The 108,928-nt window shown below is 48.3% G+C and overlaps 6 protein-coding genes across 21 annotated transcripts; 3 read left to right on the plus strand and 3 right to left on the minus strand.

The window, feature by feature from the left end:
* Window positions 1-8,601: 8,601 nt before the first annotated feature.
* On the minus strand, window positions 8,602-10,708 carry Fndc10 (fibronectin type III domain containing 10). The gene has a single exon (XM_021656587.2). It carries the CDS (start codon window positions 10,513-10,515, stop codon window positions 9,844-9,846), a length of 672 nt encoding a protein of 223 aa, XP_021512262.1. The 5' UTR covers window positions 10,516-10,708; the 3' UTR covers window positions 8,602-9,843.
* A 15,607-nt stretch (window positions 10,709-26,315) lies between these two features.
* Mib2 (MIB E3 ubiquitin protein ligase 2) lies at window positions 26,316-40,762 on the plus strand. 7 transcript variants are annotated; one of them, XM_021655710.2, is made up of 20 exons: window positions 26,316-26,979; window positions 28,298-28,452; window positions 34,367-34,634; window positions 34,718-34,889; window positions 35,781-35,887; window positions 35,984-36,178; window positions 36,298-36,440; window positions 36,572-36,667; window positions 37,544-37,648; window positions 37,742-37,904; window positions 37,980-38,113; window positions 38,188-38,336; window positions 38,433-38,589; window positions 38,685-38,845; window positions 38,970-39,096; window positions 39,183-39,416; window positions 39,740-39,918; window positions 40,000-40,187; window positions 40,272-40,337; window positions 40,448-40,762. In XM_021655710.2, exons 3-20 carry the CDS (start codon window positions 34,388-34,390, stop codon window positions 40,684-40,686), a joined length of 2,862 nt encoding a protein of 953 aa, XP_021511385.1. In that variant the 5' UTR covers window positions 26,316-26,979; window positions 28,298-28,452; window positions 34,367-34,387; the 3' UTR covers window positions 40,687-40,762. The 7 variants fall into 7 exon arrangements, with proteins under 7 accessions (XP_021511385.1, XP_021511403.1, XP_021511381.1 ...); XM_021655706.2 differs by having other exon boundaries at window positions 26,342-26,979; window positions 36,560-36,667; XM_021655737.2 differs by having other exon boundaries at window positions 26,385-26,979; window positions 34,367-34,417; window positions 36,560-36,667.
* Window positions 40,763-42,061: 1,299 nt separating this feature from the next.
* On the plus strand, window positions 42,062-44,763 carry Mmp23b (matrix metallopeptidase 23B). 3 transcript variants are annotated; one of them, XM_021656496.2, is made up of 8 exons: window positions 42,069-42,284; window positions 42,710-42,837; window positions 42,905-43,044; window positions 43,111-43,278; window positions 43,689-43,838; window positions 43,913-44,023; window positions 44,142-44,268; window positions 44,368-44,763. In XM_021656496.2, the coding sequence occupies exons 1-8, from the start codon at window positions 42,108-42,110 to the stop codon at window positions 44,540-44,542; spliced, it is 1,176 nt and encodes a 391-aa protein (XP_021512171.1). In that variant the 5' UTR covers window positions 42,069-42,107; the 3' UTR covers window positions 44,543-44,763. The 3 variants fall into 3 exon arrangements, with proteins under 3 accessions (XP_060234889.1, XP_021512171.1, XP_021512164.1); XM_021656489.2 differs by having other exon boundaries at window positions 42,075-42,284; window positions 43,674-43,838; XM_060378906.1 differs by lacking the exons at window positions 43,689-43,838; window positions 43,913-44,023 and having other exon boundaries at window positions 42,062-42,284.
* Window positions 44,764-45,327: 564 nt separating this feature from the next.
* Window positions 45,328-71,176, minus strand: LOC110559987 (cyclin-dependent kinase 11B). Of its 4 annotated transcripts, none has more exons than XM_021655655.2 (20): window positions 71,040-71,176; window positions 70,312-70,435; window positions 68,999-69,114; window positions 66,972-67,099; window positions 65,605-65,743; window positions 60,705-60,841; window positions 55,197-55,319; window positions 54,185-54,280; window positions 53,937-54,101; window positions 53,487-53,552; window positions 52,620-52,795; window positions 51,774-51,864; window positions 47,546-47,667; window positions 47,215-47,320; window positions 46,818-46,939; window positions 46,630-46,737; window positions 46,412-46,528; window positions 46,095-46,243; window positions 45,655-45,844; window positions 45,328-45,572 (listed from the first exon to the last, which is right to left on the minus strand). In XM_021655655.2, exons 2-20 carry the CDS (start codon window positions 70,420-70,422, stop codon window positions 45,480-45,482), a joined length of 2,355 nt encoding a protein of 784 aa, XP_021511330.1. In that variant the 5' UTR covers window positions 70,423-70,435; window positions 71,040-71,176; the 3' UTR covers window positions 45,328-45,479. The 4 variants fall into 4 exon arrangements, with proteins under 4 accessions (XP_021511330.1, XP_021511339.1, XP_021511349.1 ...); XM_021655664.2 differs by lacking the exon at window positions 71,040-71,176 and adding an exon at window positions 70,885-70,903; XM_021655674.2 differs by lacking the exon at window positions 71,040-71,176 and adding an exon at window positions 70,193-70,239.
* On the plus strand, window positions 70,586-71,676 carry LOC132653239 (uncharacterized). Its single transcript, XM_060381235.1, has 3 exons — window positions 70,586-70,608; window positions 70,686-70,799; window positions 70,868-71,676. The coding sequence occupies exons 1-3, from the start codon at window positions 70,586-70,588 to the stop codon at window positions 71,619-71,621; spliced, it is 891 nt and encodes a 296-aa protein (XP_060237218.1). The 3' UTR covers window positions 71,622-71,676.
* A 1,260-nt stretch (window positions 71,677-72,936) lies between these two features.
* Slc35e2b (solute carrier family 35 member E2B) lies at window positions 72,937-102,568 on the minus strand. 5 transcript variants are annotated; one of them, XM_060378908.1, is made up of 11 exons: window positions 102,264-102,564; window positions 99,122-99,345; window positions 92,842-92,958; window positions 90,728-91,167; window positions 90,462-90,597; window positions 89,575-89,702; window positions 86,329-86,449; window positions 83,368-83,421; window positions 82,754-82,826; window positions 81,641-81,786; window positions 72,937-77,808 (listed from the first exon to the last, which is right to left on the minus strand). In XM_060378908.1, exons 4-11 carry the CDS (start codon window positions 91,047-91,049, stop codon window positions 77,571-77,573), a joined length of 1,218 nt encoding a protein of 405 aa, XP_060234891.1. In that variant the 5' UTR covers window positions 91,050-91,167; window positions 92,842-92,958; window positions 99,122-99,345; window positions 102,264-102,564; the 3' UTR covers window positions 72,937-77,570. The 5 variants fall into 5 exon arrangements, with proteins under 5 accessions (XP_060234891.1, XP_021511312.1, XP_021511314.1 ...); XM_021655637.2 differs by lacking the exon at window positions 92,842-92,958; XM_021655639.2 differs by lacking the exon at window positions 92,842-92,958 and having other exon boundaries at window positions 90,728-91,171.
* Between the last annotated feature and the right edge of the window lie 6,360 nt (window positions 102,569-108,928).

Here is a 108,928-nt window from a genome sequence, read left to right on the forward strand (position 1 = left end):
TTTTATGCTGAAGGTCGTCACGCATGATTCACGCTCTAAATTCATAACTATTGTCCTAAGCCTGTTTCCCCAAGACTGCGCACCTGTGCCACTTATCTTAGCTGAAGGTCAGGTCCAGTGTAACAAAAGTCTCCAAATCCAAGGTCAGGGTCATGGGGGAGACCCTTCAGTCTCTCTTCAGGTGTTCAGAGCAAACCATTTGTCTTGGTCTTTGCTTATACCCTGTCCAATGGGTATCATGGTGTTGTGGGACTGTGGTTATCACAACAGAGTGATGTCACCGAGTTCGCAGGTGCAGCCTCTGGCAAAGTGGGTTCCTGACTGAAAAGCTTTTTTTTTAAACTATGCTCATTAAGATACATTTAGAGAAGCACGGCTAAGCAGAAGGCACTAAGCCCTGATCTTCCTTAGCTGGCAGCCAGTGACTGCTTGTCTCGACACTCAGTTTATCCTGGGATTGAAAAGTTTCTATGGACTGATAATCCCCAACTAATAGATGAGATACCTGAGGGAGGGATCAACAATGAACACCAGGAAGATTCTAACAATCTAATAAACTCAAGTAAAAAGGAACCAAAGGGAGAGAGGAAATGAAATTAGGAGTATTTTAAAAAGCAATTTTATGCCAAATATACAAGCTACTCAATTTTCTTGTGCTCTTGTCTAAAGCCTGACTTTGCCTGGTTGTGAAATATACTGTTTTACTTTTGCTGTTCTGAGTCTCCCAAATTCTTATTGTGAAGTGAGTGTCCTTGCTTCTCACAGGGATCTGTAGAGATACAGCTTAGAGAAGGCTGTGAGTCACTGTGCTGTCAGAGTGTGACAAAAGAGAGGCCAGGGATGGCAGTGACACAACACAGAGTCAAAACAATGAAGGCTGGCAGCCAAGGAGGGAAATGCTGTGAGAAATATGAATGCAAAGTATAGCTCTTGCTCCAAAAGGAACTGAGGGTTTATTCTGAGCTCTGTATGAATGATCACAGGCCTGAGCACATGAATTCAGGTTTCTCTGACAGGCACATTTCACTATGACAGCATGAACTTTTATAGCCACAGAACAAAAGAAAGCCATAAATTGGTCCACTTATCCACACCTTTTATGCAGGAACTTCAGATAGGCAGGTTACATCAAAGGAAAATACACAGGTTTCAGATATTAATCTTTGTAGCTTTGCTTTATTGAAGTTACTCTGCTATGTTTGTAATACATCACAGGTTTTTCCCAGTAGTTGAAGATGTTAGGTCAAAACCAGAGCTTGATAACTAGTGGCTATCAAAGGAACTAAGCCTAAGTGTGGTGGCTCATGCCTGGAATCCTACCACAAAGGACATGAGAGCAGAAGGATCCAAAGTTTGTGTTACACGGTGAGTTCACACCCAGCCTAGGTTACTACTGAATGAAAGCCCAATTCAAAGGGGGAAGGGCAAATCTAGCATAAGATAAATGTCAGCATCAATCTGCAGTGTCTTTCTATAATCATAGTGTTCTAATAAGCCCATAGGTCTGCAGGATTTTCAATACAGATGTGGCCTTTTTTTCAGGGAACTTTACTAAATTGTAGATTTCACTAGAATGCACCACTTGTCTCCAAAATAAAATAGAAACAAGGACACAGATGATGTCAGTGTATGAATACCTGTGACAACAGATCTGTAGGCATGGGTGAAAAACAGGTGGAGAGGAAGTTAAACTCAGAAGCCTAGGTGTTTGGGGGACTATCCTCATTGATATTGAAGTGTGCCATCTTTGTGTTTCTGAGAAGAAAAAGGTTGAGAACCTGGTTTGAATAAGCCTACCAGAGACCATCACAGGACACTCTTACAGCCAAAAAGGAGAGCCTTTATTGTTGTCTAATGGCGTCAAAGGCAGCTTGCCCAAATCATGTAGTCCTGAGCCGTACTACTCTTTGTCTTTTATATACAAAAACCATTTAGGTTGGCATACTTCAGTTAGCAAGAAGCAGAACTACAGAAGCAAAAAAGCAAGATTAGTGCATTGAGGACTTTCTGGAAACTAAGGACTATGTCTGTTTCCATTTTGGCAGGCATTAGGGCCTATGTGCTGGGGTTTAAGGGCAGAATGGTATCTGAAACATGACATCAGTTGGATTAAAGTCTGGGATCCTGTTAGAACCTAGGTGCCAAAAATTCTTAGGGGCCCCTCTGATATATATAGTCATGGGAACAGTATAAGAAGCATGTGTTGTTTTTTTTTGTTTTGTTTTGTTTTTTTTGTAGGATTTGAGGGTGTGAGGGATGAATAGGACACTTTCCCCACTTTTGCCATATTTATTATTTTAAAATCCTGTGATTAGGAGTGAATACCTTTGTTTTTGTTTCATTTTGGGTTTTAGTTTGTTTAGTAGTTTTCTGTTTTTGGTAATTTTCAGAAAGAGTCTCACTATATAGCTGTCTATTCCCTGTGTAGACCAGGCTGGCCTCAAACTCAGAGATTTGCCTGCATCTGCTTCCCAAGTGCTGGGATTAAAGGAATGCACCATTTCACCTGTCTGGTAAAGACTCTGTCTTAAAAAATAAAATCTGGGGCTAGAGAGATGGCTCAGAGGTTAAGAACACTGGTTGCTCTTCCAAAGGTCCTGAGTTCAATTCCCAGCAACCACATGGTGGCTTACAACCATCTATAGTGAGATCTGGTGTCCTCTTCTGGTGTGTATGGCAGAACACTGTATAAACAATAAATAAATCTTAAAGAAAAAGAATGTACATACCAAAGTCTTGTTTAAAATAAAATAACATAAAATCTGTATGTGGGGCCAGTTGTTAGAATGAGGGTGTAAAGGTGAAACTGGGCAGTCATTTGTTAGTAGAAAGATTAAGGGAACTCTGAATGCTTTTATACCTTAAAGATTCTCTTTATAGTATAATAAAGATTCCTTTTCATTTTCAGTTACAAGTAATAACAGACTTGTTTCCATAGTGAATATGAACCTCTCTATGGCTTCTTTAACGTGCTCATAATAACATATTAGCCTTTCTTTCTGTTTTTTTTTTTTTTGAAAAAGTTTTTATTTTTGAAATTGTTATGGTGTTTTTTTTAGTAAGTTTTTAAGTTAACATACAACATAATGGGCTTCATTATTGCGTTTTCATACCTATATTGTTCTTATTGATCCTCATCATGCACCCTCCCTCAGTCCATCCACCCTCTGCTTTCATCCCTTTTTCTTATCCCCATTTCCCTCCCATTTCCTGTCTCATGCATTCTGTTACCCTCCCCCTTGAGACTTCTTTCCCCCACTCTCAGGATCTCCATTCTAGTTTAGTAGCCTGACTTTCAAGGAATTATTGTCTTGACACCAAATTTTTTCCTGTCTCCAGCCTGTCTTAGAACTTAACGGCAGAGCAGCTACATACTACTAATCCCATTCTGTTTCCTCTAATACATTTGCTGTACCCGTCAGTTGTTTATTTTTCAGACATTACTCCATGTGCCTGAGATACAGTTAGTGACTATATCTCAGTCACCTTAGTCACTAACTGAACTATAACTGATGTCCCTTCCTTGGGACATCTGCTCCCAACACCACACCACATTCAACTTGCCCTTATGCCTCTGAATGTCCTTTTTGGAGCTATATGCTCATATAGACTGTAAGCCTTAAAATAATTCACATATACATATTCACACACACACATATACATACACACATACATAAGACCTAGGACCTTACACATGCTGAATAAGAGTTCTACCACTGAGCTGCATATCATACCCTTTCTAGTAGGTATAGGCCTTCTGTCCCAATCTGGATAAGGTGGTACATGCTTACAATCTCAGCACTTAGGTCATAGGAGCAAGAGAATTAGTTCAGGGTCAATCTCAGCTACAGAAACCTCAAGCCCAGGCTACATGAATCCCTACCCCCAAAACAAAGCAAAACAAAGCTACTGTGCCTGTATAGGCCCTCAGCTGAGTTCTCAGATCATCCTGAAGAGAGCACACCACCAACACTATGGAGCTGGAGAGATATCACTGGTACTTGTTTCAAGATATAATGTGGAAAACCTAATCTGAAGAACCATGTTTTAAAAATTATTTATGAATATGGCTGTTCTGCTTGCATGCAGATCTGTGTGTGTATGCCTGGTGCCGCCGGAGGCCTGAAAAGGGCATCAGATCCCCTAGGACTGTAGTTACGGATGGTTGTGAGCCACAGTGGGGGTGCTGGGAATCCAACCTAGGTTCTCTGGATGAGCAACCAGTGATCTTAAATGTTGAGGCCACTCTAACACCTCCAGCAATTTATTATGTATACGGTGTTCTGCCTGCATGTGTGCCTGCATGCCAGAAGAGGGCACCAGATCTCACTCTTGATGGTTATGACCCAGCATGTGGTCAGTGGGATCTGGACCTCTGGAAGAGCAACCTGTGCTCTTAACTCCTGAGCTATCTCTCCAGCCCTCGGGCAATCTTATTTATTTATTTTTTAAAGACAGGATCTTCCTATGTAACCCTGGCTGGTCTGGAGCAGACCATGTGGTTCAGGGTCTCATGTAGTTCAGGCTAGCCTCCAAGTCAATATATACTTAAGAATGACCTGAAATCCTGACCTCCCAGACATTACCAGTATTCCTTCATCTATTTATTTATTTATTTATTTATTTATTTATTTATTTATTTATGAGACAGGGTTTCTTTGTGTAGTCCTGGCAGACCTGGAACTCATTCTGTAGAGCAGGTTGGTCTCAAAGTCAGTGATCTGACTGCCTATGCCCCATGTGCTGGAATTAAGGCTGTGTGCCACCCCACCTCGCCTTCTTTATTGTCAGCTTTGCTACTTTATGTTTGTTGCTGAGTTGCTTTCCATTGTTTGGATATACCACATTTTGTTCAATCGTTTTTAGTCTGGGCTACTACAGACACCTCACATTTCTGCCATAAGCATCTGTGTGTGAACTGTGCATATAGACACTTTCATTTTTCCTGAGTTAGTACCTGGGGGTAGAACAGAAAAGGGAGTTTTTCATTTTGCTTTGAGTTTTGGGAGCAAGCCCTCACTGTTAGGCCCAAGCAAGTTCCAATTTGTAATCTTCCTGCCTTGGCCTCCTGAGTGCTGGCATGTGCCACTATGCCCACACTATGTGTGTGCATTCTTCACATCTGGGTTTAGAAGAAGTCAAGGGGCCAGACATGGTGGCATATACCTTTAGTCCCAGCATTCTGAGGGCAGAGGCAGGGGGATGTCTTTTTTAGTTCAAGGCCAGTCTAGTCTATACCACAAGTTCTAGCACAGCTATAATTTCATAGTGAGACCCTGTCTCCATAAATTAGAAAACAGATAGATACACAGACAGCTGGGTACAGTGGCACACGCCTGTTATCCCAGCACTCGGGAGGCAGAGGCAGGCAGACTTCTCTGAGTTCGAGGCCAGCCTGGTCTACAAAGTCAGGACAGCCAAGGCTACATGGAGAAACCCTGTCTCAAAACAAACAAACAAAAAAAACAAACAAAGAGAGGATGCAGAGAAGGAAAGAAAGGAAGGAAGGAAGGAAGGGAGGGAGGGAGAGAGTGAGGGAGGAAGGAGGAAGGAAGGAAGGAAGAAGGAGGAAGGAAGGGAGGGAGGGAGGAAGAAAGGAAGGAGGAAGGAAGGGAGGGAGGGAGGAAGGGAGGGAGGGAGGGAGGAAGGAAGGAAGAGAGGGAGGGAGGAAGGAAGGAAGAGAAAGAGGGAGGGAGGGAGGGAGGAAGGAAGGAAGGAAGAGAAGGAAGAAGGGAGGGAGGGAGGGAGGAAGGAGGGAGGGAGGGAGGGAGGAAGGAAGGAAGGAAGAGAAGGAAGAAGGGAGGGAGGGAGGGAGGAAGGAGGGAGGGAGGGAGGGAGGAAGGAAGGAAGGAAGGAAGAAGGAAGGAAGAGAAGGAAGAAGGGAGGGAGGGAGGAAGGAAGGAGGGAGGGAGGGAGGGAGAAAGGAAGGAGGAAGGAAGGGAGGGAGGGAGGAGGGAAGGAGAGAGGGAGGGAGGGAGAAAGGAAGGAGGAAGGAAGGAGGGAGGAAAAGAAGAAAAGCTGTGGAGAGGGTGGGCATGGTTTCAGTGGTAGGAGCATTTGCCCAACACAGGACCTGACTTCAATCCCCAGCATAGACAGGGTCTTGCTCTGCAATGCTGGCTGGCCTCAAGGCAATCCTCTTGCTTCAGCTTACTAAATGACGAGATTATGGAAGTATATCACTATGCTGGGCAACAGGCAGATATTTACAATAACTTTTTTTTTGCATTTATTTTGTGTGTGCCCGTGGACCATGTACATGTTGAGGTCTGACAGCAGCCTCCAACCTCCAGTGCACTCCCTCCACCATAGGAATCAAACTCGGCTCATCCAGCATGACCGGCACCTTTACCTAGTGGGCCATCTCACCAACCGGTGTTTGGTGTTTGAGACAGTCTCATGTAGCCAAGACTGGCCTTGAACTTCTAATTGTCCTGACTCCACCTTCCAACTGCTGCGATTATGGGTTTGAATGCAGAACCTAGCTTAAATTTTTTATAAAGTTTATCAATTTGTTCTTTTATGATACATGCTATGGTGTCTGATAGAAAAAAAGATGCTGGATAGGATTAATGGTAAACTGTGCATTTCAGAATAGAAGATCAGAGAAGCTGAAGATATAACTAGAAACTTCAAAGTTGGGATGGGGATGTAGCTCAGTTGCTGGGGTGGTTGCCTAGCACACACAAAACCTTAGGTTCAATGCCCAGCATTATATAAAACCAATTACTTCAGCACATGGGAGGTCAAGGAAGGAGGCTCAAAGTTCACAAAGTTGACTAATGAGTTAAATTTCACACTTTTAATCTTAGCAATGGGAAGCACCAGGCAGATCTCTGGGAGTTCAAGGCCATCCTGGTCAACATAGCAGGCTCCAGGGCAGTCAGGGCTACACACTAAGTCCCAGTCTCAAAAGCAAACACTTCCTCAGTCACACAAGCCACATTTAAGTGCTCAAGATACAGTGACTAGTAGGGTTTACACTGTGTTCCCTGAAAGGGTATGTTTCTGTCCTAAGCCCTAGCATAGTGACTTAGTAGCTTCTATATAATTCAAAACATGAAGGTTCTGCAGGAAGCTGGTCATCCAAGCATTCTGAAATGCTGTGGTACTCCTTTCATGGAGGTTCAGTTTATGCAAATGGCTATGGATCGTTCTGGTAGGCTAAGGTAGTCATGCTGTGACTAGGTTTTTGAAGGTAGACAGAGGCGAGGGTTTTGGTTTGGGCAGAAGTATAAATGTCCCTGGGGAATCATACTGAAAATTTCAAGAAGGGACACACAGTTGAGCAGGGTTGGGCTGGGATATAGCTCTTATCTGAGGCAGTTATAGAGAACCCCAACAGTAATTTAATGGATACATTTTACTCCTCTATGTATGTCTTGTCTGTAAACTGGGGATTCTTGTTTCTTTCTTGACCTTTAGCTCAACATATAGCTGAGAATGACTCTGAACTTTTGTTTTGTTTTTCAAGACAGGTTTTCTCCGTGTAACCTTAGCTGTCCCAGACTCACTTTGTAGACCAGGCGGGCCTTGAACTCACAGAGACCCACCTGCTTGTGCCTCCCAGAGTGCTGGGATTACAGGCATGTGCCACCATGCCTGTCTGACTTTCCTATCCTCCAGTCTCCATGTCCTGAGTGCTGGCATTACAAACATCCACCTCAATGCCCAGTTTATACGGTGCTGGAGATTGCTAGGAAAGAATTCTGAGCTGCAGCTGACTTATGTATGATGGCCTCGGGAGGTCTCATAGGGATTTTTAGCACCAGAAGAGGCCACATGGATCTAACTCTGGAATCAGACTCTGCCTAGGGAGCTAGGGTATTTCAGACAGGGCGCTTCCAGAGTGCCAGCTTCTACCCATGATGGCTGAAGACTCCAGAACACACCTCATATATAGCCTAGAATCCCGAAGAACAGCAGTGGGGGAAGCTGGATTGCAAACCCCTCCCGTTTCTGCCCTGGCAGCGTAGGCAACCTGCTATGTACTCCGCCCCTCAGATGAGTCTGGGCACATCACTACTCTCCCAACCCTCCTCCCCCTCCCTCTAGATGAGTCACTCGTCAAAGCTGGCTCATCCCTGTCTTTTGCTTTTTTTCAGGGTCACAGGAGCGTAAGAGTCCCAAGGATATTCCAGGCGGGAGAGTGAGCACTCACACTGTGGCCCAGGTTCATTCCAGCCTCCTCACACCCCCAACTCTAACACTGCATGCAGAGGGGAGCCCCATGCTGGGGGGTGAACCCCCTCTGAGAACTGCCTAAACATTGCTTGTCACAGCTCAAATGGGTCATCAGCATGTGCTCGGGCTATTTCTAACCACTGCCAGGTCCACCTCCCCACTCCTGCTCCACAGAGCTGGCCTAGGAAGAGAGAGATGCCACCCCAAGGTCTGTGGCGGACAAGCAAGCCACAGACGCTCTGCCTGTCCTTCTGCCAGAACCTCACCATGAACACTGCCCAGGGCTGGCCACCTCCCATCCCCAGTGGGAAAAGGTTTAAGGTTAATGCTTGCGGCCCTTGGGGGAGCTGACTCCACCTTACATTCCCTCGCCCATAACCTTCCCTCCAACATCCCAAATAAACACACAAGACAACGTTCTTGGTCTGAGAGTGACGGACATTTAGATGTAGGCAACCGACCAGTGCCTCACAGGGAGCGGGCAGAGCAGAGACAGAGGTAGGGCACAGGTGCTGCCAGCAGGGCTCGGGTCGCCACAGGCGCTGGGGTGAGAGGTGGAGGGAAAACAGCCAGTGTCGTGTCAGCGGTCAGAGCCCAGGCTCAGAGACCACTCTGCCTGATATCACCAAAGTGCCTGTCTGCCAGGAGACAGGCAAGGCCAGCCTTGTCCATGTGGATGGAGGGCAGTCACGGGGGTCAGCTCTCAGGCTGTAGTGTAAGAAGGGCGGAGGGAAGTGGCGTGGCACTGTGGCCACTGAGGTCTCTTAGGTTGGTTGAGGCTTGGGATCCAGACCACAGTTAAGGGTCTGGCTGGACAAGGCTGGCAGCCTTCCTTCAGCCCTCGGGATCCCTTCAGCTGTCCTCCCCACCCGCACCCTGGGAAAGTCCTAATCAAGGCAGTACAAGGAAAGGGTGAGGCCCCAGCCTCCTAAGGTGGAGGCCACTCACCCCTGGGTGCAGCAGCTGGGCACTGGGCCCAGCCTGCTGAGCTACATCATGGCTCTTGGCTTCTGGGACACCCACATAGGAAGACGAAACAGGGCCTGTGAACTCTTGCCCCAGGCCCCTGAAAGTCTCAAGGATGGTGTGTCCTCAACGGGGCTCTGGCCAAAAGCATGCGTAAGCCAGTCAATCACAGGACCAAAACCCCCATGAGGGTTGCCGGGTGGCTCCTGCAGTGGGCCAAAGATACTAAGGCACAAAGCTAACCTAAGCCCACTGGGGTAAGGTAGGGTGGGCACAGGCTCCAGAGCTCAGTCCTCCCAATCTGCAAAGCATAAAGTGACCAAGCAACGATCACAGCCACGCTTTGACAACCTGGCACAGGATGAAAGTTGAGGCTGATGATCGTGCCAGAAGGGAAGGTATATTCTGGCTGGCCCTAAAAGGCCTCTGGAGATGGGGCAGACCCCTGGACGCGACTGACACTCTAGCCCATGCCTACGGGCCAGTCTGAGGCCTGAGTCTGGAAGGCAGATACCCAGCTGGGGCTGGCAAGGTCGTGGGATGATGCCAAGGTCCCTGCATGGGCTAGTCTCCATTAAGCCCTCCATGGGGCTCCTAAAGAGGAAGGAGGAAAGAGAGAAAAGCAGGGAGAGGGCCTTAGGGTCTCAGCGCACTTGGGCAGATGGAACCCTGGTGGGCAGATCGCCTTGCGCTTCAGGACTGCCGGCGCAGACTGGGTCGCCGGAAGGTCGGGTGCATGAGGTTCTCGGTGATGTAGGCCACCAGCAGGCAGATGACCACCAGCATGACACAGATGGAGCCGCCCACCGCCGTCATGGCCACCACGATCTCCTGCATAGCTGCGGGTTCGGCGGTGAACTCCACGCACTCGGCGAGCTCTGGCGGGGCGGCGGCGAACTCCGCGCGCAGCGGCAGTGGCTGCAAGCACAGGCGGTAGCGCACGCTGTCGTGCACGTCGGGCAGCAGGTAGTCTCGGCATGAGGCACCCAGCAGCACGCGATCGCACGGGAAGCGCGAGTAGGTGCCACGCCACGAGCAGTTTAGCGCGAAGACGCGCACGCGGCGCGCCTCAGCTGGAGCCAGGCGCCACTGCAGCAGCACGCTGCGGTTGCGCAGGACGTGGGCGCGCAGCGAGCCACCCGCCGAGGCCAGCGTCACGCAGCCGGGCGTCTGGCAGCGGAAGCCCCGAGCAGGGCTGCGAAAGCACAGGCGCCCACCGCCCGCCTCGGGACCCTCGGACAGCACCTTGTAGGGGCACCAGGGCGCGTCGGAGGCCGGCTCCCAGCCGGGCAGCGTCGGGTCCACAGCGGCGCCTGACGGCGGCGCGCAGGCGGCCAGCAGCAGCAGCAGCGGCGGAGCGCGCATCCTGCGGCTGGGCCTGCGCGACGGGGCGCGGGCTCGCGAGCGCACGGGGCGCGGCAGAGGGTCACGCGGGCCGCGCCGCCGCCGCCGCCGCTGCCGCTGCCGCGCTCGTCCCGCGCAGCGCCCTCCGCTGCCACCCGCTCCGACCCGCCCCACGCCCACGCCCGGTGCGCGCTCGGACCCAGCGGCAAAGGCGGGGCTGCCCCACGTCCCGCCCCCTTAACCCTCTCTGGGCCACATCCCACGGACATGGTAGAGTCGTCCCCCGGCAGGCACGCGTTGGACAGTGGCCCTGTCACAATTGGTGAGGACGGTCCCTCTATCCGATGCTGGTCCCTGGTGGCCAGCAAGAGGGTCCTGTCAGCTCTGACCAAGGGGCGCAAGGACTGAAGTGTAACCCTGAGCTCCAGCATCTTTGGAATGGATAGGTTCCACTAAGGAGGGAAGCCTGAGACAAGGCTTTGGCTTGGTGAAAAATGATTAATTCTGCATACCTGAAGAGAAGCTGCAGGTCGGACCTCTTCTGACCCTTCAGTTTTCCTTCCTGTCGTTGTCTTGGCTCGTGAGAAGGCAGGGACTGGCCAAAGAAAACGACCCCACAAAAACAAAACAAAACAAACAACAACAAGAACAACCCACCCTGAGGCAGGTGGTGCGGGCAGAAGAATTCAGATTGCTTAAGAGATAGTGTACTCGGGTTACCGAAGGAGTGCAAGGTCAGCCTGGGCAATTTTGTGAGGCCTCAAAGTGAAAACAAGATAAAAGTGAAAACAAGTACGCCAGAAGAGTGACGATGGCCTCGCCCTGCACTGCCAGTTCTCGGATCAGGAAGGCCAAGGCCATCCTTGACTGCTGCTTTATCAGAACTTGAGACCAGTCTCAAAAACAAATACAAAGCAGAATCGGCTCACCCTGGGCAGTGGCTATGCTGCTCCACAGGGGGAAGGGAAGAAATGCTAGGTTCCAGGAACACTGGAGTCCCACCCCTGCCCAGCCTCAAGACTCATAGCTTTCTGGGCCAGAGGACAGCTGACTAGGGCTGCCTGTGCTGACTAGGGGTGAAGCCAGAACCTGCTAGTGCCAAAAGCTCTACTGTTGAGGGGCAACTGTGCACTGAACGGGAGAGTGAGTAGGGCCTCAGCCAACGGTTCTGGGCATACTGACCTCCTTACGATCCCTTTGAGGCGACCTTGGCTGTGAAAGGAAAAGGAGGGTCCAGGTGGGTTGCAACGTTTACTGTGTCTTCCCTTCTGTGTAGACCATTGTGTTCCCATCCCATAGAGCCTTTCTCAGCCTATTTCCTAATCGTTCTAAAATCCAAGAAACAACAGCCTTAGGGGCAGTAACTGAGCCTGAGGTCAACATCAGAAGCCTCCATGCAGTCCCTGTTCACCTCATCACTAACTTGCAAGAACCCAATCACATTAGGCCTCTCCAATTTGTAGGATCCTTGGCTAGGGTCAGCAAACATCTCTGCTCCCGGTGAAGGCAGAGGTATTAAGTGATAACTTCCTGCCTCCCATCACCTCCCTCACCCCATTTCTTCCCCTTATGCTGGGCAGACCCCAGGCTCAGACTCTAGCCTCATCATTGGAAAAGTTCCCAGGAATTCCTCAGTGAAGTAGGAAATGGTACCGACCTTAGGCCCTGCATGTCATGTCCAGAACCACCCAGACCTTTATTCAGTTCTCTTGCAGGCATCAGCTGGAAATATAGGCACCCAGAGTTCCTCTGCACATAGGTGTGGGCACAAGAGATGGACCAGGCAGCGCGATCTTTGGAATGAAGACAGCCAGGTGCTCAATCCACGCCACATCAGGAAGCAGAGCTAGACTGTAGTGAGAATTTTTGGTTTCTTTAAAAGCACAGAAATGTTACAGGAATATGTTTTTGTTTTAATCCCAGGTTTGGGATATGGGACTGCTTCAGACTGTCCACAGCAGCTGAATATGATTTGCTTAGTGCTCTAGCAGGTGAGTGATTTTGCCAGCTGGAGATAGTTTATGTTTGGAATTCTGGAGACTCTTATAAATGCCAAAACCCCAAGAAAGGGTTGTGGCTGCTGATCCCCCTGCTGTTTGCTAGACTGCTGGTTGGAGATATCCTGAGGATGAAGGTCAAACTTGCCCCAAGGAACTTGAGGCTGCTAATCAGCAGAAAGTAGTCTAAGGAGACCAATGCCCCTTTCCCCTCTAACCTTCTTTCTCTCCTACCTAGTGTTGGGGGGGTTGGAAGAGACAAGGGTGGTGTAGGGAGTTAGGAACAAGAACCAAATAAAGTAGCCAAAGGTCTGGCCACACTAGATGGATGCAGGAAGAGCTAGATAGTGGCTTGAATAGGAATGGCCCCCATAGACTCATAGATTTGAATGCTTGATCACCAGTAAGTGGCACGATCAGGTGACCTTGTTGGAGTAGGTGTGGCCTTGTTGGAGGAAGTGTGTCACTGGTAGTGGACATTGAAGCCCCAGTGTTCTCTCGTTTCCTATGGCTCTAGATGTAGAACTTTGAGCTGTTTCTCCAGCACCATGTCTGCCTGTGTGTCACCATGCATACCACCAGTCTCGGAATCTGTGAGGAAGCCCCAGTTGAACATTTGCTTTCATAAGAGTTTCTGTGACATGGTGTCTTTTCACAGCAATAGAGTGCTGACTAAGACAAGCTGTTGCACAGTTAGCTGAGTTGAAGAACACACTAGCCAGACCTTGCCCTAGATCTGACTCATCCATGCCTCAAGCTTGTCCTGGGGCCAGGTGCCTTCCAGCCGGCCAGGGGCTCACCAGTACTGACCTTTTCCTGGCTAGGGCGGCACTCTATCAGCTTCCCATCATGTGAGAGAAAGCTCCTCTCTCTCCACAGGTTGAGCCTGGTTATGGGGATAAGGATTTTGTTCTATCCAGTCTGGATGATTCTGTCTATGGTATCTTAGGTGGGAACAAGGGAGGACAGGACAGGAAAAGGCGACCCCAGCCTCAGCAGGATCAGAGGAGGCTGGTGGCAGGAGGCCCTACTTCCCACCCAATATTTCTAAGCCAATAAAGCAAAGAAAGGAGAACGATGCTGCCCATAGAGACCCCAAGGTGCTCCCGCCAGCACCTCATTCCATGCTGCCCCTATTTGCTGCAGCTTTTTCCCAATTGAATTAGGAGAGTCCCTACTTCTATGGCAGCACAGACTCAGGACTTGGCTTTGTTAAAGCTCTGTAGCTCCAATCACCCCACTGGAACATGCAAGAATAGTGGGATCTTGGGCCCTGTTGGAGCTCTGTTTATACCTCTTCCTTGCTGCATGTTTCCAGTCCCTGCCCACAGACTACCACCAGTCAACACAGACACCACTCTGCAAAGAGCACAGTGCAGAAAGCAGGCTGGAACAGGTGGCTCCACTTTGGGCTACAGCCAACTTCCTGGGTAGTCCTGCTGGAAACTAGAGGTAAAGAAGCCAGTCACAGGCAGGATGCCCAGAAGGTGATAATGGGTTAGGTAGCCAGATGGAGGAGAATTAGCACAGAGTGCAAAGTGGAGGCCCAAAATACAATGCCCTTCAGAATACAGCAGCTGTTGTGGGGTATGGAGAAGGGACGGCCTCCCCCAGGGATGTTTCCATTTCTAGTAGAGTAATTCCATTCTCTTGGGGGATCCTCCTTCTCAGGCCAGTAGTTTGGGTGGGACTGACCTTCCCTTGCCCAGGGGTTGGCAGGTGACTTGAGCCGGGATTGCATGTTCCAACTTATCATAAAGCTCATGGAAAGGAGTTGATTGCCCCAATGTCAGCTGCTGTGGCTCTAACAATGCCTGAAGGGAGTATCTGATGAAAAAAGAAACCAAACACAGAAAATGCCAAAAATCTGGTGTGTGTGCTTCTTGTCCGGGTCTAGCCTCAGATGAAGCAAGCCCATGTGTGGGGCTTCACAGCCATGAGAGATAGCAAAGCCATTTTTTACTAGCCCTGAAACATGGGGAATCTATGGATTGGATTTCCATGGTGTTCTCAGTTGTAGACCCTACAGAAGAAGCTGGTCTATCCTCGCTCACATTGGGTACCTAGTTATGAACTATGGGCACATAGTTAGCCCTGGTACTGGATTCTGGGTAAGAGGCAATGGATAAGGGACAAAGAGCCAATAAAGACGGACAAGGCCGGGCTGGAGAGATGGATCAAAGGTTAAGAGCACTGGCTGCCCTTCCAAAGATCCTGAGGTCAATTCCAGCAACTACATGGTGACTCACAACCATCTGTAATGAGATCTGGTGCCCTCTTCTGCCCTGCAGGCATAGGTGTACAAGCAGACAGAATACGTAGTAAATAAATCTTTAATTATACGTAGTAAATAAATAAATAAAAAAAAGGACAGGGCTACATCTGCTGGCTACTGTGAGAGCAGAGGTCTGGAGGAGAGTTTGGCTTGAGAGCAGGAAGAAGACAGCTCTATTTACCTACAGCATGTTGGTCCTTTTGCTCACCTTTGATGAGCACTGTGCTCATATACCAACATGTTGATATTTTCATTAAAAGTTTCTTTAAATTCATCACCTTCTGACTACATAATGTTTTTTAATTACATTTTCTTAATTTCATGTGTTGTGTATGTGTTTGCCCATGCCACAGTGCATGTGTGCCAGTCAGAGGACATGCTGGAGGGGTTGATGTTCTCCTTCCACATGTGACACAGGTGGTGTTAATAGGTGTCCCCCTCTCTCCCTCCCCCCTCTCCCTTGTTTCCAGCTGTTAGATTGCATTCCTAAAGCTAGCTCCCAAGGTCCACTCCCTTATCTGACCACTGATTCATTCCCGAGATGAAACACCAAGCCCAGTAATCAAAAGTCATCATTTGGCTAATGTGTCCAGTCAGGGTTTACCAGCTCATCCTTTCTCTCCTTAAAAAGCCACTCCTGCAGAAAACACTTGATGCTGCTGCTGCTTGCTGTCTGCTTCTGCACCCCCCCCCCCACTTGCCCATCCAGGGTAATAAATCTCCTTTGTGTTGAGAATTTACAGTCTGTGTGTGTCTTCTCTTACAATTAATTTGTGTGGTATATTTCTGTAATACTGCACTTAAAAGGCTGAGTCAGTCAGTATTCTAAGTTTGAAGCCAGCTGGACTACACAGTAAGACCTTGTCTCAGTTTAAAGTGTCTTTTAAGTTACACTTATTGGCCAGAAAGGGTGGTGCACACCCCTAACCTCAGCATGAGGGTGGAAAGTCAAGTCGGTATCTGGGAGTTTGAGGTTAGCCTGGTCTACATAGCAAGTTCCAAGGCCGTAGTGAGACTGTATCAGCACACCAAATAGAAACAAAAGAAAACAACAATTTATGGGGCTGAAGAGATAGTTTATTGGTTGAGCACTGGCTTATCTTCCAGAAGACCCAGCTTTGATTCCCAATATCCACATGGCAGCTCTACACTGAAACTTCAGTGCTAAGGGATCTGATGCCCTCTTCTGGCTTCTACAGACACCAGGCCTTCATATAATGTACAATCATACATGCAGGCGAAAACACCCATACACACAGAAAATTACATTTATTTATTATTTGTTTATTATGTGTGTGCAACACATTGTGTGTATGGAGGTCAGAGGACAACTTTCATTTGTCATTTCTCTCCTTCTTTCATGTGGTCTGAGGGTTTGAACTGAGGTACTTTGGCCCTGATGGCAAGCACCTTTACCAGCTGAGCCAGTTTATCAGCCTCCTACAAAACTTTAAAACCTCCACTATAGGGATAAAAGTATACGATGTTTTTCTATAGAGTTCTTTAAACAAAGATATAGAGAGTTCACCTTATGTCTCTAAGTAGAAATTCAGTTTCATTTGTTCTAAATAGAGAGGCCAGAAACACAGAGTAGAGCTAATTGAGCTTCTTGTCCTGCGAGGGTTCAGACTGACACTGGCTAGTGTAAAAGTAATGTCTAGTCACCTGATTTAGTTGTCATCTTGGTGGATTTCTGTGTCTGTACAATATAATCTAGGCCTGGAATGTTTTCTGCCTCTGAGACTTACTGCTGAATAAACTCACCCTTTCTAGTTCTTTTTGAACTCTGGCTGCCTGGCTCAACTCAGACGTCGGCTCAAACTTCCTGTCCAAGCCGACTGATTGAATCCGACTTCCAGGCCTAGGCGAGAAGGAGGAGGCAGCAAGCCTCCAAGACAACGCCTGAAGCGGGCAGACAGAAGTTTCCTTCACACTGAAACTGGCTCTGTAGACAAGACTAGCCTCAAACTCACAGAGCTCTCCCTCTCCTGCTGGGATTAAAGGCATATACCACCACAGCCCACTTTCACTCATTAATTTAAAATAGAAATATTTAGCATTTTATTCAATGTTGCAGAATACTTTTTCGGGGGTTTGCTATATTCCCTTTTGCTTTTAAATATCTGTTAGGGGATTCTACCCCACTTCAGACCATTTAGTTCCCGAAGAAAAGACACAGAGACCTGTTGATTATTTAAATGGCCTTTGCACAATAACTGGGCAGAAGTGATTTAAACTAATTTTTTAAACTAGTCTAGCTATCTCCCAGATGCATTTCCCAAGTTTCCTGCCAATAAGTCGTCCTGTCTGGGCTACATCTGCTCCACCAGGCCACGTCCTCACTCTCAGCTTCCCCAGCTTCATGGTCCCTGTGAGACTCCCCAGACTAGACACTGAAGCTCCATCTGCCTCTATTCGGCCTAACTACAGGCTCCAGCCTTTCTTTATTTTAACCAATCAGAGAATATTAGGGATCAAATCCACACAACATCCTTTGGTGCATGTGAGAATGTTCTTTCCTGGACATCAACCAGACCCTGGGGCCAGTATTTAGTGAATTGGGAGTTTCTGGTTTCTGTGGAAACTCAGTTGTGTCATGTGAATATGTTTTTTTGTTTGTTTGCTTGTTTTGCTGCCAAGCATGGGGTTTGAGAATGTTTTTCCCCTGAGGAAAACATTCCCCTTCCCCCAGGGAAAAAGCCCCTGTGACAGGTATGATGTTGGTCAGCTGAAAGCTACCTCTTGTGAGGGTTGTGCTTTTTGTGAGCTACAAAACATCCTCGTGTGGACTTTGAGAATGGTTAAATAGAAGCCCACAGACAGTGAAGTAGGACAATGCTTCCCACATCTCTAATCTTTTGCATTACCATGTTTTGCAATGGCTCTAGCTTTCTCTGGTCTTTGAAGGGAGAAGCACTCCAGAGAACTGCTCCCATGGCTTTGGGAGAGTTTTTCTGCTTTGACAGAGTCTAGCTGGTTTGTTTCAGGATATTTGATCCCACTGTGAACCCCAAGATTGCAAACTGTTAAAACCCTGTGACTTGATTGGTGTGGCTGAGCCCTAACACACACCTTTAATCCAAGAACTTTCTATTTATTGTAAACAGGTGATTATAGTGTGGTTCAGCCCTAGCATTCACCGTTAATCCAAGAGTTTTCTGTGTACAGGACTTAATAAAGTTCAAGAGGCAGAGCAAGAAACCAACTGACAGCATTAAAGAGTAGGCAGGACTTTGAGCTGAGGGGTGTTTAAGACAGGGTGTAGAAGTAGAAGGGGTTTTAGCTCTCTAGCTCTTGAGCTTTAGCTCTTCAGCTTTTGGGGGCTTTTTGATCTTTGAGCTAGCAAGCCTTGGGTTTTTGTCCTTTTCCTGCTGGGCTGTCAGCTGAGCTAGTGAGCATTTTGGGCTGTTTCCATCATGACCTGAGCTAAGAATGAAGTTCCTCTGGGTGCTTTCTCTGCCTCTATGAGCTAGCAGATTTTCACCGCAGCATCTGGCTCCTGAGTCTTTATTGGTAAAATAGAACAGTTGGGATTTTCATTTTATTAAATAACAACACTGCTTCTACTGACTCATTCTACTTCTGCTGATGTGTGCTGCTGCTGCTGCTTTGCTGTATCCTGATGACTGAGTTTGGCAACTCCCAAAGAACCCATAGACCCTTACCAGCAGGAAGGGTCTTTTCCCTAATGTTCTCCTAGCTAACGGGGTTGGATGGGATGTAAAGGCATTTAAGAACTTTAAATAAAGTAGGTGTTTTTAAAAATCGAAGCCTACAGGTGGTGCCCAGCCATGGCTTAGGCATTATGGGTAATTTAGTTTCTGGTGCTATTGAAGAAACAGCAGGTTATGAAAGGGTGAAAATACTGTTTAAGGAGGTCAGTAAGATGGTGTCTGTTGCCAGTGGATTCTCTCCCAGTTTTCTCCCAGAGGGGATTTTCTGTTTTTGTTTCATTGTCTTTCTAAATGTTTTAAAAGGTTGGAAAAATTATTGAACAATTAGAAAAGTTACGAGTGGCATGGAGAGGTCTGAGAAACCTGCTGAAAGTAACCCTTGGGTACCAGAAGAAATAAGATCTGGCACATGGATGTGTTTCATTTTGCAAAATTTGGAAAAAAGATGTGTACACCATACCATTGACACATACTCAGGGTTCCCAAAGGCAACTGCTTTAAGTTCTGAAAATCGTGTAATTACACACTTACTAGAAATCATGGCAATTATGGGAATACCTACACAAACTAAGACTGATAATGCTCCTGTATATTTATCCAATAAGATGAAGCTGTTTTTGTGTATTATAATATAAAGCACATTACTGGTATACCACACAATCCTATAGAACCTGAAGTTGTAGAAAGAGCTAATTGTACCTAAAAAGAAAAAAAGACGCTTATTAAACAAAAGGAAAAGTAAAGCCCCCCCCCCCTTCCAGGGACAGGCTAAATAATGCTTTGTTAATTCTAAATTTTCTTAATGTTGGTGGTTGAGAGACACTGGGTTATAGAAAAAACTTAGGAACTGGGTCAACCAATATACTATAAGGATGTATTGACATTAGAATGGAAATCTGCAATCATTTTGAGATGGGAACGTGGTTATGCTTATGTATCTACAGGGAATGAAAGAACATAACAAAATTTATAAAGATTAGATCTGACCAAGAAAACCTATCAGCGGAGACATGAATGTTTTCACAAAGCAAATAGCCCCGATGATTCAGCCTCACAAACTGCCTCAGTTACTGATTTCTCAAAAATTTGCAAATAAACTTCAAAAGGGCTAGCCCAAATGACAGGCAATATAAAGACTGGGGAGACAATGCAAAGACTGGACAGACACCACAGTGACTGGACAGACAACACAGAGCCGGAATTAAAAAAAGAGATAGCTAGCTTTCCCGAGACTTGGCCAATATCTCAATTGTCATAGGGGACCCAAAAGATGTCTTTACCTCCAGATAAGTAATTTTAAGAACACGATGCTCCTGCTCCCAAGAGCTGGGGGACGTTTTGATGTGTTAGTGTTGTTTGTTGTCATCTAGGTGCTTGGTTATGGGCAGGGAGGAAAACAAGGTTCCCTCCCCATTCTCTGTTCTCTTATCTCTCTCTTATCTAATGATGGGGAAAGGAGGGAAAAGGGGAATAAAAAGTTGTTGTTTTTTAAACAAAACATAGAATCTACTAGTCTCAAATATTATACTTTGTTATGGACTAAGAAATTTAGGTTAATTTTGTTTAACTATTGTATATTGATAGAAGTTTAAAGTTATTTTGTTTGACTATGTATATTGATAGAAATTTAAGGTTATTATGTTTGACTATTATTTGTTGTATTGTACATAAGCAGCTCATTTTAAAATGTGATATAAAGGTCTAGTCTTATGAAAGCTAACTATTGCAAACTGTTCAGATTGATGGGAGACGCAAGTTAATAATTAATCACCTACAAGTAATCTTAATTGTAGTCTTGTTATATACTAGTTTAGTTAAATAGAGAAGCAAACTTTATTTAGTTTCCTGTGTATGTTTTCAAGGTGAAGCAGATACTACATAATTAGAAGCAACATTATTCAAATATACTAGAGATAGTATAGTAGATAGATAGAGAAATATGATTATGCACTAAAATAACAGTAGATAAATAAATGGTCTTTAAACACTTCAGAGACCTACTGAATATGGTAAGATAGCCACTGGAGAAAAAAAATTATTTTTCAACTGATGATAGCAGGCTGTCTATCCAAACTAAACAAGCAAGACACTGAGAAATTGACTGTCCAACTTTGCAGAGACCAAGTAGTCAGTCCATCAAAACTCCTGCTTTACAGAAGGTCTGTTCAATATTCTGGACCAACACAGAATAACACTTATAAACTCCAGCTTCTGGCTTCTACAGGTATATGCACATATGTGCAAATACACATAAACACCCACACTTATTTTAGGGAATAGGGATGTTGCTCATGTGGTACAGTGCTCACCCAGCATGCATGAAGTTGTGGGAGTGAGCCCCAGTAGTGCATAAACTAGGCACAGTACAGTGTTCCAGGATCCCAGAACTTCAGAGGTGGAGTCAGCTTAATCCTGAGTTACACAGAGTTTGAGGCAAGCCTGGGTTACCGGACACCATCCTGTCTGGAAAAAAAAATAGCCATTTTAATAGTGAAGTTCATTAGTATTCATTACACCCTCAAAGTTGTACAAACCCCATCTCTACAAAATATTTCAACATCCAAAGAAAATCTATCACCTAATAAGCTGTCATTTCTCACCTAAAGTGCCTGGAGAATAAGTTTTTTTGTAACCGGGAATTAATGTCTTCTAGATAACTCATATAAATGGGACTGCCTTATACTCCATTTCAGCTGATATCTTTTGGGGAGAGGATGAGTTTGTGTTTTTATTTTTGTTGTTCTTGTTTGTTTGTTTTTTAGTCTGGTTGTCCTGAGCTAGCTATACATCCTAGGCTGCCCTTGAATTCATTGTGATTCTCCTGCCTCAGCCTCCTGAATGTTGGAATTACAGGCATGAGTCACCATACTCTGCAACAAGTTTACCTAGAATGAGTAGTTTGTAAATAACGTAATTTTTAATTTGTTCATTTTAATTTTATTTATATGGATGCTTTGCCTTAATGTATTATCTGTGCACCACAAGTGTGTAGTGCCAGAGAGGTCAAAAGAGTGTTGGGTCCCCTGAAACTGGAGTCATAGATGGTTGTTGCCCCCATGTGGGTTCTGGAAACCAAACCGGGGTCCTCTAGAAGAGCAGCGACTGCCCTTAACAGCCATGCCATTTCTCCAGCCTCCCACCCAAATACGTTTTTTCCTGTTTGGGAGCCATCTCTCCAATCCCAAACATTTCAGTTCTGTTGTTTATATACCTATCAATGGAATTTCTAGGTTATAATATTTTATTTGAGGAGCCACCAAACCATTCACCACATCCAAGGCAATAATTTCCATTTCCACCAGGAATGCACAGGGCTTTATTTTCTCTCTGTTTGTGCCAACAGTTCTTTTAGACAGGGTCTCATGTATCCAAGGCTGACTTTAAATTTACTATATAGTTGAGAGTGATATTGAATCTGTGATGTTCCTGCCTTCATCTCCTGAGAGCTAGGATTACAGGTATGCCACTACATCACGTTCATAGGGGGCTAGGGATGGAATCCAGAGCTTCATGCATGCTAGAGAATATTCTTCAACCAACTGAGCCACGTTCCCAACCATACCAGCACTTTCTATTTTTATTTCTCTTATTTAACTTTTGTGCTTGAGAATCAAACCCAGACTTCAGGTATGCTAGGCATGCACTTTACTCAGCTAGAAACTCAGCCCAACTTCATTTAAAAAATGTGACCATCTGCCGCGTGTGATGGTTCACACTTGATCCCAGCACGGGGAAGGAAGAGGAGTGATGATCCCTCCTGGAGTCTCTAGTCTGTGAACAGCGGCTATTGTGTTCTTGGAGGAGATACTGTTCCACAGACACCACCTGTCCACAGCATGGTGACAACAGTCTTCTGTTTAACTTTTCAGAACTAACACCCAGAGACTGAGTCTCCTACAGCTATTTTGCTGTGGGGTTTCCAGATGGGTTCAGGTTGGCCTGGAGCTCAACAATCCTCCTGCCTCAGCTTTCCATATACTCTGGTTTTAGGTGTGAACCACGATATGCAGATGCTTAAAGCTTTTCTGAGGCTATTGTAGAATTTCTCTTTCCCAAGGATCTTCCAGTCCCTTGAATGATCCTCCATGGAGTGAAACCTTGGCAATTCTGTTGTGGTTGGTGCACCATGCTGGGAGACAAAGGTGATGGCCACCCTGCTCTCAGCCTGCATGATCTGCCAGATCCAGTCCAGTGGCCTCTGATTCACACTGACACACATTCACTGCTGCTCAAATCTCTCCAGGCAGCAAAACTGAGGCAGACCCTGCGTAGCTCTAGGCAGGCCCTCTCTCTTGCACTTTTCCGCACGCTGAGTTCTGTTGCCAAGGTTTTGTCCACCTCAGAGGCCAGCCAAGGCTCCTTAAGCTGGACTTCCTCAGTGGTGCTTTCAGTTTCAAATCCTTCAGGTTTCTTTCTTTGGAACTGTTGGAACACCTGCATACTCCAAGGACAGCTGCGACAGAGCCTGCCATCAGCTGGGATACCATCCAGAGTTCTTCTGAGTCAGTCAGTCTTTTCCCCAGCACATTTTTTTGGATCCTGCTGACATAGCAATTGTTCCATTAGGCTGAATAGCAGTGGCAGGGGCCTCCCCCTCAAGGGTCTTCCCAAACCTCGAAGAGATGGAGCCTGTTGGGATTCCAAAAAAGAAGCCCTAACTTCCAAACTATTTATTAGTGACATCAGTGACCCTGTGCTGCAATGCATCGTCAGGACCGCTGTGAATAACAGAGTTCTTCCTACATGTTTACAGAGCCCAATAGAGAAGGAACGTTATGTGAGGGTTTAAGGGATTTGGCTCAAAGCAAGGGCCAGTTCCTATGTGGTTAGCCAGTGTTCCACGTCACAAGTGGAACACACCACAGTCTAGGCCTGGACTGAGTTATCAAGCCTGCAGAGAGAACAAGGAGCAGCAGGGCGAAGTTCACAGTCAGCCCACAAGAAAGGGGAGCCTGGGCAGCCCCAGCAGAACAGACACACATGCACACATGAATTGTTCCCAGGCCGTGACTAGAAGGCTGGCCTTAGCCAAACAAGAGCAAACCAAGAAGAAGCACAACCTGGGTTCCAGGAGGCACAGGACCAAACCATGAGAATCTGGGACCTCAGTATAGCAGAGACTTAAAGCTTCTCACCAAATAGCTGTGCAGTCTAAGATGGAGCACCAGAATAGAGGGCTCTTTGAGGTCTGCAGGAATCACGGGGAACTATTGGCTTTGGACAATGTTACAGAGAGTTGAAAATTTTGGAACATTTAAATACTAGCCACCTCATATCAGCAAAAAGAGAGGTATATAAAAATACTAGAAAGCAGGCTAGATGGGGCACAAGCCTTTAATCTCTCTACTTGGGAGGCAGATCTGGTCTACAGACTGAGTTCCAGGACAGCCAGGGCTCCACAGAGAAACCCTGTCTCTGAAACAAAACAAAACACTCCATAGAAAGCAGGCTAGGGGGTGTGGCTTATTAGTAGAATGCTTGGTATCATGCATGAAGCTCTGGGTTCCAGACCTAATGTTAGCCATGCCCATGGCATTTTGAAAAAGTTCTCCATTTTGGCTCAGTGGAGACAAGTGTCCCAGAACTGCTTCCCAGCAGATCAGATCCCTGGTAATCGCTGCTCAACAGAGATATTTGCTGATCACCTGACATTCTCTCTCTCGTTTTTTCAAGACAGGATTTCTCTATATGGACTTGGCTGTCCTGGAACTCCCTCTGTAGACCAGGCTGACCTCAAACTAATAGAGATCTGCCTGCCTCTGCCTACCAAGTGCTGACACTGAAGATGTGTGCCCCCATCACCCAGCCACCTGACATTCTTTCGCTCACTATTCATCAATCACTCTTCGGTTACACCTAGCAACAGCCAAGGCCAAAAATAAAACTTTCCACCTCTTTCCCAGCCCCTTTCTTTTCTTCCCTATAATTATTCCATCTTGTAAGATTGTAAGATGGGGGGGGGGGAGCTCTAATTCCTTCACAGACCTTTCAGCAGGTTTTCCCACCAAAATAAAGGCCTTCCACTGTCCTACGTTTTTCATTCCCTCTTTTCTTCTCAATGTCATTTTCCCCAGCGCAGCATAAAACATAAAACAACATGGTGGTGCTTGCCTTTAATCCTAGCACTGAAGAAGCGGGGGAAGGTGAATCTTTCTGAATCCCAGGTTAGCCTGGGCTACGTGAGAATTTCAGGCCAGCCAGGGCTATTTAGTGAGATCATACCATCTCAAAAACTAACTAACCCTACCAACCAACCAGTCACTCAAACAAACTAGAACTGCTGACACACAGGTAAACAAAGTCTGGAGCTAAAGGGTGACTCCTGGCCATAAACTCCAGCATTTGAAAGGTTAAGATAGTAGGATTACAGTCCTATGGTGTTCCAGGTCAGCCCAGACAAAAGTAAGATGCTGGTTCAAAAAAAACACACTTCCTTTGTTGTGCCCGATTCTCAAGACCCCAAAACACATGAGGATCTTTTTATTACAAGCTACAGCTTGGGCTCACATACCCTCACTGCCAAAGTGGTGAGAGCTGAGAGCCTCGTGCTCAGGTTAGTTGGGTGATTTAAAGAGTTCTGTCCCTCTCAGCACACCCAAAGCAGGGGGATTCTTCCTGGCAAGCCTCTATTGGTCAAAATGCAAAAGGGGATATTGCATTTTGAATTGATTGGCTACAGGAAGGCCTCCAAACCATTAATGGTCTAGCTTCCCTTCCTAGGGGGATGGGCCAGTTTCCTAGCAACTGTATCTCTGGTAGACAGGGAAAGAAGGCAGTAAGGCGAGTTCTCCCACAGGTGGCTGGACATGTCTCCACCTAGCTGGCCTTAGTTCAGGCTTGTGCTTTAAACAAAAAAAAAAAAAGAAAGAAAAAAAAAAAAAAAAGAAAGGAAGGAAGAAAAAAAGAAAGAAAGAAAGGAAAGGAAAGAAAAACTAAGACTGTGTAGGGCTGGACTGGGTTCAAGTGTGGTAGTGCACTATAGGGGCATAAATTATCTTGGACAGGAAGCTGGGTGAAGGGACAGTCTGAACACGCATGGATGTACCTTGCCCGTGGAGGCAAGGCCTGTTTAGAGTTTTGTAGAACCAAATTGTTATGACCTGAAGAACTCCACAGAGCTGTATACCAAAGTAGTATGCAGTTTATAAACACAAAGGCCTGGGTGGCTGCTTTTTAGCTTGAGGCCTGTGGGATTAAATGAGTACGTGGGTCGGGGTTGCTCAGTTGACCCCTTCCTTACCACAGATCGGCAGGAAAACGTAACAGACAAACAAAAAATTGGCATGACTGAATTTTAAAACAAATTAAGTCGTGCCATGTGTGGTGGTGTATGCTTTCAATTTCAGTACTCAGGAGACAGAGGGAGGCGGGGCGCTAAGAGTTCGAGGCCAGCCTGGTCAAAATGGTGAGTTCCAGGCTATGTTGCTGCTTGTCTACCTAGCGAAATATCCCCCCAAAATTTAAACCAAAAGGGTTACTTAAGATGCGCTTTCGCCACACCTCTGGAAACGCCGCCCACTTCAGGCAAGACGTCACCCAAAACTTGTCTCCAGAGCGTCAGAAGGCGTCCTGGGAGCTAGCACGGCGCCGGAGACCGTGGGCTCCGCCCAAACACACTTCCGGCGTGACCTGAGGGCCTCGCCGCCTCACTCTCCCGACCCCGTTCTCTCCCTGAATGCATCGCTCTTTGCGGGGTTGCAGGCCTTCCAGTTTCTCCTTTATCTAGGGAGAACTCCCGCCGGCCACGGCCCCCGCGGCTGTCGGTCCGCCTGCGGCTGGACTAGACGCTTGCGTCAAGCGCAGGGTCTCCCGGGAGCTCTACGCCCCGCCCCTGACCCGGAGCATTTTGCGTCACGCGCAGGGCCTCCTTGGCTCTGTCTGCCCCGCCCGGGCCGGCGTCGCAAACTACAGCTCCCGGCAGTCTGTGCGGCGGCCCGGGATTGTGGTCGGGGGGCCGTGGGGCTGCCCGGTGGGCCAGCGCCGGCCAGCCGGCCCTGCCAGGCGCCTTCGGGAGGCGGAGGACTGCGGGGTGTAGCTGGCGCCTCGGTGACGAGCCGAGGATCCGCTGTCAGCCTCTGCGCCGCTCAAGGCCCGGTGTTCCCGGGTCGAACGGGCGCGGAAACTCCCGGCAAGCGGGGTCCCGGGCCGGGCGCCTCTCGGCGGCGGGGGCGGGGGCACCTAGCCTAGGAGCCCTGGTCAGCCTCGCGGGGCTACAGCTTGGGCGGGCGTCCTCGGCCCTTGCGCGCGGCAGGCTTTTGGTCCTTGGCCCCTGGACACAGCTCGTGCCCGGCGCGCGTTCTCGGTGCGTGGGGGTGATGCAGCGAGTCCCAGCCGCCGGACCCCTGGCAGCTTTTTAAGCGAGCAGCGGCGTCTGTACCTTCTCAGGCGTTAACTGCGGCTCAGCACTACTGGCCACAGGGTTGGATCTCCGGGGGGCTCTCCCGGAAGGTCAGCCCGGCGGAGGCCAGTCCCAAGTCTCCAAGCAGCAGGGTTCCTGCCCGATTCTTAGGCGGGTGGGGGACACTGGACCTCCAGACAGGTGAGCACTCGACAACTGGGGCCTGACAGTTTGGGTTTTATTAGTTTCCCTTGAGGGTGCCGTCTGACGTTATGTCAGGGCTCGTGTTTGTGTCTTAATATGCTTGAGAGGATCGGGCAATGAGAAATTGTCCTTCCTGCCTCCTCTGGGTTCAGAACCAATGAGAAAAGCAGAGATGCCAGCGGGCTTGGGGACAGAGCAAGGTTGGTTCCTTCTAGAAGGTCTCCCGGCTGCACGTTCCACTCTGGCCTGTTGCTTCTGATGCAACAAGTATCAGTCATTATCCCACCCAAGGTCAGCCCCAGGCAGGGTGGTGAACACGGAGCTGCCGTGTACTTGCAGTCCTCCAGCTAGACGACCGGATTAGCAGCCATGACACCCCTGAACCTTATTGGGTATCCCCCAGCAGGTGTCTTTTTTTTGGGGGGGGGTTAAGACAGGGTTTCTCTGTTTTAGCCCTGGCTTTCCTGGAACTCACTCTGTAGACCGGGCTGGCCTCGTATGACTGCCTCTGCCTCCTGAGTACTGGGATCGTAGGCGCTTCCAGCAGATATATGGATGCGGGGCAGATCTGATCTGGCCTCTGTGTCTTAGGTTCACATGGTTTGTGTCTGCTGGCACCGAGGATGTCCTCCTACCTGGTAGGGGCCTCTGATGTACCAGTTTTGCCACACATTTTCAGTTCAGCAGTGTCTCAGGCACCACAGGTGTAGGGAGATAAGCGTTAGTCCTGAGTGTCTCTGTGTCTTGTCACTTTTCGTCTGAATAAAGGCAATCCGCTAACATTCACACAATAAACATGATTGAGTTATTGTGGCTACGTGGGGCTTCCCAATAGAACATTCACATAATAAGGGACAATTCTGACCTATTAAGGGGTGTTCACTTCTCTCTTGGCATAGTGTCCCACACGCTTGTTTTAAAGATTTATTTATTCTTTATACAGTATTCAGTCCACTTGTGAGCCAGCAAGCCAGAAGAGGGCACCAGATTTCATTATAGATCGTTGTGAGCCACCATGTGGTTGCTGGGAATTGAACTCAGGATCTTTGGGAGAACAGCCAGTGCTCTTAACCTCTGAGCCATCTCTCTAGTTCCCCCACACATGCTTTTAATCCCACTGCTGGGAAAGAATTCTAGGCCATTCTGGTCTACACAGTGAGTTCCAGGTTAGCCAGGGCCACATTTTTTTTTAAAAAAAAGTTTCTTGTTTCTTGAAGGAAGAAACACTGGTAGCAACAGCAGCCACAGTGATCACTGTCTGGTTATGGTAGTGACTACTGTGTGTAAAACTGCCTCTGAAATGATCTTTCCCCAGCCTGGCTCCTGCCTACCTGCTTGGTTTGCTGCATTCTTTGTTGGCAATGGCTGCTAGTTTCCCACAGGAAGTTCTGGTGGCTGAGAAAATTTGTGGCCCAGGAAGTAGCAACTAAATGCCTGGGATGCTGACTAGAGGCTTCTGTGTGTCCTAAGGTGAGTTTTTCCCCATCCCCTTCAAGACAGGGTTTCTTTTTGTAGCTTTGTTCTGGAACCCGGGAACTAGCTCTGTAGATGCAGCTGGCCTTGAACTCGCAGAGATCTGCTTGCCTCTGCTTTCTGAGTGCTGGGATTGAAGACTGCCTGGCCTAAGGTGAGTTCTGCTTCTGCTGAAGCACATTTGTCAACCATACTCTGACACACTCCACTATAATTGTAGACGTCGATAGCAGCAGCTCCACGGGTGTTTGAAGACTGGCCAGGGACAGTCTGATGGCAGAGCCCAGTGTTTCTGGCAAAGGAAAAAGTCAGTTAATTCTGAGGGTACATTTCCCACTGAGATGGTGGGACATGGAGCACATTGTTCCTGAAACATATTTTTTATCAGTTTGGTGATGTGTAATGTGAGTTTGAAAGTGAGGTGGTTCGTATGCCATAGCTGATAGACTGTTGGAGCTGTGCTGTGCAGAGCTCCAGGACAATGCATTCAGACTTCAGGTACTCCACACACACAGGACCAAATTTCCTGTAAGGCTGCTCCTGTCTTTGGGAGCTTTGGCAGGTTTCAGGACACATGGGGCACACAGTACTATCCTCTCAAGACCCTTGTCAATTAGGGCAAGAAGATGGAAGAAGGGACGCAGAGGCTTCCTACTTAGTGGGAAGGGCTGGCTTGTGGTAGTTGTTGGGATGTTGTGGCAGGTGTATCAGTCAGAGTTCTCTAGAGGAACACAACTGATAGAATGAAGCTTTATATATATAAGGAATTTATTGGTTGTTGTTGGTTTTGAGACAGGGTTTCTCTGTGTAACAGCCCTGGAACTGGCTCTGTAGACCAGGCTGGCCTCAGACTCACAGGGACCCACTTGCCTCTGCCTCCTGAGAGCTGGGATCAAGGGCGTGCACCACCACAGCCATCAAGAAAAGAAATTATTAGGGTAATTTATAGGCTGTGATCTAGCTAGCCCAATAATGATGGTCTCCTAATGGAAAGCCCGAGAATCCAGTAATTCTGTCCACTGGCTGGATGTCTCAGCTGCCATTCAGTGTATGTTAGAATCAAGAAACAGGCTCTGATACCAATGATTTGATAGTCAGTGCAAGCAGGTAAGAGCAAAAAGTTTCTCACTTCCCTGCTCTTAATATAGGCTTTCACTAGAAGTTATGTCCCATATCAAAGACGAATCTTCCCAGCTCAAAAGACTCAGATTAAAGGTGGGTCTTCCCAAGTCAAATGATTTAATGAAGGAAAATCCATCACAGGTGTGCACAACTGCTTGTGCTTTAGTTAAATTCAGATGTAGTCAAGATGTTTACCAGGAATAGCTGTCACAGCAGGGAAGGCCCCGAAAGGGCAACAGTAGTAAGATCCTGTGAGGATCCATTTACCCCAGAGGAGCTGGGCTGTGCTTCCTCAAGACAGGTCTCCAGTCCTGCATTTCAGCAGGGACTTCTCTCGCTAGGCACACCCTGAGCATATGCTCACTTGGGTTTGCAGACTTGCTAGCTTGAGTACAAGGTGCTGTGCAGGCATGCAGGCCACTTCTTGGACTTGCCCAGGAGGCTTGGCATAGTAGACTCCTCATTCTCTGACCTAGTGCTATGCCCAGTGTGCTAGGCTCCAGCTTCCCTTTTGACTCTGCCCTGGGCCTTGTAGTGCTTGGTCAATCAATGGCCAGATAAACTTAAAGGATAAGACCTTTGTCAGAAACCTCCATTCTGAAGTGGCCTCATTCCCCGAGGCTCTCTGTTGATCATGCAGTAGGCAGACCCTTTCATTGTGGCCAGGGTTCCCATGTCGTCCAGAGAGGAAGGCCCTCTAGGTGGATGAGAATAAGAGCTGAGGTCAAAATAGAGACATTTTCCAGTTTGCTTCAACCTCATCTCTGCTTTCCTGCTTCTCATTGTGCTATGTGCCATTCCATGTACTCCTGGAGAACTTTTCTGTTCTCAGATAGTGTATCGCAGGAATGGGATGCCGATGGTAGGTTGTTAACAAGGTATAGAGGCCTGGAGGGAGAAGGGAGGGACTGCCATTGGCTCTTCTAGTAGTGTCGTAGATTGCCATATCCAGCTGCTGTTGAGGCCCAGGAATCCTGTCTCCTGTCTGACTGTGCAGCAACTATGATCTAGGAGGCAGCAAGGAGGCATTGCCAGAGGCCCAACTCAGGTAAGGAGCTCCCAGTCAGGTACCACCATGCAAGGTGGAGAGTGCAGACCCTAAGACCTCCAGGGTACAGGTAATGAGGAGAGAGGAACACAGGCTCTCAAGATGCATGTGCTACAAGTGCTGAGTGCTTCCTAGTGCTTACACACCGCAGTGCCATAGGGAAGACTGTGAATGAAGTTGTATACGGAATCTCTTACTTGTACTCCTGCTGTCTGTTGGGCAGCCTTAGGCATTGGGATGCTGGTAATGGGCAGAAAGCCCTTTCTGTGCTGCATATGGTCGTGTTCTGACTTTGCTGGGCTTCTGACCAGAGGCAGCCCTTGAGACTGGCAGGTCACTGGCCAGGGCTGAGGAGAGCTTGCTTAACCAGGCATTATGGCCACACAGGTGCCTCTCAGGACAGGCCGCTGACAGGCTGGAGCACCTGGTGGCCTTTCTGTTACCAGATGTGGAGTCAGGGGTTGAGGCCTGACCCTGATTCTCTTAGACCTTGCTGGGTACCCTTCCCATGAGCCCTCTGCCCATTCTGCTGAAGGCAGGGCCACACATGGACCATGCTTGTGGACCAAGTTTGAAGCCCACCTCACTCTGTCTTGTAAAAGGCCCATCATCAAATGGTTGGTGGGGCCATCAGCCCATAAGCTGTGGCTGAGAAGCTGATCCCAGAAGCAGGGATGTGCCACACAGCTCATGAGTGACCACGGGATCTGGTGTTGGTTCTTCTTCCTTTGCTTTTTCTTCTTTCTCCTCTTTTTTTTCTTCTTCCTCTTCCTCTTCCTTTTTTCTCCTCCTCCTTCCCTGCCTCTCCCTTTTTCCCTACTTCTCCCTCTCTCTTTTGAGATAAGGTCTTGTATGTCACCCTGAGCAAATTTGAACTTGAGCGTCTATTGCCTCAGCCTCCCAAATGCAAGCCTCCCAAATGTGCACCACCATGCCTGGCTTTAGCCTTTTCTGCCCTTACCCTTTTATTTCAGTGCTGGGCTGGGTCCAGGGTGTGGCTGTCAGAGCATCCTCTGCTAGTTGAGCAGCTGCCTGAGTCCACTGTTGTTGAAGTCTGAGGCTTTATTATGACAAGCCTTGCTTTGGCTAAACAGCTATGCTGGAGTGGGAATGAGGTCTTCTTAATATGTCTTCCCAGCTGTGATGAACTTGAGCAGCAGGAAAGAAGGTTAATGTGCAATCAGTACCCTGGCAGAGGCAAAGCTGTGTCTCTGAAGAGCAGTGCTAGCTCTGTGCCCACAGGCCACTGTCTTAGATGATTCCGGCTTCAGTCACGTGTACAAGGAAGGTTTCTGTAGAGAGGATGCTGGGAATGGATGGAGATGCCTAGCTTGAGAGTACCTGCACTTTGAGGAGATTTACATGGAGACAATCTGAGCTCACAGCAAGGACCTAGGAAATGGCAAGACTGGGAACTTTGGTGATCAGGTAGTGAAACATTGGCTGAGAAGATATAGTGAGGAGGTCTCATTCCCACTCCAGCCTACCTGTTTTGTTGACTTCCCTCCAGGATAGCGCCCAGTAGGACAGCCATGGCCACCACCAGGAAGGGGCAGTGGAGCCAAGCCAACCACTGACACTGTGCTCCTTGTTCTGTGTTGAATCTCTGCCTCTCCGGGTTCGGAGCCAGGGTCTGGCTTGCAGTGAGCATACAGTGTTTGGTGTTACAGGGCCTGTGCTACCTGGACCATCAAAACTGAGTCTCTAGTTACTACAGGAGCCAAGCACAAGCTCCCCTCCATTTACTGTGTCTTCTGCATCTCAGCTATTCAGTCTTTGTTGAGTGTGGCAAGGCCTGAGACTAATTAGACATGAGGTAGGGCAGTGGAAGGACTGGCTGGCCGCCTTCAAAGGCCTTTTGAACTAAGCTGCCCGATCAGAGGGAATACAGAATTGAGGGGGACCTTGGATCCCCCAAGTGCGGCAGGGGACTGCTCTGGCCACACCTGTAGGAGGCGGGGCTACACAGACTGTAGAGGACCAGAGCCAGCTGCCTTTAGACCCTCCCCTTGTCTGGGGCTCACTAGCACCAAAAAGTTTTGGGTGTTTGTTCTCACTGCGACTGCTCTGGGGTTGTCCCTCCTCTGTGGGAAGAGGAAGAAGCTAGGATTTCCCCTGGCATCAGGTCCTGGTGCCACATGTAGGCTCATGGAGAGGAGGTAAAGAGAGAACAGACATGGCCCATGGACAGATGAGGGGGATCCTCTGAAGAAGCAGAGCTCAGATGTTTGGGAAGGCTTTTCATAGGCAGTGAGCCAGGACAATGTGCCTACCTGCTTCTGCTGTATTCTAGCAGTCCTGGACCCCAGGATAGGAATAAGAAATTCAGATGGGACTTGAGAAATGCTGTAGTGATTAAGAATACAGCCTGCTCTGTCAGAAGACCTGCAGGCCAACCCCCGGCCTCCACGTGATGCCTCACAGCCAGCTCGCACACTCTCTTCGGCCTCTTCGGCCTCTTCTGGCATTGCACACATGTGGTGTACAGACATATGCAGGCACCAGGCTTGTGCACACCCAGAGTCGGTGTGTAGCAGTGCCATGTGTGTAACACAGGATTCTGGGTACAGTGCTTGGCTCTGGGACAGCCTGTGGTGCTCAGGCCACCATCAGCTAGTGTATATAGCTAAACAAGGCTATAGTCTTCCTTATTGCCCACCTCTGGCTTCATGATTGTTAGTGGGGAATGTTTTTTGGCCTGGGCAGGCCAGGAGGTGGTCAGTCTGGAGCAAGGACTGGAGGAGGGCCAGAAGGCTGATGTGTGCTGTCTTACTCTTGTTGCTCACTTAGCTGTGATCTGGCCTCTGCCTCATGGCTGAGTAGGGCCACTAGGCCCTAGATGCATTGGCAGGACCATGTAAGAGTGACAGCTGCCTCAAAATAGTCTTGAGCTGCAGCCAAGCAAGGTTGGGGTGACCTCTCAGCCTCTTGTGCCTCCTGAGCTCAAGTGCTAGAATAGGACTGCCGGTGTCACTCATCCTAAGTGGCCTCAGCGCCTTCCCAGCTACAGGGCGTGGTGCTTAAATGGATGAGTAGAAATGGCTTGTCATAGTGTTGAGCTGCACAGAAAAACAGTCTTTGCTTCTGAAAGATAGATGCCTACACTATACATCTATGAGCTTTACTGCTAATTAATTTTGGATACAGGTTCTAGGTATGTAGCCTTAGCTAGCCTAGAACTCACTGTGTAGGCCAGGCTGGTCTTGAACTCACAGAGAACCTCTGGCCTCTGCCTCCTGAGTTCTGGTATTAAAGTGTGCACCATCATGTCCAGCTCTAGCTTTAGAGTGCACATGTACCGATGGAGCCTCATGTGTAGGCTTTTGGAAGTAGATCCACCAGCATGTGGCCCCTAGGCCACGTTCAGCTCCTGCTCCTTGGGGCCAGTCCATTTACGATGTTCCCAACCTCGGCTCCCTTTGGTCAAGTCCCTGTAGTGATTTCCGTAGAGAACTGCATCAGGCCGTCGTGCATCTAGCCACTGCCCTCTCATGTCTGCCAGCTTTGTTCTGCTGCCCCTCCCCTGCTCTCCTCATCTTCTGTCCTGGCTTCCTTGGGCCTGGCCTGTAGGCCCCGCTCCTGGCTTTCCCATGCCCCTCTTGTCCCTTCTTCTTTGTTCTCTTCGCTTAGTTTTCTCTGATCCTGACCCCTCCTTCTCTCCGTCTCACCACGTGGCGAGACCTCAGACCTCAGAAGAGGTCCCGCTCTTCTGACTCGGGCTGAGGGTGCTCTCTGTTGCAGGTCTTTGAACTCCCCCTCGCCATGGACCTGGACCCGCATGCAGGCGTGCAGGTGGGCATGCGTGTGGTGCGCGGAGTGGACTGGAAGTGGGGCCAGCAGGATGGCGGTGAGGGCGGTGTGGGCACCGTGGTGGAGCTTGGCCGCCACGGCAGCCCTTCGACCCCCGACCGCACAGTTGTTGTTCAGTGGGACCAGGGCACACGTACCAACTATCGAGCTGGCTACCAAGGTGCCCATGACCTGCTGCTCTATGACAACGCCCAAATCGGTGTGTGGTGATGCCCAGCTGTGGGTGGGGCTGGCCCAGCAACAGGAGAGCAGCAGGTCCTCACTCACCCACCCTCCCCCTAGGTATCCGCCACCCCAACATCATCTGTGACTGCTGCAAGAAACATGGGCTTCGTGGCATGCGTTGGAAGTGTCGAGTCTGCTTTGACTATGACCTCTGCACGCAGTGCTACATGCACAACAAGCATGACCTTACTCACGCCTTCGAGCGCTATGAGACATCCCACTCACGCCCGTGAGTTCCCTAGGCAACAGCCTACCTCCCCAGGGCCTTTTGACTGGTACCTTTGACCTCTAGCCAGCCCTTAGCCTCTGGCTGACTCACTTCCCAAGTACCTGGCAAGAGCTCCCTGCAGGAGTTCCTTGAAGAGCCAGGGTCAGGTTACCCTAGAGTCTGAGAGTCACACCTCCCCATTTCTCACGGAAGGCTTAGAGCCAGGCAAATGTAACTCTTCAGTACAGCTGGAGCCTGGAGCACTGAGGTGGCCTCTGGGTAGCCACATGGGTAGTGGAGGCTGTTGAAACATACAGCATCCCACGGTGGTGCCAGGTCTGGCAAGGAGGGTTGTCACTGGGCAACCCACTCCAGGTGGCAGCCCCTAGGCACAGCTGGGAGTGGCCCTGGCCTGATGCAGGGAGGTGAGGGTGGGAGATAGGTCTCTGTTGAATTGACCTGGGAAGGCACTCAGGTACCGTCCTTCATTCTCTACCTCCTTGAGCTTTCCTGTGTGGAGAAGTGTATAGGCCTCTTCGGCCAGCAGAAGTCAGAGCAGCTGTCTGTGCTGATGGCCAAATAACGTTTCATTCCTCTGGGCCAGGCTCTGCCCCTGCGGCGGTCCAGCAGCACACATGGGCCACTGCTGTACACACTATACTCCAGGAGTAATCTCAGGGCCCTTCCCAGTCTGGTGAAGGTCTCCAAGCCCAGAGGCACTGGGTAGGGTAGCGTGCTCCTTCTCCCAAAGTGTAGAGGTCCGCTGGGAAGGCCATGTGAGGATAATAGCTTGGCCTGGGGTCCAGAATACCCATCCTGTAGACCCTGATGGCATTAAGTCCAGGTACAAGGCGGGTAGAGCAGGCCTGACCACCATGTTCCCTTCATGGCTTAGGACTTGTTTCCTTACAGGGTCACGCTGAGTCCCCGACAGGGCCTCCCTCGAATCCCACTCAGGGGCATCTTTCAGGGAGCAAAAGTGGTACGAGGACCTGACTGGGAATGGGGATCGCAAGATGGTGAGTGTGGCTGGAGACGGACACGGAGATGAAGCTGGCTGTAGCTCGGCGGTGAGGCACCCTCATGGTCTGTTGGCGTGCATACTGTCTTCCCAGGAGGGGAAGGGAAGACAGGCCGTGTGGTGGACATCCGTGGCTGGGATGTGGAGACGGGCCGAAGTGTGGCCAGTGTGACGTGGGCAGATGGAACCACCAATGTGTACCGCGTAGGCCACAAGGGCAAGGTGGACCTCAAGTGTGTCGCTGAGGCAGCTGGCGGCTTTTACTACAAGGAGCACCTCCCAAAGCTCGGTACAGACTGGCTCTGACAGCAGCTGCCCTCCTGCCCTGCTTGGACCCGCTACCCTGGCATGTCCTGTTGGTAGGGGTGAGGTTGCTACCTGAGGCCTAGCCTGCCACCTTCCCCCCAGGCAAGCCAGCAGAGCTACAGCGCAGGGTGAGTGCTGATGGCCAGCCCTTCCAGCGTGGGGACAAGGTCAAGTGTCTGCTGGACACCGATGTCCTAAGGGACATGCAAGAAGGCCATGGCGGCTGGAATCCTAGGATGGCGGAGGTGAGCCACCTCTTCTGCCGAGTCCCTATGCGCCCCTTCCCAAGTCCTTTGGACCCCATCCCTCTTCCTGCCCCAGTAGTCCGACCTGACCCAGCCATAGCCTCCGTGACCCGCCACAGTTTATCGGACAGATGGGCACCGTGCAGCGCATCACGGAGCGTGGGGACGTGCGTGTGCAGTTCAACCACGAGACTCGCTGGACCTTCCACCCTGGGGCGCTCTCCAAGGTGCCTAGGGGGCTGGGCTGAGCCCTGCTTACTGCTGCTCTAAAACCCTTCCTGTACCCGTTCAGTCTTGGGAGTGGTTAGGCAGGGCGAGGGCACCAGTCTTCCCATGAGTTTGCAGACACGAAGGGAGGGAGAGCCTGGTGGGTGGAGAGGAGGTCAGAAGGGAGTCCCGGCAGTGTCGCACTGGAACCTGTGGGCCAGGGGCCTGTCCTAGAACAAAGGAAAGGTAGTATGCTGGGGTCTAAGCAGGGTTGCCGCCATACTCTCTTGAGATGCCTTGTGCGTCATGGAGGCAGATGGGAGTCGTCGGGGAGGAGATTGAAGTGGAGGCTTGCCAAGGGTTTGGGAGACAAACTCTGAAAGCTGTTTGGAAAATGGACTGTGGGGATATTCAAGAGGGGATGCTGAGCGGGGCATCCCTGTCTGAACCCGGAGGAGGCTGCCTTGGAACAGGTTCACTCCGTACACAAGTGCAGACAGGAGCCCCACTCCCCAGCTGGCCCTACACCGACACCCCGGCGCCCACCCCGCTCCATCTCAACTTCCTGCTTCTCTGCCACATTTTCCGTGCGGCCTGTGTGGTCAGTGGATGGGTGCACGGAAACAAGCCTTCTTGGCCTTCACACATCCTAGGCTGGTCTTTGGTCTGGACGTGGTCACCCTCTACATCTCTGTCCCCTGTGGCTCAGGCTGGCCACCCAGGGCTGTTTTGGTCACCAGAGGCCCTTGACCAGACCATTTGCTTGTACCTGAGGCAGGAACTGGGGCCAAGGTTAACTCTTCTTGCCCCATGGAGTAGGATGTGCCCTCCTCCATGACCCTGAGTAGACACGGCTAGCTGGAGAAACTCTGCTTACCAGCTTCTCTGTCATCCAGCACAACAGCTTCTGGGTGGGTGATGTGGTCCGGGTCATCGGTGACCTTGACACTGTGAAGCGACTGCAGGCTGGACATGGTGAATGGACCGATGACATGGCCCCCGTGAGTCTTAGTGTCTGTCATCACCACATTCCCCGCCCCCTGGTGCTGTCTGCTCCGTCTCCAACCTGTTACGATCCCACCTCTTCTTCTCAGGCCCTGGGCCGAGTGGGGAAAGTGGTGAAGGTGTTTGGAGATGGAAACTTGCGTGTGGCAGTTGGTGGTCAGCGATGGACCTTCAGCCCCTCCTGCCTGCTGCCCTACCGGCCTGAGGAGGGTGCCAACCTGGATGTGGCTGAGCGTGCCAGAGAGAACAAAAGTGCGGCAGCAGTCCCAGTGGCTGGTGGGAGGCAGGGGAGGCCCTGGCCAGCACTTACCTCCACCCTGCCCCCAGGCTCACTGAGTGTGGCCCTGGACAAGCTTCGGACCCAGAAGAGTGACCCAGAGCACCCAGGGAGGCTGGTAGCAGAGGCTGCACTGGGCAATGGAGCCCGTGCTCTGGATCTACTGCGGAGGCGCCCGGAGCAGGCAAGCTGCTGCCCTGCCCTGCCAATAGCCATCGGGGGAGCGTGCCCAGAACTAAGTGGTGGCTCTCTTCACAGGTGGACACCAAGAACCAGGGTAGAACTGCCCTGCAGGTCGCTGCTTACTTGGGCCAGGTAGAGCTGGTGCGGCTGCTGCTGCAGGCCAGGGCAAGTGTGGACCTGCCAGATGATGAAGGCAACACTGCACTGCATTACACAGCTCTGGGGTGAGGCCTGGGTGGGCCGGCGGGCCTGCTGGGAATGAACTTCCGAGCCAGTGTATGACGTGGGCTGTCCCCAAACCCTCCCACTTCTTCCCTTAGGAACCAGCCCGAGGCCGCCAGGGCGCTCCTGAGTGCAGGATGTGCGGTGGACGCTCAGAATGGCACACGGCACACAGCCCTCCATGTGGCTGTGCAGAGGGGCTTCCTAGAGGTGGTAAAGACCCTGTGTGAGCGTGGTTGTGATGTCAACCTGCCGGTGAGTCCTTGGATGCCCTGGCACTAGCCAGCCCTAGTCAAGGGAGGGCCCTGCTGGTGGGGAAGGCTCTGCTGTGACCAGCCCTGCTGTTGCAGGACGCACATGCCAACACGCCGCTGCACTCTGCCATCTCTGCGGGTGCCGGCGCCAGCAGCATTGTTGAGGCCCTCACTGAGGTGCCTGGAATCGATGTCACTGCTACCAACAGCCAGGGCTTCACGCTGCTACACCACGCATCCCTCAAGGGCCATGTGCTGTGAGTGTGGGGCTTGGGCACACTGCTGTCATCCAGTCTTCTGACCTACTGCCAGGCTACCCTGATCCAGACCACTCAGGTGAAGTGCTTAGGGGAGAGTGTGGACAGACTCTTGTTCCCACAGAGCAGTCAGAAAGATTCTGGCACGGGCACGGCAGCTGGTGGATGCCAAGAAGGAGGATGGCTTTACTGCTCTACATCTGGCAGCCCTCAACAACCACCGTGAGGTGGCCCAGGTCCTAATCCGAGAGGTGAGTGTGGGTGTAAGGGGCCCAGGGCCACCCACAGGCTGGGAGCCAGACCCACAGAGCTGAGCCCACGCCCTCCCTTTCCCCAGGGTCGCTGTGACGTGAATGTGCGCAACCGGAAGCTGCAGTCCGCACTGCATCTGGCTGTGCAGCAGGCCCACCTGGGGCTGGTGCCAGTGCTCGTGGATGCTGGCTGCAGTGTGAACGCTGAGGACGAGGAGGGTGACACAGCCCTCCATGTGGCACTGCAGCGCCATCAGCTGCTGCCCCTGGTGGCGGACAGGGCTGGGGGGGACCCGGGGCCCTTGCAGCTGCTGTCAAGGGTGAGGAGGTGTGATGTGCATGCTGGAAGGGAGGGCCTGGGTCACTTTTCACTTCCCATCATGCTCCAGGGAGCCAGGGTTTCTGGAGGGTGGGCAGTTGGGAAGACTGAGTTTCAGGAGCCATCCTCCAGACCTGAGGCCCAGCTGGGATGAAGGGAGGAAGGGTCTCAGGGTTTTTGCACCTGCCTAGCAAAGAGTGCTGCCCTCTCCTCTCTTGGTAGAACCAGAAGCTTAGCCCAGAAAGTTTATCATTGTTTCAAACCTCTGGCTTCCCTCAAGACTATGTGGGTTTCCACCCTTAATCTCTATGTCCCGCCGCTCAGCTACAGGCCTCAGGCCTCCCGGGCAGCACAGAGCTGACTGTAGGCGCTGCTGTGGCCTGTTTCCTGGCGCTGGAGGGTGCGGACGTGAGCTACGCAAACCACCGCGGCCGGAGCCCACTGGACCTGGCCACTGAAGGCCGAGTGCTCAAGGCCTTGCAGGGCTGTGCCCAGCGCTTCCGGTGAGCCCACGACGGGGGTGTGGGTAGGGGGCCCACAGTTAAGGCCACCAGGTCCTTTCAAGCCCACTTCTCCAACTGCAGGGAGCGACAGGCAAGTAGCAGTGGGGGTGTGCTCCCGGGCCCCCGGCACGTGCTGAGCACTCCCAACACCGTGACGAACCTGCATGTGTCAAGCACAGCAGGGCCGGAAGCTGCTGAGTGCCTGGTGTGCTCCGAGCTGGCACTGCTGGTTCTGTTCTCACCGTGCCAGCACCGCACCGTGTGTGAGGGTGAGTGCGGGGTGTGGAGGCCCCGGGGTGGCCTAGCTGCCTGGTCCAGCCCGTGACTAACTGACCGTGTGCTGCCTCTGGCAGAGTGCGCTCGCAGGATGAAGAAGTGTATCCGGTGCCAGATGGCCATCAGCAAGAAGCTGCGCCCAGGTGGGTGGGAGGGGCCTGGTACACCCCTCCTTGTCCCGGGCCATGCTCACCAGCCTGCACCTAGTCTTCACACCGGCTGCTGCTTACTCTCAGCTCACCTTGTCCCGCAGACGGCTCTGAGGTGGCGAACGCCATCCAGGTGCCCGGCCCGCCTCGGCAGCTGGTGGAGGAGCTGCAGAGCCGCTACCGGCAGATGGAGGAGCGCATCACTTGTCCCATCTGCATCGACAGCCACATCCGCCTGGTGTTCCAGTGCGGCCACGGCGCGTGCGCGCCCTGCGGCGCCGCTCTCAGCGCCTGCCCCATCTGCCGCCAGCCCATCCGCGACCGCATTCAGATCTTCGTGTGAGCGTGCTCGGCACGCTGCGGCGGACCCCAGGCCCTACTTCCGAATTCCTGTATTTTATAAAAAGAGATTCTCGGACTCTGCTGCCTGTTCCTTGCCGGGGGTGCTTGGCGGGCCTCAGCAGGCCTAACCGCGCGCCCCCTCCCCCATGCACGTCGCGGTGATCCATGCCTGTGGGTCAGGAACACGCTGTGGTCGTGGGTGCTGGCCACCTCAAGTCCTCTGGTTGTGTTCTTACGCAAGAGGGCCCCACAAGTCACACTGCTCCGACAGGCTTCGGCCTTATAGGGGCGCACCGCACACTTGGCTCTTACCCTGTGCCCGCCCCTCACTCCGCCCCGCCGGGGTGCGACTTGGACTCTGCAGGTTTTGGCCAAAGCAAGCCTAATATGGAGATTTACCTTTCAGAGGGTCCTGACGCGGGGTGGGGTGGGGGGCGCCAAGCTCCTGGCAGTTGAGCTGGGCAGGGGGAAGCAAGAGAGGGTCCGCTTGCAGGGACAATACGTTGTAACGTAACGAAGGGAGGGGCCAGATGGCTGACGCTTTTCAAGAACTTCCACTGCGGCTATTCCAGGGCAACAGCGGCTCGGCGCTGACCCTGGGGGCCAGTACAGCTGTCATCTAGGGTGCAAAGCCAACATGGAAGACTGGGAGGGAGGCGTTCCGGTAAAGCCCTCAGCCACCGCTCTCACCCTGCCCGCCCAGCTCCACCCCGGGATCACAGCCTTGCCATGGTGCCACCAGCTGTCCGGGCTAGCCTTCGGGCTCGACCCCAGGCAGAACTGTGCCAGAACACCACACTGGGTTCCTATTACCCCCTCTCTGAGCGGGAATGCCAGGTGTTGGCACCCTCCCCACACCCTCCGCTCTGGTCCAAGGAGAGCATCCTCTGGCCAAAGCAGACGCTTTCCCAGGTGCCATAAGGACTCTCACAGGCCTCCTCCCCCGTCTTTCCTGAGGCCCCTTTCCTACAGCAGTCTCTCCGCTTTGCCCGCTCAAACCTCCCCCCCTTCTCATTGCCACGTCCCCTCGCTCTGCGTTCCCCGCTGGCGGGTACGCTGGTTACACTCAGCGGGGGTGGGGGGCAGAACCGAGGCGTCCCTCGGATTTCACTGTAGGTCCAGAGGGTTGAGGGGAAAAGCCGAAGGTCATTCAGCCCCAGTCGAGCGGGCCCCTTCCCCAAATCTGAGCCTCGCTTTACCAGCCGTTTCTCAGACTCTGACAGACGCGACCCTACCAGCCCACGCCTGCGAGCCCACTAGGGGATGCCGGACAGGCCAGCGCCGCCGGGTCCTCCCCCGCGCTATAGGGCTGTAACTTGAGCCGCCCGCCGCCGGCCCCCTTCCCACTCCGCCCCGGCCCTGCGGTCCAGGTCCCTGCGTCGTCGCTGCCCCTTGTGGCTCTGAACCGACCGCCACTCTGCCATGGGCTGCCGCGCCTGCGTCCGCCCGGAGGCGCCCGGCGCTGCGCAGGGCCTCCGGCTGGGGGCGGCCCTGGGCGGCGTGTGCCTTCTCTCGGCGCTGGTGCTGCTGGAGTGGCTGGGGGCCCCGGCAGAGACGGTCTGCGCCGCCGCGGCTGGGCTGCGCCGCCCGGAGGGCCAGGTGCGGGGGGCGGGGCAGCACCTGAGGGCGACCAGCGGCCCCGCCGAGGGGCCTGTGGGCGCCGCACGCCCGGAGGAGCAGGGGTCGCTGGAGGTGGAGGCAGCGGCCAGCTCTGCCCACTCCCACCGGCGATTTTCGGTCTTAGCCTTCGGGTTTTCGAGACAAGGTTCCTCTGTGTAGACCACCTGGCCCTGCCTCCAGGCATCAAAGGCGTGAGCCAGTCCCCCACGACTGGCTCAGCTCCCACCTGCTCTTAACTCACCGCGCCTGGGTGAAAGCAACTCCTTCAGGGTAGAAAAGTGAAAAAACTCAAAGGAGGGGTCGTCCATGGCCGCCTCCGCTCCATTCCCTAACAGTCCGCTCTCAGCAACGCTGGGTCCGGGACTGTCCCGCCTGCCTCCTCACATCCGCCCTCTTCCTGTCAGGGGAACCTGGACGCACCAAACTGCACGGCGCAGGCCCCCAGCCCCTCGGCCACGCTGAAAGCCCGAAGACGGCGCTACACGCTGACCCCCGGCAGGCTGCGCTGGGACCACTTCAACCTCACGTACAGGTGCTGCGGGTCGGGGGGCGGGCGGCCGGGTGGTCAGGCTGCAACTCAGGCACCGCCCGCTCCCCAGGATTCTCTCCTTTCCTCGGAACCTCTTAAGCCCCGAAGAGACGCGGCAGGGCCTGGCCGCGGCCTTCCGCATGTGGAGTGATGTGTCCCCGTTCAGCTTCCGCGAGGTGGCCCCAGAGCGTCCCAGCGACCTCCAGATAGGTGGGTGACGGGCGCCCTGGCCCCTGCCCGCCCCACGGGCGCCGCTGCAGCCTTGCGTCTCCCTAGGCTTCTACCCCGTCAACCACACCGACTGCCTGGCCTCCGCTCTGCACCACTGCTTCGACGGGCCCACGGGGGAGCTGGCACACGCCTTCTTCCCTCCCCACGGCGGCATTCACTTCGACGACAGCGAGCACTGGGTCTTGGGCCCCACCCGCTACAGCTGGAAGAAAGGTGACCTAACTCCTTGGTTTGGCCTCCTGTTTGTTGGGGGCGACTTTCTCTCCACTGCAGGGGCTACAGGGGAAGGGCTTTGAGGCAGGAAGGATTTCCTGGGGCTGAGTATTTGGGCGGCTATCGGGGTCAAGCAATCAAGGAAGAGCAGCTCTGAGTCTCACAGGCCCGAGTCGTCCCCCCAGCCGCCCTCCACATGCCACTGGAGAGGGAGTTGCATTCCTGAAGGCCAAGCTCACAGCCTAGGCCGGGAACATGCTTATCTTCCTTGGCTGTAAGCTAAGGGTGGCTTGCAGCTGGGCTCCTGAGTCAGCGCTTCAGTGCTGGGTCTCCTGGAGGAAGGCTGGGAGAGGAAGGGCTGCGGGCTCCCAAGCACTAAGCCATGGGGCCCACAGGCGTTTGGCTCACAGACCTGGTGCACGTGGCAGCCCACGAGATTGGCCATGCCCTGGGCCTAATGCACTCACAGCAGGCCCGAGCGCTCATGCACCTCAATGCCACACTGCGAGGCTGGAAGGCGCTGTCGCAGGACGAGCTGTGGGGATTGTACCGACTCTACGGTGGGTGTAATGGGGCCGGGGGTGGGCAGGGCAGGACTCTGGGCAAGCGCCGAGCCATACTGCCCTCCTGTTAGGCTGCCTGGACCGGCTTTTTTTGTGTGCACCCTGGGCACGGAAAGGATTCTGTGATGCCCACCAGAGGCTCATGAAGAGGCTGTGCCCCAGAAGCTGTGACTTCTGTTATGGTGACTGAGGTTCAAATGGGGCTGGGTGGGGGGTCTCTTGAGCTCGGCCTTCGCTCCATCTTGGGCCTGGTTTGATGGTGGTGAGCACTGACAAGGTATTTCGCCATTCTCTAACTAGAATTCCCATTTCCCACTGTGGCTGCCACCACATCACCCACCAGAATGAAAACAAGGTTTGTGAGAGAGGGTAGGAACATGACCTTCCGCTGCGGCCAGAAGATCCTAAGCAAGAAAGGCAAAGTATAGTGAGTAGCCAGCCTGGGGCTCCCTGGGATACCCTGGTGGGCTTATCTCAGTGCCCTGGGCACGGGCAGGGCAGGCATGCAGAAACCTCCCTCCTGCAGCTGGTACAAGGACCAGGAGCCCCTGGAGTTCTCCTACCCGGGCTACCTGGCCCTGGGTGAGGCACAGCTAAGCATCATCGCTAACGCAGTCAATGAGGGCATCTACACGTGTGTGGTACGCCAGAGCCGGCGCGTCCTTACCACCTATTCCTGGCGTGTCCGAGTGAGGAGCTGAGCCTGTGCACAGCCTCTGCTGGAGCCAGCAGATAAAACACTTCCTCTCCAATGTCTCTGTGCTAATTCATGGGAAGAGGGAAGGCCAGTCGCTGTCCACCTGAGGTTGGGGACCCTGGGGTCCGTATTTCCGCAAAGCCCTTTGTGGTGAAAACATAGTCCACTGCGCAAGAAGGGCGTTGCCGCAGTGGGGTAAAATAAAGCCGGGTGTTAGCAGCATCAGCCGGAGTGTGTGGACTGGATGTGGATGAGCCGGCCCCAGGCCAGATGTCAGTGTGAACAGGGAATGGAGGCCAAGAACCAGCTCAGGCAAAGGTAGAGGCCCAGTAACTAACTTCCTCAGCCAGATCGGAGGGGATCAGGGTGAGGGGAGTGAAGAGCTAGACAGCAGGGAAGGGGCTGGCATGTGTGATGGAAGAGCAAGATTGCATCCAGCCTGGTTGTATCAATCAGTCTGTTCACTCAGGTCTGTGCAGCTCGCAGTCCCCTATCCCAGGCACCTACCAGACCAGCTGGGAGCACTGTGCTGGAAAAAGGACATAGCAGAGCTTCCTCAGAGAGCAGTTTACTACTTTACTTAAGACTTCTAAGAACCTCATGTATAGAAACCCACTGTGCTCAAGTTCTCACACACTTGGTCTGTGTAGGATGGTGTCAGCTGAGACAGCCCAGTGGGAAGCAAACAACCATGCTCCAGACCAGATCCAACTGTGGGAAGGGTTGGCATCTACTCTGCACCTGTAGACACCCACCCTTCCTCACCAGGCAAGTTAGACACCCATCTCCTTCCAGAAGGAAAACGTGATTTAATTCTACAAATTTACAACCTGCCCCAAACTAAACAACATGGAAAAAAATAACAAGGAAACAAGCTGTCCTGGCTCAGTGGGTCTGTCTGCCACCGCCTGGCTGGGCCACGTCAGTAAGTCAGTCCGAGCTCAGAACTTGAGGCTGAAGCCGGGGCCAGCAGCTGAGGCTCCCTGGTTGGTGGTGGTGAGGTGGAAGCCGGTGTCCTTCAGGTCATCATCACCCTGGGAAGTAAGGTGACCACCATAAGGACGCTGTACCCAGCCAGCCTCCCCCATGGCAACCCCGACTGGCATCAGCCCTCACCAGCTGGCTGTAGCCCAGGCCACCCTCTGGGGGCCTTGGACTCGTGCCCCGCTTCACCCTCTGCTGTTCGCTCTTGGCTGGCCATGTGGGAAACATGGAGGGGTCGATGGGGAGGGGGGTCTCTCGGAAATATTCGTGCTTGAGGCCGTCTTCTGCATTGATCCTCCGCCCAGGGTAGTATGTCAGGAACCTAGAGAGAACGGTAGCAGACAGTGGCTACCTGCTCTGTGGATCAGGGCATTCATGGCCTTCACAAACTGAGGAACCCTTTTGCTTTCTTGGTGGACACATGTGGGGCTACACTGAGATGGAAAGTGAGACCAATGGGCCTCAGTGTCCCCTAAAACCTGGTATTCTGGGCCTTCCAGGCTCCAGGACAGTTCTGCAAGAGCGTCAACCTGGAGCCCAGTGGCTGCAGGCAGTGCTACCCTCAGACTTACTTGTTCATGAGATCAAAGCCCTGGTCTGATAACAAAGCCCCAAATCGCTTGCGAAGATTGTTGTAGGGGTACTCGCTGAAGGTCATCTTCTTTACTGCTGGGAGGTCATTATAGCCAGGCCAGATTTTCTCACTGGGTGTCCCAAGGTCCTGAAAAACAGGATGTCTGAACTAGACATATCCTCCATAGAGCCTATCTGTGTGTCACTTTCAGAGAGGCCACTAAAAGACCACAATGTGGCCTGGATTTCCAGTCCTGGCTCTAGTTCTGCATACACACTGCAAACCGTTCCCAAAATAGGCCAGCCCAATATTCACCTTGAAAACCTTGTTGATCTGATCTATCTCTGACTTCCCGGGGAACAGAGGTTTCTGTGTCAGCAGTTCTCCGAAGATGCAGCCCACTGACCACATGTCCACAGCCGTGGAGTACTCCTAGAGTCCAGAGGAAAGCGTTCAGATGGCAGCAGGCCTGCGACCGTGTCGGCCACGGCTGTGAATGAGCTACTATGGGTGAGGAAGGTTTTCAGACTCACCTTAGCACCAAGCAGCAGCTCTGGGGCCCGATACCACAGGGTCACCACAACAGGGGTGTAGGCCTTTAGGGGTGAACCATACTCCCGAGCCAGCCCGAAGTCACCCACCTGTAACAAAGACAGAGTGGCTGTAAGACCAGGCTGTGGGCTGGTTTCCTAGGGACATGGTGGGAAGGCCCAGGGCTCACCTTGAGAATGCCAGCATGGCTTAGCAGGAGGTTAGAGGTCTTAAGGTCTCGGTGTAGGATCCAGTTGTCATGGAGGTGCTTTACTCCACTCAGCAGCTGAATCATCAGGGTCTTCACCTCCCCTGTGAGAGAAACGAGATCACACACATGCTCCCCTTGCCCCAGGAGTTCCCAACACCCCTGCAAAAGGGCCCAGGGACCCAGGGTTATATGTATAACCCACAGCAACTACACTTCCGGGGCAAGTTTATTCTAGGAACACCTCAGCCCAGGTGGTCACCCACCACTCAAAGACAGGGTCACTAGAAGGGCCCAATACCTTACAGCATGCCAGAGAGCAGGGTGCTGCCCTCATCTCCTGACTGGACAGCCCATCCAGGGTGGCATGCAGGCATACCTGGCAGGAAGGGCTGCTTCATGGTCTCCATTAGGCTCTTGAGGTCATGTTCGACATAGTTCATCACAATGTAGATCTTGTCCATGTTGCTTCCCACCACAATCTCCTAGGAATGAACAGTCCACCTCAGCACCCCCTGACAAACACTGGCTCTTCGAAAACTACACTGAAGACACACTCGCTGTGGGTAGCAAACAACTACTAAGGTATCTTGGGAAGCTGAGGTCTTTGGAAGTGCTAACACCTGACCCTAGGATAGCAAGCCACCTTTTCCTTCACAGGGTAAGCTCCCATACAGGCAGGATGTGCCAATGAGGAGGCTGAGCCTTACTCTGACAGTGACGATATTGGGGTGCTGGGCCTTGAGGATGGTGTTGATCTCCCTCAGGGACGTGATTGGGAAGCCTTCCTTCTCCTTCTCCATCTTTAACCGCTTCAGAGCCACAATTTCATCTGCAAAGAAAATTGTGGAATCTTGGCATGGTGGCTCATGCTTGTAATCCCAACATTAAAGAAGCTGAGGCAGGAGGGTTGCTGTGGGTTTGAGGACAGCTTGGGCTAGAAGAGGGACAATATCTCAAAAAAAAAAAAAAAAAAAAAAAAAAGAAAGGAAAAAAAAAAAAAGGAAAAGAAAGAAGGCCAGCTGTGGTGGTACACGCCTTTAAATCTCAGCATTTGGGAGACAGAGGTAGGCAGGTCTTTGTGAATTCAAGTTCAGCCTGGTCTATATAGTGAGTTCCAGCAAGCCTGGGCTACATAAATGAGATCCTGTTTAAAAAAAAACAAAAAATATTTCAAGGCCAACCTGGTCTACATAGAGTTTCTGTAGAGCCACAGCTACATAGAGATAGGATGTCTTTAAAAAAAAGCAAGCTGAATTCAGGAGCACATCAAAAAATAATCCACCATGATCAAACTGGCTTTCTTCCAAACATGCAGGGATGATTCAATATATGCAAGTCACTAAGTGCTATAAATCACATAAATGGACTCTTGAACAGAAATTACATGGTTATCTTGATTGATGCCAAGAAAAAGCTTTTTGACAAAATCCAATGTCCCTCATGTTAAAATTCGTGAAGGAACAAATCTCAACATAGTAAAGGATAAATGTTATCCACTTAACGATTAACATTAAGTGGGAGAGACTCAAAAGCATTTCCAGGCGTTGGGGATAGCTCAGCAGTTAAGAGCACTTTACTGCTCTTGCAGAAACCCAGGTATGGTTCCCAGCACTCACACAGCCAATTACAACCATCTTTAACTCCAGTTTCAGAAGATCTGACGCCCTCTTCTGGCTTCCTCAGGCACCAGGCATGCACATGGTTCACAGACAAACATGCAAGTAAAACACTCATATACATAGTATGAGGAACAAGACAGGGAGCCCACTATCTCTGTTCTTTCAACGTGGTTTCTCTGTGTAGCCCTGGCTGGCCTCCAACTCAGAGGCTCTGCCCCGAGTGCTCGGATTAGTGCTGGGATTAATGCTGGGATTAATGGTGTGAGCCGCAGTGCCCAGCTCAGCTCTCTCCTCTTGTTCAACACAGTACCAGAGCCTTCTCAAACAAAAGGGATACAAAATGGATCCAAGAAAGAAAATCGAAACATTTCTTTTTACAGATGGTATTACATAGCTATACTAGTGTCCTGACTAGTTTTATGTCAAATTGACACAAGCTAGAGTCATCTGAAATGAGAAAACTCAGTTATGCCTCCATAAGGCATTTTCTTTTCATTTCATTTCCTTTTTTTGTTCTGTTTTGTTTTGTTTTGTTTTGTTTTCAAGACAAGCTTTCTATGTGTGACAACCCTGCCTGGCCTGGAACTCACTTTGCAGACCAGGCTGACCTTGAATTCACAGAGATCTGCCTCCCTCTGCTGGAATTAAAGGCATGTGCTACCACCACCTGGCTGTAAGGCATTTTCTTATTGACTGATGGTGGAGGGCCCAGCCCATTGTGGGTGGTGCATCCCTGGGTTGGTGGGTTCTACAAGCAGGCTGAGCAAGCCATGAGGATCAAGCCAGTGAGCAGCCCCTGCTATATACAGCATCAGCTCCTATTTACAGGTTCCCACCCGGACTTCCTTCAGAGATGGCTACTGTTAAAGGCACAAAAGCCCTAGAACTGAAAAACTGTCTATTAAGTGAGAGAGCTTTGAATATTTAGGCATTTTTATTTCATATGCACGAACATTTGTTGCATCACATGCATGCCTCGTGCCCAAGGAGACCATCAGAGAATGCCGGATCCCTTGGACCTTGAGTTGCAGCCAGTTATGAACTGCATATGCATGCTGGGAACTGAAACGGGTCCTCTGCAAGAATAACAAGTACTCTTAACTGCTGAGCTGCCTCTCCAGTCCCTGGATCCTAACTTTGAACTAGGATCTTAATTGTGTGTTTAACTTGAAGTGTTTGTAGAGGTGGGGAAGCGCAAAGCCCATTACAGAAGAAAAGAGGCCCCTAAGTCCTAAAATAAACATAGGCTATTGCGCTGCTCTTGGTTTCCCACCATAACCGTAAGACCGTACGCTGAATACATCACACACTCTGAATGTAGGACATAAAGAAATCAAGCTGGAATTGACCAGGGAGGAAGCTTCCCCCCTGTTGGCTAGCTTTCATAGGGTTGGGAGATGCTATGCAGACTGCTGGAGGGGAAAAAGTATCAGCGGTCGGAGAAGCCTCTTTTGTAGTGAGTGGTGGTTTATGCAGACTCATAACTGATCACGAGATCAGAATAAGTGATTGTTTAATGTTCAGCCCAAATGAGACACTTATACCATCGCCACTCCAAGGTTCAAGAAACATCATGGAAGAGGAAGAAAGAAAGAAAGAGCTGAGCAGGGCTCGGTAGCACATGCCTTTAATCCCAGCACTTAGGAACGCAGAGGCAGCTCTCTGTGAGTTCAAGGTCAGCCTGGTCTACAAAGTGAGTTCCAGGATGGCCAAGGCTACACAGAGAAACCCTGTCTCAAAAAAAAAAAAAAAAAAAAAACCCAAACAAATAATAATAATAATGGAAGAGCTGAGGGATGAGGAAGAGTACTGTAAAATGCTGTCATTTGGACACAACATGGTTGCCGCACTCATAAACTCACAGCAGCTGCTGGTCAAGCTAGTCGACAGTCAACACGGACGTAGGAGGGGCTCATGAGACACCATCCTCAGCTGAGGTGCTCTCGGCAGTTGATAGCACCTGGTAAGGGAGAACCAAGTCTCTTCATAGGTGTGGCCTACGACAGGCCGTCCGTGCTCCAGTGGATGGACCCACACCCTGGCATATACTGGCAGCACTAACTGAACCACGTTAGTGATAAAATCAGGAAAGGGAAGAAGGTGAGAGGGGATGTGCTGGGGTGGATACGGTCAGATATAGTGCAGACATGTACAAGATTGCCAGAGAATAAAACTGAACATTCTGGAAAGGACTGGAGAAATGGCTCCGCAGTTAAGAGTGTCTGCTGGGCTTCCACATGGCCTGAGTTGTTTCTCAGCACCTGTGCTGGATGGCTTACAACTTCCTGTAGTTACAGCCTAAGGACCCCATCACTGGCTTCTGTGGGCGTCTGTACTCCTAATCACATGAAACCCCACCTCCTCATATTTACATATTGAAAAATCATGTAAAGAAAAAGTAACCAAGCACCCCAGGAAATGTAAATGGGGACTAAAAGCCACAATGTGGCTGGGTGTGCTGGCACACACACTAATCCGAGCACTCAGGAGGACTGCAAGTTCAAAGCCAGCCTAGTCAATATAACAAGTCCCAGGCCAAGCACAAACTCAGGGAGACCTTGAGTGTGAGAAGCCAGACAAGGTGGTATATACACCCTAACCCCACCACGTGGGGGGAGGCAGATCTCTGTGAGCTCAAGGCCATGTTGGTCAATAGAGGGAGTTACAAGCCAGCCAGGGATACATATTGAGACACTGTATCAAAAAAAGTAACAACAGAACAACACAAGCCTGGGCAACTATATAATATAATGGCAGAGTGTCTAGAATCCCAGCACTGCAAAAAAGAAAAGAAAAAGGCCCTATGTTACTGGTCTATAAAAGCACTTATTGCTTTTATTGCCATTTCCCTGGCCTTGTGTCTCACCTCTGGAACTCGCCACCTGTTGTTACAATGACCCACAGAACCACAGTTAGGCTGACCTAACTGACCCCTGAAGATACCAGGAGGCTCAGGTACTCATTGTCTGCGTGAGGTAGAGTGATAGAGTGGCCCAAGAAGTGGCACCGAGGAGAGGGAAGGGTTGCTTCCAAAGACCCAGTGGGCCATGCAGTAAGGATCCACATTTAACAACCTCAGGCTGACAGTGCATGGGGAGAGACCACAGGCCAGCGGCCAGGGGCAGGGCACTCAACACTCTTTCCAGGGTGTGCACAAAGGCCAAGAAAGGCTCTCCAGGGAAACCACTGCCTGTCAGAACCCCCAAGGTTGACCTTGAACCAGTGCAGGGGCAATCAACTCATCATCACTCAGAAATGACTCATCGCAGAGCTTTCTGCTGGCCTGTCCCTAACACTCTCTTAGTAGACGACCTACCTGTTTTCTTGTCCTTTGCTCTGTAGACCACCCCATAGGTGCCTTCTTCAATCCTGTTCAGGCACTGGAATTCCTCTACACTCCGGCATCCCTGTGGAGGAAGTAGGACATGAGGACTCAACAGCCATATTTGTTCAGGTATCCTGGAGAACTAGCATAGGTGACCCCAGAAGGGCAGAGTATGCCTGTGGATGGTATGAACAGAAACAACTTGTTCTTTTCTCTGCTTCTTCCTAACACTTTTGTATGAAGTAAACTGGTACCAGCAAAAGCATCTCTATTACAACTGTATCTTCTGCCTGGTGAACTATGCCACCCTAGAGGGGACATGGCCTGCCTGGCCCTAGTGACAACCTTCCATGCATACCATAATACTTCCCTGGGGTGCCACTACTCTGTGTGATTTGTGACCAGACTCAACTGTCTGGAAGCACCAACTAACTGGAAGGCAGGTGACAAGGACTCAGGTGGTATAGTAGCTGGATGGCCACACCCTCTAAATCCTCAGGCAGTGCCACACCCCCACAGGATGTTCCTAAAAAGGTTTGCCGCACTATGTACTTAAACGCAACCCCTTGCCATATCTAGGAACCAAGCAGAGGCAGAAGAAACAGCTCACAGCTCTTGGTACCCAGGGAGCCCACAGCGCTGCCTGTATAAGGGAGGACCATGGATGGTCAGGATTGTGAGAGGACGGCGCCATGACTAGACAGACCACTGCATGGGGGTCAGCACCTCAGAAGGGACATCGGCACCGGAAACATGGCCCTGTTCTGTAGCACCTACTTAACCTAGAGATTGTCAACACAGGGAACCAGCTTTGGGATGAATGAAGAGGAACCTGACCTGCAGGGCTGGCAAGTACTTGGGCAACTCTTGCTTTAGTTCAATGGGCGACAGGGCTGGAGAGTCAGGCACATAGTCTCCTTCCGTTGGGGCACTGCTCTGTGGGGTCCCCTCACCCACTTCTTCCTCCCCTTCGTCACTGTCCCCGGAATCTCGGTCAAATCGCGACTCTGGAACTTTAAAAGTTAAAGCTAAGTACAGAACAGGAGAAAGAAGCACAACCCTCCTCCTGCTCTGGGGCTGTACAGTGGTGTGCCCAGTGTCCTTCACAGAAAGAGCCAGCACGGGGGCCATCCATGGGAAAAGGTACCTGCACAAGGCCTGTGGTCCTGGTGTTCTAGGCAGAGCCAGAACCAGATGCTGGGCTCATAAATAAGGGCAGATACCACATGAAGTTGGTAGGCCCAGAACTCATGTCCACGAGGCCACAACCCTGTTAGCTACTTGAGGACAGGCCAGGTCTCCCATATCACAAAAGTGCTTGTGTCATCAGACCCCAGAAACTGCTCTCCAACATAACCTCATTCCCTCAAAACCCCGAGCTCCCTCAGCATCTAAGTCACAGTGGGCATGTAGAAGGATGCCATCCAAATACAGCTGTTTTCTGCCAAGCTATGTCAGCTATGATGGGCACAGGCTGCAAAGTGATCAACAGTGTGTCCTCTGGAAATCACACCTCTCAGACTGCTACCTCTGTTCTCCAACACTGTCAGGGCAGCAGTTCTCTACAGCTTCCAGGGGGGAAAACCTTGCATTTATGGGGTTATTACATGCTGTAGATAGTTTGTATTAACAGGACCAGGCACAGCCTTGCTCAGAGCATCACTATACAGAGACAGATAGATGCTACCACAAAGAGGTCCTTACCAACCAAGATGTGGTTTTCATTCTCTCTTTCTTCATCTTCACTCATTTCTTCATCACTTACTTCTTCTGCAAAAGAAAACAAGTGTCTGCTCAGATCAGTGTGGAGCTGAGAACTGGCCTTGGAACTGCCAGTGTAGCCTGTATTAGGCTGATCTAACAGTCAGCAAGAGGCATGGAAAGCAGCAACTGTCCTTACCAATTTGGTGGGGAAGGCTCTGTATTTTCTTGGTGGAATTGGGGATTGAACCCAGGGTCTCACACAAACTAGGCAAGCACTTTACCATTGAACCACATTAGCAGCCACAATTTTGGAGTCACTGTGAGTCTCTCAGAGTAAGGCAACTAACTGTCTTTAGGTATGTGCTTACATTGGACTTTACCTAAATTCTACACGGTGAATATAAACTACTTTTACATCAACACAATCCACATGACCTGCCAGATCCTCACCCGCAGACTGCTCTGAGGCCTCCTCAGAGTTGCTCCCAGTCTCTTCTTCCTCCTCCTCCTCTTCCTCCTCCTCTTCTTCTTCTGATTCTTCACTGGTGCTCCCTTCTTCCTCTTCTTCCTCTTCTTCCTCTTCCTCCTCCTCCTCCGAACCTGAGCCTGATTCCGCTACAGAATAAAACAGTCACAGGTTAAATCTTGGCTTTCCTCTGGCAGCAGCATCAAGGCCTCAGCCAGATAGCCTCTGATACCTGATGAAGACTCAGCTGAGCTGGTTTTCCTCTCACTGTCACTGATGTCCTGTAGGTCTGACAATAGGTCTCTTTCTTCCATTTTCTCTTCTTTTACTTGTGAAATAAACCATACACAGATGAATTTGGAGAGATGTTTTTTAAAAAATTACTGTTTCTTTCTAAAATTATTTATTTTTGTGAGTGTTTTCCTGCATGTATATATACCTGAACTGAAATTACAAAAGCCGTGAGCTGCCATGTGAGTGCTGCAAACAGGATTCAGGTCCTTTGCAAGAGTAGCAAATGCTCTTAACCTCTGATCCAGATATCCAGTCTTATTTTTTCATTTTTTGAGACAGGGCCTCATATATCCCAGGCTGGTCTAAAGCTTACTATGTAGCAGGGAATGACACTGAACTTCCAGTCCTCCTGTTTCAACTTCCTGAGAACAAGGACTATCATCCTGTTCAACCATACTCATTTTTTAAAAAATATTTACTTTTTATTTATGTAGCATTCTACCTGCATGTGTGTCTGTGCACCAGATCTCACTACAGATGCTTATGAGCCACCATGCGGGTGCTGGGAATTGAATTCAGGACCTTTAGGAAGAACAACCAATGTTCTTAACCTCTGAGCCATCTCTCTAGCCTTTTTTTTTTTAATGTGGTGCTTAGGATCAAACACTGGGCAGGCAATCTACAAACTACATATATATATCCCCAGCCATGGAAAATGTTTTTAAATAAATAAGACAACCACGCAAAAGTTACATGTAGCTTACACAATGATCAGCCTCACTATATACAGAAAACAGTTCATCCACACATAGTTTAATTGGAAGAACAACTTCTAAAAAGACCAGCCTTACTGTGAGCACGGTGTTTTTTGTTGTGTGTGTGTGTTTTGTTTTTTTTTTTTTTTAATAAACCTTTTAGGTTAGTAGATAATACAAAATAATAGGTTACACTATGGAACTTTCATACACGTTAAAATATCTCCTAGGAAAGACATGCTTAACTGGCCTCACCTGGTTTCCGGTTGTCTCCCAGCTCAAAGCGCTCTCGTGGTGGCCGTAGAGGGCTGCGGCTCCAGTGGCCAACCTTTCCCTTGTCATTGTAGTCCTCCCTCATGGTACGGTGATGTGCGGAGACTGTATGCACAAAACAGAACAGAGATACTGCTGGGACTGGCCTTCCCAACAAGGCTCCATGCTGTGTACAGCTGCTCATGGGTGCCTGACCCACACAGCAGCAAAAACCTCAATATTCCAGGCCAAACTAATTTGGAAAAAGCTCCAAGATGGACGTTATCAGCTGACCAAGGGACCTTCTAAAATGGGTTTCACTGGTCACAGAGACAGAGATAGGAGAGAATTCTGGGAAGATGGTAGAGTGGATACGTCAGGCAGCATCTCGGCAACCACATGGACTGTGTTACGTGATCAGCGTGGCACCCTGGCGTCAGCTGAGGAACCTCAAGTTCCAGCACAGGCTTGGCTAGTGACAGGTTAATTCTGGTCAACCTAGCTGTCACCATAGTAGAAGCCACCTGCTTCCGTCTCCAGGGCAGTCAGTTATTCTGGGTTCCAGAGCAGTTTGCAGGTGAAAAGGACTTGTCCCCCCATCATCAAGGACCTATGCTCGCAATGCTGTTTGCAGCCCCAGAGGGATCAAGTACACAGGCTATTGAGACTACACCGACTCTGGTTAGGGTGTCTGTAAGGGCCAAGTACTTGTGCCCACTTCTGTTTTTTTCTTTTTCTCTTTTACAAGCTAGATATTTAAAGATATGTACATTAAGGCATTTGTATACACAGGGGAAGCTAGAAAGTGACTATATTCCCAGAGACCGGCATGAGCTAGGTCAACTGTCAGTACAGACAATACCAACACTCACAACACAGTCACAGCAAGCCCTGAGGAGGGCTTGACCTCATAGTGACGACAAACATTCAAGTTAATTAACAAACAAATAAGACCCAGCATCCCTGCAAGGTCGTGCATGCTTTTAATCCCAGCAGACAGAGGCAGAGGTGGAGGCAAGCTTGGTGAACACAGTGGGCTCTTGGACAGCCAGAGTTACATAGAGACCCTACCTTAAAAAAATAAAACAAACAAACAAATAACCCCCCCCAAAAAAAACCGAATGACAACAACAATAACAACAAAAAAACAACTGTGCTGGATGATTGACACAAGACAATCATTTGTCGGAAGGTAATTTCAATTTGAGACACCAGGGCAGATTGGTACCAATTGGGGGCCTCCCCTTCTCTGGGAGGAAGAAGAGAGAAAAATGGGAGGAGGGGGCAGAAGGAGTGGGACCGGGAGCAGAGGAGGGAGGGGCTGGGATCTGCATGTAAAGTGATTAAATAAATGGAGGAAAAAAAAAATAAAAATAAAAATACAAAAAAGAAAATGATTACATAACGGGCTGTAGGCAAGAACATTTTCTTAATTAGTGATTGATGGGGAAAGGCCCACCCCATTGTGGGCGGTGCCATCCTAGGCTGGTGGTCCTGGGTTCTATAAGAAAGCAGGCTGAGCAAGCCATGAGAAACAAGCCAGAAAGCAGCACTCCTCCATGGCCTCTGCAATCAGCTCCTGCCTCTAGGTTCCCGGCCTGTTGCGTTCCTGTCTTTACTTCCTTTAATGATGCACTGTAATGTGGAAGTGTGAACTGAATAAATCCTTTCCTCCTCAAGCTGCTTTGGTCATAGTGCTTCACCACAGCAATAGCAACCCTGACCAAGACACCAACCAACCAACCAAACAAACAAAAGCAAACAACTTTACTCCTGGCACGGGGGAGGCAGAGGCAGGTGGATCTCTTTGAGTGGGAGGCCAGCCTAGTCTACAGAGTGAATTTCAGGACAGACAGGGCTATGTATGGACCCTGTCTCAAAATACAAACAAGCAAACAAACAAACAACAAAAAAAAGACAAAACCCACACCCACAAGACATCGAAAGAAACAGCAAGTTTGTCCCCATCAAAGGAAAAAGTTAACCAGCCCAATGCAGGTGTGATGGGATATGCCAATACAGAGCAGCCTGCAGGCACCTACAGAAACGGCTCTGGGGGAATGGAAGAGAGTGAGTCAGCAGTCCACATCCCACTTCAGACAAGATGTGTGGCTGCCGTCCATGTGGTGGTATGATGGTCCACATGCTTGACCTCTCTAGCAAAGAACCTACCTGCTGCATGGCCTAGGATGAGAAGAAGGCTAATGGAGGTACGTCCAAGACACATACTGCCATGCTGGTTGCCCAGGAATGACTCAGAAGTATACAGAAACTGTGCTGTCCTACCTGCCTCAGGCTGGACCACAGGAGGAAAGTGGACTCCTGAACCTGGGGTTCAATTAGCCTCCAGAGCCCTATCCACTAAGGCATGAAGTCAAAGCAAGACTGAGGGTATTGTCCTATGCCTCTACTCTATGAACAGGACTCCTTAGATCACTGTTTTCTTTGAAACGCCTTCATGAACACAAACAAAAACCAAGACTTTAAGACAACTATTTTAAAGATGCTCAAAGTAGTAAAGATGTAGTCACCGAGTGCACTGCAGCAGGGACTGTCAAAGAGCAGCACCTGCTCAGCCTGCAGCCACCCTGAAGCACCACCACGGGGCTGTCCGTGGTGGCACACCTCCTCTCCAGCCTCTCCAAGCAGCCCAGCAGTGATGGCGCCTCAGCCAAGGCTGCCTGTACAGGGAAGGTTTTCCCGTCCTAACCCATGGGCCAATGCAGGGAAAACGGTGTGAAAAAAACCCACCAATCCCTTGTTGGTATAATGTTCTTTTAAAATGTATATGCCTTAACCTTGTTAATTCAAATGCTGATTTCCCCACCCCCAACTCTCTGGTTTCAATCTGGATATCGCATTGTGATACTCACTGTAAGCATCCTGTCTCAACTCTTGTGTAAACAGGACACAAATAAAGCAACTAGATACAATGTTGTGCAATGGGAGGAGCCAGAGGACAGGAAAGAGGGGAGAAGCTAGAGAACAGGAAGGGGCGAGAAGGAGGAGGAGCTCGAGGAGAGGAGAGCGCGAGGAGAGCAGAGTGGGAGGAGAGAGCTTGGAGGACTTGGAGCATGAACCAGACCTAAGATTTCACAAAAAGCAAGTATAATGTGGGAAATCTAAATGTTAGGAAACTGTGGGCTTGGAGGTTTAGGAGGCAGTAAATATTGCCCAGCATTGTGTTCTAGGTTAACTAAAAACCCAGTCTCTGTGTGGTGATTTGGTTATACAGCTGCTGAGGATTAACAGCAGCGTTACAGAAGTTAAACCCATAGTAAATATTAATAACTTTTTACAACAATCCCTGAACAGGACAACCTACCAATCCCTGAGTTCCCAAAGTTTAGGACTTGAAATCCCACCAATCTTCACTTTGGGAATCTCTATCCTGAAAAGCTCCATCCCCTAAGAAATCCCATAAAAGCCCTGCCCTTTGTTTAATTCCCTGCTGACCTTTCCCAGGAGCAGAGGCAACCAAACCTGGATTCATCCCTCCATATCCTGGAACCTCCCAATAAATCTCTTTTGTGAGATTTGCTGCCTGGTGTGACTCTCTCATCAGAAGAAACCAAGAAGAGAAGAAGAGAAGAAGTGAAGAAGTGGATGGGGGCTGAGGCTCATGAGCTCCTCAGCTCAGCTGGGGATGCCCTCACCTGGGAGCTGCAAGGCCTCTGCTAAGGAGGCCTCCTCTCAGACCAGTGTGGTTCCTGTGTCTCAGGATGCCCTTCCCTTGGGATACCTTCTCCCCTCAGAGCTATGTGGTTCCTGTGCTTCCAAGACCCAGGATATTTTTCCATCCGAGCAGGAAGGCCGACAGATGCAGCAAAAAAGGAAATGGTGCCATGAACATGAAAATCCCAATAAACAACAAACAGGAAACCCCACTGATGATACCATAATCCCAGGATATACGAGCCTGAGGAAGAATGATTGTTGAGAATTCAATGCCATACCAGGATTCTCAGTGAATTCTAGGCCATCTGGACTAATTTGAGACCCTGGCTCAAAGAGGAAGAGAGAAAGAGAGGGAGATGGAGAGAGAAAAAGAGAGAAAGGGAAAGGAAGAGAGGGAGAGAGGGGAGATGGAGACCTGAAAGATTCACCGTGGAAACATCTCACCCACTCTAAGGACCCTTCAGCAGATCTGAGGAGGCAGAAAACAGACTCAGTGAACTGAAAGACAAAGCAATGAAAACTATGGAACCTAAGAAACAGCAAGCAAAACCACTGAAGAAAAATACTGAGACCAAAGAGACCTGCAGGACAGCAACAGATCAACCTGAAATTATTGAGTCCAGTAAGGATTAAAGAGGAACTGAGAGTTCACCTAAAGAAATTAACTGCTGAAATTCACATTTTTCAGAAGAAATGAATGTTAACATTCATTCTGCTTAACATAATACAAGAAGGATGAATTCAAAACCCAGGAGACACAATACAACGAAACTGCTTTCCTGCTTTCCAGTGTAAGGTAACAACTGTTTGTAGTTCTTTGTTAGGTACTAGTTTAAATATACAACATTCACAGATGCATTTTTTTCTGGACAGGACCAACTAAATTGGCTTCAGAGGGATAAAAGAAACAGAATTTGCAAGTTACTGAAGTGAAACTAGTATCGCTTCAAATCTGTCATAACTTTAGAATGTTGGATGTGTCCTCATGGTAACCACACAAACAAACAAAAGCCAGATATAGCACATACACACACACAAAATGAGAAATGAATTCAAAAATCTGGCTTTAAAAAAAAGAGCTGGAGAGCTGGCTCAGTGGTTAAGAACACTTGCTGTTCTTGTTAATGACACAGGGTTAATGCCCAGCACCTAGCTAGAGGCTGGCCACCTCCTAGAGCACCAGGCACACACGTGCACAGAGGTACATGCAAACAAAACACTCATGCACATAAGATAAAATAAACAAAACTAAAGAGAAAATAAAACAGAGGGAAAGAGTTCAGTGATGCAAAGGATGACACTAAGCAGGAGTAAGGGACAAAGATGGAATCCGGCTCCAATGCCATGACTATCACACTAATATACAGTATATAAAGAGCAAGACAAGTGAGCCTCTCCTGTCAGCCAGCCTTCAAAAGGAAAGTGACATGAGTTTAACACCCACACAGAAAGAAGCTCCAGTCCCAGGAGATCTGACGCTCTTTTCAGATCTCTAAGGACCACCCACACACTTGATACACAGACATATAGAATGCAAGCAAAACACTCATAAACACAAAATAAAAATAAATCTTTAAAATGGGAAACATACACTGCCATGAAATTTAGAAAGGATGAAAATGGAAATGGGTTTTAAAAAGCAAAGGGGCCAAGAACTGCCCCTTTCTGCCTCCCTTCAGAGTGTCTTTCCCAAAGCCCAGTCAAAGTAGTCACAACACAGCACTCTGTCAGGACAAGCCATTTGTGAATGAAATCTCGGGTACCACTGTCAGTCCCCTCAGAGTAGCCCAAGGAGAGGACCCACAGATAGAGAGGGTGGCCCCTCTCTCCTACCTTCCCTGCGAGCCTCTCTCTCTTTGCGGCGCTCCTCTGCCCTCCGTTCCCGCTCCTTCTGTTCCCGCTGTTCCTTCTGTTGCTCCCTCATCTTGCGTTCCCGCTCCCTCTTCCTCTCTAACTGCTCCAGGCGGTCCCTGGAAAAAGCACACCAGGTTATGTTCCTACCCCATGGGAAGGCTCTTTTCCTTTTCTTTTTTTTTGGGGGGGTGGGGTAAGGGAGGTAACTGAGACAAGGTATCTCTGTGTAGTCCTGGCTTTCCTGGAGCTTGCTCTGTCAACCAGGCTGGGCTTGAACTCGGAGAACTGCCTGCCCCTGCATCCCAGGTGCTGAGATTAGAGGCATGTGCCACAATGCCTGACAGAAATTTCTTAGGTCAGGTTATTCGTTTCCTGCTCAGTCATGTAGTGTATTTGCACACTGTAAACTCACAAATGGCTTCTTAGGTGTTGGGACCAAATGTGCATACCCTCAAGCAGGAAGAGGAGAGCATGAGAAGAGGCCATCATCTCAGATTCCAAACATGCTGCTTCCATTGGAAGCTCGAGGAAAACACAGCACGCAGGTCCCTAAGTATGCAAGAGAGCCCAGGGCAGAGCCAGTAGACCAGGAGCACACAAATAAAGGCTTCAAAGGAGTTAGAAAGACCTCCTGAGAAAGTGGGGATGCAGCCATGGCCCCAAGACACATTTCTTCACCAAAGTCTGGGCAGATGGACCTTGGGCCACTTCCTGACCCAGCTTGAAACAGTGTAAGCTTGAATGTGATAGGGACAGCAGAGGAGCTGGCTGCCTGAAAACAAGACAAGTATCAGGAGACTTATGAGGCCCTGAAACACGTTCAGGTGGCTGAATTCAGCATTTTCCACGTTCCTATGGCTAGCCAAAAGGCTCTATGCCTCTTGAGTTCTGTGTTTTAATTTCTTCTTTGATTTTAAGTATAAACACCTGATATGTTATTTAAATTCATGGTACTTTTAACTTTTTGTTAGTTAGGGCTTTACAATGTCTACTGGACTGGCCTTAAACGTTCAGTAATCCTTCTGCCTAAGCCCGTACAAGCTGGGAATACAAGACTATACTATTTACTGGGGAAGTATGGGGCTGAGAGGTCTCACAACGTAGCTGAGGCTGGCCTGGGTCTCAGTATGTAAACTAGGCTGGTCTCAAACTCAAAGATCCACCTACCTCTGCCTTTCCAGTAGTGGTTGCACAAAAACTCTACTGCTGACCTGCACAGTCACCATTTCCAGCCAGAAGCTCATCTTTAAGGTCTTCCTTACTACTTCCAAGGGTGTAAACCATCAAGTCCACCAGTCCCCGTTTACTAAAAAATGTCTCTATTCTCCTTTTACTTTTGTAAAAAGCTGTGCCAGACACACAATTCCCAGCTGAGATTTTTGCTACACAGCGCAGGGCTAACCTCCTGGCCCCACTGCCACCACCCTGACAGCAAGTGCAGATGCCTCTGGTAACTCTGTGTCCCCTCTGCTTGGAACGTTACTTGGGATGCGGATACCCAGACTTGAAAGCCCATCTGGGAAGTGTTGAGCCACTGCTCAGGAGCCACCCTCTGTCTGTCTCTGCTCCTAGAGCTCCTATTACAGAAGGTATACACGCCGCTGTGGGCGCTGCCCCGCACAGGCCACAGAGACTCCTCCCTCCTTTCCTGTCTGTCCTTCTAAGAGGATAACTACCACTATTCTATTGAATACATTCCACATGTGAGCTAGGCCCTGAGCTCTCCAAGGCAAGATCCCTGGACATGTCGCCCCTGCAGTCTACATGATCTTCTTTTAAATGAATTCATTTTATGTGCATGAACGTTTTGCACACGTGTCTATGTGCCACATGCATGCCTGGTGCCTGTGGAGGTCAGAGAGGGTATTAGATCCCTCTAACTGTAGTCGCAGGTGATTGTGAGCCACCATGCAGATGCTGGGAATTGAGCTCTAGTCTTCTGCAAGATCAACAAATGCTCTTAACTGCGGAATCATCTCTCTAGGCCCTCATCCCCCTTTTGAATCTTGTATCCCAGGCTGGCTTCAGGCTCACACTGTGTTGCCCAGGATGACTTTGGATTTCTGATCCTCGTGTAGGGCCTCGTGTAGGTCTGTGTCTGTTGTTCTCACCCTCAGTTCTCACACTATCCTCTAGGGGGTTTTTAAAGCACAGATATGGTAGAGGAGAAGACAGAAAGACTTAGGCTTATCCAGAAATCTGTTAACATGTTTCCTTTCTTTCTTGTTTTACCTTAAAAAAAAAAAAAAAAAAAGAAAGAAAAAAAAAAAAGAAAAGGAAAACTACACAGATGCTCAAACTTAACCTACCAAGCTCCACTTCTCCCTGAGCTCACCTCCTGGACAAAGCACCCTCCATCTCTAAAAGAAATGGTGGGCACTCTGCACACTGGAGCGTACAGTCAGCCACTAACAGCCCCAGGCTGACTCCTGAGTACACAAAGTGCTTCAGTGAGAACCAACAGTTGTTTTGTTTTTTTCAAGACAGGTTTCTCTGTGTAGTCCTGGCTGACCTGAAACTTACCTCAAACTCAGAGATCTGCCTGCCTCTGCCCCCCAAGTTCCGGAGTTAAAAGGTGTGTGCTACCACTGCCTGGTGAGTACCAACGACTGTTTACACTTTCATCCTATGCTGTGTGTTTCAGTGCTGCCTGCTGAGAATGGTCAACACCTCTATCCTCCTCATTCAACTTTCCAAACTTTCCCTGAACTCAGTGTAACCTAGTCCAGAGAATATACATGGAGCTGAACAGGTGATGCTCCTCAGTGGAAGCTCACAGAGAACTGCTGGAAAAGAAAGCCCTGCGTCTGTTGTCCTGAGTAACTGTCAGGTCCCTGAAGAGCTCCTTCCTTATTACTCAGTCCCACTCTGCAGAGAAAATCCAGAGCCTGTGTCCAGTGGATGCATAAAACCCTATGCATCTGCTTTCCTAGCTATCCCAGGCCAGATCAGCCACTCTACGAAATCTCCTTCACTGTCCTAGGCTAGCTCAGTCAAAGGTGAGTTTGACACAGACTTCCTCTGGAAGTCCCTGCTTCTGAACAAACCATGAACTGTGTAATGGTTAGCTTTGAATGTTGGTTTTTCACAATGGAGAACTAGCTGAGAGAGCAATCTCAGTGAGGGACTCTCTAGATTAGATTAGCCTATGGGTACGTCTTTGGGGGAATATAACAAATATGATTTTTTTGCTTTTTTGGTTTTGGTTTTTCAAGACAGGGTTTCTCTGTATAGCCTTGGCTGTTATGAAACTAGCTCTGTAGACCACTCACCTGCCTCTGCCTCCCAAGTGCTAGGATTAAAGGCGTGTGCCACCACTGCCCGGCTTTATAATGAATACTTAGTTGTAGTCAGAAGATGCAGCTCTTCTGGGTGGAATCACTGAGGAGTGGAAAAGTGGTGCTGAAGAGATGGCCTAGTGGCTAAGAATGCTTACTGCTTTTGTGGCGTTTGCATCCACAACAGGCAGCTCACAACCACCTGTCAGTCCAGCTCCAGAGCACACACTTCTGACATCTGAGGGCACCTGCACTCACATACACAAGCATTTCTACACACATACACACATAATTAGAAACAAACACACAAGACGTAAAGAGGATCTTGAAGAATGGAGAAGGTGAGCTGAAAACTAATGTGCATGCTTTAACTTATTATTTTCTGACCTTTTTATTTATTTATTTATGCATATGGTTTCATGCACATAAGAAGAGAGAATCAGAGTCCATTGCAGATAGTTCTGAGCTATCATGTGGGTGCTGGGAATTGAACTCAGGACCTCTGAAAGAGCTGCCAGTGCTCTTAACTGCTGAGCCATCTCTCCAGCCCACTCTGTGCTCCTATGAATGTAGTATGTCTAGCTGGTTCAGTTTCTAGACACTGACTGAACTGTACCCTGAAACTGTGAAACAAATAAGTCCCTTCTCCCTGAAGTTGCTTTGTCAGAGTATTTTATCGTAACGAGAAAGGAAACTAAAACAAAACATTCTCATCAGTCTCTCTTAAGCACCAACTTGTGACAGGATTCAGACTGAGACAGAGTGACTTCCTCTAGGATTCTGATAGCTAGCGTGCTTCCTTGCTTGCTTCCTTTTCTTTTTTTAAATGTTCTTTCTCTCCCTCTCTTTCCTTTTTAACAAGGTCTCACTTTGTAGCCATAGCTGGCTCAGACTTTTGCCAGGTTGGCTTCAAATCCAAAGAGGTGTGGCTGCCTCTGCCTCTTCAGCCCTGAGATTTAAGGCATGCACATGCCCAGCCTACACTGCACTGTACCACGGTTTCAAACTGACCCAGCACTGAAAAGGCAACAGACTCCATGTTCTTGTAAAACAGAACCTGCCTCACTCCCCAGTGCCACAGGGGGTCAGAGTTAGTCACAAAGCACCAATCTTCCCACTGCACCTCCCTTTCTAACTCCACTACTTCCTATCTGGCTCATTCTTCATCCTCCATGCCTGAATTCCTTTCTGGTAACTTCTGTCAGTTAATACTGTACCCAAATCTCTGGGTAAAATAATAAGGGAGTTTCTAGACTGTTTTGAGGTGGACACACTTTAACGTGGGTCTCACCATTCAATAATCTTGGGTCCCAGAAGGAATAAAAAATAAGAAATAAAATAAGAAAGAACAATAATGATCAACATTTATTATTTTTTTTCCTGACTGCAGCGTCTCATGCTCCTTCCATGATGGGTGCACCCTTGAACCGAGAACCAATATAAATCCTTCCTTCCTTAAGTTTGTTTTGTAAGGCGTTTTGTCACAGCATGAGAAGAGTAACTAACAAGGGTCTTCAACCTCTGCAATACCCTCCCACACTGAGCACACTAAGCCGAGCTTCGCAGTGCCGCAGCCGCCGTAGTAGCTGTGCAGCTCTCACCTCTCCCTCCTGGAATGTTCTCTTGCCATTTCCCTCCTCTTCTGTCTTTCCCATTCTCTGCGAGCTTTGTCTTGTTCTTCTCGGTGGCGTTTCCGACGTTCATGTTCTCTCTCTTTCTCTTTCACTCTGGCATGCTTCCCTAATGAGATTTGAGCATCATGTAAAGAGACTCAATTTACTTTAAGTTTCACTCAAAAGTTTAAACTTAAAATAAGATCAAGAAAGAAATAATGGGACTAGAGATTCAATCTGCAGTTAGAGTGCTTGCTAAGCCAGACTTGGGGGCGCATGCCTCTAATCCTGGCATTTGGGAAGTAAAGGCAGGCAGATCTCTGTGAATTCGAGGCCAGCCTGGTCTACAAAGTGAGTCCAGGACAGCCAGGGCTACACAGAGAAACCCTGTCTCAAAAAAACAAAACAAAAAAGAGAGTGCTTGCTGTTCTTCCAGAGGACCTGTGTTTGATTCCAAGCACATGTAACTTTAACTCCCGGGATCTGATGTCTTCTTCAGACTCACATATGGCATACATGGGTACTTGCATGAATGAGATTTATGTGATGTATGTGCATGCAGGTGTCTTGGCAGTTGGGGCATATTGTATCCCCTGACATTTGAGTTACAGATGGCTGAAGGATGTCCCATGTGAGTGCTAAAAACCAAATCCAGATCCTCTGCAAGAGCAGAAAGCACTCTAACACATACACAATTTTCAGAACTTTAGAAAACCAGTATTCATACACAATACAGAACAAAACTGTTCCTTTTAATGTATTTCTACATCATGTTATAAAACCACATTAGCAACTGCACTTACAATAATAAGATTTATATAGGGCTTAGGGTCTGTTTTCCTAGTACCTGTGAGAACCATTGGTAGCCAGGAATGTAGAAAATACATGTAAGCCCAGAATTTAGGAGGCTGATGGGGGAGGGCAGATATTGCTTTTAAGAAATGTTATTTAGACCAAACAAACAAAAACCAGAACCAACTACATGGTGGCTTACACCATCTATAATAGAATCTGATACCCTCTTCTGTCATGCAGGCACACATACAAATAAGAGTATTCATATACATACATAAACAAATCTTTAAAAAAAAAAAAAAACACCAAAAAACCAGAATCTCTTGGCACTGGCACAAGAACAAACCTCTCAAGTCAAATGGGACTTGACCCCAACACCCATTTTTTACAAGGAGAGAGAAGAAAACACATATATCAGAAGAGTTATTCTAAAAAGTCCACAATGGGCTTATACTTTTGGATAAAATTCCTTTCATCTTCATTTTTAGGTACACTCTGAAAAAGGCAGATCATGACAGAGGAAACAAACAGCTGTAGCTAAAAAACAAAGCCTCTCATACCTCCCTCTGCTGAATGGCTACGGTGCCTCCGCTTCTCTTTTCTTTTCTCATCCTTTCTGTGATGGGCTTTTTCCTTCCGAGACATTTGCTGGGGTGGTTTGATGGCCAGAGAATCATCTTCCTCTCCTCTGAGACAGATGAGAGACACCATGATGACAAGTACGGGAACCCAGAGCACACCAAAGCCAGCATTATTCCATAGGATACAGTTCAACACCATCATTTAAGAAAAATGGAAATTGAAGACATTTTAAGAGTCACATGAAAAATATGAGAAATCAATATGGTCTGTAGAATAAAAATGCCTTTCTTGCAGGGCAGTGCTGTTACACACTTTTAATCCCAACACTTGGGAGGCAGAGGCAGACGGATCTCTGTGAGTTCAAGGCCCGCCTGGTCTTCAGAGTGAGTTCCAGGACAGCCAGGGCTACACAGAGAATCCCAGTTTCGAAGAAGAAGAAGAAAGAAAAAGAAGAAAGAAGAAAGAAGAAGAAGAAAGAAGAAGAAGAAGAAGAAGAAGAAGAAGAAGGAGGAAGAAGAAGAAGAAGAAGAAAGGAGGAGGAGGAGGAAAAAGCTTTTCTTTAGGGAGGATTATGTCCATTTATTCATTTTCTTGATTGTGGTGATGGTTTCACAGCAAAGTCAAAATGTTATTTGCAATTAACTTAGTTATTTATGCTTCAATAAGGTTGCCAAAGGCCTTATTGAATTTTATCAACTTTACCAAAGCCATTTAACAGTTCCTTCAATTAATTCTTTAACACCAAGATCCTGAGCGTTTCAGAACTATGCTATTTTAACTTAATTTTATTTCCTTTAGTTAAAGAAAAACAAATGACAAGGCATCACAACACTGAAACTGTCATCAGACACACATGTTGGCATGAATACTGCTGTTAGTGGGCCCCTGAATTTACCTTTGGATTCCTTTTACAACTGTAGACTTACAATGCAGGATAAACATTTAAATGTATTATCTAAATTATCTTTGCTTGATTGAAGAATTACTACAAAGAAAGGAATGCATGCTCATTTTGTTTTCATGGTAACTGACTCCACACAAAAGCAACCTCACATATCAGGAAAACTTTAAAGTCAAAATACAAATTTTAAACAGCCCGGCATGGTGGTACACACTTTTGAACCTCAGCACTTGGGAAGCAGAGGCAAGTAGATTTTTGAGTTCAAGAATTTATATAGTGAACTCCAGGACAGCCAGGATTAGACAGACAGAACCTGCCACAAATTAACAAAAAACCCCTAACATACAAAACTTTAATTTTTAAAATAAATTCGTTATGTGTACGAATGTTTTCCTACATATACGTATATGTCCATTACGTATGCATGGAGGTCAGAAGGGGGCATCAGGTTTTCTGGAACTGGACTTACAGATGGTTGTGAGCCACCATAACGCTATGGTTGCTAGAATCAGACCTGGATCCACTGTAAGAGCAACAACTTAAACACTAAACCCTTTCTATAGTCCCCAACTTTTTCAGAGTAATACTGAAAAAGGCAGGCTAGGGAACAGAGAGAAGGCTCAGTAGTTAGAGCATTTTCTGCTTCTGAAGAAGACCCAGGTTTAGTTCCCAAGACCCATATTAGAGCATCTCACAACAATCTGTCTGTTTTGTTTGCCTGTTTGTTTTTTGAGACAGGGTTTCTCAGTATAGCCCTGGCTGTCCTGGACTCACTCTATAGACCAGGCTGGCCTCTAACTCACAGAGATCTGACTGCATCTGCCTCCTCAGTTCTGGGCTTAGAGGCACCACTACACCCAGCTTAATTCTAAAAGGTTTACAACCTTTTACTCCAGGTTTACGGGATCTTATGGCTTCTGAGGGGGAAATCACTCACACACACTCAGACACACACATACTCTCCCTTACTCTCCAATCAAATTGCAAAAACAAAATTTGTGTAGTTTACAGCACTGTATGGGACACAGTCACAGCTAACCTGGGGCACACGTGACCTGTGGGCTACAGGTTAAACATAACTACTAGAACACCATACACTCTCACCTGTCTTCCATAGAATCCTCTCTTCTATACGGAGAGTTCCTGATCGTGATTTCCATTCGGTGATCTCTCAGCTCCCCCTCCTCAAGGGAATCCCTTTTGGAATCCCGGTCATCAGACTAAGAAGCAAACAAAAACAAACCCTTAAGTCATTTTCCTTATAGATAACCTTTCCTCTTTTTCTAATCTTTGAAAAATATCTTGTTACATAGCTCAGGCTGCCATTGAACTAAAAACCTGCCTCAGTCTCCTCAACGCTGAGGTTACCTTACCTTACAAAACATCTTTTCTTTAAGAAAGAGTCTCACAATATAGCACTGGCTGGCTTTGAACTCAAGAGATCTGACTGCCTCAGTCTCCTGAGTTCCTGAGTGTTAGGATTAAAAGTTGTACAGCCTAAAGATATCTTTAATGATAACTGAACTTTGTTAACCAACTTTAAATATTCACTTTGAATAAAGACATTAGAAAATATAAAAACTTTTGTTTAACTCATGTAATTAACATCACATTTTTATTTTTATTTTTTGTTTTTTCAAGACAGGGTTTCTCTGTAGAGTGTTGGCTGTCCCAGACTGACTTTGTAGACCAGGCTAGCCTTGATCTCACAGAGATCCACCTGCCTCTGCCTCCCAGAGCGCTGGGATTACAGATGTGCGCCACCATGACCAGCAACATCACCTTTTTCTTGTAACATGAAATCTGAGAACAGAATGTCTAAAGCACCATATATGAAAAGTGACATGAGATTCTGTGCCAAGAATGTTAGTTTTTATGAGCCAAAATTAAGACCTGAGTAGGACTCTTACATATCAAATAAATCATACGGGACTTACATACACATTTCAAAATGATCTCTTATTAATCTTATCAAAAGTACTTATATCAATGTGTCTTATCTAGTCACTTGAAAACTCTGAGTTTGTCATCATCCAAACCAAGGTAATTACAAAGCACTCATTTTAATTCCAAGAAAACTCCCCTCTCTATTAAAAATGCTTGGAAATTGTATTATGAATGTGCTAACAATGAAATGAGAAAAATTAGTCAGGTGGCACTATTGATTCTAGATCCAGAACATTTTCTTTTTTAAGGAAATATTCTCATTTAGATACAACTTCAGTGTTATCAATCTACCTTCAATGTCAACTGAGCATATGAATGTTTTTGTTAATTCAGAATAGATTTTGGGCTCACCTGTGACATTTGGAAGTACAAAAGAACTTCACCGAAGAAGCGTTGTTCTAATGGAAAAATGAGGGCAAAGAAATTAAATCTCCTTTAAGAAAGCCACTTACTTAAAAAACATAGCTTACATTTTTTAAGCGTTTTATCTCTGCTTTCTCCTCTTGTTCTTTCCTTCGTTTCTTTTCCTGGAGAATTTCATCTAACGTTTTCACTTTCCAAGAGTCCTTTTCATCACCCATTTGAGTTAAAACACTGCAAAAAGAAAAATAATTCAAGCAACCTCGGGACACAGAAAGCTATGGTCTGTCGCTCTGTCGTTCCGAACACTTAAGTCTAATCATTAGTATTTCAGATAAGTCCCCCAGGAGTCTCGTTAGGTAAGAAGGATTCTGCCTGCATATGATGTCTTCTGTCGTGCCTGTAAGGTTTTGGGCAACTCAGTTCACCTCGGTTCACTATTCCGTAAAACGCAATCACCATCCACGTACAGGCACTGTTCTAGGATCAAAGACCATCCGGGTCAAAGGTCTTACTTCAGTGCCTCGCACCCAACACACTGCTTAGGTGTCAAAGGTTGTGTTAGAGCGTCCCAGGCTGCAGGAGGCCTGGGTGACAGGTAAGATCGAGGTGGACTGTCAGACACTGGCAGCCCGGACGGGGTCCTACTGTTTTTTTTTTTTTAAGGGTTCAGTCGCGCAAACCTGAGGTCGGGGCCGGCTCCGGGGAGCGCGGGGCCTGCCGCCTCTGCTGCCCTCGTTCTGTGCGGCGCACGACTGGGCGCGGCAGCAGCGTGTCGCTCGGCGCGACCCCTCGGGAGCGCCCGTCAACCCGCATCTCATCTCCCGCCGCCACTCACCCCTGCGCCGCCACAGCCGCCGCCACCGCCGCCGCCGATCCCGGAGTCGGAGAAGAAACAGGGCCCAGCGCGCGTCAGGATGTCGTCACTTCCTCCGCGGATGCACGTAACGGCACGACGGCAAACCGCAGGCGGCCTCTCCCTCCTCCCACCCGAATGGCACCCTGCACGCACCGGAAGCGCCCGTCCTCGCCGAGTTGGCTCCTGCTAGTGACGCACGACCCGGAGGCTGAAGGCGGAGCAGCGTCCGGCGCCGCCCTAGGGTGTAGCTCGAGCCGACCCGCCCAGGCGGCTCCGGCTGTGGGCCGGCTGTGGGGTTGCACTAGGCGGTGGGTCTCCTTGCTCCTCCCCGTTGGCGGCCCGGACTACCTCCAGGCGTCGCCATCAGGCCGGGCAGCCTTAACGCTGGCGACATCCACTTCCGCAGCCAGACATTTGTTTTTACCCGTCAAACTCGGGTTTGCGCTAAGTCGTGCTAGGCCTCGCAGAGTGGAGTCTCGCTGGACGGTCATACTGTCAAATGGAAAAACAAGTCTTCTGACATACTCAGGACTCAGGAAGCCGAATTCCCAGATCGGCTAGGTAGCGTCTGTCAGGAAGAGGAAGTCCCTTCTACAAGAAAAAAGCATTGAAACGATTCCGTTTCCTCAGCCTTTTTGTTTTTAAAACCAGCCTTTTCTGCTTGGCCTTTGGGAGGGGTTGGGTTTTTTGTTATCGTTTTGCTTTGACACAAGGTTCAGTATGTAGACCTTGCCTTGAACTCAGAAATCCTCTTGCCTCTGAGTGCTGGGATCAGGGATGTGTACCGCCATCCTCCGTGGTTTTTTGTTTGTTTGTTTCTGTTCATTCTAATTGCAGAATCACAAAGCTGAGTAAGTTCTTGTAAATTTTGTCTTTGACACATTGAAACAGGGCAAGTAGTTTTACTGTTAGATTTTAAAGTTGACACTATGACAATACTTCTCGAAAGTGTTTACTTAAACCAACTGGGTTTTTGTTTGTTTTTCAGGTTTTTCGAGACAGGGTTTCTCTGTGTAGCCTTGGCTATCGTAGAATCACTTTGTAGACCAGGCTGGCCTCCAACTCACAGACATCTGCCTGCCTCTGTCTCCCTGAGTGCTGGGATTAAAGTCCTGGGCTAGCATGCCCCACCCAACTGGAAGTTTTGAAGGGTTCTGTAATCCCACTAAAAAACTATTATCCTATCACGGTTTGTGCAAGAGAGAGCAGAAATGAAAATTTCTCCTGCTTGTCTTTGTCCAGTTGAGATTATCCTGTGGGTTTTGAAAAAAAAAAAAAAGGCAAAGCCATATAGTGGTGGTGGACACCTTTAATCCCAGCACTCAGGAGGAAGAGGCAGGTGGATATCTGAGTTTGAAGTCAGCCTGGTTGACAGAGCTAGTTCCAGGACAGCCAAGGCTACACAAAGAAGCCATGTCTTGAAAAACAAACCAAATAGCAACAACTAAACATCTTGAGTTGGGAGGCAGAAACAAACAAAATGGAAAGCAGCTGTCCACAATTATGGCCTTGAAATGGTATGATGTAAAATAATATAACAAGTATTGGAGTGAACTGCTTTGTTATCCCAGCTCTCACGTAGCCTCTGGAGCAACCTGGAAACAACTCTGACAATTTCAGTAGCATAAGTAAGTTATACAAGCCAAGCAGTGGTGGCACACACTTTTGATAACAGTACTTAGGAGGCAGCGGCAGGCAGATCTGTGTGTTCAAGATCAGCCTGGTCTACAGAATGAGTTCCAGGACAGCCAGGACTACACAGACAAAATCTATCTCAAAAACAAACAAACAGGCATAGGCAGGTGGATCTCTGTGAGTTCAAGGACAGCCAAGGCTACACAAACCCTGTCTCAAAAAACCAAAAGAGAGAGAGACATACACAAAACAGTTACATATATTTATACAAGAACCATTGGCAGCTTGAAGAAAAAGAGGTTTCCACAGGGTTTTTTACACAATACCAATTTATAACAGGAATCATGGAATTATCTAACAGAATTCTCTTCTAGAGGGTGTTAATGCTGAAACAGTGAAATACAAAACATTAGACATTCTATGATGCATTTCAGCTTTCTAGTATTGTCTGTTATAAAGCAAATATGACGTGGCTTTGATGTAGACAACTAATATAGTATCAAGTTTCATTTTATTATTTTTTTAATGTGGGACTTACTACACTAAACTGTTGCCTTTTTCAAAGTACCAATACTGCTTGAACAAATACAGACTCACAATTATCCCCAAATCCAGACATTACAAATGAATTTAATATGCAGTTTGTGTCCCAGAAATGGAAACTAAAATGAAGCAAGCAAGCAAGCAAACAAAAAGAAAACCACCCCACACAAAATTTGCCAATGGGTTTGGTTTAAAAGCAAACTTGGACATGTGAGCAAGGGTCCAACAGCCACCACATTCAGAATCAGAGGCCCCAAAACCAACAGGAAACCATACTTCTCCAGAGACACTGAAGATAAAATCCACTACACTCTGCTTTGTGGTGGGTACTGTTTGTCCACAATCAGTATGTTTCTGTTTTAATTCATGTGGAGAGTAAAGACATTTATAAACTAAGAAAACAGGCTGGGCGGCCATAGCTCAGAGAAAAACAGCAGCCACGAATTCCTGAAGCCCTGAGTTCTATCCCTACCACCACAACGAAACAACCAAGGAAAGAGAACTGAGGGGGTCAGGAGTGGCGATGCAAGCTTGTAATTTCAGGACTAAGAAGGCTGGAGCACAAGGGTCTAGGGGCTCAGGGACTTCAGGGACAGTGTGGGTTACAGAAGGAAACAGCCTCAGGAAGAACTGGCACACTTTCCCATCTGTAGCAACATCTTTGTTTACCCGTTCCCAAGGAAGAAATGGAATGCCTGCAGGTCCTAGAAGACATCGCTCGGATGGATGTGAGAGGTTGTGCTGAACCATCCACCGTACTCACTGAGCAAAGTGACCGTCCAGAGAGCAGGGCCACAAAGCCACGTGTTTATGGTGTTTAAAAGACACAAAGTTCACTTGGCATATTCCCTTGTGCGCTTTATTGTCGTTAATCTTGTTTGATTCATCATTTTAATTTTTCTCAAGATAGAAACACATTTTGGATTGCATAAGAGAATTCTCATTGGGCCCACACCTCTGATTATAGCACTTGAGAGGCAGAGGGAGGTTGATCTCTGGGACTTCAAGGCCAGTCTGGTCTACAGAATGAGTTCCAGGACAGCAAGGGCTACACAGAGAAACCCTGTCTCAAAAAAACAAACAAAAAACAAACAAAAAAAGAAAGAGTACTCTCAACTTCCTAGGCAGCAGACAGATTGTAATGCTTTGTTTGTTTTTTAAAAGATTACTTACACAGCATTCTGCTGGCACACCAGAAGAAGGCACCAGATCTCACTATAGCTGGTTATGAGCCACCAGGTGGTTACTGGGAATTGAACTTAGGACCTACTGGAAGAACAGTGAGTGTTCTTAACCTCTAAGCCATCTCTCCAGCCCATTTGTTTTTAAGACAGGGTTTCTCTGTGTAACAGCCCTGGCTGTCCTGGAACTCACTACATAGACCAGGCTGGCTTTGAACTCGAGATTTGCCTGCATCTGCCTCCTGAGTGTTGGGATTAAATGTGTAAACCACCTCTGCCCAACAAGAGATTATCATGTTGATATTCAAGAAAAACTTTTTTTTTTAAAACATGGTTTCAATAAGTAGCCCAAACTGGCCTTAAAATCACTATTTAGCCTAATGCCTCCAATGTACTAAGATTATAGGTAATTACCACCATGCTCCAATTTAAAAACAAACGAAACGAGCTGGTGAGATGGCTCAGCTGTTAAGAGCACTGGCTGCTCTTCCAAAGGACCCAAATTCAATTCCCAGAACCCACATGGCAGCTTACAGCTGTCTAAAACTCCAGTAGCAGGGGACCCAACACCTTCACACAGACAGACATGCAGGCAAAACACCAATGCATATAAAATATGAATAAATTATTAAAAGCATAAAAAGACTTTTAGTAGTAGAAAATTTGAGGGTTTGACTGTCTCCCCTTCATCCTTCTATCCCACGCGTGCTGCCAGGGATCAGCTCAAGGGTCTCACAATGCATGGCAGTGATGAACCACAAAGGTATACTCCAAACCATCGAAGTCTTAAAATGTATTTATTTTTAAATTGTGTGTGTGTGCGTGCATACATGGGCCCTGTTTGTGTACACCCAGAGGAGCCAGAGGCATCCAAATCTCTAAAGCTGTAGTTACATGCAGCTGTGAGACACCCTACAGGAGTTCTAGGAACTGAACTTGGGTCCTTAGTGAGAGAGCTAGTTCTTAACCACTAAGCCATCTCTAGAGCCCTTAGAAGTATTTTTGAAATTTGATCTTTGTATATCTTTTAGCTTTAGGTATAGTGAATTAGCAGGCAGCTGGCTCAGAAGGTCCATCCAGCGTTGTTTACAACAGCCCAGAGGATGACACGGGCTCAGGAGGAATTATCTCAGACAAGTAACAACACCTGGTCCCAGAAGTTCCACATGTACGTTAGTAACCATCCACGAAGAACACTGTATTCTGTAAAAGTACTAACAAAGTTAATGTAAAAATACTGTGATGGGATGGCCCTAACAAATGGCCAGGCAGGGCCATTCCAGGTCTGTCCTGGAAATGCTGGCGGAAGTAGCTGGGTGTGGCAATGACGCAGAAGGGATGGAAAGCTGGCCAGGATCCTGGTGCTGGCCTGAGTGCAGACTGCACGCCCTTCCCTCCTATGATGAGGGCAAGTCTCAAAAGCAGCTTTACAGCAAGTTGTTTTAAGAAAATCTTTGTTTTCGTTTCTAATCCATAACCTTAGGAAATCAAAATGGGCTGTTGAGGCTGGTGAAGTGGGGAGTTGTGTCATCACAATGGGCCATTTCCTAGTTACACAGGCGATACAGGCAGAAATTCCAAGTAAAAGAAGCCAGGCATCTGAGGCTCTGAGCACACGTAGACAAGTTCTGGGGGAAGGCCAGAGATCTTCCTACAGCACCCAAGCATGCGCTCCTCTGTGTGTGTCAGCAGCTCCACAGCCAGAGTGTGAGTAGACAGGCCTAGTGCACAGACTAATCCAGCAGCCATTATCTCCCTCCACTGGATCTTTATTTTGGGGAGAGCAAAGAGGAAGGAACAAGAAAGCTGGGCAAAGTCAGATACAATGTCTTCATAGTGGGGCGAGCTCACACACACAGTGAGGACGCACCGAGCCTGTGCCCAGCACTCAGCTCATCTTGTTAAAAGGTGGCCTGCAGACTAAAAGGCCTAATTTTGATCCATCATGGCAGATGACTTTTTCAAGTAAATAAAACTTACACAAAATTATTGCTTTTTCACTTCAATCTATCTCTTCAAAGGGCTATTTTTGTATTTCCCAGATAAGAAGAGAACCTGGAAACTAGCAAAGCACCAGGGCACTGAAGAAGTGCAGCGAGTAGAAGTGGGACTTGGGACAGGAAGTGCTGGGGGCTACAGTTCACAGGTCTCAGAGTTTGGGTTAATGGTGAGTCTTAAGGACTGGCTGGCCACAGGTTGCACCCCATACACAACTCACAAAATGATGACTAATGTAGAACCTCAGCATTTCATGCCCAAGGCTCCACTGTCTTCCCTCTGCCTTGAGCTCTGGCACTAGTGACCCTGGTGAGGAGGTACAGGCTCTGGGCACCTGGTGGCTCAGGACATGCCTCATATGATCCCGGGGAAGAGCCAGTTTTGTGTGTAAACTTCGATGCACCTTACCTGCAGGCACCCCAGGACCCTTGGCAGGTGCCTGCTTTGTTAAAAAGCAGTGTCACTTTAACTGCAGCAGAACCTTGTAAGCTCCAGTGCTCTGCCAAACTTCCCGTTCGTCCATCCTGAAGGGAGCCTTCGCAGGGTAGTCGGCCCTGACATTCAGAACAGCTTCACATTTATCATACCCAAGATGGAGAAGAACTCCAGGGCAGCTGTTCAAATCAGACATTTCTCCGACCTTCCCAGAGTGGGGCAACCACCACATGGGCAGCAGAAACGTGGGGCCAGCAGCCCTGGAGCAGGGTAGCCCAGTGCAGCACAGGCCAAGAAGAGGAGACTTTCCCTTCACATAAATCCTGTCCCTCTGTGGCAGGAGACACTGGCCTCTGCTGTCTGTCACTCTGGTTTCTCAGGGGTTTGTAGCTCCATGCTGGAATCACTGGCATCTGGAACTTCTGTTTCAGAGACTGTCAGGACCAGGAGGCTTCCGTGCCTGCCATGGAGGTGGGCATATAAAAGCTGAGGTCTCCTGGACGGCATCAAGCAGAGAGCGACTCACGCTGGTACTGGGGCTGTGCTTGTCTCACAGCGGGTCGTTTGATCCCTCTGTCAGGTGGAGGCCAGTTTTCAATACCCATCTGATGTCCAGCGAGGAGCAAGACTGCTGCCCTGCTCCGTTCGCCTTTCTATCCCAGCATGCAGTGCCAGAGGATAGCCTAGGCTGGGATCCAGGGAACGCAGCCTCAGGAGCTCAGTGGTGCTGCCTAGAGTCCTGGGGAGCCAGCGGCTCTGTGTCATCCTCAGGGCCTCGGCTGGTGGCTGTGACCAGACTCCGCATGGTCTCCTGCTGATACTGCCTGGCCTTGTTGTAGAGGAAGACACCCACTATGACAAGGATGGTGCCAACGGCAGACAGGCTGGTGATCTTGTTGCCGAAAACGATGATGCTGAGCCAGATAGACAAGGCGTGTTTCACAGTGCTGGCGACGCTACGGCAACAGAGCAGAGGGAATGGTCAGGTTCTGGGCTCACACCCAAACAGGGCTGCTGCTGGCAGTGACTGCCAAATGTTACACGATGCACCACTGCTATGTTGTCCAGCCAGGGTCTTGGCCCCAAGTGGGGCATGGATGAGGTGTCCACCACAGAGGGGATGGGAACAATAGGGGGGTTGCTTGCAACTTTGTTCTTTTACTTCTCATGTTTATTTTTTTTTTTTAATGAAAAATCTCAAAATAAGGGTGGAAGAAATGTCTCAGTGGGTAAGAGCAGTGGCTGCTCTTCCAGAGGACCTGATTTTGGTTCCCAGCATCCAGATGGTAGCTCAAAATTGTCTCTAACTCTGGTCCCAGGGAATCCGATGCCCTCTTCCGGCCTCCATGGGCACCAAGCACACACATGATGCACACATATACATGGCAGACGACACCTGTAAAATGGCTGCCTCTTTTAGAACAATAACCAGTTCTTTTAAGTCTCTGCCAGGCCTCCTCCCAGCTTCCAGGCCAGCCCCTTCAAACTTTCCTCCCAATTGCTCCTCCCTCAGTTCCCCAACTGTGAGTTTAAGCCATCCCTTCTCCCAGTTTCCCCAGTCCTACCAGCTCCAAACTGTAACAACTGTTCTGCTCAGCTCAGCTTCCCCTGGCTCATCCGTCTAATGGTATCTTCTCCACCAACTGCCTTCTCTTCTCACTCTGCTAACTGCCCCCTTTCTCAGCCTCAGCTGGCTTTTTTATATCCTCTCCTGTTCCTAGAAATCCAAGAGGCAACCAACACTGAAGGTCATAGGGTCAAGCAGTTCTAACAGCTAAATTCTTAGAGGGCAGGTTGACCAGCAACTGGGGATCCTTCAAAGGGCCAGGCACACAAAATAAATCACACTGCAACACCCATACAAATTAAATAAAGAAACTTAAAAGAGAAAAACTTCAATCAGAAAAGGAAAGAAACACTGTGACATAGCCTCACTACTAGGACTTGATGAATGGCATTTTGTCTTATTTGCTTCAGCTTTTGTTCTTTTTTTCCTCCCTTCCTTCCTTTGGAGCTCAAGCAAAAATCCATTTCTCTAAATAGATGGGGCTTTAAATTAAATACTGTGATTATAAGTGTGCATCTTCACACCCAGTTTGGCCTTAGCTTCTTTGTCTTTTTTTTATTTGATTTTGTTTTGTTTTTCAAGATAGAGTTTCTCTTTGTAGCACTGGTCTCGTTAGACTGTTGCTGAGTAGGGATTTCGAGCTCACTGGAGCAAGTTTGATCTTCATCATCAGGATATCTCCAACGAGCAACAATTCATCCAGCAACCAGCAACAAATAGGAGCAGGGGGCAGAGGTGGCAGCAGGGGGAGCAGCAGCTGCCACAGTCCCTCTCTGGGCTCTAGCATTTATCAAGAGTACCCAGCAGGCAAAACGATGCCCCTGCTGGAGCATGAGGCAAATTATAGTCAGCTGCTGTGGACAATCTGAAGAAGCCCCATATTCTACGTCTGAGATTGAAACAAAAAACATATTTCCAACATAACTGGATTTTTTAAGAAACCAAAATTCTCACTATTATTTCACTGTGTGTGTGTGAGTTTCCCTGCATGTCTGTATGTGTACCACATGCATGCTTGGTATTCACAGAAGTCAGAGGAGGGCATCAGGCATCCTGGGAATGGAGTCATGGATTGTTGTGAATCATCACTTGGGTGCTAGGAATCAGCCCAGGTCGTCTTCAAGAGCAACAAGGGCCCTTCATTTCTAAGTGAGCTCTCCAGTTTCTAGACTTAGTTTTTTGAGACATGGTCTTGCTTTCTACCCTAAGCTGGCCCTGAGTTTGCAGGGGTCCTCTTGCATTAGCCTCCTGAAGGTTGGAATTAAATAAGTGGCTTCAAAGCCAGTCTCATTATTTATTTGAACAAAAAATGTTTATTTGATTCTGTGTGTGTGTGTATGTACCTGACTGTGTGTATATGCATGAGTAAGCAGGGGCCCACATAGGCCAGAAGGGGGTGTTAGATCCCTGGAACTGGAGTTATAGGATTAGTTACCACGCGGGTGCCGAGAATCAAACCTAGGTCCTCTGGAAGAGCAGCTAGTGTTCTTAACCACTAAGTCGTCTCTCTCACCTTCTTTTTGAAAAATCAACAACATTGAAAATGACATTTAAGCTGGGCATGGTGGTGTATACTTTTACTCCCAGCACTTGGGAGGCAGAGGCAGGTGGATCGCTGTGAGTTCGAGGCCAACTTGGTCTACAGAGGGAGTTCCAGGACAGCCAGTTACATAGAGAAATACACACACACTCACACAGACACACACGGAAAAAAGAAAAGGGAGGAAGGAAGGAAGGGAGGGAGGGAGGGAGGGAGGGAGGAAGGAAGGAAAAGAGGACGGTAACACTTCGGAACATCTCAGCCTGGTGGACATGGGAGAAGTTTCCCCCAGCGCCGGTCCTGGTTAGCTTTAACATGATTCAGCGCAGACTCATCTGAAAAACAAGCCTCAGGGGAGGGATCCCCAGATCAGGCCAGTCTGTGGGCATGTCTGTGCGAGATTGTTTTGTGTGTTAACTCATGCAAAAGGACCCGGCCCACTATGGACTATAGCATTACTTCAGCAAGTGGTCCCCAGCTGTGTGAGAAAGCCAGCATGAGGCAGTGAGCAAGCCAGCAGTGTTCCTCCGTGGTTTTTGCTGTACTTCCTGAGTGAGTGCCCTGGTCAGAGGCAATGCTGTGTGAAATAGCAAGTAGTTGTCTTCTGCTTCATGTCCTAACTTCCCTTAATGACTGACCCGTGGCCTGGAAGGGTAAGCCAAACAAACCCTCTGCTCTCCGTGCTACTCTTAGTCATAGGGTTTTATCACTGCAACAAAAAGGAAACTAAAAGAGCACTCCCTCAGCTTTGCACCACAGAGCACTCCCTCAGCTTTGCAGCACGCAACAACAGATCTAAGTGGGCGTGTGAGAATTCCCTGCGCCAACCTGGACTCAGTGGCAGCACACCAGGGTATGCACTCATCTGTCTTCCAGCTGCGCACAGACCTGCGTCCCCAGTGCAGACCCGAGTTAGAGGGAAAGTTCTGCTGGCCTTTCAACGGTACAGTACGGTCAGAGCTACCTGCAGCCGTGCTAGGGACAACAACAGTGGACCCCTTTTGGTTTGCTGCTAAAGTGTGCCCACCTCTAAGTTGCCCATTTGTCAAATCTGTCCAGGCATGAACTTAAAAAAAAAGTGGACAGTTTCTTTAGTTCCCCAAGTTTCCAGCAATGGAAACTGGCCACATATGTCTATCAAAAATGATAGCCAGAAGCCAAGTTTGGTGGCGTATGCCTGTAATCCCAGCACATAGGGAGGCAGAGGCTGGTGGATCTCTGTGAGTTCGAAGGCAGCCTGGTCTACAAAGTGAGTCCAGGACAGCCAAAGCTATACAAAGAAACCCTGTCTCAAAACACAAATAAACATGTATATATGTGTACATATTTAAACAATATAAGCATATACTGATTAAAATCAAATAAGGAAATAACTCTCTGGTCACTGTACATCCACATGAAGTACTCAGGAGCAACACGTGGCCACCAGCTCCTGTCTGGGACAATACAAACAGAACATCCCATTATCCTGACAACTCTGCCAGCTCTGTTCTAGACAGAAAAGTACCCAGAGGCTCAGAAAAATTCCTGCAACCTGGATGCCTAGAAAGAAGTTCCCTGCAAATCTATTTCATGCAGTGATGGCACAAAATATCCAATGAATCACATTGGCCACCAGTCATCACTGTGGAGGAGACCTGCAACTATCTTCCATGGCTCCTGGAAAATGGGTTCTACTCACCTGAAAGTCACAGGGGAGATCTTTCCCATGAGGGCATATGCAGTGACACTCTGAAGGTGAAACAAGGCTCCGTCCGTCAACAGCAGCAGCACAATGTCCTGGCTGTAGCTGAAGCTCTTCCCGCTCCTACCGATCACAGGGACATCCTATGGCCAAAACAAAAGGACACTGTTCTGGCCTGAGTCTCCCTGTCACCACCACTGCTGAGAAGACATGATCTCACTGGTGCCCAGAGCTGGAAAGCACTAACACGGAGCACTCTGAATGTCCTCTCAAGCAATTTGTCAAGACCGTCAGAACAAGGGCCACAACATAAAATGTTTCAACCAGCCATTCCAGTTCCAATACTATATTCCAAAGACACACTATTTGAATAGGATGTAGATGTGAGGAGTTCCTTTACCATCTGTGGAACTGCGGAGGCAAAATAAAGCTCTGTTCCACAGCAGGATCACTATAGAGTTCTCAGTACAACATTTTAAGGAAAAAGGTTTACACAGGCACACATTTCCACAAACTGACAGATGCCAGGAAATATGAGTATATTTGTACCCACAAGCTCACTAGATGAAAATTTAGGGAAGGGGTTAAGGGTGGGGTATTCCTCCCAGTTTGGTTGACTTAGGTAGATTCAGGGACACATTCGTTTAACACTAGCACTCAAGATGCTGAGGCATCTGTAAGTTTGAGGCCAACCTGGCCTACACAGCAAGTTTCAGGCCACCCAGAACTACATAATGAGGCCCTGTCCTGTCTCAAAACAACAAAAGCCTCTATTGACTATTTTTTCTTAATTTTTTGGTTTTTCGAGGCAGGGTTTTCCTGTGTCACCTTGGTGGCCAACGAACTCACTCTGTAGTCCCTGCTGGCCTCAGACTCACAGAGATCCACCTGCCTTTGCCTCCCAAGTGCTGGGATTACAGGTGTGCACCAGCACTGCCCAGCTCTATTGACTACTCAACAGTGGGTAAATACCATTTCCATAACAGAAGATAAATTAAGCAAGCCTACAAACCCTAACAAAACTGAATATTAGCCACCCAGTCTTCTTCTCCTGAACTGTCAGAAGGAAGCAGCGGCCCCAGGGTGGTAGGTGCCAGGCTGGAAACCCACCATGAAGAAGGTCCATGCTGGAATCAGCAAGGCCACAGCAGCAGCACTGGTGTAGAACTGCAGCTCCGGGGCCCTGAAGCGATAGAAGACAATTGGTCTTTCCCATGCTTGGGTCGAGGCTCCTACTATTTTCAGCAAAGACAACTCTAAAGAACGAACAATCTAGAAATGCATCCCACGTTGACAAGGACGACCTTGGCTCTCTGGAAAGAGGAAAGGGTCACCATAAGCTGAACTAGCTGCTTGGTGGTCTGAGAAGGGCGCTGAGAAACAGGTGGCTTTCTTTCAGTTTTTCACAGGGAACTGTCAAAGCTACGCAAACCAGGTGAGTCCAGGCTCCTGGGGCCGTCATTCAGAGCTGTGCAAAGATCGAAGTCCTATTGGGCCTTATGAAGCTAGAGCCAATGCTGCCATAGTAGTGCATGGCTTTGATCCCAGCATTTGGGAGGCAGAGGTGGGAGGACCTTTGAGAATTAAAGGCCAACCTAGTGAGTTCTAGGACAGCCAGGGAGGGCTACACAGAGGCATTGTCTCCCCCTCCACACCCCAACACTACTGCTACCACCTCTGCCTCCAAAAATAAAACGAGAAGCCCTCTTCCTGGAAATACTTACGAGAACCTGTATTTGTCCCCACTGAGAAGCTTTTTTGAAAAAACATTCTGCAAACTAGAACAGAGAAAGGATGTTAAACACTTAAGTCAGTCAGTGAATAAGGAGATGATGACAACAACTGCAAAGCTGAACAGCCACTGGCGCTTACTTGCCTGAGGCCAGTCCAGTACCAGGCGTCCAGGCATCCTCTCACTGGGAAGCACAACTGTGCCTACTGTCCCTACAGACAGGTGAGCAGAACATGCAAGCCTGAGTGACCTGCCATCTCAGACATCACAGGACCACATGGGCTTGCTCTGTACACTTTGAAAAACCCAACAAGGGAAGTAGAGGCAAAAGGATTAGGAGGTCAAGGTCATCTTCAGATTCATAATGAGTTCAAAGCCAGCCTAGGCTACACAGGACCCTGTCACAAAAGCCCAAAAGAAGGGCTGGAGAGAAGGTGCAGTGATGAAGAGCACTTGTTGCTCTTACGAAAGGCCACAGGCTTGGTTCCTAGAACTGACCTGGTGGCTCACAACCTCCTACAGCTCAAGCTCCAGAGGATCCAGCATCCTCTTCTGGCCTCCACGGACCTCTGAGGGCGTCAGGTATACATGCAATACACACATACGCATGCAGGCAAAACACTCATACATACACAATAAAAATAAATCTAAGCCAGAAATGGTGGCACACTGGAACACAGCCTTGATCCCAGCACTCGGGAAGCGGAGGGTTCAAAGACAGGTCTAGTGAGTTTCAGCCAGCCAGGGCTAAGTAGACAGACCCTGTCTCCAACAAATGAACAAACAAACAAACTGAAACCAACCATGATAAGCAAAGTAAGCATGCAAACAAACAAAACCAAAATAACTCACTTGGAATGATGTTCCCATAAATCAGTAACTTTAGAGCCCAGGCAAACAAGGACCCTAATTGAATAAAACTATTCATGCATACAAAACTCCAGTGGAAAAAATCACAGATTTTTAAGCCAGAACAGACACATCACAGGGAAAACTCGCAAATAGCCAATTGGAACATAAAACAATTCTGGCTTCAAAGATGACCCTGTCAGAGTCATGAGATGGGGCACGGCTTCAATCCCAGCCCTCAGGAGGCAGAGGCAGGAAGATCTCTGAGTTCTAAGCCAGCCTGGTCTACAGAGTGAGTCCAGGACAGACAGGGCTACACAGAGAAACCCTGTCTCAAAAAAAAATCAACAACAACAAAAATGACCTCAGAGACCAAAACTTGACACAGTGGGACACTGCTGTCTAGCTTCTCACTAGAGAGGGGTCTCAGTGTAGGAAACGGTGACACCAATCCTCATGGACAGAATAGTGACCAAGGAGGTTGCCTCAAACAACAGAACAGCACAGATCAAGAGCATCTGCAGATGTTTAGGACTCGTCTGCTAATTTTGCCTTTTAGAAGCTTGAGTAAGCTTAAGTAAGAAAATAGGCAAAGATTCATGTTCCCTGCAGATTGGCTACTGAATAGAATGTTTTGTATGTGTGTTCGATCGAGAGGAAATCACAAATACCAGGCTGCGGAAAATGTCTAATGATGAACCCCTTCTCAACAAGGGTTTCTGTGTGGTGTAACTCTATAGGTACCTAACAACCACAAACATGGCGCAGGACAGCCTGGAGGAAATGCCTCACTGAGTAAAGGACCGGTTAAGAATGGTTTTATTTTTATTCACATGCATAATTGCAAGGTCAGCTGTTTTCTTCAGCAGTATCGCTAATAACAAACTTGTATATACTTATAGTAGCTGTTTTCTTTCTCTCAAAAATAGAAAAGTTAGACATGCCTTTAATTCCAGCACCCAGGAGACAGAAGCAGGTGGAGTGAGTTCAAGCCCAGCCTGGTCTACATCATGAGTTTCAGGACAGTCAGAGCTAAAGAGAGAAACCCTCTTTCAAAAACAAAAATGGGGGACATGTTAAACCGATTAGTGGTTTTGAAAGAACAGTTTTGGGGTGAACTTCAGTGATAGCATGGAGGAAAGGACATGTCAGATACACTGTATGTACCTAATAGCTGTCATCTCAACACTCAAGAGGTTGAGGCAGGAGGACTGCAAGTCCAAAGTCAGCCTGGAAAGCCAGCGAGAGAAAGGAATCAAAGAGAGAAAAGAAACAGGACTAGAATATGACATCTGTCCTCAGCTGACTGTGTGCCCAGAACACTAACACCAACCCAACATTTTGCCTCAGGGCCTTTCTACATGGCTGGCATCTGCCTGAGAGTTAACTTTTTATCCTTAGCTTTGCAGCCCCAACTCCAAGATGCAAATAGTCTCCTGACCAGGAAGAGACAGAATGATCCAGTTGCCTGGCTTTACAGCCTTCAGTCGGTCTCTGGCTTCTTCCTTGGTCTTATTTAGCTTGCTATGTGACATACAGGGGTAAGCTTATATTTTTCATCAGCCAATGATATGCTTCTTAGAATTATCGTATTAATTACAAGGGTTAGCCTACAGTGTAACACACAGAGGATGTGTGGCTAGAGGTGTAGGTGTGTGCATGAGTGCCATGATACACGTGACGCTCAGAAGACAACCTCACTGTGGGTTTTTTGTTTTGTTTTGTTTTGTTTTGCTGTTATTTAGAGTAGTATCTCACTGTATTTCCCTGGGCAGCCTGGAGCTCACAGCAATTCTACTTCTGCTGAGATTACAGGCATCTGTGCCATACCAGCCTAACTAACCTGATTATCACAATTACCCTGACTGTGTAGCCACATCCCTCTAGTTAGCATGTAAGAATCAGGACTACATATCACCAAATTCCAGCTGGGTTTGGGGAAAATGCGCCTGATCTGGAGCTTACTGTTGTTCTTCCTGAGAAATCACAGGACAGCAGAGCTGGCTGTCACAGGGTGGGACTCAGCTAGCTTGGATGTGAACATCTGTGGACACACTGCACACAAGCCCTCCTCCATCGCTTCCTCTTGTGCTTCGTGACTCACCAATCCATAATGTTGGTGGACAGTGCGGCTGAGAACCCCAGGATGTTGAAGCTTCTCTCCGTGGCGGTGCACAGGGCTAGCCCTGCCATGACTGGGATGAGGGACAGGTTGACCAGCAGCCCTGACAAGAACAAAACAGGAGTATGCTTAAGTATGGGTGCACGCAAATCACAGCACATATGTATAGGAGGAGGCCCTGTGGGAGACACTTTTCTCCTTCCACCATCAGGCTGTCACATTGGCAGCACAGCTAATCCTCCAGTTTAATTTTTTGGGGGAAGAAAAAACAAAACAAAGGAAAAAAACCAAAACAAGGCAGGTCTGATGGTGCACACGTTTAATTCTAGCATTGGGAGGCAGAAGCAGATGGATCTCTGAGTTGAGGCAAACCTGGTGTCCAGAGCTAGTTACAGGGTAGGCAGGGCTACACAGAGAAACCCTGTCTTCAAAACAACAACAGCCACAAAAAGCTCACTATACAAGAGATTAAAATGCTCATTCAGGGACTGGAAGGATGGCTCAGCAACCGAGAGCATTTGCTGCTCCTCCAGAGGACTCCAGTGCGGTTCTCAGCACTTACTTGGGGCTTATCACTCCTGTGACTCAGTAACCAGGCATCTGACACTTTCTTTTTCTTTTTTTTGGGGGGGGGGTAGAAACAGGGTTTCTCTGTGTATCCTTGGCTGTTGTGGACTTGCTCTGTAGACCAGGCTGGCCTTGAACTCACATTGATCCACCTGCCTCTGCCTCCCCACCCCCCACCCCAGCCACCGAGGTCTGGGGTTATAGGGGTGTGCCACCGTGCTGGGCTTGATCTGGCACTTTCTTCAGGCCTCTGCAGGCACACATATACACACACAAACACACACGCATGCACAGCATGCGCATACACATAAATAAATGTCTTATTTAAAAATCCATTCAGTGCAAATGCAAATCTCCTTTCCTACCTACATTAACTTGGGAAATGACATCAGGTACTACTCAGCACCTTTCAACCTTGCATACTGGACTTATTTTAATAGCCAAAAAAACAAGGACATGTGCCTGTTCTGGTTATCAAAAGTAACCATCTCAGTTCTCAGTTCAGCCCAGTCTAACCTCAGAAGAAATGGTTCCTGTCCCGTGACAGGCTGGTGATGCCTAGTACAGAGACTTGAACTTTCCAGGGACCTCCCTGGGAAGTAATAAGAAACCAACAGATCCTTGAGCCTAGGAAAGGACACGAAGACCTGTTTTGACAAAAGATTACCAAACAAGCGCCTCCTGGTTTTCTATGATTGATCTTATCTTCTGTCTCCTTGGTAGTTTTCATTAAATGGTGTGTATAAATATGTATAAATTTCCAGAGAGACAATATGTATAAAATTCCAGAGAGACCTACACATATGTTACCTTACCTGACTTTGCTTCTGGCCAACTGTGGCATAGACAACACCTCTGTCCAACTTGGGTTTCACAAGGGTCAGAATTCCAGGTCTAAGCCTGGTATTTTCCAGTCTGTCCTCTGGGTCCAACTTCCATCCCAGGCCAAGGAGCTTCTCAGCTACCACAATGATCACTGAGGCCAAGGAGCTTCTCAGCTACCACACAGTGATCAAATACCTCTTGGGGAGATGGTAACACACTACCAGGCTACTTCTCTCAGTAAACCTAGAGTCCCTTGAAAACCTAGCACCTCGCTGGGCTGTGATGACACGCACCTTTAATCTCAGCAAGGGAGGCAGAAGCTGAGTTTGAGACCAGCCTGGTCTACAGAGTGAGTTCCAGGATAGCCAGGGCTACACAGAGAAACCCTGTCTCAACACAAACAACGACAACAAAACCCAGCAAAACAAAAGAAAAGACTAGTACCTCAGCCATTCTCCAATGCCTCCCTAACAGACTCCTTTTTTATAAATTCCACCAACTTTTATTTGTGTTTTTTTTTATTTATTTATTTGTTTATTTGTTTTTTGAGGCAGGGTTTCTCTGTGTAGTTTTGGCTATCCTGGACTTGTTTTATAGACCAGGATGGCCTTGAACTCAGAGATCCACCTGCCTCTGTCTTCCCTGAGTGCTGAGATTAAAGGCGTGCACTGCTGTAGCTGGCTTTAAATAATACTTTTGTATGGGTAACTTGATATGGTTCATTTGTCTCATATTGCTTGTGGTTTTTAGGAATTGTTCTTTACCATTTGATTCTAGTTGATTGATTCTGAGCCCTGATTCTGGTTTATAATATTTTTAAAAAAATTGTGCAGTTCCAAAAGCACACAGGAGAACAATCTTGCAGGAGGTCTGGCTCTTCTCCCTCCTGCCACTGTAGGCGGCCACTTGCCTTCATTTCAAGGTACTGTCTTCGTGTGCACATGTGGTGCTGGAGCCCCTGATGGAAGCCAGGACCTCAGCACACTAGGGAAGAGCTCTGCCACTGATACATGCCCCACCTCTGACCTCTTCTCCTAGTTAACATAAGCAAATACAAACAGAAATCAATACCTTTCTTACTTATAAAACATTTCTTTTTTGATGTACTATTATGTACATTTTATTTCAGTTTTTCATTTTATTGTTAGTTTGTGTGTTCTACATGCATGTTATGCCTGTGTAGCACCTGCCTGCAGTGCCCCTGGAGGCCAGAAGAGGGCATCACACACAGGCTCCCCAGGAACTGGAGTTACAGACATCTGTGGCTGCTGGGAATTGAACCAGGGTACGCTGGAAGATCAACCAGTGCTAAACCACTGAGCCACTGCTCCATTAAATTTGAATATGATAATCTTGAATATGCTGATTTTTATTTTTAAAGATTTGTTTTTACTAATGTATGTGTGGATGTATCTATGTGAATTTGTGTCACTTGTGTGTGCAGGTGAACTCAACAGCCAGAAGAGAGTGTTGGATTGCTGGAACTGGAGTTAACAGTCAGTTGTGAGCCTTAAATATGGATCCTGAGAACTAAATTCAGGTCCTCTAGAAGAACAGCAAGTGCTTTTAAGCACTGAGCCATCTTTCTAGTGCAGAATATGCTGATTTTTAAAAGCTTCGTGGGTGGGAGGGGCGCCAGAGAGACAGTGGACCAGGGCACTGGCTGTTCTTGCCGAGATTGGGATAATTCCCTATGCCCATATAGTGGCTCCCTGCTCTGAGGAGCTCTGGAAAGCTGAACAAGACCCAGATCATGACAGGTAGACAGTGACACTATAGGTGGACAGCAAGGAGGAGGAGGCCCAGCCCAGGCAAAAGGCCCAGGGCAGTCCTTACCTGTGTACTCCCCCAGGATCATCCGCGACATGATAACGGTGAAAATGGGAGCCGAGCTCTTCACTGTCTCAGCAAAGGACACTGCCACATTCTTTAGGCTGACCAGCCCCAAAACCACTGTTGCAAACCTCAAAACAAGAAAACAACAGCATCATTGCCAGGCACATTGGCAGATGCCTGTAACCTCAGCACTCGGGAGGCAGAAGCAGGCAGATCTCTGTGAGTTTGAAGCCAGCCTGGACTACAAAGTGAGTCCAGGACAGTCAAGGTTATACAGAAAAACCCTGTCTTAAAACAAACAAACAAAGAGAAAAGCATCATGAGAAGGACCTGTCTGTTTATAAAAGAGACTCCAGCTGCTCAGTCATGACCAGCGGGCACATCTGGTCCCTCTTCCCAATGAGGAGGGTGAGGGTGAATCCTAGGTGAGAGTTACACCATCACGTTCAAGGATAGCAAACACCTTCCAACCACTGTTGAATTACTTAATTTCTTTTTATTTTATTTTTTTATAATTCGGGTCTCACTTTGTAGCTCTGGCTGTCCTGGAACTCATTATTAGAGCAGACTGGCTTTGAATTCAAAGAGATCCACCTGCCACCATCTCCCAGGCTCTGGGATTAAAGGCATGTGCCATCACACTCAGCTGAATTACTTTTTATGGTTGCCTTACAAAAGAATTTGAGAAAGAATTCATGTAACATTAAAGACCTCAAAACTAAAATCTAACTGATGGGTATGCCACAACTAGATGCTCCTACAGTTATATCCTGGGCCCTGAACACAGCACTAATGCTAAGGTCTCCAATTGGGTTCCCACACTTAGTAAATAGAAAGGTACTTCATATCTATAATATAAATATATAAGACAATCAACACATTTTTACCTCATGAGGCCCACAAAGAGCATCGTCATGATGAAATTGGGTGGATAAGAGAGCCGGGTTTTGTGTTGATATAAACAGCAAGGAACAAATATCTTAACACATCCAATTAATGTCGTTGAGAGCATCTGCACAGCACCTGTGGAGGGAGGCATGAGGCCTGGCTGAGCACATCACCCTTCATCCCTCCCTCCTGGTGGTGTCTGGCTTCGCAGTGCTGGGGCCGGCAGGAGTACACACTGGGCCAGGCACAGGCCAGGCGGCCTTACCTAGCATGCTGGGCTCTCCTTCCAACAGGGACAGGATGTACTTGTTGAGAAACAGCGTACAGAAGCTGAAGAAGAACCAGAGCGTGAGGTAGATGACAGCCCTTGAGCTCCACACACCCAAGTCCGACTCAATGACAGTAGTTTCCGTGATGGTGACAGTGAGCAGGCTCTCCTCTGGGCTGCCATCACCTTTGGTAAAGACAATCTTCTCACTCCGGTGGCCGAAAAGGGAGCCCCACGTGAGAAGTGTGTTTCCTTTCGGCTCTTCTTCGCAGCCAGGTACTGTCTCTTCCGGCGATTGGGGCTTTGTGGATGATGGCATGCTGAGGAGCTGCTCTCAAGGATGGACCACATGCATCAAACCAGCTGCCCAGACAGCGGGACACAGCTGCAGGAGGAGGCAGCCGTCCTGGTCTGCCCAAACATGGACCCCAGCATGCCTGCCTCCAGCAAGGCAAGAAAGCAAAGGTGAAAACGTTAAGAAACGACATTACTAATTGTGCACATCTCATGTTCTTTTGTAATCTTCTGTGTAAGATGCATGTGCGCACCTGAGTGAGTGTGATATGTGAGCGCATGTGCAGGCACACACGTAGAGGTCACAGAGCAGCCTGTGGTCCTGCCTTTTACCTTGTTTGCTATCGTTTTTGTTGTTTGCCACTAAATGAGCTGGCTGGTTACAAGCTTCTGAGGGTGTTCTGTCTCTGTTTTCTTTCTTGCCTTCCAAACATTCTCCTGCTTTTGTTTTTCTATTTTGCCATTGAAGCACTGGGATTATAGTTGCCTGGGCCTGGAGTCGGCACTGAGCTTAGAAGGTTCCAAGCTGAGGCAGCCCTCTTCCTCTCCCCAGGCTGGTCCTCTCCTGATTGGCTCAGCCCAGGCCAGGCTCTGCCCCTGGTCTCTAATGAAACTGTTTGCATCTTCTCAGCCCTTTCAGGGACCAGGGAACACCCAAGAACAGAAGGAGCTCCCTGTTTCTCCTGGACTGCTATCCCTAATTTTTCATGCCTGCTTGTTTCGACACACCTTCCACAGATACCCTTTGACCTTTATCCAGAGCTTCCACCTGTTCCCAACTAGAAACCACACTGAGGTTTTTTTTTTTTGATTTTTGTTTTTTTTTAAGATTCATTTATTTATACAGCATTCTGCCTGCATATGTGCCTGTGCAGCAGATCTTACTATAGATGGTTCTGAGCCACCATGTGGTTGCTGGGAATTGAACTCAGGGCCTTTGGAAGAATAGCCAGTGTTCCTAACCTCTGAGCCATCTCTCCAGCCCCACACTGAGTTTTTAATTTATGAAAGTCCTACTTGTTTCCATTTGAAATTGGCCTGTTCTCATTTTGTTCTTTCAATTTCTCTTTGACATCTTTATGGTCCCTGCTTGTTTACTATCCATAGACCGTTGCTCCCTAGGTCCATTTTTTCCCCTGATGTACTGGACATGCTGGGCTCCCCTTCCAACAGGGACAGGATGTGAACGAGCATGTTGGAGTACACCTCCTTGCCTCTTGTCCTGGTTTGAGGTTTGCCCTGGTTTGCTACTTTCTAGACACGCACTATGCTTATGGCATCAGCCTGATTCTTGGCCTAAGGATGTTCAGACCTTGTGCTAGAATGCCTTCAACGAGATGTTTACTGCTCTTAAGGCCTCACACAGAGCCTGTGGATACTGGCACTTTCCTAGTTCTGGCCTTGAGCAGATTCTCATCTTTGACCTGCTCCATCTCATGAGGACCAGTGTCACCTCCTTCCCAAAGAAGATATAAAAAAATTGCTCCATGCTGAGGAAGTATGTCGTTGGGTAGAGTGCTTGCCTACCATGCACAAGGCCTGAGGTTTGAGCTCAGTACTGAAACAAACAATAAAAAGCAAGAACAACAAGAAACAAAACAATAATCACCATCAAAGAAGCCTTAAAAGGCTATCACTTGGGCTTTAATTCCTAGTAGCCACATATAAGCTCACAACCACCGGTAACTCTAGTTCCAGGAAATCTAATACCCTCTTCTGGTCTCCACAGACACCGGCCTGTGCATATGATTCACATAGATGCATACAAACAAAACACCCATACACATAAAAAATAAAATATAAATTAAAAAGGGCACCTCTTCCCCATCTCTTCTCTTCTTTTTATGTGTAAGAGTGCCTTGATTGAACGGGTGTGAACCAAGCGTGTGCCCGGCGCCTCCAGAAGTCAGAAGAGAGTATATGATTACCTAGAACTGAATTACAGAGGGTTGTAAGCCACCACGTGGTTCATGGGAACCAAACTCAGGACTTCTGCAAGAGCAATAAGTATTCTTCTTTTAATTTAATTTTTACCTGTTTTGGTGTGAGGGTCTCAGATCCTCTGGACCTGGAGTTACAGACAGTTGTGATAGGGTGGGTGCTGGGAATAGAACCTGGGTCCTCTGGAAGAGCAGTCAGTGCTCTTAACCATTGGGCCATCTCGCCAGCCCTGCAACAAGTATTCTTAACCACTAACCTCCAACTGTTTCTGAGGCACACTGCAGATAATAGATCTGGATTGTGCATCTAGCCTCACGCCCTGCTGGATATCAGGATTTCCAGCACTTTAGTTCACATCACACTTCCATGTCTGCACATGTCTGAGTCATGTACCTCACCCTCGGTACTCTGCTCACCTGCCTGTAGTACAGAGGATCTCATACTCGGCTGGGAGAGTTAACAGTCTGCTTTGCTCTCAGAGTCTACGTAGTCACCCTCTCCACCCATGGGTCTGCCAAGTCTCATCATTACCTGGTGTCACCTGATCCTAGAAAGAATCATTCTTTCTCCCATTTTGACCCCTCAGGACATAGGGGAAGCCTGCAGACCATTATGGGAACAGCAGCCCTCCTCTAGCCTTTCATTCACTGCTGTTTTCTTCTTCTTTATCACTGGCAATGCAACTATTTGGCTCTAGTGACAACCAGCTGGTAGCTGAACCTCCTAGACTCCAGGAATGGCTAGGCCCTGTGCCATTCATGAAAAAAATTCATGTTCCACTATATCCCTTTTCCCTTTCCTGCCCAAAAGAGCAGTCTTGACTGAAGATGGAGTGGCCATTTTACTATCTGGAAGAAAAAGTACAGAAACAAAAGCCACTGAAAAGGTGACAAAGCAAAGTCGGCACTTAGGACATCCATGGCCCTACACCACCCCTCCTAGGCTTCTCATTGCAGGAGCTAAATAACCTATGAGAGTCCCTGGCTTTTAAAAAGCCAGACTCTGTCCCATGTTCTAGCTCTCCAAACCCTGTTATCTGGGTTCTGCACCTCCGGCCTCATCTACTGCTCATTCATGGGCTCCATTCTCCCAGCAATCCAGGGACTATCCTAACAAACAGGATATAAACAGTAAAGATATTCTTTAGCCACCACTGAGCTTCAACACTGCACCATCTGCATGGCAAGAGTGACATTCAACAGTCATCAAGATGGCTCAGCTGCAGTCCTCCAACTCTGGGATTCCCCACAATGGAACAAAGTGAACTGACTTTTGCAAGCTGTCTTCTGATCTCTGCACCTACACCATGGCACACATTCCGCCACCAACACACCAATACATACAAATAGGTAAAATCTAATTTTTAAAATTTATGAAATGACACTCAACAAACCTCCATCAGGTCAATGAACACAGATTTGAGTGAAGCTCTGTGTTCTCAGCAGTAGCAGATCATGCAAGTAGGTTACACACATTACAAAACAAAGCTTGAGTTTAAATGTGTACATTCCTCTACTCACACCTACACAGCCATCTCTTTCTCCAGGACAGTCCTTTCACTCAGCTTTCCTCTGGAATGCATAACATTTTAGGCAAATTTTTAAACAGTAACTGGTCCTTGTCCTCTGGTGAGGCAGTGTGCCCACCAAGGAGCCCTACGAAGCCAAGGGTCGTTACAAGGCCCCACATCTCAGGCCTCAATACGCATGCCTGATTAAGAATTGAGGGAGCCAGGAGCTGGTTTCCTGTAGCAGTAACTTAAGAAGAAGATAATGTTAAACAGATTCATCACATCCACACAGCAGAACATTGTCGTTACTGTGCGACAGTTTACAGACCAGTGTGTGCATCCTCTAACCCCAGCACTCAGGCTGAGGTACTCAGAGCATCCACTCCTCCTCTCCAGAGCTTTTGCTGGCTTGCCCTCAGGAGTGGAGACAGTCATCGTGGCATGTGCACATGTAAGACTTCACACCTACTTTCTCCTGGACTTGTCTAAAACCTTCCAGCCATGTCTGTTTTTCTGCCCACAAAGTTCTCCCTGTCTCCTTCCTCACCACACAACATTAGTACCATAAAACATCTAAACTCCCCATGTGCACATTGTCACAGCCAATGTCACAGGAGCCTGATCTTCCCCTTGAAGGCGTCTCTCACCGTACCAAGCAGTAGAAGTTTCTGCCACCAATTCTGGATTCCAATGAAGACCAAGGATCTACAAGCAGCAGACAAAAAGAAGAGGCCTAATACTCCCAGCAGTGAAGTCAGAGGACCTCAAAGAAACTTCAAGTTTCAGACCAAGTTTCAGGTCCTTTGATCATTCAAGGGCAGCCAAGAAAGGAGAAACTAAGAGAAGCCCCACCCCACCACCACTGAGACACAGAGGAGGTTTTGTTCACTCCACTAGTCAGAAGTACCTAACAGTGCAAATGCAAAGAGATTCCATCTGTCAGTTGTTTAGACATGACCTTTCAAGAGTCAGTGTAAGTAGGAACAGTGGCGCAGTTCTGTAGGCTAAGGTCGTAGGAACCTAAATTTGAGGCCAGCTTGGGAAACGTAGAACTGCTTCAACTCTCCCACCACCATCCAAGAAAGAAAGGAAGGAAAGAAGGGAAGGAAGAAGGAAGGAAGAAAGTACTGATGTATATATATTTATCAATATATATATACCTATCAATATCTATCTATCTATCTATCTATCTATCTATCTATCTACATTGAACATGTTACAAAGAAATCTACCACTGATATATATCACCATATTACCACCCTAGGTCTTTTTTTTTAGGATCTTATGTAGCCCAGGCTGGCTTTTGAACTCACTTATGCAGCAAAGGATGACCTGAACTAATCCTCCTTCCTCTAGCTTCTAAGTGCTGGGATCACAGGAGTGCATCATGAGCCACAGCCAATACTCTCCCTTTGCCTAGGAAATTCTAAGATTTTGAGAACTGTGAAAGGAACAAGGGACAAAGGCCAAATATATTCCATACTGTAAGCAAATGCATCATTTCCCAGAGCGCTGGACTGACTGTTCACTGGGACAAGAGGGACACAACAAGGAGAGGCTGGCCCCACTCTCCTGCATATGTCCTGGCCCACCTGTAATAACGCTTGGTTAGGTTGTGGCTAGTACTGGGGTGCCTTTTAGAAGATTCAAGCAGGGGCTAGAGAAATGGCCTTGGGCATGTCTCTCTTTATAGCAATAGAAAACTAACTAAAACACATACCCACACATAACTTAAAAATAATAAAAATAAAATAAAGAAAAAGTTTCTAGCCATAGTAGTTATACACCTTTAATCCTAACACTTGGGAGACAGAAGGAGATAGATCTGTGAGTTCAAGGTTAGCCTATTCTGCATAATGAGTTTCAAGCTAGACAGGGCTATCCTGTTAGAGCCAGAATCAGTGCCACATGCCTGTAATCCCAGCACTCGGGATTTAAGAAGGCAAGAAAGACAAGTGGCCTAGGTGATCCAGCCTCATAGACCATTCCAGCTCGGACTTCAGTGAACCCTGCACTTTTCCACCAGCAAATGGAACAGCTAGCGTTCTTAGGCCTTGATCATTATCCCAGTTTTACTGGGGCCTCCAAAGAATGCCCCTAATGAGCAGGAGGTAGTTTTAAGAGAACAACGTTCCCAAGAGGGGTTGGGTGGGTGAATTTGGTCATTCCATGGGTTATGAGTGTTTGTAGTCGCTTACTGTGGCTGGTCCCAAGTTGCTAATGGTCTTGGTCAGGGAGGAAACAAAGTAAAGGAGGTTAGAGTAAGGGAGTTCTCTCTTTCTTTTCCTCCTCTACCCTTTTTCTCTCCTACCTAGTGCTAGGGAGAGCAAGGTAGAGAATGCATGAAAAGGAGGTGTTATGAGATGATAGGGTAAAAGGTAGATTATTGAATCTACTTTTAAACTAACAACTACTAATCTCAAATATTTTACATTGGTATACATTTTTGTATTTTGATACAAATTTAAGGTTATAGTTTGCTTTGACATAATTATATACATACACACACAAATATATATGTTTCAACTCTTGTTTAAGGTATCAAACAACTCATTTAAAAACGTAATGGAAAGGTCTAGTTTTTGAAAGCTACTATTACAAATTGTTTAAGGTAAGTAAGAAACACAGGTAGTAATAAGTCAATTTGTGGCCTTGTTAGGTACTACTTTAGTTAATTACAGAAATAACCTTTATTTAGTTTCCTGTAGATGTTTTCAAAGTTAAACAGGTCACAGTAAACAGCTAGAAACAAGCAGTGTTTGCCTATTCAGATATACTGTAGATGGTCTTCAAAATCTTCAGAGATCTGCAGAATATGGCATTTAAAGATATTTTATTAATAAAAGGATTTTTTTTTTTTTTTACAGTGAGTCATGGCAACTCCTGGCAGCTCCCCCATTCTACTTCAAGGATGGGCATGGTGTTTGCTTCAAGTGTGGCAAACTGCCACCAGGCAAAAAACTGCCCTTGCCTCAACTGCAGAGAAGCAAGATATCTAAGCCATGTACAAGCAGGACACAGAAGAAGTCAACTGCCAAGCTTCGCCAAGACAAGGCAGGCAGCAGTCCTTCACAATTCCTGCTCAAGTCTGTCACATGCTGAGCCAGAAGGCCAGACATGATGCCCCAGTGTTGCAGAGGAACCCTGGGCGACTGTCCAGCCAGCCACTATCCCTGTCATTTCTGCAGTTGTGGAAGCTACTTGCTCTATACCGTAGTTATCCTTCTCCAGCCAGCCACTATCCCTGTCATTTCTGCAGTTGTGGAAGCTACTTGCTCTATACCGTAGTTATCCTTCTCAGGTCTCTGACTGGGCTGAAGACTAGACAGTTATAGTTTCACAACTAAACGGAAAGTTGTTTAGGGTTTCAGAAAATGTTTTAAGGTCTGAAAAGATAGTTAATTTAGGTACAGAACTTTGGACTCACCAAGGCAAAACAGACAGTAGAGTACTTTCTCCAAGGTCGCCAAATACAAATGGGCTAGACACTGTGACTGTATTTCTTTTTTTTTTTTTTTAAGATTTATTTATTTATTATCTATACAATATTCTGTGTGCACGTACGGCTTCACACCAGCAGAGGGCACCAGACCTCATCCTAGATGGTTGTGAGCCACCACGTGGTTGCAGGGTATTGAACTCAGGAGCTCTGGAAGAGCAGCAGAGCTCTTATCCTCCAAGCCATCTCTCCAGCCCGTGAATGTAATTCTTACTTGATGGTTTTCATAATTGTTCTTACTGTATATAGTTTATTGGTATTGGAGAAAGAGTCTTTTATTGAACTAAAAGAGGGAGATGCTGGAGAGATGTTTTGTGAACTGTGTAAAGATTGTCTTCGTATATTCAAATGCTGATTTCTGTGCCAGTGCAGATCTGAATACAAGCCAGACTTTGGCACTGTCATTTACATATATATAAATGCTGCTTGGACTCACTTTGTAGACCAGGCTGGCCTCAAACTCACAGAGGTCCAGCTGTCTCTGCCTCCCGAGTGCTGAGATTACAGGCGTGAACCACTGCCTCCCACAGCACTGTCATTTTCATGAAGCATCTCCTGTCTCAATGTTTTATAAGCATTGTTCTCCATCACCTTCTGATTGGTCAAATAAAGAGCTGAACAGCCAATAGCTGGGCAGGAGAGGATAAGGTGGGACTTCCAAGCCCAGGAAGGGGATTCCAGGTGGGGACCAAGGAGAGAGGCAAAGTGGACACCTGGACAAGCAAGGGGCTCACAGCTGGGAAGGAGGGCAGGCCACTATTGGTGGGCTAGAACCTTGAGTACCTGCCCAGCTACAGCGCCTGAAGCTTTTAATAAATTCAACAGGTCTCCATGTCATCATTCGGAGCAAGGGCAGGCACAGAAACCAGCATTTGAATAAGGGTGATCTTTGCACAGTGCACAAAAACATCACTGCAATGGGTAAGAACACTGGCTATTCTTCCAGAAGACCCAGGTTCAATTCCAAGCAACCACACAGCAGCTCAGAGCCTGTAATTCAGGGGATTCAGTTTCAGTATCCTCCTCTGGCCCTAGACACTCAAATAGTGCACAGACATATATGCAGGAAAACACCTATACATTATTAAAAATGATGATGATGATGAGCACATGATCATACTAATGGAAGAAACCTCTGAGCAATTACCTGCTTCAGGGCGAAAGCTGGAAGGGCTCTCACACTAAGCACAAAGTACAGCCCTGTTGGTCTTGTAGAATCAAGGCTCAGGAACTACAGACCGAACAGTAAATACTGTGGATAGTGGCAGCCAGATTCAGTAGTGAAGACAGTATCAGATGTAGGCAGCACTCAGGCTCCAGCCCAGCTCCCACTCCCGTGCAGGGTTCTCAATAAACGAGTCTTCCCTCACCCTGCAAAGGCACAGAAGACAGTTACCAATCCAGAGGGAATGGGGACAGAACAAGTGTCAGTAGAATAAAAATATAAAGTTAGTTATGGGCTCTGTGTAGGATCAGAGCATCATTTGGAGCTACAGATGGCTCAGTAGTTAAGAGCACTAGCTGATCTTCCAGAGGTTTGATTCCCAGCACCCATAGTGTGGCTCACAACAATCTGTAGCTCCAGTTCCAGGGGATCCAATGTTCTCGTCTTGTCTCAGAGGGCTCCAGGCATGCACAGAGTGCAAGCACTCATCCACATAAAATTAAAGATTACTTGATGGCTATCAAAATAATCACATGGATAAGTTCCTGAAGCTCTAACCCTGGCGGAGTGTGACTCATCCAGTCCTGGGCCACCTCACAGTTCATAGCCCACAATTCATATCAATTACAGAGATAAGAAGTCTTAGTCTCCACAAAGCTGAAGGTCAGCAGAGATCTGGCATTTAAGAACCCACAGTTGATGACCTTCATGGGCCTGGAGGCCAGTTAGAGCTGCTGAACTTGAACTTGTGGTGTTTACAGCAACAGCCGCCCTACCCTGTCACTGGCTGTAAAGGTCTGGATCACCATGTTCCTCTCAGATTATAAAGTACATCCAGAAGAAAAGGTTAAAAATTAAGCTGTAATTTCCCTTCCACTGGCTTAATAAGATTCCTTTGGTAGCCAGGCAGTGGTGGCACCTTTAATCCTAGTACTCAAGACAGAGACAGGAGGATCTCTGAATTGGAGGCCAGCCTGGTCTACAAGCAAGTTCCAGGACAGCCACAGCCACACAGAGAAACCTTGTCTTAAGATGAAAATAAACAAAAGATTCCCTTGCTGGGCGGGCTTGTATCATGAGCTTCTACTCTAGCCTCTGTCATAAACGTGTACACAGAGCTGAAAGCAAAACAAGCCACACAGCGCTCTAGGCCAGCAGCAAAGATGTGAAGTCAACACTACAAGAACCAACAGTCCCTCATCTCAGCCAAAATGCTAGTGAGATGATGAGGATGGAGATGATGATGATTTTGAGGCAGGATCTTAAAGGATCGCTAGGCTGGCCTTGAATGTGTCAGTTTTCCTGTATCAGCCTCCAGGATGCTAGAATCAAGGCATACACCACCATGCCTGGCTCACGATGTCATTTTTATCCCACTCAATGTTAAATTTTTCCATATTTTAATTCCATAAACCCCTAGTTTAAGAATGTCTGTTCCTGGGCTGAGACGGCCCATGCGGTAAAGGCACTTTCTGACAACCCACCTCCACATATACGCCATGACATATCTGCTCATCCATGACTCGATTAGAAAGCTCTCCTTAGTGGAGGATGTGGCCTACTCACAGAGGGCCAGCCTAGCACCAAAGCCTAGGCTCAGGGGCTGGAGCGACGGCTCAGCGCTTCCAGAGGGCCTGAGCTCAATTCCCAGGAACATGGTGGCTCACAGCCATCTATAATGAGATCTGGTGCCCCCTTCTGGCATGCAGGTGTACACGCAGATGGCACACTCCTATATGTAAAACAAATAAATAAATTTTTTTTTTTTTTTAAAGAAAGGCCTAGGTTCAATCTCCAACACAAAAGGGAGGGACAAAAAAGGGGAGACTAGGAATAGAAGGAATGGAATATCCGTTCTGAAAAAGAGGACTGAGGATGTCCTCAAATACATGGCCAGGACATCTGGATTGGTAGTGGTGATTTAGAGAAAACATATCAAGCCTACAAACCCTATGCACGTCTGAGAGTTAATTTCAGGGAAATAACTCAGAAAGGGGCCTTCTAGGACTCACAATCTGTCCACCCCATTTTGCTTCTCTTTTTGAAATTTATTTATTTTTTATTTTATATGCATTGGTGTTTTCCTTGCATATCTCTCTGTGTGAGGGCGTTGGATCTCCTGGAACTGGAGCTACAGACAGTTGTGAGCTGCCATGTAGGTGCGGAAATTGAATTTGGGTTCTCTGGAAGAGCAGCCAGTGAGTGCTCTTAACCACTGAGACATCTCTCCAGCCCCCTTCCATCTTGCTTCTAACACTGACGCTAGAAGCCCTGAACCACGCAGTAAGGAAGAATTTGTGTTGAGGGCAAGTCACTCCTGACTGAAGTGACATAGTGCTTCTCTGTGGCTGTAGGACAGTGTTTATCCCTTTTTAAAGACCTTTTGTGTGGCATGCTCAGATTAAAGGCGTAAATAGTTGAGGCTGTCCACCGTTCCGGCCACAGCACCTCCATGTGGTGGACATATGTTCCCCAGCTCTCCATCTTCTGTCTACACTGGCAAAGGATCACTTTAATGTAAAAGCCTTCCTATCTCTTCACTTAATGGGTCTTCTCTTGCTATTTAAAACTCTTTCATTCTCCTTTCAAATGTGCTTTGCAGCCTGGGATACTGGTAGTGCAGTCCCGTAATTCCAGTGCTGACAGGCTGAGGGAGGGTCACAAGTTTAAGGCCAGCCTGGGCAACCCTGTAAGACCTTGTCTCAAAAAGAATGCTTAATAGAATATGTTCATCCCATGGGAGGTAGGGGGGCTCAACAACAACAAAAAACGGCTATTGAACAAGGAATCCATCTCTAAACTGTGTTTTGCTTTTTTGTTTTACTCTTTTCCACGTTTCAAGGACTCCAACCATCAATGTTGCAGCGAAACTGTTTTATGCCAGAAAAGAAACACTTGAGGAAAAGACGACCAGCTGTCTAAAGTGAAGTTGCGGCGTGGGAGCTGGCGGAGCCGTCCACTGCCCAGCACAGAATAGCATGCTAAGGGAGCCGGGGTCGGACACCGCCGGCTGACAGGGCGCCTGCACCTGCCACGGGGGCGGCGCCTCCTTCCCGGCACCTAGCGCGGTCACAGCCCGCCCGCGATCGCGCCGCTGCCCACCGCTCTGTCTGCACCACCCTACCTGCGCGTCCAGCCCCGGGAAGTCGGCCACCTGAGCGCCGGTGCCAACCCTGGGCTGCCTGCAGGGCGAGGCGATCCGGTGCCCGACCCGCCTCAGCTGCCGGCTGCAACGCAGTTTACGCGGTGCGGGCCGCCCACGCCCACGGACGGCCCAGCCAGCTGCCCGCCGCTGCCCCGGGGCGGAGCGGCCTCAGCGAGCGGTCCGCAGCAAGGGCGAGCGCCGCCAGCCTCTGGCGGCCCGCCAGCAGCGCAGCTCAGGCTTTCCGAGCTGGACACCCGGGGGCGGGAGGGAGCCGGACGTGACGCACAGGAAGTGCCACTGCGGAAGCTGAGCTGCGGTGGCTGCGCGCCGCCGAGGACTCGCCTAAGCCGCGCCCCCCGCGGGCACACGCGGCCGCCTCCTAGACCCACGTCCATCGGCCCGGCGGGGCGAGGGCACCGTCTGCAGTGCAGTTTCGCCACAAACCGCGGGGGAGCGGGCGAGCGGGGCCTCAGCACCGGCCCGTGGCCTCCCGTTGTCGCCTTTTGGTCCATCCTGGAGCCTTCCACCGACATCTAGAGGGGAGGGCCCACGAAGGTGCCCACCGCGAAGTGAAACTGTTGAACCCAAGTCTTGGAAACCAAAGACGATCAAGGAGCAGATTCCGATGCAAACGCAGTAGGGTCTTTATCACAAGCTCGAGCTCCGGCCCACACCATCACCAACACTGACAGAGCGGTTCTCCAGCGTTGAGCCCCAAGCTCAGGGAGACAGGGATTTTTATTTAGGGTGACAGCACAGTTCAGGAAATGCCAGTTTAGTTACAGGATTGGGTCACATTCAGCAAGGGCAAGCTTGTTACACAGTGATTGAGGCTAACCAACATGGAGCGAACTATCTATCGACCTCAGGAATGTTAGGTGTTTCCGTGCCAGGAAAGTTCTACTACAAGGCCTGTGGGCTGCCCAGCACAGATGCCCCTCCCTGAGGTGAGACACCTCCCCATTCCTGTGGTTACCCCCAGGCTATTCCTTGGGTAGGGGAATTTTATGGATTTGTTTGTGGAATTAGTGACCTGTGGCCTATTTCCTGGGGCTGGTAACTTGAGGTGGTGGTGGGGTCAGTCCTGGTTTTCCCAATACCAGGGTTTTTATTTCACCCTAAAGTCTAACTAGAAAGTCAAATCCAGAGGAGGCAGAAACGTACACTGTGGGCCGATGCCAGCTAGTAGCATTAGATGCGGAACACGGCCAAGACCACAGGAGTAGCCTCAGAGGTCCTGCCTTCAGGCTGAAGGCTACTCTAATGCTTGGGTACTCCTTGTAGCCACTAGCTGCCTGAGCCTGCCTAGCTGCTTTTATCCCTGAAGGTCATTTTGTGGGAAGGTTTGAAGCTGTGCCTTGCCTCAGCTGCTGATCCACCCGCAAAGCTTTACCATTTGTCAAATCTTCAGTTGTTTTCTTGCTTCTTTGAAAGCCAGAAAAGTTTCCAATCTCCACCAGGAATGAGTTTTTAAAAAAGGAAATGAGTTAATATGGAGTTTTTTGGGCTAGAGAGATGGCTCAGAGGTTAAGAGCACTGGCTGTTTCCCCTAAAGGTCCTGAGTTCAATTCCCAGGCAACCACGTGGTAGCTCAACCAGTCTATAAGATCTGGTGCCCTCTTCAGACATGCGGTGTACATGCAGATAGAATACTGTATGTGAAGCTTCTTAAATCTTTTCCGCTGGAAAATATTTCATATGCAAATCAAGCATTTACTGATATTCAACCTAAAGTTAAAATGATTCTTTGTTGGGAGGGCAGTAGTCAGACTGCTCTACTTCTAGGACAACAAAGCCTATGTAGAGTCAATAAACAAAAACAATTCTTTGATATACATGCAATTTTACCACTTAAAAAAGGAAAGCAAACTGGCTTATGAGTGTGCTTGTTTATTTTTACAAAAATCAATAATCTTGGCTGAATATTTGTTACTGCCAAACATATAGTATCTTTAGCATTTTTCAGAGTTGATATTTTGATTTTATTAAAATCAAAGTATGTTTGATTTTAATTCAAATATGTTTAGAACCATATCAGTTGGAAATTTTGACCTAATCACAAGTCAAATGTAATGATTTTTAAAAAAATTTATCATGTATACAGTGTTCTGCTGTAAGACCTGGGGTCTCACAGCTCAGGAGTTCAAGATTGCGCCCTTCCCAGAAACCCCCACAGACCACAACTTGTTGCAAAAGCAAGAGGTTTATTAACCATTGCGCAATGGGGTCACCCCTGCCTGTCAGGAAAGAGTGGCACCGGGAGACAAAGGCCTTAGGTTTTTAAAAGAAAAATTGCAGGAAATTTGAAGTTGCAGTTTTGGCAAGTTAGGATTGGATGAGGAAAATATAAAGTAAGATAATTGGTTAGTCTTAGGTGCTCAAGCTTGGCCAGTCCTGCCAAGTGTGGATGCAGCTGCAATTGAAGGTGGGGGTGGTTAGCTCATCCTTGAAGATTGGGGCTGCAGACTTTTGGCTGGAGTTCAGGAGCTACTCAGAAGAAGGAATGAGGTCATCTGGGTTGGTTGCTAAGAAACACTATCTCAAAGACAAGGGTCTGGTCCTTCTTTTTGCTGAGTGAAGGTCATTGCTTGCTCGCTTTTTTTTTCTATCTGTCGTCATAGATAGGGTCACATTTCTCCGTTCTCTGGAAAGGCACTAAGAGGCTTTAGCTTAACCTGGAGGCTTTAGAAGACATACAGGTTACAAAGTTAGTCTAACCCTTTCACTGCCTACATGTATGCCTGCACACCAGAAGAGGGCACCAGATCTCATTATAGATGATTGTGAGCCACCATGTGGTTGCTGGGAATTGAACTCAGGACCTCTGGATGAGCAGCCAGTGCTCTTAACCTCTGAGTCATCTTTCTATGCCTGTAATGAGTTTTTTTTTTTTTTTTTTTTTTAATGAAACTCAAGTCATCAACTTACACGATTTTTTTTTTCAACATAGTGTCTCATTATGTAGCCCTGGCTGGCCTGGAACTCAGAGAACTCCACCTGTCTCTACTTCCCACATTCTAGGATTATGCAACATTTTTGTTTAGTTTTGTTTTGTTTTGAGACTGGGCTCATGTATCCCTGGCTGGCTTTGAATTTGATGTTCTGCCATGACTGACCTTGACCTTGAACTCCTGATCCTCCTCCTCTTTCTGCCCTCCCAAGTGCTGGGATTACAAGCACTGCTACCTTGTCAACTAGCAGTTTTTTTAAATGATCATGACGATACAGTCCTTTAGGTTTTAGTTTACTAATTTGACAACAGTAGGAAAATATTAAGTGTCCTGGCTTTCTGTAATTAAAAGCAGAGATCTGGGAACACTGCAGCTCATAGAATCCACTATTCTCATCTCTGAGCTGGGGTGTTCTAGGCAGTGCCAGCTCGTGGTGTCACTTGGTATGATGGCATGCACAGTGTAAAGTGTGCCTGTGGTGCAACCCGGGCTTCCGGGAGCTTGCACAATGCAGCCTAAGTGAGCTCTGCACTCGTTAGTCATTGCCTGCTTATAAACCTCTTACTATTGTTAGACTTTTCACTCCCCCATTTTCAGTTACATGACCTCTTGTGGGGACCCACAGTTTAAGAAGCTTTGAATTAAAGGGCAGCTTCCCTTTTATTTCTCCAGATCAAGCAACTGGAGGGGCTGGAGAGTTGAGACAGCTGTCTGTCTTTCTTTTTTATTTTTCTTTCTTTCTTTCTTTCTTTCTTTCTTTCTTTCTTTCTTTCTTTTCTTTCTCTCTCTCTCTCTCTTTCTCTGTCTCTCTCTCTCTTTCTTTTCTTTCTTCTTTTTTGTTTCTTTTTCTTTGAGACAGGGTTTCTCAGTATAGCCTTGGCTGTCCTGACTCTCTTTGTAGACCGGGATGACCTTGAACTCACAGAGATCCACTTGCCTCTGCCTCCCAAGTACTGGGATTACAGGCCTGTGTCACTGCGCCTGGCTGAGACAGTGCCTTTTAACCATCCTCATGAGGGCCTTTGGATAATTGCCAGGAGATGATTCAGGACGTGGTCCTAAAAACTGAGGAGATGCTGCTTGTAAATTGAACCACCTAGGCAAGGCACAGGCTGAAAATCACTACGTAAAAAATATGGAGTGTGCTGTTTGATAAGCGTGGCCCCATAGGCACACCTATTTAACTAGTCCCTAGTTAATGAACTGTAAAGGGAGGATTAGGAAGTGTAGCCTGGCTAAAGGAAGTGTGTAACGGAGGGTAGGCTTTGAGGTTTCGGAAGCCCTGCCTAGTCTCTCTGACTCTGCCTTGTGGATGAGGACGGAAGCTCTCAGCCATTGCTCCAGCACAGAGCCTGCTGCCATTCTTCCCTTTGTCATGGTCACAGATTCATTCTCTGCAACTGTAAGTAAGCCCCTAATTAAATGATTCCTTTGATAAGTTTTCTTGGTCATGGTTCTTCTTTATAGCAATAGAACAGAAACTAAGACAAAGAATAACAGGCATATTCAGATCTCGAAAAAAAAGGCTAAGGGCTGAGCTTGGTGATACATACCTTTAATACCACCCAGTACTGGTAAGCAGGCCCCAGACTTTAGCACAACTGTCTCCATGATGAAAGTTGTAATGGAAGTTTTGGTTTCTTTTTATGCTATGGAAATTATACTTTTGCTTTAACCATGTGTTTTAGTTGGGATATAATTTGTCCACACCTGTTAATTGTCACATGTGGAGCATGGCTTTTGCCAGCTGTGAACCGCCTTCCGCATGCAACATGGAGAGGGGTGTGGTCTAGGACTCTTGAGATTGTAAATATGAGGCTGAGAAAGAGACCAGGAGATGTTCTGTGTGCCGTTTGGTATTGGCGTGTGGTGGTTTGGAGCAGACAGACACTTCGGGGCGCAGTGGTGTGGAGGAGCCTGCTGGCTGCGTCTGCGGTTGATGGAGATTGGTACAGAGCCCTAGAAGAACCCTGTGACCCTAACTAGCAGGGAGAAGTAAAGGGGCCTGGGCCCCCTTTCCCCACTAACCTTTCTTTCTCCTACTTAAGGTTGGGGAGTTTGTGGAAGGGAGGTAGAGGCCTAAACACCCCAAATAAAGCTGAGTTTTAAAAAGAGTAATACAACTGGCTTTCCACTACAGGAAGTACCACTCAGTACATAAAACTGTTTTTGTTAACTGAAGTTGTGTCAGTTAACAAAAAAAAAAAAAAAAAAAATCATATTATGGGTAGAATATGAGTTTTGTGCTTAAAAGCTTACCTTGAAGAAAGGCTTAGTTGCACACTCGGATCCCAAGCACCCAGTGTGGTTGCACCTAATAAAGGCTTTCTATGACCTAAGTCCATGTCTGAACAGCCCTCTCTGTGGGTGTCACACAACACACTCAGGAGGCAGAAGTAGAGTTCTATGGCTTTGACTTCGGCTTGGTCTACAGCAGAATACAGAATAAGTTTCAGGGCTATGAAGAGATTCTGTCTCAAAAAAAAAAAAAACCAAGATAAAATGTGTAGTTTTGTACTTTTATTACTTCAGTTAACAAAAACAGCCAGAAGTGGAACCACAGAAGCCAAAAGGCCAGATTAGTACATTTAGAGACTTTCTAGAACTCCAGACTTTAGTGGATTAGGTCTTTCTATTTATTTTGGCAGGTGGTGCTATCTTACAGGCTGAGGTTTATGTACTGAGTGGTACTTCCTGTAGTGGAGAGCCAGCTGTAGCACTTTTTTAAAACTCGACTTTATTTGGGGTGCTTAGGCCTCTACCTCCCTTCCACAAACCCCCCAGCCTTAACTAGGAGAGAGAAAAGGTTAGTGGGGAGAGGGGGCCCAGACCCTTTTACTTCTCCTGGCCAGTTAGGCTCACGGGGTTCTTTTAGGGCTCTCCACCAAGCTCCTTCAATCGCAGATGCAGCCCGCAGGCTGTGAAATGGCACACATTTGTAATCTCAGTACTCAGGAAACAAAGGCAGGAAATCTCCAGTTCTACGCCAGCCCTGGCTACACAGTAAACACTGGTCTCTAAGTAAATGGTAAAGTAGTAGTTGGTGAGATGGTTCAGTAGGTAAAGACACTGCCAGGCCTGCCAACCAGAGTTTGATCCCTGAAACTGACAAGATAATCTACGTGTGGATTCTTAACTGTCAACCCCAGTGTTAGGAGCTTTACGTAAACCCGTTACAGATTTCAGAGTTTAATCATACTCAGTGTGCTTACCAACCTTGAGGTAAGATTTACCTTTAGCAAAAGTTTTAGAGAGCTAAATCAGAACGGGAGGGGTCTGAGAGGAGTGGCAGTAGCCCCTCCCCACTGGAGTGCTCTGTCCCTTTGTTTTGTTTTTCTCTCCTTCCTGTGTCACATAGTCAGGTGCTCACCTGATAAGGGACAGAGGTTTTGGAGGACACCTTTAACCAAGCATGTTTGGGTCCAGAGGAAGGGGACCGTACCCCAGTTCCCAAGCTTGTAGCTGATGTGGGACAGCACCACTCGATAGTCTGATAGCACTCATACCTAAGACCCCCGAATCCCGAGAGCCGAATCCAGAGAGCTGAGAACAAAGGCGCAGAGATAGGGAATTCCTGGGCCTGGCTGTACACAGAGGAAGCTGCAGGAGGGAAAGACCAGCCAGGCAACCAAGAGGGTGTTCAGGGAGGGGTGGGGTGGGTGGCGCCTGCTGAGCACGGCTGAGCACGGCTGA

Source organism: Meriones unguiculatus, chromosome 3 (assembly GCF_030254825.1).
Source record: "Meriones unguiculatus strain TT.TT164.6M chromosome 3, Bangor_MerUng_6.1, whole genome shotgun sequence".
In the NCBI taxonomy this organism is placed as follows: Eukaryota; Metazoa; Chordata; class Mammalia; order Rodentia; family Muridae; genus Meriones; species Meriones unguiculatus.

Coding starts and splice junctions, on each gene's coding strand:
- Fndc10 (XM_021656587.2), bottom strand. CDS start 10,515: ATGCGCGCTCCGCCGCTGCTGCTGCTGCTGGCCGCCTGCGCGCCGCCG.
- Slc35e2b (XM_021655637.2), bottom strand. CDS start 91,049: ATGCCATCATCCACAAAGCCCCAATCGCCGGAAGAGACAGTACCTGGC. Junction 89,703..90,461: donor CTCTTTGTGGGCCTCATGAG/GTAAAAATGTGT, acceptor TCTTGTTTTGAG/GTTTGCAACAGTGGTTTTGG. Junction 77,809..81,640: donor ATCTCCCCTGTGACTTTCAG/GTGAGTAGAACC, acceptor CTGTTGCCGTAG/CGTCGCCAGCACTGTGAAAC.
- LOC110559987 (XM_021655655.2), bottom strand. CDS start 70,422: ATGGGTGATGAAAAGGACTCTTGGAAAGTGAAAACGTTAGATGAAATT. Junction 65,744..66,971: donor TAGCCATTCAGCAGAGGGAG/GTATGAGAGGCT, acceptor AAATCTCATTAG/GGAAGCATGCCAGAGTGAAA. Junction 46,244..46,411: donor AGATCAACAAGGTTTTCAAG/GTGAATATTGGG, acceptor CCTGTTTTTCAG/GACCTTGGGACACCCAGTGA.
- Mmp23b (XM_021656489.2), top strand. CDS start 42,108: ATGGGCTGCCGCGCCTGCGTCCGCCCGGAGGCGCCCGGCGCTGCGCAG. Junction 42,285..42,709: donor TGCGCCGCCCGGAGGGCCAG/GTGCGGGGGGCG, acceptor TCTTCCTGTCAG/GGGAACCTGGACGCACCAAA. Junction 43,045..43,110: donor TCCCAGCGACCTCCAGATAG/GTGGGTGACGGG, acceptor GCGTCTCCCTAG/GCTTCTACCCCGTCAACCAC.
- Mib2 (XM_021655706.2), top strand. CDS start 34,388: ATGGACCTGGACCCGCATGCAGGCGTGCAGGTGGGCATGCGTGTGGTG. Junction 36,179..36,297: donor GGAGCACCTCCCAAAGCTCG/GTACAGACTGGC, acceptor CCTTCCCCCCAG/GCAAGCCAGCAGAGCTACAG. Junction 38,846..38,969: donor TCCCTCAAGGGCCATGTGCT/GTGAGTGTGGGG, acceptor TTGTTCCCACAG/AGCAGTCAGAAAGATTCTGG.
- LOC132653239 (XM_060381235.1), top strand. CDS start 70,586: ATGTCTTCTGTCGTGCCTGTAAG. Junction 70,609..70,685: donor TCTTCTGTCGTGCCTGTAAG/GTTTTGGGCAAC, acceptor GCACTGTTCTAG/GATCAAAGACCATCCGGGTC. Junction 70,800..70,867: donor GCAGGAGGCCTGGGTGACAG/GTAAGATCGAGG, acceptor TTTTTTTTTAAG/GGTTCAGTCGCGCAAACCTG.